The sequence below is a fragment of the Myotis nattereri genome (genome assembly GCF_964212035.1).
Source record: "Myotis nattereri genome assembly, chromosome: 1".
Taxonomy (NCBI): Eukaryota; Metazoa; Chordata; class Mammalia; order Chiroptera; family Vespertilionidae; genus Myotis; species Myotis nattereri.
This window is the reverse complement of record NC_138075.1, coordinates 218432480-218576658: the sequence shown is the minus strand read 5'-3', so window position 1 is coordinate 218576658 and position 144179 is coordinate 218432480. Positions and strand designations below refer to the sequence as shown.

The following is a 144179-nucleotide window of genomic DNA, read 5'->3' as shown; positions in this document are numbered from 1 at the left end:
GGCTTGGCTCTTTGCTGTCTTTGCTGCAGATGGGAAAACACCCATTTAGACACAGACTTTCCTCCTGACAGGGGTTCTCAGGAACATTTGAATGCCAGGATTTCTGAATCTCCGCAATTCAAATTGGGAGGTTCAAAGTCATGACTAATGGGGCTGAATCCTTCCTGAATAACAGCTTGTTTTGCAGCTAACAAAGAAAAAAAAATATATTTTTCCCTAGGAGGACACTGTATTTATAGTCCTTCAGCACTCCTAGGACTTCTAGAGAGAGCACATCTGTAGCAAAGACCTTAATGCAAGGTCTCATGTTCCCCTCCATCCTGGACTGTGGACAGGAGCTGATACCTGTGCTGAATACTAGTGTTCGGTGTGCTGTTCCAAGGCCGCACCCTGGGAAGGCGACAGGATCTCACAGAGATCACTGAGTAGTTGGAGGAGGGGTTGAACCTAAGGCCTCAGGTTTACACCCTGTGCCTCCATAGCAGAGAGTCCCTGAGTGGACTTAGAAAGACCATGGCTGGCCTGGAGGTTGGAGAGTGTACGTCTCAGCATTCATCACTATGGACCAAAGCTGTGAGCGGAGAGAATGGGGGAGCCAGGCATTGTTTCTTATGTGTAGTCTTCATTGAATGTAAGTCCTACTTTTTCTGTAGGACTTTTACGTTAATGTACGGCCGTAACATGGAATGAAGGGGGCTGAGAGAATGACAAGTTAAGTTACCAGCTAGTCTTGCTAGATAGGACCATGATATCAGAATTCTTTTTGTATAAAGAGAATAAATAAATAAATAAACAAACAAACAAACAAATAAATAAATAAATAAATATAAAATAATGCTTTTAACCCAAGATAGTGTGTAAATTCTGCAAATACATGTGTCTTACAGCCATAAGGACTTTCATGAAGGGAATATTGGTAGAATCAGATCTCTGAAAGGTGAGAAGATGCAAAGAGGTGTGGGTAGCAAAGGAAGATTCTGAAGAGTGCCGGGACAGCTAAGGTTCCCCAGGGCTTCTCCAGACCTTTCTGGGAACCCATGAGATCAAAACTCTTGTCGTGATGATACTAAGACATGGTTTGCCTCTTTCAGTCTCAGCTCTTGTTCTGAGTTTGCAGTGGAATTTTCCAGAGGCAGCACATGGAAGCAGAAACAGATATGAACATCCGACTGTCCACTGTGAAGTCAGGCATAAAAGAGATTTGCAAAATCTAAAACTCTTTCTCACTAAGTATTTTTTCTTTCTGAGCACATGATTATTTTTCCTAAAACATGCTATTTACTATGTCCACATGCTTTTAATGCTATTTAAAAGAAGTCATCAGTAAATATTATTTTTAAATCTTGGTTTTAGTTTTGAATAGAGTAAATGTTGATAAATATAACCCACAATTTTAAAAGCTCCTTAAGGGCCTCAATTATTTTTAAGCATGTAAAGATGTCCTTACTCCAAACACTTGAGAATCCTATGCTCGAGAATCCCATCAGAGCTGAGGAAAATTAAATTTGATCATTTGTGGTCAAATTAATTCAGAGAATGTGGATTACTGAGAAGGTGGCATATTCTTTCTGGAGAAAATCAGTCAAAGAGCAGTTGTAGTTAGCTACAGGTTGCTGGGGTAGGTGGCCACTGGTGGGATAACTAAATTTCAGTAACACTCCATACATTAACTTGTAAACCTAAAAAAAGTTGCAATACTGCCATCTAGTGGTCCATAATGAAAATAATTTAATATATTTTTTTCATTGGAGTTACAATGATTGCTTCAGAATTGAAGGACTTTAGGGACTCAGTTAATAGTTGTTTAATGCCCTGTATTTCCGATGTTTAGATCACCAAATATGTACCTTTAAATGTCTCCTTTCATTTCCTTCTATATTAATGCTTCCTCTTGGAGTTAGGATAACCCGGTAGGGTGGGATATACTTCATTCCAATCTGTGTTCCTGATTTAGTGCAGTCTTTGGGGAACTAAAAAAGTAACTTTTTTCACTTTGGACATTTAAACTAACTCCTCTCTCCATGGGCATTTAAAAATGAATGACCTTTTCCTTGTGGATCTATTTTAGAGATACAGGAAGGCTTCAAAGACAGTCCAGTGAGACCCCGTGTCCTCTTCACCCACTTTCCCCTGTTGTCAACATTCCACATGCCTGTGGAACACGCTGGGCACCTGGGTGAGATGACCCACATTGAGGCACGAGACTGTGAGGTTGCAGAAATAGAAGCTTGGGGAGCAGGGAGGGTGGTCTGGACCGCAAAAGAGGTCACCGATAGAAGCAAGAAAGCCGCAAACCTATGCGTTCAAAATTCTGAGTGAAAATTATTTTCATCAGAAAATCCTATAGTGTCTAAACCACATAGCAAGTGTGATGGTATAATAAAGACAATTCTAGAACTACAAGGTTTCAAAAGGTGTACCTTCCACCCCCTCTTGTCGGGAAGTTATTCATGGGTTTGCTTCTCTAAAAAAGGAAGAAGAAACAGGGAGAAAGCCCAGGAGACAGGGGAGCAGGTAGCAGATGATATAACGTAGCTCAGCGGCCGCCTAAAAACAAACAGTGCACAATGGAGCAGGAAAACAGAGATGTTTGAACAGCGAGGAGATTTATGGTTCTGTCAGGGTGTTCGGGGATGAATTAGTTATAGGGATAGAAAAAAATAAATATAAAACCCAGACAACTGATTAACCCCAGAGGAAATAAAAAGTTGCGTATAAGCATGGTGTACCACGTGGCTCAATTTTGAACTGTATGTAGTCATAGTAATGTAAATGTCAAATACTTATTTAAACAGAACAGGTAATCTTATCCTGTTTAGTGGATGGCGGGGGATGAGGGGCAGGGGAAGGGGGAGAAAGAGTGAGAGAGAGAGAAAGAGAAGTAGGATTTTCTACTGTATCCAGAAGTCAATGATCAGTCTCTAAAATCTAAAAACAAATTCCGAAGCACCAGTGTCAGCCTATTATTTAAACCACGTGGAAGTAAATGCAGTCTTTTCTGTTTATCCACAGTTTCACGTTCTGAGGTTGCAGTTACCTATGGTCAGCTGTGGTCTGAAAATATTAAGTGAAAAATTCCAGAAATAAACAATTCCTAAGTTTGAAAATGCACACCTTTCTGAGTAGCATGAAGAAATCTTATGTCAGGCTCTGCCCTGCCCAAGACCTGAGTCATCCCTTTGTCCTGCAGCTCCACGCTGTAGACACTCCCCATGTGTTGTTAGTAGGTGATGAGATTGACTGACATGGCATCAAAGTGCTGTTTTCAAGGAAACCTTATTGTACTTAAAAGTGGCCCCAGACGCAAGAGTAGCTTAATGCTATGTCACAGTGCCTGTGTCATTCACCTCCCTTCACCTCATCACAAGAAGAAGGGTGAGCACAGCACAAGAAGATATGTTGAGACAGAGAGACCACACGCACATAACTTTTATTATAGTATATTGTGAAAATTGTTCTATTTATTCGTTTTTGTTGTTAATCTCTTACTGGGCCTAATTTAGAAATTAAACTTCATATATATACTAGAGGCCGATGCAGGAAATTTGTGCAAGAATAGGCCTTCCTATTCCTGGCTGCTGGCACTGGCTTCCCTCTGGCACCTGGGACCTGGGCTTCCCTCACAGCCCCGGGTTCATCTGGAAAGTCATTCGGAAGGATGTCCGATCTAATTAACATATTATGCTTTTATTATTATAGACTAGAGGCCTGGTGCATGAAATTCATGCATGCCGGGGGAGGGGGGGTGGTCCTTCAGCCCAGCCTGTACCCTCTCGCAATCCGGGACTGCTGGCTTCTAGCTGCTTACCTGTGTTCCTGCCTGATTGCTCCTAACCACTCTGCCTGCCTGATTACCCCTAACCACTCTCCTGCCTGCCTGATCACCCCTAACTGCCTCTGCCTTGGACCCCACCGCCGTGGCTTTGTCAGGAAGGATGTCCGGAAGGTTGTTTGGCTGTTTGGTCTAATTACGTTTTTAGTATTATAGACTAGAGGCCTGGTGCACAAAATTTGTGCCTGGGGGGTGTGTGTCCCTCAGCCCAGCCTGCACCCTCTCTAATCTGGGACCCCTTGAGGGATGTCTGACTGCCCGTTTAGGCCTGATCCCTCTCACAATCCAGGACTGCTGGCTCCCAACCACTCGCCTGCCTGCCTGCCTGATTGCCCTTATCCACTTCTGCCTGCCAGCCTGATCACCCCCTAACCACTCCCCTGCCAGCCTGATTGATGCCTAACTGCTCCCCTGCCAGCCCGATTGTCCCTAACTGCCCTCCCCTGCCAGCCTGGTCACCCCCAACTGCCCTCCCCTGCAGGCCTGGTCACCCCTAACTGCCCTCCCCTGCCAGTCATTTTGTGGCGGCCATCTTTGACCACATGGGGGCAGCCATCTTGTGTGTTGGAGTGATGGTCAATTTGCATATTGCTCTTTTATTAGATAGGATATGGTTTCGTATTACCCATGGTTTTAAATATCTACTGAGGATCTTGGAACATATCCCCTTCAAATAAGGCGGGGGGGGGGGGAGGGGCGTGCTACTGTACTAGAAGAAACAGTTGAAAATAGTTACCTCTAAGAAGTAGGGATTAGGAATTGGGAAGAATTGCTTAAGGGAAAATTCTAGTAGGATTATGTGGCTTTAAAAAACAATGTCCATGTATTTCATGAAAAGGCAAAAGATCAGATGAATGGGTGACCCGCCAAAGCAGGGACTAGGTCAGCACCCAAGCTGATCCAAGTTCGTTAAGAATCAGGGAGTGCCTGGAGAGAAAAGTCCAAATGTTCACCTGGTACAAAGTGCCTGGCATTTTATCAAGTCACTTTAATCTTTAATCTGTCCCCTTGCTCATTTGCATACACAGTGGCTCTCTGTGACCCTTGTCAGGGGTGAGAGTTTACTTACTATTTGCACAATTGCTGGGCTGCTCTGGCAATAGGCCACAGTGCTCCTGTGGGCTGAGTGTCCAGGTGGCCAGCTGTCTCCCTGGAACCATGGCTTTCCCTGCGGGATTTGGATGGGGGGCAGCCACCGCGGCTTATCAAGTGGAAGGTAGGAGACGCTCCTTTCCCTTGGCTAGGGCTGGGATGAATTACTCCTGGTGGGTTCTGTATGTCTAGGGAAAAGGATGGGGTGAGAAAAAGAAGGAAATGGATTGCAGAGTCTATAACTATATAAATGGACTGTGCCCCCTTGCACGCAGAAGAGGCTCACATTCCATGGTCCTTTCCTGAGGCACAAGGGGGATAGTGGGAGAGCTGAGCACCAAGCTGCAGCTGTATTTTTGGTCCGTCCAACCTTACCTCTCACATCAGTATACATTGGACCAGCTGCTTTTGGCTTTGGTCATTGGTTTCTTGAACACGTTTGCCCCAACACCCCTAAAAATAACAATGTTTTCTATTGACTGGAAAAATATTGGGTAACTAAATAGGCTGGCCCTCCAGGAATGAAAGCAAGACAACCTTGGTTAGTTTCCTTGTCAGGAGAGAGGTCAGACAGACCAAAGGTGTGGTCAGAGAGAGGAGTAGAAGGAGAGCTGAATGAAGTGAATGGAATCAGGTTCTAGCAGCAGCAAGAATGGTGACAATGGGGTCTGGAGCCAGACCCCCTAGACTTGGGGGTCTATCTCTACATTATTTTCAAATTAAATTTATTGGAGTGGCATTGGTTAATAAAATTATATAGGTTTCAAATATACAGTTTTATGATATATCATCTGTATATTGCATTTTGTGCGTACCACCCAAAGTCAAATCTGCTATCACCATCTGTCTGACCCTCTTCACCCTTTTCTACCCTCTCACCCCTCTGCCCTCTGGGAGCCAGCATACTGTTGTCTGTGTCTATGAAGTTTTATTTGTTTGTTTTTCTTGTTTGTTCATTTGTTGTTTTCAGTTTTATGTGCCACATATGAGTGAAATCATATGGTTTCTTAACTTTTTCTGTCTGACTTGTTTCACTTAACATGATAGTCTCAAGGTCCAGCCATGTATTTTTTTGTCTTTTCTTATGGCTGAATAGTATCCCATAGTATATATGTACCATGCCTTCTTTATCCAATCATCTACCCAAGGTCATTCCAGTTATTTACATGTGTTGGCCCCCGTGAACAATGCTGCAATGAACATAGGGTGCATATGTCTTTGTGAATAAATATTTTCAGTTTTTTTTTTTCTGGCAGGTACTTAGAAGAGGGGTTGCTGGCTCATCTAGTAACTCTATTCTTAATTTTTTGAGGAGCCTCCACTATCTCTACATTTTACCAGCTCAGTGTTTCTTTGGGCAAGTTACTCAACGTCTCTGTGCCTCCTCATGTGTAAGCTGGAGATAACTATAATGTTGCTGTGAGTTAAGTAAGATGATGTATAGTAGCTGCTTGGGGCTGAGTAATGCTCAGTGCATGGCATTTACTATATTTAGTGGGATCACAAAGGGATTACTGAGAACGACTCACTGTAGGATTCTGCAGTTAAATTGATAGGAAGATCCAATCAGTTATACAAGACAAGATGGTGGGTTTTGGGTACCAGTTTCAAGGTCCTGCTTGCTCAGGCCTCAGGAATAATAACATTGCTTGTCCATTCAGAGGTCCCCTCCTCACAGGGTCTCAGTATCTCAGTGTTACTGCACGGATTTCTTCTTCTGGAGGCCATTTGTCCCCTGCTCTTTTGTGCTGGCTACAGCCTGATTTTAAGGTCTTTATTTGTGGTCTCACACTCCTCTTGGGCTGTTTACTCTCTATCAACAGCTTTCAGGGCAGGGAACTTGATCCAATGTGACTGCTCTCTTTGTTAACCTCACACAATGACTTCTATATGTTTGCTTGTTTCCCACCTCTTACCTTCCCTCTTGTGCTGAGTGACTCTGGGCAAATAACATAGTTGTCTCATTTTCCTTATTTGTAGAATTAGGGAAATGGTCATGCCCACCTTCTAGGCTTGTTCTATAATTAAACTAGTTGGCATATGTAAATGGACAAGCGTGCCTGGTACATAGTACCCAGAAAATAACAGCAATGACACTATTAATAATACTGGTCCTATTACTATAAGTAAAAATAGTATGATTATTGTTGTTATTTTTCCTGGCTGGATTCTCTCCTACTCTGTAGCGACAGGTAAGTTACTTTTCTGCTCTGTTTAGTGAAGATGCTCATTTCCACTTTGGCTAGCACATTAGAATATGCTCCCTCCTTGCTCATTCTACCAGCAGCTGCTGGGGGAATTGCTATTTAAATACCCTGTCCCCATTGTCCAGACCACATGTGCAGGCCATCAACCTGTGGCTTTGTTAAATCCATGTGGCCTGGGGTTTAGGAGCTGAGGCCACCCTGTCACTTTTTGATTTTTGAAAATCTGAACTGCAGAGCCTCCTTGCCCTCTGAAAGTCTGCAGAGCCGTTGGAGATCCCAGACACTCAGCCAAAAGGAGGACTGAACGTGAAGTGTGCTTGTTAAGAAAAGAAAACTAACGTTTCCGTGATTTGTTATAACGATGTGTTATAAGACATTACCGTGTGTCTCTTTCCACTGATGTTCAAAACACAATTGTCTGTGTAGCTTTCTTTGTTTTCAGATACCCTCTCGAGAGCCCTGAGTTATAATTCTCAGACTCCACCACCTCCCCACTCACCTGTATGCATGTCCCGCACCCCTGCACAGAAATGGAGCGATTGTTGTTTGGGAGACAAGGCGCTGTCAGGGTCCCTGCAGGCAGGGCTGACTGAAGGGCAGGGCAGTAGCTTCTGATCACTGGATCTCCTAACATACTGTCTCCTTGGTTGCATATTTCACCAGACCCCTGGCTCTTCCTTCCTCCTGACCTTGTTCATTTCCTTTCTGCCGCCACTCATGACCTCCCTGTTTAGGGTTTTAAAGATTAGTTTAATGTCGCGTTTATTATAAGAGAGTTGGCTGTGTGGTGCCTTCATGCCTTTTGGAGGAAAGCGCAATCTAAACCTAATAAATATTAAACAAGTGGTATAAGCAGGAGGAAAATGATGTATTTTAGGTGGGTTGTAAAGGACGTTGTAAAACCTGTAAAAATGTATTTGTTAGATGAAGAGGCAGGGGATAAAATGCAGATAATCATCGTTTTACGGCAGTGAGTCTCATGTAATATTTCAAAGCATAGAAACATGTCCAGGACTGTTAACCCTTTGGGAAGACGACTTGCTTCTGTTCCTGCCTGGAGGGAAGAGGAGGCACAAACAGCAGGTAGCTCAGTGGCATTTTATTTACGTTCCCCTGGTAAGCTGTGGAGGAGTGTGAAAATGACATTTAAGACCCAACGTTACAGCCCTCGCTGGCTTATAACTCCCAGTGGTTTCAGGGAGGGCTCCTTAAGGGTGAATGTACTTTGCAAACTCCCACAAACCCTAAACAAAGTCTAAACTACTCCTTTAACGCCTCCTTGTGGGATCTGGGTTTGTGGTTCCTGAGGAGGCAAAGGCCTCAGTTTTATGAATGTCATTATTCATCTCGATACTGCACTGGATACCAAGATAATGGTTGAGTTTGATTTAACTTGGACTTTGCCCTTATGTTGGCAGAACTTGGGGCTGGCATCAAACTTTGGCCACTTAGTTGCCTTGGTGTGTTGAAGGTGAAATTCTATAGTTGAGAAATTTGGGGTTAATTTTGCACTAAAAATATGGGAGAAGAAACAGGACAGCTGAATTAGTTGGCTTTAGGTACAGTTTGTGGTGCTTCTATCAAGGCTGTTTCTTCTCTGGTACCTTTTAAAACGTAATTGGTCCACACAAACCCAAGCTAGAGGCATACTTAATCTACCTGCCGTAGCTATTAGCACAGATCTTATATTTATTTATTTTATTTTTTATTTTTATTGATTTCAGAGGGGAAAGGAGAGGTGGAGAGAGAAACATCAATGATGAGAGAGAATCATTGATTGGCTGCCTACGGCACCCGCCCTCCCCGCCACCTCGCCCTCCACTGGGGATCGAGCCCACAACTTGGACCTGTGCCCTTTATCAGAATCGAACCCAGGACTCAGTCCACAGGCCGACGCTCTGTCCACTGAACCAAAACAGCTAGGGCTGTTCCCATACTTCTTTAGACCACTTTCTGTTTGCTTTCTTCAACCAGTTTGGGCTGTGTATCTTGATTCCTACATTCTCTTAAACCCCTTGAATTAAACATCCCAGTTTGGGACCTGATCTTTTGGGCATCCTAGGGAGCCTTATACTAGAACATGACTCACTTATTCTTTGTCTGGGCCACTTACAAAAGAAGGAGGGAAAGCAAGCATAGTGCACAGGGAAAAAGAAAGAAGAGGGATGAACACTTTTCCTTAAAATTTCCCATAGCTTAAACGTTGATGTGATGGGAACCACTCTCATTTCTTTCCTCCAGTTTCAAATTTGAGATCCATAAAAATCTTAAATATTGCCTCCCCGTTTTTATCATACAGTGAAATTATATGGGCATCATTGATAGAGAATGGGCTTATGCAGGAATGATATTCGATATTCATCAACTGATATTACCAATCAGATGTCATCCACAGACAATAGGTGTAGACTAGATTGACACCTGCATTGATTAATAAGAGTGGATGCCAACTGTCAGCAACTGCTTTGGACCAGGCTGGTGCCCATTAACTAATCAGTGTGGGCGTCAGCTATAAACAACCACTGGGACCTCACTTCTATATCCTGTGTGAATTTCAGCCTGGGGCCTTTGAGTGGAGTACCTCTGGGGTATTCCAACTCTGTTTGTGGACTACTGGAGAGCTAAGTGACTTACCTTCTCCAAGCCTCAGATTTCTCACCTGCAGTATTCCTAATGCTGATCCCTTTCTTTTCTCAAAATGTCATTGGATGAATATTGGCGAACTTTTTCTTACATTTTGGTGTTTTTTTGAAATTTCATTCCCTCAGCTTTTTCTTCCAGGTTACTAATTTGGACTTTAGCTTTATTCATTCTATTTTTTGCAACCCCTCTATTGAGTATTTAATGGTGACCATCATAATTTTAGGTTTTAGGAACTCATTCTTACTCTCTGATTGCTTCATTTTTAGGACGCCATGTTTTGTTTTCTGGGTGTAGTCACCCTTCAAATATTCTTAAGAATGCTCGTTTAAAAAATTAAGTTCCCTTTTTATAATTCCTTTTTTTTTCTGATATTTCTTTGAGATCTTTGGGTTATTTGTTTATTTTCGTCTTTACCTTTCATGTTATTTGTTTTTGGCGAATGTATGGCCATCCTTGAGTGCTTGTTCATGCTCGTGAATGAAAGAATAGGTCGATTGCTATCCATAAGAGAGGTAAGTTTCCTTTGAAGTTAGGTAATTCTATTTAATGGAAACAGGGCTCACTCTAGGACAAGATGTCAACCTCAAAGGCTAACACGGGCCAAATAAACAAGGTTTAAGTTTATGTGGGCCACAAAAAACCAAAAGCTTCAATTTTCATAGAAATGTAGGTTTATTTTGATAGAGACATGAATGCAAAGGGCTGAAATAAATGAGAAATCATTAACATAAAATAATAGAACATTTTAATAAAAAGTAATATTTTTTCTTGAACATTAACTTACCAGACACCGAATAACTACACAAATTAATAAGCGTAATGCAAATAAACCTATTTTTCTTGTCTCTGAAAGCAAAATATTTCCTGTTGCGCACACCAAACAAGTCAGTACAAGACTAATGACGTGGAAATCGGCTGCTAAAATATTTACTGCTAGTATTAGTGGCGAGAAATGGTGCGCCTGCGCGTAAGGTGGTGCGTAAGGGAAATGAATGCAACACGATTATAGCAATCAGTCATTAGCGAATGTGTAGTTCATTAATAACAATTATGTATAACAGGATATTATAAAAATTAAGTTACAAAATTTTTATTAAGACTTTTCTTACATACTGTTATATTGGCTGGGCCACAAAAATATTCGTTGTGGGCTACGACTTGACTTTGCTCTAGAAGAAGCAGGGTTCTGTGTAAGTGGGTTGGAATCTATTGAAAGGCAGTGTCCTCATGAAGGACAATGTGAGTGAGGGGAGAACAGCAAGATTTAGACCCCAATAACTGCCATTTGGCGAGGACTTTAAGGAAGGATGTGTATGCTTTTTGTTTTATGTTTGTTTGTTTGTTTTTTTCTCCACTGCCCTTCAAGTTCATGTTTAGCTCTAGAGTTTGTCTTTTCTTGACCAGCTCAGTACGCTTCTACAGTTTTTAGGAAGACTTGCCAGTCACTTTTATTAAGCATTTCTTTGGACTTGAACATGGGGTAAAGGCAGCACTGACTGCTCTGTTTATAGCAGAGGTGGGGAACCTTTTTTTTGCCAAGGGACATTTGGATATTTATAACATCATTCACAGGCCATACAAATTATTGACTTAAAAAATAGCCTGCTATTTTGGTCAAACATTTAATTAACTTATTCCTAATTCTTTGGTAGGGCCAGACCACATGATTTTTCAGGCATTATAAAACCCTGGGGCTGCACGTTACCCACCCCCCTGGATCATGAGGAGAGGAGCCAATCTGGCCAGCAGTAGGATAGGACAGATAACCTTTGTGCTAATTACTGTAATGGTGGCTCTGAGGCCTGCTCTGATCTCTTTATTGTTCCACCCACAGATTCCCGAGGGCAGCAACCTTTCCGACCTCAAGGACCCCCAGGGCCCCCAGTGGTCTGAGGACCACCAAGACCGCTGCCCTAGGGGACTCCTTATCAGCCATCTCCAGTGTGTGAGTTTATATTGTAGTTCTTTGTTTTAGTTTCTCAGACAGTTCAGTCCTATTTTTTTCAATTATCTAGAAATTACTTAGTAAATATAATAGTCTATTAGAACTTTTTGTTTTCAGCTCTGTTGTGGGCTCTTTTTTTTTTTTTTTAAATATTGTTGTTTCTATTGGGGATGGGAGAGGGGGAAGAATTAAATATGTATACTCCACTCCTCATCTTAAACTGGAAGTCTTTATTAATATGCATTAATATATGAAAGTGCTCCATAGACCATGACATATTATTGAAAGTTAACAGATGAATTTGCCCTTATCCTCTTACCATTTGCACCCTCCTCATCATCTTTAACACATCCAACCTGTAGATCTGAATTTTCTTGCCCTATGCTTTTAGAAGGTAGGTAACATGAAATTTCAGACAACCACACAAAAGAAAGTGAGATATTCAATGAGAGGAAAGCCACAGTGAAGGAGGGCTACTGTGACCAAGAAAGAAGGTGTGTCTAGGCATCTGCTTCTGAGGTCAGCTCCTCCAGGCCACCTTCACTTTCCATTATGTCTTACCTCCCTTTATTCTCAATACACGAATTCTCCATGTTCCAGATTTTCCAGTTTTTCTGTTGGCTTCCAGAGCAGTGCTGAAAGGTATCTGCTGCCAGCACTATAATTTTCTGTCGGTTATTTGTCAGTAAGGGCCTCCCTGCTGTTTGTTCTTTTGTATCAGTAAAGTTGTGAGGACAGAATGGATATTCACCACATATGTTTAGAGCAAAACAAAATGATTGTATTATAAAAGTAAGATAATTGTGGAACATTAAAAACATATAAACAAGGAAGAAGTAAAATTTAAAAATTAACTAGAGGGGAACTTTCAAATTTTGAGTACGTACTTCCAGTCTTTATACATTCACAGACTTTCAGACACACATACGATTTTATTTATTTGCTAGAGTCCCGGTGCACAAGTTTCGTGCATGGGTGAGGTCCCTAGGACTGGCTTGCGATCAGGGCCGATCGTGGCCTTCTGGCTGCTGGCTGGAGTCTTCCCTCCCTCAGCCCCTCCCCCCGGCCGGCCCTGCCTTCCTGCTGGCCACCGACTGTAGTCCGGGGCCTGCTGGATGAGGGGGGGGACGAGGGGAAGTTGGCTGGCCATGGGAGTTTGTCTGTGAGAGCACACTGACCACCAGGGGGCAGCTCCTGCATTGAGTGTCTTCCCCCTGGTGGTCAGTGCACATCATAGCGACCAGTTGTTCTGGTTGTTCTGGTAGTTCCAGCATTCTGGTTGCTTAGGCTTTTATATATATATAGATTTTTTTCATCCTAATAGGAACATTCTGTAAATGGTTTTGGTTTCTTTGAGATACGTATAACTATCTCGATAAGCTATAACATGTCTGCATCTTTTCTACTCTTCTGGTGTCCTTTCTCCCTTACCTATCTGTCTATAGTTGCACATGTCAGTCAATACATTTAACCTTGTAAAACAAGAACAAATCTGCTGCTTCTCAATGATTTGTATGGATTCAAGGTTCTATATATCATCCTACATATTTGTGCATGACTTTTTTTTGTCACCACTAATTTCATCGGTTAAACTAGGACATTTGTTTATTTGGATGAATATGTGGCAACATTATACTGGAAAACAAAAGGCATTACTTGTGCTGTTCCTTCCTGGGCCTGCCCATCTGGTAGGGATTGCTTTCCAGGTAAGTTCACTGATGCACAAGGTTGAGTGATTCTTTAAAAATTATTACACTGTCACACAATGCCCAAGCCAGAAATATAGACTCTTGTTAGACTTTTCCTCTTCTTCTCTCCTTTATTTAACCAACTAATTTTTATTCTGTATTCTCTAAAACTCTTGATTTCATCCCTCCTCACCATTACTATTACCTTTCCCTTAGTTCTGAAACTTATCATTCCTAAAGTTCCTTTAAGTCTTCTTAAAGTCTGCTTCCCTCCCCTCCACTCTGCTCCAACCTTTCCGGCATATTGCTGCTAGCATGGTCTTGAAAAATTCTGACCACATCATTCTAGTTTTTGAGAGATAGCATGAGCCTTGAAATCAAACAGACTAGGTTTGAACCCTGACTCCTCCACTTACCAATGAGTTGTGTGATCTTGGGAGATATCTGAGCTTTGTATGCCTCAGTTTCCTCATTTGTAAAATGGGAAAGTAACACTGCCTATCTCATGGTTGTTATAAATATTCAATTTGTTTGTGAACATCAACTGCCTAGAATAGTGGTGGGCAAACTATATGGGTTCAAATATACATGCTAAAAATTAATTAAAAAATGCAGTGTCTTCTACAGAATACTTTTTGATCTTCTTGCAAGGCATTAATAAAAAACATTTCTGCCCAGTTGCTGGCTTGATCCCTAGTGCGAGGTGTGCAGGAGGTAGCTAATCAATGATTCTTTTTCATCATTGATATTTCTATCTCTCTCCCTCTCATTTCCTCTCTGAAGTCAATAAAAAGTATATATTAAAAAAAACAACACCTCTGTGTTTTACCTCTGACTTCATCCCTAACGCATCTCTTGCTTCTTCTTCATTTTTACCTTATTCTTTGACCAAAGTGACATGCATATGATTGTTTAAATGTGCCATGACCTTCTGATGCCATCGCACACGCTGTTCCCTCTGATTGCATACCTGGCTGTTGGCATGAGCAGAGACCAGCAGGGGACAGAGATCCAGGCTACGTAACTCCCAGACTACATCTCCTCCTAATCCAACATACTTTCTCTTTCATATTCATCCTTTATGCTACTCTCCTGAGTGTGTTCCTATGAGCATGGTAGAGGTACTGGGGGCTGGTGTGTTCCTGTGAGCTTGGTGAAGGTGCTAGGTGATGGTGATGAGGTGGGATAAAGGGAACCCCCAAAGCAGCATTTAGTACATGTGAAAAATCTATTCCTATATTAAACTAGTGGCCAAGTGCATGAATTCATGCATATTGAAAGAAAGTTAATTAGAAGAAATATTTTAATATTACTATTCACCCTTTCTCTATAATAGAAGTGTCAACCAAATTCACAATTGACAATGACAGGTCAAAACACACATGTGTGATTGGTGCCAGCGAGAACTTTATATATATAGATCAACTTGTTTAATTAGACCTGCTTTCTGATTTAGCTAAACTTTTTCCCTCCCAGTGAAGCACCCCAACTTCTCTTTCAGATAATTGTCAGCAACACAGCAGTAAATATCAACACGAAGCAGATTATTATTGTAGATCACGCAGAGAGAACCAAGGGTAAAATATTTATCTGCAGCAGTGTTTGACTATATTCTGTGCAGTGAGAAAACCTGAAGTCATTTTCAAGGTCCACCATTTCTTACTTCTTTTCAGTTGGGTGAAGTATCTAAGCTTTCTAAATCAGTTTTCCAGCTAATGAAAAGAAAATAGGATTCCACTGAGTCTTCTATCTACCTACTCCAGGACTTCTGTGAGGATCAAATGAGATGAGGCATGGGAAAATGCTTCACAGACATTTGGTTAACGTGTAAAATGTTTCCACCTGGCTATAAAGCAATTTGTGTTCCTGGGTTGAAGAAACTGAAAGGAGGCTAATTGCTAGGGAGAGGAAGCTGGGCGTTGCTATGTGACATCATTACCCGGTGCCCACAGCGATCATTTCTGGGCTGGGCTGGGCTGTGGGCTGCATTTTGCGCCATGGGGTCTTGGCATCGTTGGCTGCAATTTGGAGGGGTGTTGCTTTGGGGTGGTGACGGGGCCTGTTCCCACTAGGGGGAAACTGAGTGTTGCTTTGTTGGCGCCAGGTCCCCGGTGCTGTTTCTTTGTAAATGGCCAGTGTGCGTCATGGCAGCTCCTGCGTTGAGTGGCTGGCCCATGGTGGTCAGTGTGCATCATAGCGACCGTTTGGACAGTTGGAGGGACACTTAGCATATTAGCTTTCATATATAGAGATATTTGGAAAAACATGGATACTATGGCTTTTTACTTGGGGGCATTTGGCTGTAACTCCAGGCTCCTAAAGATGACTATTATCATGAAAGGTGCTGATATGGATATTGTAGCTGAGAGTTGGTATTTCAGAGTCATGGGTGGTCACCATGGCAGCAGCTGGGGTTCTGTTGTTTCCTTCTGTTGTGCTACATGGGCCTCTGTTTGAGGTGCCCTGAACCAGCTGAGCAGATCTAGGCTGGCTTTGGACCTTTCTCAAGGTGCCTGCTCTTCTTTTCATTAGTGTGAATAATCAGGGTTTGATTGTAAAGTATGCCCGGGCCAAACACAAGGGTTTTTAAAATTGTCTGCTGTTTTAGATTATCCAGGCCACTGATCCCCCTTCCTTAGCATGGATAATTGAGAGTGGACTGGGCTGAAGAATGTTAAGCAGAACCAATTGACAAAATAAATGAGATTTTTAAAATCCTTTACATTTTAATAATAGGAAAAAACTCCAACTTGGTTGACTTCTTTTTTTTTTTTTAATCTAAAAGGGCCCAATTTATATTTTGAAACTGTAAATGTATTTGGTTGTTAAGTTGATTCAAAGTAGGAATACATTTTCTATCATGCAACCATTTACAACCTATTTAAAATGTATACCGATTACAATGTGTACTTAATAGAGGTAGGGGAAAATTTTAAATATAGACGAGAGGTTGGCCAGTTTCACATTCAATGCCAAATCTTCTTATAACCATGTTTATGTTTCAACTAGGTAGCAGGAAGAGAGTGGGAGTCACTTCAAATTCTGAAAATCTCTCTCTTGATAGTGGGGGCTGTAAGTCTTTGCCCCTAATGAGCAATCATCATGGAGAGAAGAGCATTTTTTGAATGTTTGCATATGATTAACAGGATCCTGATTCCTGGGAATATCCAAGCTCATTCTCTTCTCATTTTCATCCTCTCATCTTTCCCCATACACCCCTTAGGGAGAAATGCATTTACATGTCACTTGACTTGGACTTTAGAGGACATTTTCTCTAAGAAACAATCTTATAAATAGGGATAGGTGTCCCTGAATACCCTTCAGTGTGTAATGAAATAAATAGACTTTGGGAGGTTGGCTTGGGAATTTAGAATATATCGTAAGAGGCAATGGTGAGTTTCTGGGCAGTTGATTCATAAATAAGTTTTTGAAACATTACCCATTTTTACATTGGGAATTACCAAGCTAAAGCTTAAGCTTCCCCCCAACACCCATGAACAATCATTTAAATACAGGCTTTGAGACTTGGGAGAAAAAGTGCATTATGTACTCTAAAAACAATAATCTTACTTTGGAGTCATTGTAGTCCATCATACAGGTGCATACTTGGGGATGTTTGAAAGAGTAACATTTTCGCGTGATGGTCTATTACATCATATATCTTACACATTGTTATCCAGGCACAGGTAGGGATGCCCATCGGCCCCTCTGAGACTGCTTCACAGGGGGAAATGTTATAAAAGGTCTTTGGCCTTGCCTACGGCATTCAGGTAAGGTACAGGATATGGTCTGTATCCATGTTGTATTGGGGGCCTTGGTTCTCTGGCATGAATTAATAATTAAGTTCAATTAAATGAATGTTTATTTGAATTACTGCCGGGGTCCAGCCCCAGCAGGTCCAGGGGTTCCCAAAGGCGTAGACGGAGTCGGCGAAGTAGGAGTGACACGGAGACAGCATTCAGCCTAGCCAGGATCTCCAGCCAAGTTCTGGTCTGGATCTCCAGCGAAGTTCTGTTTAGGATCTCCAGTCAGGTTCTGTGTCCATGGTCTCTTGCTAGGTTCTCCAGACAGGTTCTCCAGGTTCTCCAGCCAGGTTCTGTAGCCAGGTTCCCTCGCTAGGTTTTCCAGCCAGGTTCTGTCCAGGTTCTCCAGCCAGGTTCAGTCACCAGGTTCTAGTCAGGTTCTCTTGCCATGTTCTATAGTCAGGTTCAGTCCAGGATCTTTTGCCATGTTCTCTCCAGCGAAGTTCTTCTGTCTCTAGAGAACGTTCTGTGTAGGTTCTGTGCCAATTTCTGTCTCTCTCTGTCTGTCTTCTTACATCTGTATTTATACCAGTTGATTCCAATCCTATCAATCTCTATTTCAAAGGTTAGGGTGTTTCTTATCTCCATTCCAGGGAGTAAAGATTATGTAGCTTAAGCATGATTGTTCATAGTTAAAGTGATTAATTACCCGCCTGGCACTTAGTTGAGGGGTTTTATTCCCTCCCTAACTTCAGGGGAAAATCCCTACCTGGGGAAACAATCTTTCTCAGAGAGGAGACCTTGGTTAAAACACATATTGCCAAGAAGGTGAGCAAACATTTTAAGAACAGTATGCCATTTATGCCAGGTCCTTTGAAACAGCAAGGATGGACCGGCTCCCGGCAAATTACTACTATGTGGGTCATCCTTGTTAGATATTTATTACTGTAGATAATGGATCCTGATGGTATAAAAAAGTAAATAATATGGTCATTTGAATCCAATATTCTAGTGAGGGAGACTCTGATATGATGTAACAATTCTAACAGTAGACAGACAAAATGCTATTGGAGAGTAGGTTGGGAGGGTGGGGATACAAGAATAGGGGGTTATTATATAGGCATCAAAGTTGGGCTTTTAAGAAGTTTGTTATGTTTTGTTTTCAGGGAAAGACATAAGGAAGCACATATAAGCCAACATATAAGAAACATTTTGAGCCAAGGCACAAAAGTATGAATATTCCTGCTGTATTAGCAGAATGGTAGGTAAATGGTTTAGAATTCTAATACTTTAAAATGTATTAGAATCATCTGGAGTTCTTGTTCAAATATAGATTTGGGGGCATCATAATATATAGCAGTGTTTACAGATGGGGCTCAGGAATTTATTTATTTTTTATTTTTTTATTTTTATTTTTTTTACAAAAGCTCTGTGTGATTGTGCTGTAGCTTGCTCATGCTTTGAGAAAGCCTGCCACAGGCAATGTTTTCTGATGATAGGGTGACTGACAGGATTTGAAGCTGGAAAGATAGAATAGGTCCATGGTATTAGGATCATGTGGAATAGGTTCTTGGTAGCCATAAAATATTCTTAAGCAAAAAGAATAATACGATCAGATCTGTATATTAGAGTTTACCTGCAGTGTGGAGAATGCACTGAAAGATAGAGACGTGGAGGCTAGGGAACAGTTGTTAGGCAATTGCAGATGATGCAGACCTGCTATCGGTTGAAGAGGACAAAAGGGAGAAAAAGCCTTAAGATGTATCTTAAGAGAACCAGAAGGATGTGTTCATGAAAACAACGTAGGGAATGAAGGAACTAGGAGAAAGACTAAGTTGACTCTTGTGATTGTAACTTAGGTAATTGTCTGGCTGACGGTTCTATGACTAGAAATTAAATACCCTGGAGATGGAGCAGGTTTGGAGTTGGTGTGACTAGGTTCAATTTAGTTTGCTATTCCCTTAGGGTATTTAAGTGGGAATGTCTTGGAGGTAACTAGAAAATCCTATATCCATTTCTGGTTGAATTTGCTGGTAGTAACCCATTTATATCTGATAGTAGAAGTCATAATGGAAGAGAATGCTTTATCTAGGGCCCTAGAGGTAATGAAAGAGGAGCAATAGTTGCAAATTCTGGATTAAGTGATGAAAAGAATCGAAAAGACTCAGAAGGAACCCACGTGAAATCAACATTCTTTCAGAATATTAGAATGACTAGAAAGATCTTTAGAAACCTTTCTGTCCAGTGATTTGAAAACATTTTTTTTTAATGCAGAAGACCTAGGTTTTCAAGGAAAATATAACTCAGATGTATAATAAAACAGATTCAGATGGAGCCTCTCTGGTTGGGGTGAGGAAGGGAGGACCTGTGCCTATCCGCCCAGCATTTCCCTCTTTATCGATTGTTCTCCACATGACAGTTCTTGACTCCTCTCTGGGGAAGATGGTTTTACAACATCAACATCTATGTACATTCATTATTTTATGGAGGCCAGAGAGATGAATTGACATGATCAGTAGCAACACAGGGGAATGTGATGTGAAGAGGCTCTTAAGAAACAAAGTAACAAAGGGCAACGTGGAACCCATAGCCAAAACAAGTGGGGCAGAAAATGCGTGGTTCCAAGGGAGGGGTTAATTCCCAGTAGTGACATTCATGGAAGGAATGGCAGGGGTGCTTAATTTTAGAGGCTAAGAAAACATTTAGGGATTCTGTTTCTTGTCCATCTAAAAGTCAGAGCTAAAGGTTTGTGCTGGGTTGGACAAAGAAAGTGAGTCTCTCCAACTTCTACAAAGTGGAGGCAGTTGTCACATATATTGCATCCCAATTATTGCTCCACCCCAGCCAAATTTCCCTGGAAGTGGAACTTTAAAGATGGGGTAAGCTGGAGAATTGGAGTGAAGGGCAGAGTAGCTTTCCTTTCCACGTGGGAGGGGTTACAGAGGGGCAACTTGCTTGGGTGGTGATGGATGTCTTCATAACTTGTCTTAAAGTTATATTTGCAAAGTCAGCATGCTCTGCTTATTAGAATGCATATGCATATTTATTTAAGAAGACTGTTTCAGGGGGTTTGTTGATGGAAGACTCCTCTATTCTGCCAGTTGGCATACAGTAGATATGATTGGTAGCTACCAGTCTGTCTTTAACATGAAAAGTACAGAAAACTCTGTATTCAGGGAGTTGTTTTGAGACATCAGCAGAAATCTGCCAAGACTGAAGGCTGACCCAGTGAATCCTGGGGGACCTTGAGGAAAGTCAATTCATTTATGCATCAAAGGAATCTCAAATTATTCTAAATGGTGTTTGCTGCTCAGAGGGTTCGGCTCTTGAATTAGCAAGCTGCAGCAAGTTCCAAGCTGGTGTTCTTTCTTAGAAAAATGCTTATGGGATATAAATCTTTTAAAAGTGCATCTCATTGTACCAATTGTTTCTTTTAGGGGAAAAAAAGCTCATCAGGTTGTTATTAAGTGGTCTATTTAATAGTGTCAATAAATTCCAGAATTGGAGACTGGGTATTGTTATCTTGGACGTTTTAATGGTGCCCATTGTCTAAGTTACTTGGCTTTGGCTTGTTTGACCTTTGTTTTAAGGGCTTGGAAAAATTTCTCCAAATTCAGAAGAGTTGATATAGTGGTTCTTCATATACTGGATACAAATATCGAAAATATTTGAGTTAAGTTAACAGTATTTGAATGACTGGACCCCATTGATACAAACAAAGTGAAATAGATAATTGAAAATTATAGATGAATAAAAAAAACTCAAGTAAAAATTGATTTTTATTTTACAAAAAAGCCTTAACTTATTACATTTATTAATTTAAGTTTAATTATAACTATGTAATAACTATTCAGAAGAAGGACTGGAAGATTATGCTGCAAAATATTAATACATAGTGGTAATATAATCTAGTAGGTACTGCCACCTACTAACTACTGGATTAGGAAAAACAAGACTTCTAATTTGACTTTCACAAGCAATTGGTCTTGGTGTTGATACTTAACCTCTTTATAATTTACTTCCCTCAGGTGAATAAGATCTACCTTTTGGAGGTTATTGGGAGTAGTACATAAAGTCATTCTGGCAATCTCTTAGCAGAGGACCTACAATTTTTTTTTTTTTAAAGAACTCAATACATGTTAGACCTTATTGTCATTATCCTCACCACCATTATGACTACCACCACCATCATCATCATCACTGTCATGTGCGGGAAGCCAATTCCAGCATGTCATAATTGCAAGAGTTTCATCGAAAGGTTGATGGAACTTGGGGACTCAACAAGGGCTGAGTCACATATGTTATTACCTGTTGGGAATGGCTGATGGCATTTTCCCAAACCTGAAAAGGGATGATTGTTTGCTGCCAGACAGCTCAGGGCATCTTAATCTACATGCTATTACCTCCTACTGGCCAAACACCTGAACAACCTTAGGCTAATTCTCCCTATTCTTACAATGCTTCTGTATATGAAACCCTGACCCTTTGAAGTGTATATCTCTGCCTTGCCTCAGGACAATTTGTGTTAATAAAAACCATGGGGTCCTGATACTAAGAATATCTTAGTTTCTTAAGCTAGGCTCCTCTGACCTCCAAATGCCTTTCAAAATTATATTTCACCTCTGGACTCTTGCTTAAGTTACACACAGCCCCTTTTCCAGATTGCTGAACCCTTCTTAATGCTGGAACAAGAACCCTGGCAGTCATGGCCATCAGGTGTCTCCAAGAAGCAGATGCCAGGATTGTATTGAACACACAAGTTTATTAGGAGAAATGCCCATGAAAGAACCTGTAGTGGGAACCAGAAGAGGCTGGGATACAGACATGATGAGCGAAGGAGAGAGGAAAAGAAGAAGGGAAGCTTGAGAGAAGCATTTAGTCTGTGGTGATCCATAGTCACCTGTCAAGAGTCTCACAGCTTCCAGAGACCAGGGTGTTATAGTGGTTTTGTCACACTCGACATTGGCTGGGACCAGCCCGGGGAAGTGTGGCCTCAATGCAAACCCCAGTACAAGTAATGGATTACGGGGCTCAGCAGTTTGGGCCTGCAGACAGTTATGCCTTTTGAGGTTGGGTGTTTGCAAGTGTGTTCTTAAGTGTCTCACAGTTGTGAGTGATCTACAAAAATCTTCTCATTATTTTGGCATTTTATTAATTTTGTTCTATTTAATCTGCATTACTTTAACATTTGGGAGAAGAGGTAAAATAAAGATTTCAAAATATATTCTTTTTTCTTGGTTAACCCAAACTGTTTGAGACTTGCCTGGATCTCACAGTAATCCCCAGCTTTTCTCTTTACTTAAACATGTGGGTGCAGCTGTGCCATTACTTCCCTGAAAAGTTTTATTCTTTTGATCCTACTTTAATTTCTAGTTAGAAACTTGATTTGATTAAAGAGTAAAAGTTTAAGTGTTCGTAACAGGATTCAATTAAAATAGGTCATTCTTGGGGCTCTGAAAATTGTCACTGGCCTTTGGGCAAATTGGAACAAAAGTTATAAAATTCAATTGGATGCATCCCAACATTTAACATCTTTAAGAAGGACGTTTTGCCTAATAGATTCAATTTAGGAATATTTAGTGTAGGTCATCAGCTTCAGCACCTAACAAATGCGTTTGTCTGTTTGGTTCTCCCTTTAGTTATAGCTAAGATCAGGACACCTGAACTCTAATGTACAGAGCAAACAATTTGTGGTGGGACCTTGAAGAAAGTCAATTAGTTTCTGTGACTTTACCAGTAGGTTAAAAAGGAGATTGCAATATTGGTGAATAATGTGCTTAGAGATGTTTGCATAAAAGATGCTTTGTCATTGTAAAGTATTATTGAATATTTATGGTCTACCAGACTGAGCCAAATGGCCCAGAGGAAAAAAACAGTCAGATTTATGTAAACCTTGTTCAGTGTCCCAGATACTTCAGGGTGGGTGTTCTATATAAGAATGAATAAATCAATTCTATAAACATTATTTTAAATTTGGACGGTCCATCAATATTATCTGGAGTGTTAGCCAATGTGCCTGACCTATGACATTGAAATAAAATGTCTGCCTCCAGGTAACTATTTCAATCTTAGAAATATTTTTAAAGCCAGAGGCATTGACAGCAATGAATGTTTTCTTAGTTTGATGTCTGCAAAGAAATGTAAATTGGGTCTTTACCTAAAGGCTGCAAAAAATCATCTCATCCATGGGGTTGCTCTGAGGATTCCCAGACTGACATCATGCACCTTATGCTTCTTTTAAAAAAATATTTTTATTGATTTCAGAGAGGAAGAAATATTTTTATTAATTTCAGAGAGGAAGGGAAGGGAGAGAGAGAGAGATAGAAACATTGATGAAAGAGAAACATCAACATCAATCAGCTGTCTCCTGCACACCCCCTTCTGGGGATCAGCCAGAAATCCCGGCATGTGCCCTGACCATGTGCCCTGACCAGGAATTAAACCATGACCTCCTGGTTCATAGCTCAACCTCCTGGTTCATAGGTCAACCCTCAACCACTGAGCCACGCTGGCTGGGCCTCTTATACTCCTTTCCCCGCCCACCCCCCCATTTTTTAAAGTATTTTACTCACTGCACATTAGTTTCCTATCACTTTATTGTGAGAAATCTGAGCCTCAGAGTAATAATAATAATAATAATAATAATAATAATAAAACATTAGCCATCAACACTGCTCAGGAACTTAATGGACTTCCCTGCACCATACAATGCAGATGTGTTGGCACGTAAATAGTGATAGAAGATAAGAGTCACAAAAGCGATTTGCTTGGATTGGGTCACTGCTTAATCCAAATGGGTTCAGCTTGAGAATTCATGAAACGTGACAGCGGGCCAAGGGAAGCTTGCTGTGACATTTCAGATTCCCCTGCCTCTTCTAATTAACCATTTCAAGTACAACAAAATGTAGATCCCATACAGGTACATAAGATCCACAGGTTCGCAGTGTGGACCTGTCTCTGGAGATGGATGGCTCTGCTCTCCTCCAGTGATGGACTCTGACTCAATAATACCTCAAGCTGGGCTTCTAATTTATGTGACACATTGATTCTGAGCGCAGTTTTCTAAAAGACAAAGACTATGGCATTGTTGCCTTATGACATAGACTGTCATTAAATGCATTTGGGTATAGTGCATAAATCTAAATATACCTTAGCAAGTCTCATGAGATAATCGAAAATATAAAAGAAGATACATATAGAAAAAAATTTGCTATCACAGGAATGCAAAGATTAATACCAATAACAATCATAGCTGCCTTTTTAAAGAACTAGTATTGGCCATCGTGCCAGACATTTTACACACTTTCTATATAATTAACCCATTTTTATGGATGAGGACACAGACTTAAAGTAGTGAAGTTGTCCAGGGTGAATTAGTACATGGGAATTCTATAAATTTTTTAGGTGCAGAAAAAAAATAAAATCCCACATTCCTGATTAGGCAGGTTGCCAGGAATTCTTGCCCTATTTGTCGGCAGGCTCAGACTTCTCTAGGTGTGAATATCTGGATATGACCCGCCTCTCTGCAGGTCAAGCCCTCCTGGTCTGTCCATCCCCAGATCTTCTCACTCCCCTTGGGAAATGGGGATGAGGGTTCAAACCCCAGAGCCCTGCCTCAGTATCTGCATGTGTGATCCCTGACTGTGGTTGGTCTGATGGAAGAAAGATCCAGCTGAGGGTGAAGCCTGTGCTTTTCATGTGTCAAGAAAGGATGTCATGAGTCCATTTTCACGAATGCCAGGTTTAGATAGGAATCCTAGGAAACATATCAAAACGGAATTCATTAAAATAAGGCATTTGAATTTAACTGACAGGCAGAATTGATTTACCTGGCCCAATTCATAGAACAGATTTAGGGAACCCGCTTTTTGGTTTAGTTGTGTTGTACAATGGAAACCTGTGATTTGGAGTCAATACGAAAATCAAATTAGTGTTTCTAAAATTCTTGGGTTCATTTGCTTCTGGAATCAGACCAGGCAAATTCCCAGGAGTCACGGTTTCTTGGAGCATTTAATGTCCCACGTGAGGTCACTAGGAAGTAGCTGATGCATTGCACGGGCCTCCTCTGTAATTTTCCTGCAGCAGGGGGAGGAAAGAGTTAACGGCTGCAAGAGCTGCAGAGGGTGTTTCTTCTGGGCAACAGCAGTGTGAAGGCAGGGCGTCTTTTGCATTTTAAGCACTGCTGTTTGATCTCTTGTCTCATAGTTATGTAATTAGAAAACTTTGTTTTTATTTCAAGGGAAACAGAAAAAAAGCTTCTGAGAAAAGTACTTGCCCCTAAGGGACAGCTCTGAAAGTGCATTTTGTCCAGGAGCCCTGACCTCCTGCCCCAAAGCTCTGGAACAGGAAGAGTGCCCTCCTCAAGGGGCTGAGGCCAGAGTGACTACCGAATGTAGGCAACAGAGGACCCTGGAGCTGTGTGGGTGGCTTTCCCTGGGCACACCCAGCAGGTCTGGGTGGTCTCTGGCTCAGACAGCCAGTGCAGCCAGCTGGGCCAGGAAAGGAACCAGGACTGGAGTCCTCATGGAGGCCAGGGAGAGACAGTGGGTTCCTAAAAGGACCAGTCCTCTGGGATCTTTTCTTAGGGGAGAGAGGATAGACCCCAAACTGTATCTCAACAACATTATACATTGCCTCCTAGCGAGTCAATTTTAAATGCATCAATGCATTGCCCTAACCAGTTTGGCTCAATGGATAGAGCATCGGCCAGTGGACTGAAGGGTCCCAGGTTTGATTCCAGTCAAGGGCATGTACCTTGGTTGTGGGAACATCCCCAGTAGGGGGTGTGCAGGAGGCAGCTGATCGATGTTTCTAACTCTCTATCTCTCTCCTTCTTCTCTGTAAAAAATCAATAAAATATATTTTTAAAAAATGCATCAATGCCAGCAGTGCATCCAATACATTTTCTCAACAACTATTCTAAGAGGACAACCCAGGTATTGTCATCATTTTCATTTTGCCATTGAAGAAACTGAGGCACAGAGAGATTGAGTGGATTTTTGAAGCACAGGTATAGTACGGCCCCAAAATAAGATGATATGGGGAAAAGGCCACAGGATGTAGTCAAGAGCACAGTCTTCGTTCAGTGATAGCAGCTTAAATGTTAGTTTCATCAGTTACCAGCTCTATGAACTTTTCCAAATCCTTGAACTTAAGGAAACCTCAGCTTCCTTTATATCTAAATGGGGGTGATATTAATAGGAATAAAACATGTAATGGGGTCAGGACATGCTACCCCAAAATACGGCACCTTGGAAGCTGAAGGAGTTTGAGAAAATAGCAGTAACAGGAACATCACCGTGACCTTCACCCCATACTTCTTCCTTGAAACAGGCCATAAAACACTCGTGTGAGAGGTACCTTCTCTATTTCTGAAGGAAAGGAGCATCCTTAGCTCTGAAAACACAGGGATGCTGAGAAGAATCTGAACAAACAGGCCTTACTAAGTTTCCCCCCAATTTATTACACTTACTTCATACTCCTTAACCTACAATATGCCTCCATAGCTGTCCACCCTTCATCACACCTGGCATAAGGTACCCAGGTTTAACTATTTCTTTCCTTTTCTTTTTTAATATTTTTTTAATTGATTTTTAGAGAGAGGGGAAGGGAAAGAGAGACGGAGAGATAGAAACATCAGTGATGAGAGAGAATCATTGATTGGTTGTCTCCTGCATGCCCCCTACTGGAGATTGAGCCTACAACCCATGCATGTGCCCTGACTAGGAATCAAACCAGTGACTACGATTCCTTGATCAATGCTCAACCACTGAGCAACACCATCCAGGTGTCTAACTATTTCCTTAGGTCTTCATTTTCTGTTTTTTTTTTTTTTTTTTTTTTTTATTTTTTTTTTATTTATTTTTTTTTAATATTTTTTATTGATTAAGATATTACATATGTGTACCCTCTATCCCCCCTCTCCCCGCTCACCCCCTCACCCCCCCGTTGTCCATGTCCATTGGTTAGGCCTATATGCTTACATATAAGTCCTTTGGTTGATCTTTCCCCCTTGCCCCCACCCTCCCCTACCTTCCCTCCAAGGCCCGACAGTCCAATCAATGCCTCTCCGTCTCTGGATCAGTCCTTGTTCATCAGTTTATGTTGTTCATTATATTCCACAAATAAGTGAGATCTTGTGGTATTTATCCACTCTCCAGTTCCATCCATGCTGTGGCAAATGGTAAGAGTTCCTTTTTTCTTTTTCCTCTTCTTAAAGAATACCTTTCAGCATTTCATATAATGCTGGTTTGGTGGTGATGAACTCCTTTAGCTTTTTCTTATCCGTGAAGCTCTTTATCTGACCTTCCATTCTGAATGATAGCTTTGCTGGATAAAGTAATCTTGGTTGCAGGTTCTTGCTATTCATCTCTTTGAATATTTCTTGCCACTCTCTTCTGGCCTGCATGGTTTCTGTTGAGAAATCAGCTGACAGTCGGATGGGTACTCCCTTGTAGGTAACTGACTGTCTTTCTCTTGCTGCTTTTAAGATTCTCTCTTTATCCTTTGCTCTTGGCATTTTAATTATGATGTGTCTTGGTGTGGTCCTCTTTGGATTCCTTTTGTTTGGGGTTCTCTGCGCTTCCTGGACTTGTAAGTCCATTTCTTTCACCAGGTGGGGGAAGTTTTCTGTCATTATTTCTTCAAAAAGGTTTTCAATATCTTGCCCTCTCTCTCCTTCTGGTACCCCTATAATTCTGATGTTGGTACGCTTGAAGTTGTCCCAGAGGTTCCTTACACTATCTTCATATTTTTTGAATCTCTTTTCTTTTTTCTTTTTCGGTTGGGTATTTTTTGTTTCTTTGCATTTCAAATCTTTGACTTGATTCTTGGGATCCTCTTGTCTGCTGTTGGATCTCTGTAAAGTATTCTTTATTTCAGTCAGTGTATGCATAATTTCTAATTGGTCCTTTTTCATGACCTCCATGGTCTCACCATACTCCTTGAGGGATTTATTAAATTTATCGGCGGTTTTCATAAAATTCTTGACAAACCTTATAAACGTGGCCTTGAACTCTATATCCAGTCGTCTGGCCTCCTCCATGTCTGCCAATTGTGACCTGTTTCTTTGTCTCCGCATTTTGGCTGCTTCCCTGTGTTGATAGAGTGGCCTGCGCGCTGGGTGTCCTGTAGGGCCCAGTGGCTCAGCCTCCCCAGTTACCTGGGGTGGACACTCTTGGTGCACTCTTGGTGCCTCGATTGTTGTAGGATCACTGGGAGGAATTGACCTCCAGGCCAATTGGCTGTGGGAAGCAGCTGTGTCTGAAGTGGGAGAATGGACCCCCTCTGACCACTGGGTACAGTGGCTCCTGGATCTAAGGAGGTGCTAATTCAGCCCCTGCCTGAGGCCACACAGCAGGAACTATGAAGAGGCTCAGCTGTGAAGCAATGCAAGCCGCTGCGGGGCCTTGGGCCTTCTCTTGGAAGTTCCGGGTCTGGCTGGCCCGGCTGCAGTTAGGTAATTATCAGGTTGCAAAGTTCTGGGGCATTCACATGCAAAAGCCTCTGCCGCAGCCCGGGTGGGGCGGGGTCTCAGGGAGTCAAAGGGCGGGGAAAGAAGCTATGGCTGATTCTCCGCCCCCGGAGTCGCGCGTCTCAGTGTCCCGGCAATGGCTGCAAGCACCTCCGAGGAAAATCCGCCCCCAAGTTCGCCCGCTGCCGCCTGAGAGAGCAGCCTCTGCCCGTATGAGTCCTGGGTCCCCAGAGACTTCCCAGAACCGGAGTTCAGAGCAGTCGGGAGCTTGTGATTCAAAAAGACAGCCGCGTCCTCAGGTGCCACCCCCTTTCCGCGCGCGCGAGCCGCCGCGTACCTCTGCACTCAGCCTCCGCAGCTCCTCTGGCTCTCAGCGTGCTTTTCTTTTCTTCTAGTTGTAGAAATTACACTCAGCCAGCCTTCCTGTTGTTTTGGACGATGATTGCTCCGTCCTTTGGGCTAATTTTCAATTGTTGTGGGAGGCGACTATTTCCCGGTGTTTATCTATGCCGCCATCTTAGTTTTTCCCAGGTCTTCATTTTCTTATATTAAATGCATCTGTATGCTTTTTACCTGTCACTCTGTCTTTGTTGGTTTAATTTGTAGACCTAGTCAGGAACCCTAGGAGGGTCAAGGAAAACGTTTTCCTTCCCTGCACATGTAAAATGCTTGCATGGTCTTAAGCCAGTGATGGCGAACCTTTTGAGCTTGGTGTGTCAGCATTTTGAAAAACCCTAACTTTGGTGCCATGTCACATATAGAAATTTTTTGATATTTGCAACCATAGTAAAACAAAGATGTATATTTTCGATATTTATTTTATATATTTAGTACCATTTAACAAAGAAAAATCAACCAAAAAAATGAGTTCGCGTGTCACCTCTGACACGCGTGTCATAGGTTTGCCATCACTGTCTTAAGCAATGATAGATATTGTTACTATTATGATGCATTTCCCCAGTATATTGCTCCATCCTTTTAAGTGGGGCTCAGATTGGCATAGTGGCAATCAGAAGCTGAAGCTAGCTCAGATTCATGCAATGTTCTGATGGATGAAAAGGAGAGGAGAGGTTCTCTGCCAAAGAAAGAGGCAAGTGTCTTTCAATAGAGGGAGTGGTCCCAAGCATCAATGGCTGCATGCAGAGAGACTTAACCTCAAGATGAAAGAGTAATTGCAGCAGAATAGCAGAGGCAGAGGCAGTTAAGACAAAAAGCCACAGATGTGAAATGGGATTGAGGTCCATGCAGAGGGACTCTGAGAAATCTTTGTAGTTAAAGACATTATGGTCCTCAGAGAACAAAAGACACAAATACGGGGTTGGAGCCCAGGAGGTTGAGTCCCAGAACCCAGGTTGAAATATTTCCTCTCACTCTCCATTCCTAAAAGAATTGATCACCTCTCTGAATTACTACATCCACATTTAAATTATAGTCACATTCTGTTATGTATTATGTCAGTACAGTGCACAAGTAGAACACTGTACTGTTTGTTTTTGTTTACCCAGTCCTTAGTGGGGTCAGCCCTTCCTCTTCCTTGAGGAGAAAACATGTCGGGTGGGGGGGTGTCTGTTTCTCTGGTGGCCTTCAGTCTTCTTGTTAACTAGATATTTTCTGTTTGTCCATCAGGATCCACTTTCCACCTTCTCCTCCTCTTCGCCCTGGGCAGCCAGCCGATTTGGGTAGCATCGTCCTTTGGCTTGGGTTTGGACTTGATCAATGGGAAGCATTAGCAAGAGACAGTAGAGTCAGGTGGGAGGAGAGACAAACCAAAGTGTTTGTTCTTCTGGTTCTTTCTCTGCTGGATTGCAGTGGGTTGGCGGTGTCTCCCTCCTGCCAGGCAGCTCTCAGCAAGCCAATCCTGGCTGTAGGTTTTAGAAAGATTCTGCTCCTAGCCCCTTCATGGGTGCTAATGGCTTCTCACTGCTGCAAGCCCCGAGGTCCTGCACCATCCCTGGTCACCACCCCAGGCCTTACTTACACCATTGTAAACAGTCCTTTTGTGAACCTCTCTTCAGTTACCCAGCATGAGTGCCATCTGTTTTCTGCTGGGACCCTGGCTGATACATATGGCGTCTTCTGGTTGCAAAACACAGTCTCACTTTTGGTCTTCAGAATAATGAATCTATGAAATACTGCAACTCCAAGTCTGATGTAGGGTTAAGTCTCTTTCATAGCTCTAGTGGAGGTCAGGGTGTGAGTCACCTTCTTTCTTTCCCTGCTTCTCATAGTTCCTCCTGTTTACCATGGCTTCTGACCTGGTTGAAGCTGGTTGACCTGGTTGAAGATGAGGTCATAAAAAGTTCTTAAGGTGGTTTCACAACGTCTGATTTTGGCAGATATTTAGAGCTGATTCTCTTTCTCATGGACATGCTTATGGCTTCTTCAGGGACTTCTCCATTGCTGGGAGCATCCTACCATCCCAGATACATATCAGGCTGTCTTCTTCAGCTGGTCACTTTCCCTCTCCAGCCATTGACCTCAGCTTCCATCTGCCAAAAGAATCATTCATTTTAAAGCATTTGCTGCATTAATGATGTTTGTTTCAGGTGTATGCCTTTCCTTAAGAGAATTTTAATAACACATTCTTCCTTAACATCATTCTGCTTCTATTTGCTGTTTACTCCAAGATTTATGATTCTTATGAATACCCATGTTTTAATCTGCCACTTCACTGTTTTTTAATTTTTAATGCAGTGTTTCATTTTGTTCCCTCGCCCTTTTACCTCCCCACCCACATTATATATTTCTTTACTTTTTTTTCCATCTAGCACAGTGTTCCCCAGAGGAGGTGCTGTTGGCATTGGGTAGGGCCATTTCTTAGTAGTGTATGGCTGCTCAGCCCTTGGCAGGACCTCATTGCTGGCCCTGCCACTAAATATCCCTGGTGTCTAGTTCTGGGATAACTGAAGCATACTTGCCCATTTCCACATCCTCCTTTGGGTGGCATACCACTTCTGACCTTGAACCAGAACGTACCAGTTGGGGACTTAGGTCTACAATTTCCCTTCTCTTGTGGTTATCTTTATTTTCCTAACTTAATTTTAAATTTTATTTTAGTAACATGGCCATAGTTTAAAAACTCAAGTGCTGTGAGAATTAGAATACTTAACAACAAAGACAGGTTATTTTTTTATGTCACTCCACTCTACTTATTATTTATTTTCTCCAAAGCCAACACTTTTGAGTCCCTTTACTATTTTTTTCTAGTACTTACTTTTATATTTCTAAATAGCATGTATATACAGCTATGATTTGATGTTTTAGTTGAAAATATAACATACTGACTTCCTATATGTAAGATAAGCAGACTTTTTTTTAAAAGCCTGCTTAAAGCATCATCCTCACAAAGCCAAATTTCTATTATCTATTTTTCTAGTTTGGATATTTAACAAGTTTTATTTAAAATCATCACTCAGTTTTTATGTCATTGTTTTATGTAAATATTGTGCAGAGCTGAGCTACCTTACATCCTTTTAGTCTTGCCTGGACTTTATCTTGCCTGAGAATTAATACTTCTCTATTGTGGTTGGCCTCCCTTCTATGATTCTTTCACTAATTCATCTCCACACTGTCTGCCAGAAATGTAAATTACCTCTTGACATGTTCAAACACATCAGATACTTCATAGTTGGTGTTTGTTTGTTTGTTTTTTTCCCTTGAAGACATTCTTTCTGGAACCCACCATCCTCATGTGACTCAATAGTAAAATGTGTTTCCATGAAGTGTGGTGGTTTTCTTGTCAATTTTTTTATCTTTTGAACTAGCTTTAAGCTGAGTACTACTTCTAGATCAGAGTATCTGCTCACCCAACCTCAAGGTTTCACAAAGAATAGTCATGTCCAATACACTTAATGAATGGTAGTGATAAAAATAAATACTTTTGTCATGCCTTACAAATGGCAATTACTTGAATTTTTAACCACGTTTCATCTTTCAAATGAAGACTGCAATAACTTACAGGCATGAAGATAACTTGCTCATATTTCTGTGAGGCAGCGAGCCAGCAAACATTATTATTCCTATTTTATGTGAAGCATAACACACAAGGATTTTAGTCAGCACCTACTATTTACATATCCCATCTTGTTACTGGAAAGACACAGATAAGTGATTGCAGATTGGACCCGCCTTACAGAGTGCCAAGATATTTTAAAAGATGACTTTAACACTGTATCTTAGTTTTGTAGTGGGTGCACCAAGGAGGGCAGGATTGCAGTGGGGACTCAGAAAATGCTATTGGAGAAGTGATGTGGGCCTGGCTAGTGTGGTTCAGTGGTTGAGCATTAACCTATGAACCAGAAGGTCACGGTTCAATTCCTGGTCAGGGCACATGTCTGGGTTGCAGGCTAGATTCCCCAGTGTGGAGTGTGCAGGAGGCAGCTGATCAATGATTTTATCTTATCATTGATATTTCTATCTTCTATCCCTCTCCCTTCCTCTCTGAAATTAATAAAAAATATATTTTAAAAAAATAGGTGATGTGGTAAGTCTGTTTTGGGCTTTGAAGAAGAAGTCTACATACACACATACTTACCCACACACACATTTATTTATTACTAGGGGCCCAGTGCACGAATTCGTGCACCTTGAAAGGAACTGTGGGCCACGGGGTTGTGGTAGACACAGGGGCAGGTGTTGGCCCATCCTCCACACCCCCACCCGGACCCTCCCACCATGGCGCCCATCCCTGTCTGCCTGCAGCCCTGCTCCCACCACCACCACTCCCACGCACTGAGAGCACCGGCCCCGCTCACACCTGCTGACAGCACAGAGTGATTGAGTTTGGCGCCAGCAGCAGGTGCGAGCGGGGCCAGCGCCATCAGTGGGTGCAAGCAGCGGCTGCTGCCCCAATCATCCCTCAGGAGCAGGGGGAAGTAGAGAAACCCTCAGAGGTGATCAAGGCCAGCAACTGCCGCTCACACCCACTGATGGCGCTGAGTTATCGGGATTGGCACCAGGCACCAGCAGCAGGTGCAAGCCGTGGCTCCAGTGCCGGCTGTGGGTGCGAGCAGGGCTGGTGCTGGCAGTGGGTGCGAAGAATTTTCAGTAACCACCAGAAGCTCACCCTGATGACAGCAACTGGCACCCTGCCTTGGTCTGGTGCCCCTGCTCACCTGCTGAACCATCCCACCATGGCCAACGCCCGCCATGTTCTACACACGCCCCCTGGTGGTCAGCACACGTCATAGCGATCAGTTGTTCGGTTGTTTGGTTGTTCCGCCGTTTGATCTATTTGCATATTAGCCTTTTATTATATAGGGCTAGACATGATTTACTTTATGCAGAGGACTGAGGTATATTTAGGCCTGCATCCTCTCAAAGGACATTATCATAGTAAAAGTAATAGGGACAAGACCCTTTTTGTAACGATGGCTTCTAAATCAGGAAGCCTGAGGCCCCATGGACCAAGTCAGACAAGATTCATCACCACAGGCAAGATTGCATGTATTTTTAGTGAGATACATGAGTACACATATATTTCCTACATGTGTACTCATATCAATTGCATGCTGCAGAGAGAAGAAGAAAAGAGAAAATGGTCCCTTGTTGTGGAAGTGTAATGAGTGTCGTTGCATTGAGTTGAGAAGAGGAGAAAACGGACACTTATTACGCGCATACCATCTGCCATGCACCCCACTAGGCACTTTTGCTGTGGCTCAGATGGTGCTTTCCAGAACCCCATGAAGTTGATATTTACATACAGACAAGTTAGGTAAGAGGCAGAGATAGGACTGAACTCACCTCTGCTCAGCTCTGTGGCCTGTGTTCTTCCCACAATGCTTTGCAGCCTTGGAAGTCTTCAATAGTTAGGTTTGTAACTAATACCAATATTTTACAATTTTGTGAGAATACCTTCTATGTCATAGAATTCAGAGACATTTTCATTTTCTTCCAAAATTACAAAAAAAACAAAATATAGGACCTTATCATTTCTTGCCAAAAATATTGAAATAATCTGCCAACTGGTCTTTGTGCCCCTAGTGCCTTCTTTCTGCCACTTACCTCCAACATTGCCACTGAGTGACAGGTTTGCTTCTGCCTTTATTGGGTTCACTGTGACAACTCTTGCTTGTCTTTCAACACTTGCCTTAGAATGTTTCCTCTTGGTTAAGTTTGTCTGACAGAAGTAACTCTTGAATGCTTGCTTCTTGATTCACCCATAGTATTTTTGTACAATCTTCATAAAACTCATCTTGATGTGGTATACGATTTATTTGTCTAATATTAACTACATTGTAAGGTCCTCAAAGGAAAGAGGATATGCAATTATTATTTGTACAATATATAAATGTGGACTAAAACATTAATTCACAAAGAAAGATTTCATTTAGTCTGAGACTCACCTAAGTTGTCAACAACAGACTTCATAGAGTTTATGTTTTGGTGTCAATCAGGGTAGGACTGGTGTATCACATTTTGATATTCACAGTAATTAGCTATGTGATATCTGATCTTGGAAAGTTAATCTTTTTGAGTCTTAGTTTCCTTTTGTTCTTATTAGTAATAATAGTAGGACATCTTCTTAGCGTTATTGTAAGGGAAAGAATGAGGTGGTTGATATAAGTTGTTGGTGTAGAACTGACAGAGAGCTAAGACTCAAAAATTGTGCTTATTATAAACAATGAAATGTATCATAAAGATAGATAAAATAAGTTATATTTTATGTGTATAGTATAGAAATAAAACTAATATTCATCTAGTCACCATATTTCTAGAACCCTTCTCTAATATTTCCTCCTTAATCCTCTTCCCAAATGTATGAATTTTGCATTTATCAATTCCTTGCTTTTTGTTATGATTTTAGCACATGAGAATGCACAGCTAAAATGTTTTATTTAATTTTACATGTTTTGAACATGGTATAAGTGGGAATATATTGTGTGTAGTTTTTGCAACTTGTTTTTCCCTTTCAATAATTTATTTGGGAGATGTATCCATGTTGATCTGTGTAGATGTTGTTCATTCATTCTTGCTCCTGTATAGTCTTCCAGTATATGACTATGCTCTAGTTTATTTATACTTTCACTGATTCATTGTCCTGACAAAGGAAATTGGCAGTTACCAACATGTATTTTGTTGTTGTTGCATCACGAATATATATATATATCTCCTGGTCTACATTGTAGAAACAGGGTATATGGTGGTACATGAGTCACTGGGTTTTGATATATGTGTTCTTTCAACTTTACTAGCTATTTCCATAATGTTCTCCTTCCAATGGTGTATAAACATTCCTGCTATGCAATAATCTCTCTAATGCTTCATATTGCCCAACTTTTAAATGTATGCCAACTGTGTGGGTGTAGAATGGTATCTCATAGTGGTTTTCATTTGCAGTTCCCAGTTTTTTAATGATATCTTACATTTTTAAAAATGTTTGCTAGCCATGTGTTTCTCCTTCTGTGAAGGAACTATTTGCTTCTTTGGGCCATTTTTCTATAGTGTTGTTGGTCTTTAAATCAAAATATCCAAATATAATTGTGGATTTGTGTATTATTTTGTAAGGGAAAGAATGAGGTGGTTCATGTGTTTTGAATGTCTTTTATTAGGTGTATAAACACTTAAAATTGTAATCTTCTTGTCCTGGCCGGGTAGCTCAGTTGGTTAGAGTGTCATCCCAATACACCAAGGTTTCAGGTGCTGTCTCTGGTCAGAGCACATACAAGAATCAACCAATGATTACATAAATAAGTAGAACAACAAATTGATTTCTCTCTCCCTCTCTCTCTCTCCCCCTTCTCCCACCCCCTTTCACTCTCTGTGCTTACCTCCTTCTTATTCTCTAAATTCAATAAATAATTTTTTAAAAAAATCTTTATTGTTGAAAGTATGAGCCCCTTTCCCCCCATTGACCCCTTCTAGCCCCCCGTCCCCACCCCAAGCCTTCACCACCTTACTGTCTGTGTCCATGGGTTAAGAATATATCATACAAGTACTTTGGTTGATCTCTTTCCACCCCCACCCCACTTCCCTCTGAGATTCCACAGTCTGTTCCATGCTTCTATGTCTCTGGATCTATTTTATCCAACATTTTATTACTAGTATGTTCATTCGATCCCACATACGAATGAGATCATGTGATACTTGTCTTTGCCTTATTTCACTTAGCATGAATTCAGAAAAATGACTTCAAAAAATGTAATCCTCTTGATAAATTGATGCCTTTAATATCTTATCACTGACTAGATGCCCGGTGCATGAATTCGTGCATGGGTGGGGTCCCTCGGGGTGGCCTGTGGGGATCGGACTGAAACTGGCAGTCCAACGCCACCTGCTGCTCCTACCTACTGTTCCCGCTCATCCTGGCCCCACTGCACCTGCTGTGGCTTGCACCCAGTAAGTCCCTATCAGGACAGCCTTGCACCACTGCAGTGGCACTCACGAGTCGTGAGCCCTGTGTCTGGTGCCCATCCCAAGGGGGGTGGGGAGGGGGCCAGGATGCCATCAGCCCTCTGGGTGGGTCGTGGGATGCGCTTGCCAGCTCAGGATCTGGATCCCTCCCACTGACATTTGCGCTGGTTGTCCGGACCCACCTGGCGGCTGCTTCTATATCATTACTTCCTTGTGGAGCGTCTAGGAAGGGGAAGCGGCCCCAAAGTGCCTGAGGCCACTTCCAGGAGTCCAGTGGCACTGTCAGGATCATGCTGGTGGCACCGGTCCTTTGGTACCTGGCCAGTTCTCTGGAGATTGGACCTGCAGGACTACTGATGGAGTGAGTGGCTGCTGCTGGGCTGGTAGGCTGCCTGGAAGGGTAGGTCAGTTGAGTGGCGCTCCCGCTGTTGGAGAACACTGACCACCAGGGGGCAGCTCCTGCATTGAATGTCTGCCTCCTGGTGCTCAGTGTGCGTCATAGCGACTGGTCCACCGGTTGTTCAGTGGTTAGGTTTTCGGTCGGTCCTGCCTACCGCTCCCACTCATCCTGGCCCAGCTGGGCCTGTCCCAGTCCTGATTGGGAGAGGCTCACACCACCACAGCAGCGCTTACCAGCCACAGGAACTGCATCTGGCTCCCATCCCAAGAGGGTTGGGGGAGTCCGGGACTCGATCCCCGCAGGCCACCTGTTGGAAGCCAATCCACCCTGGCTGCTTGAGGCAGTCCCTGCAGGGATGTTTCAAGGGACCTGGCATATATGGCATATTGTTCTTAATATGTTTGCTCCCCTCTTAACAGCTATGTGTTTTAAACAGGACCACCTCCCTGAGAAAGGTTGTTTCCCCAGAGGGGTGGTTGGTCGCTTTGATCTTTGCTTGGAGTGACCTCCTTCAGTTACTTCCTTGTAGCTTAGTGGAACAATAGAGTAACCTTTGAATGGAGATGGGAAGCCCCCTGGCCTTTTGTATAGAATGGATAGGATTGGGACGAAATAGTATAAATACAGATGCTAGATGACAATAAAGAGAGGAACCTGGCTATGATGATCACCTGAACACTGCCTCCGTGTCATTCATTCTTCGCCGACTCCATCCACACCTTTGGGAACCCCTGGACCTGCTGGGGCTGGACCCCAGCAGCCACCCCAAGGGACCCCACCTGTGCAAGAATTCTTGCACTGGGCCTCTAGAATATAGATAATATTCTTGCTCAGAAATCTACACTTGTATCAACAGAACTACTATAGTTTTTTTTTATTAGTGTTAGCATGGTACATGTTTTTCAAACTCACTTTTAACCTTTTGTCTTTATTTTTGAAGTGAGTTTCTTGTATGTAGCATATGGCTGAGTTTAGTTTTTTTATTCAATCTGATGATCTCTTTGAATTGGGTTGTATAGACTCATTTACATTTAATGAAATTATTGGTCAAACTTCAAGTGGTATTATACCACTTCATGTGTAATCAAAGACATTGTTTTAACACTATGTTACTAGCCTGTGATATAATTAAAGACTCTTATAACAGCATACTTCCACTTCTCCTCTCTTGGCCTTGTGCTACTGCTGCCATGCATTTTATACTTACTAGTTCATATATTATCAATGCTATTCTACATTATTATTAGTTTTCTTTAAATAATAAATTATCTATTAAAGAGATTTAAATAATAAATATTTTACATATTTACCCCTGTAGTTACCATTTCTGGTGCTCTTCTTTGTGTAGATCCATATTCCCATCTGGTATCTCTGCCTGAGGACTTTTTAAAATTTATTATGGGAAGGTTTGCAGGTGAGGAGTTCTTTGAGCTTTTGTATGTCTGGAAAAGTATTTAGCCTTTACTTTTGAAACATATTTTTACCAGGGTTAGACTAATTGGACAGATTTTCCCCTTTCATTATGTTAAGGATGTTACTCCACTGTTTCCATGCTTGCATTTTTTTTTTTTTTGACAACAAATCTACTGTATTTTGATTTTTGTTCCTCTAGACATTATGTCCTTTCCCTCTGGTTATTTTTCTCTTCATGACCAGTTTTGAGCAAGTTTGATTATGGTGTGCTTTGGCACATTTTTCTTCATTTGTTTTGTGCTTGGGGCTCATTGATTTTGGAGTTATGGGTTTGTAGTTTTCATCTTCCAACATTTTTTTTTCTGTGTCCTTCCTTTCTTTTCCTTTGGATATTAAAATTACATGCATATTAAGCTGATTGAAGGTGTCCCATGAGTCACTGATCCTCTATTATATTGAGTTTTTTTTTATACTGTTTCATTTTCAAAAGTTTCTATTGCTGTCTTCAAATGTACTAATCTTTTCTTCTGTGATGTTTAATCTACCATTAATTCCATCTGGCACATTTTCCTCTTAGATATTGTAGTTTTATCTCTTGCAGTTCCATTTTGATTTTTTTTTTATTTAAAAAGTCTTCCATTTATCTACTTACTTTTGTATTTATGAGTGAGATTGGCTTATAGCTTTTTTTTTTGGTAGGGCCATTTTTTTTTTTTTTAATTTTAGAATCAAGGACATTCTAACCACATAAAATGAGTTGAGATACTTTTTGATTTGTATTTTTTTATTTTCTGAACTATTTGGCAAGGGTTCTATTTACTAGAACTCAGTTGTACTGGTAGAACCAATTGGCATGGCATTTTGTTGTGGAACATATAAACTACTGATTAATTTTTAAATAGTTTAAAAAGATCTTTCAAGTGTTTTACTTTTAGTTGAGCCAATTTTGATGTTTTAATATCTAGAATTTATCATTTCCATATAATTTTTCACATTTGTTTTTAAAAGTTTTAGAAACAATACACTCTTCTATCAGTATAATTGCTGTAGTTTCTGTAGCTATGTTTTCCTTTGCATTACTAATACTTTAAAATTTTATTTCTCATTTTAAAATTTTATTTTGTAGGGTTTATTATATTTTGTTAGACTTGTTTTTTTTTTTTTTTTTTTTTTAAAAAAACCACTACTATTTTTTTTTTTTTAGTTTTTTTTTTTTTTTTTTTTTTTTGAGATTTATAGACATGAGTTTTATTCCTTCTAGTTCCTTTATAGGTATTGAAATACTTCTTGGTACGCTATTTGCCGGGGTCCAACCCCAGCGGGTCCAGGGGTCCCCAGAGGTGTGTACGGAGTCGGTGAAGAAGGAATGACACAGAGACAGCATTCAGTTGATCAGCAGCCTAGCCAGGATCTCTAGCCAAGTTCTGGTCAGGATCTCCAGTGAAGTTCTGGTTAGGATCTCCAGCCAGGTTCTGTGTCCATGTTGTCTTGCTAGGTTCTCCAGCCAGGTTCTCCAGGTTGTCCAGCCAGGTTCAGTCACCAGGTTCTAGTCAGGTTCTTTTGTCAATTTCTGTAGTCAGGTTCAGTCCAGGATCTTTTGCTATGTTCTCTCCAGCGAAGTTCTGTCTCTAGAAAACGTTCTGTGTAGGTTCTGTGCCAATTTCTGTCTCTCTCCGTTCTGTCTTCTTACATCTGTATTTATACCAGTTGATTCCAATCCTATCAATCTCTATTTCAAAGGTTAGGGCATTTCTTATCTCCATTCCAGGGAGTAAAGATTATGTAGCTTAAGCATGATTGTTCGTAGTTAAAGTGATTAATTACCCACCTGGCACTTAGTTAAGAGGTTTTATTTCCTCCCTAACTTCAGGGGAAAATCCCTACCTGGGGAAACAACCTTTCTCAGAGACCTTGGTTAAAACACATAGTGCCTAGAAGGTGAGCAAACATATTAAGAACAGTATGCCATATATGCCAGGTCCCTTGAAACAGCAAGCATGGACCAGCTCCCGGCAAATTCCCCCTTTTTTATTTTTTAAAAGCGGGCATTAAAAAGAAAAAAAAAAACACCCAAATGCTCTCTTGTATCCATTTTAAGAATAGGATTGGTGCTTTCCGCTATTACCTGAGGCCTGATCTATCACCCCAGAGAGGGCTTGCCAATCCTGCACTTTTCTGGGGTGGAAAGGCTGCAGTGGGGTTAAGAATAAGGCTCCTTGGGCCTACCTTCTCCCATGCCTCTACATTTACCTTTCGGGCACCTTTCCTTCCTCAGAAAAGCATGGACGTATTTCTTGTATAAAATGTTCCATCTGACTGGGAGTAACCTTAATTCCTCTGCTAGCAAGCATATGTGTTAAAAGATCAATACAGAGTCTTATTTCTTTAGACTCAGTATGGCACATCTTCTTAATCTAAAGATCAATACAAAGTCTTCTTTCTTTGGACTCAGTATGACACATCTTCTCAATCTAAGAATCAATACAAAGTCTTCTTTCTTTGGACTCAGTATGGCACATCTTCTCAATCTAAGTTCTGTACTATCCACCTTCTTACCCTACTTATCCTCTATAGGGGGGGTCTGAAGTACCCTGGTGGAGTCCTATCCGTCCCGAATGTGGGGGTTCTAATGGGGGGGGGGCTTACCTAGGGGAATCCTGTTCCAGGGGTTCCCAAAGGTGTGGACGGAGTCGGCGAAGACTATCCACCCTCTTCCTATGGTGGAGTCCTATCCATCCCGAGAGTGGGGCTTACCTAGGGGTCCCTGTTCGGGTGCCAGATGCTGGGGTCCAACCCCAGCAGGTCCAGGGTTCCCCAAAGGTGTGGACAGAGTCGGCGAAGAAGGAATGACACGGAGACAGCATTCAGTTGATCAACAGCCTAGCCAGGATCTCCAGCCAAGTTCTGGTCTCGATCTCCAGAGAGGTTCTGCTTAGGATCTCCAGCCAGGTTCTGTGTCCATGGTCTCTTGCTAGATTCTCCAGCCAGGTTCTCCAGGTTCTCCAGCCAGGTTCTGTCCAGGTTCTCCAGCCAGGTTCAGTCACCAGGTTCTAGTCAGGTTCTCTTGCCAATTTCTGTAGTTAGGTTCAGTCCAGGATCTTTTGCCATGTTCTCTCGCTAGGTTCTGTCTCTAGGTTCTGAAGCCAGTTTCTGTCCAGGATCTTTTGCCATGTTCTCTCCAGCGAAGTTCTTCTGTCTCTAGAGAACATTCTGTGTAGGTTCTGTGCCAATTTCTGTCTCTCTCTCTGTCTCTACTACTATTTGTTTTTGATTATCATCTCTATCCTGGTTTGTTTTCTATTTTATTATTTCTGATCTTATCTTATGTTTCTCCTACTTATGTCACCTTCCGTTCTCCTTTTTCTCCTTTTTCTCCTCCTCCATTTCTTCTTCCTCTTCCTCTTTGTTCTTTATATCTTTAAAGTGAGATACTCGGCTCACTAACTCTGAGGCTTGCTTCTGGTCTAATATGCGCATTAAAGCTTTCTCTCTAAATATTTTAAACTAGATCCCACAATATCTTAATACTTATTTTTTGCTAGTTAGTTTTTTATGGTTTCTGGTGACAACTATAATGCCTTCTTTAAGTTGTTCAGATGTACCTTTCCAGATAGCTGAACTTTTTGGGATTTCTAATGTTCTTCAGACATTACTAGTAAACTCTTGCACAGTGTATTAGAGATTGTCATAGTCATTTATCCAACACTTTGAAATTTATGGAGTCCTTATTTATGGATCAATTTGTGCTCAACTTTCATAATGGTTTTATCTGCTTGAGAAGAATGGAGTGTATTCTTCAGTAGTGGTGTTCGTTATGGCGCAGTGTCATCTATATCCATTAGATCAAGCTCGTTCATATATGTCATACTTATTCTCTCTTTCTCAGTTACTGAGAGAGGTTTTGGCATCAAGGTTATTCTAGCCACATCAAATGAGTTGAGGAACTCTTCCTTTTTATTTTCTGGAATGATTTGTGCAAGAATAACATTTTATTTTGTTTTTTTTACTAGTAATGTTTGGTAAAACTCATATGTTGAATAAAATCTCCCACGATGAGGTGGGTTTGTCAATGTTGCTTTTCAGTTTTGTCACTTTTTGCTTCAGATATTTTGAAACTAGATTCTAGATGCATGCACATTAAAACAGTGTTGTAATTATGTAGGGACTGCATTATCTTCATGAATGCTTTATTCCTTGCAGTCCATAGCTGTTTTTTGGTGGGCAGGGATATCTTTTATTCATGTTCTGATTCCCAATTTATATATATTTTATAGAAATATAGGTGAATTTGTAAACAGCATGTCACTGAAGTAAAATTTTTAAAAAATCTAGTATGACTATATTTCTCTTTTATCTGAGGACTTTAGATCATTGACTTGCATTCTCATAAGTGATCATTTATACCTTGTCCTACCAACTTATTTTATGTTTTTATTTTTCTTACCATTTATATGTGTGTGTGTGTTTTTTTCTTATTCTCTTGTTCTTTTTTTAATATATTTTTCCCCCCATCTGGTATAATAGTTAAGAATGTGGGATCTGGAAATCAAATGTCACCACTAGCCTAATTTTATAATCCCCAGGCATGTTGCTATATGTTTGTCTCACATGTATATGTTAAAAATACATGGATTGTCATGTATTTTTAAATATACAAAACATGATAAACATATCATATATTTATACTCTTTGAAATGACAGAGTGAAATCTGTTATCTTAGAGCAATTTTGGGTTTGTGGAAAAATAGAGCAGATGGTCGAGCAGTGGTTCTCAACCTTCCTAATGCCTGGACCCTTTAATACAGTTCCTCATGTTGTGGTAACCCTGTTTTATTGTTACAAATTGAGCATAATTAAAGCATAGTGATTAATCACAAAAACAATATGTAATTATATATGTGTTTTCAGATGGTCTTAGGCAACCGTTGTGAAAGGGTCGTTCGACCCCCAAAGGGGTCACGACCCACAGGTTGAAAACCGCTGGTTTAGAGCATTACCATATAACCCATTGTCCAAGTTACTCCACCATTAACCTCTTGCATTAGTGTGGGACATTTGTTGCAACTGATGAAGAAATATTCATACATTATTAACTAAGTTCACATTTATGGTTTTGACAAAGGTCTAATGATATGTATTCATCATTACAGTATTACACAGAATAGTTTCTTTGCCCTGAAAACATCTCTACTCCACTTATTCACCCCTGTATACATTCTTTTGAAATATATATATATATATATATATATATATATATATATATATATACATACATACATATATATCTTGACTTTAGAGAGAGAGGAAGGGAAAGGGATAGAGACATAGAAACATCTGTAATGAGAATCATGGACTAGCTGCCTCCTGAATACCCCCTACTGGGAATTGAGCCTGCAACCTGGGTATGTGCTCTGAAGGGGAATGGAACCATGACTTCCCAGTTCATAAGTCTATGAATTGGCTGGGCATTCTTTTGAATCTTGATTTTTTTTGCCCTTCTGTTGTTCTTGAACATTATAATTTTCAGGGTAGCTTAGTCCATCTGATCTGCTATAACAAAATAGCACAGACTAGGTGGCTAATAAACAACAACCATTTATTTCTCACAGTTCTGCATGCTGGAAGTTCAAAGTCAGATTGCCATCATGGCTGAGGGCCTTCTCTCACAGATAGACTTGTATCCTCAAATGGCAGAGGGAGCTCTGGAGCTCTGTGGCCTCTTTTGTAAAAGCACTAATGCTATCCCTGAGGGTTCTACTCTCATGACCTAATGACCTCCCAAAGACCTACCTCTTAATTGATCACATCAGGCATTGGGATTTCAACACACAAATTTTGGGTGGGAGGAGAACACTCAGACCATAGCAGGAGGTTATTATCTATTCTCTGATTCATCTATTTTCAGTGTTGATTAGTGTTTCCTCTCCACCTTAAATTAATTATCTGTCCTGCTGTTGATAGGGTGTAAGTTGTTTCCAGGATTTTGCTATAATAGACGATACTGCCTCAATATATTATAGATTCCTTGCCTCATATAATCTCTCTGTGAAAGTATATGAGTGTGTCTGCAGGGTGTCCACTTTGAAGGGGAATTAGGGAGTCATGGGATTTTTTAAAAGAATTAATTCTTTATACTATAAAATGTATTCTAACTACCTCTTTAAACAGAATTTCTATATGAACCTAATGAATCTAACCTAATTTTTACTTTCTGTTCCTCTAATGTGCAACATTCTCTTACCTCTGAGTTTAGTCAAATCCTAACTCTCCTTTTCTCTAACTTCCAGCCATCCCCACCTTGATAATACAGCATTTCTTTCATGCTTCAATCTTAAGTCATTTCTGTGAGAGACTTCTGACTTGATCCCACATCTGGATAAAGGCCACTCCCTGGTTACCTGGTGGAGGCCTTCGGGTTGACTATTTCCCACTTGCCTATAGCTAAATTCCCCAAGGTCAGGAAGCAATCAGAGTTCACCCCCCTGTCCCCTGTGCTCAGCACAGTGCCTGACACAGAACGTTGTATGCATGAGTGAATGTATGGCACTAGGGTTATCTCAGCAACTTACCTACAAATCACTGACTGTGTCATCACAAGCTCAATTGTTAAATAACAGGAGAATAGGCTTCAAGTGTAGAGGACCAAAGATAAGACCTCAGGACTTGGTCATGGACATCAAGGACAGGGCGTGTCAGGTGTCAGGCATGGCCAAGGGAAATGTTCATAAGGAGATGTTTTCAACTCAGACATTTTGAGCGAGCACCTGCCTGACTTGACCAGCCAGGAGATCCTCAGATAATGAACCATGAAATCCTGCTATGTGGCAGCACTATGCAATAATTTTTCATTTGCCACCAGTCCGCTTCAGGGATCAAGGACAGCAGAACACATAACCGGCTCGCGCATGTTATTGTAAAAGCATATTTTAAAGTTACAAATATGGTACATTGAGTTAATGAGGTATGTTCTTGTGGCGACAAATATTTACATTCCACATATGCCCGTGGATGTCAAGAGTGTAAGTGTTTCATTTTCTTTTTCTCAGGAGGCTGGGATGCAGATGGAAAAGGCCCTAGTGTCTGGGACACATTCACCCATCAGGGAGGAGACAGAGTTTTCAAGAACCAGACTGGCGATGTAGCTTGTGGCAGCTACACTCTGTGGGAGGAAGATTTGAAATGTATCAAACAGCTTGGATTGACTCATTACCGCTTCTCTCTTTCCTGGTCACGTCTGTTACCTGATGGGACGACAGGTTTCATCAACCAGAAAGGCAAGTGTTTCTTAAAAATAGAAGGTTGCAGCTTTAATTCAAGGTTATTGCTGCAGCCTGGCATAATTAATCCAGTATGCTATTCTGCCGTGTAGCTTGGAAATTGCAAGTTTTGGGAGTGATTATGGGATACATTTTTTGAAATGGGCTTGCATTAGCTTTCTCAATAATATTCTGGATTCCCTTAACTGCAGATCTTTGTTGGGAGGGGGTAAAGAATAGATGGGCAGGAAGAGGGTTGGAATAAGTGCTTTATCTACATAAGGTCTTATTGGAGTGTTAACTTGAAGGTGAATTTTCAGGAGTTGTGTATACATTGGTTTCAGTTGTATTGCATGGGGATGAGCTAGGGAAAGCCCTGGAAAACTCAAGGTGATTCTGAGCATTTTATAGAAGCTGAATTCATGGAGCTAATGAATTAGCACAGAGGCTAGCACCAAGGCATCTGGAATCTATGTACCAGGGTTAAGACCTAGATACGTCACTTCCTATCTATGTAAGCATTGCTTGGGCATCTCTTGGTGCCTCCATTTCCCTACAAGTAGAAAGGGATACTACAGTTGTTCCTACTTCAAGAGTTGTTGGAAAATTCAATAAAATAATCTTTGTAGTCCTTACACTTGCTGGTATATCATAGAATCATTCGATAAGTGTTAGCTATTTTTGTATTATGCCCTGTAATTCAAAGGATGGTGCCCTATTTGAGAGACTGTTATTTATGAGGCATTTATCATACATTTTTTGTGAAAGGTAAACTTATCACAGTTTACAGAGGTACACACCCAAATCCAGATATTTTGCAAATGATCGGTCTGGAAATTAAATCTAAGGTCTTCTTACCTCCTTCCACACAACAGGGCTGGCAAACGATGACCTGAGGGCCAAATTTGGCCTGCCACCTATTCTTGTCAATAAAGTATCACAACAAAGTCATGCCCAATCATTACATGTTGTCTATGGCTGTTTTCCCACCACAGTGGCAGAATCGAGCATCTGGGGCTGAAGCATTTAGGCTACGGGCCTAAAATGTTTACTATCTGGTTCTTTACATGAAAGTTTGTGACCCCTGCACTACAACCTAATGGCCTCTAATAAAGAACCTTTGATGCTACTTTGTCTTAGAAAAGATTTTACACTATTCCTAGTGTTGGAGGGAAGTGAGGCAAGGGAGGTGCCTAAGTTGCAAAATTTAAGGAGTCATTTAAGATAGGCAATTGCAGGCACCTGAGGGAAGGACCTGCTTGCCTCAGCACACTTCCAGCCTTCACTGATAGTAAGGGGTTCTGTGTGAGCGAGTGATCTGATTCCATACATAGTAAGAACAACATCTGATAACAATTTCTAGATAGCTGTGTGCACTTGCAATGCTCATTTTATGTCAGGTGGAATCTCTACCTTATGACATGGAACCACAGCTCATAGACTCACATGTCACCTAGGGCCTTAGAGTAGCCTCTACTCAATGGGAAAAACATAAGATTAGCAGATTCATTGCTTGATTCTAAAGACATTAGCCCTATGACTAACTGCTGCTGGTTGAATGTCTTCTTTCTGACATCACTAGCAAGTTTTATTTTTTATTTTGAACAAAAGTTAATTTTGTTCTTCAGTTTTAAAATGAACTCATACTTTCCTACCTTCTTAATCCATCACCTGTAGCTTCTCTGTTCTCTGGCACTATCATATCCCCCAGATCTAAAAACTAAGAGTTATCTTTGAATCTTCTCTTTGCATCTAGTTGGTTGTCAAATGTGACCCATGCTACTTATGTCTCTTTGACTTCTCCCCTCCTAGCCATCTTCTCTGCCTCTGCCCTACTTTAGGTGTTTATCATTCTCAAGAAGGACTTTTTGATATATCCTTGACAAGTCTATCTACCTTCACTCTCTTTCTTTGTCTTTTAATTTTTTTTTATACAAAATGCTACCACAACAATTTTTCTAAAGCTTGGCCCAAGTCATTTGGTTTACATCATCCCTGCTAAAAACAAAGCAACCTAAACATATATTTAGTCACCCCAAGCCTCAATGTACAGTCTATGCTCCTTCACATATCAGTCTGGGTTTTATTTGACTTAGTCTTAACGTATCCCTGACTCATGACAAGCTGCAATTCCCCCATGTGTATGACCCATAATTCCCTGAGCTTGCACCCCACAGCTTGTTCAATATACTACATAATTTTCCACCTTTGTCAGAATTTTCTTAGGTTCTTCCTTTTGCCTGAAATTGTCTTTTCCTAACTCCCAGTTATACCCCCTGAATGTCTACCATCCTGTTAAGACCAACACAAATGTTTCCTCTTTTTAAAAATCTTCCCCTATTCCTAGACAAAAGAAATATTGTTTTCTATTTTCATAGAACTTTGTAAAACTCTTAGGGTATTTCTCACATTCTTCTCTCTTAGTGTTATCATATCCCCTGTTAGACTGTGAACACATGAGTTGAATTCAATTCAACAATCATGTATTAATTGTCTGTGTGTCAGTTGTGCTTGGTACTCATAACGAAGATATGACAATCCCTTGAATTGCTTATGGTATAATGGGAGATAACTCTGTCTTGTTCATCCTGTGACCTAGTTCAGTGCCTTTCCAGGGGGAATTCAGTAATGATTTACTGAATTTAATCAAATAAGGTCAATAATAATCATAAAAATCACTGTCAGGGCAGGAAAGGTTGCTTTTAGTGAGATGTACTATGAGACACTCACTGTGCCTATTTTATACCTGCTTTTGTTGATTGAATGCTCCTAATAGTCATATGGGTGAGAGAATTCTCTAACCAGAGGCTATCATGGTAACCTGGTTCTGAGCATAAATCTGCTGAAATGACAGGTTTCATTAGGGCTGATTCAACCCTATCTGATGTCAAAAACCTAGTGTCTTTTCTCAACCCATTTACAACCTCACAGAAGGACTTGTATTATTTGTGCTACAGTTGCCTTGTTGGTAAAATGAAGTAGAAACACTCCATTACCACAATGCTGTACACTATTTTAATCCATGATTCTAGGAGTTTGTAGTTTTCACTGAGCTTCCATTTGGTTGGTAAAAAAAACACACACACACAGAAAACTCAAAAACAGAATGAAAACATAACCCATCAGCTCATACTATAAGTCCATAATTCCTTATCTGAAATTCTAAAATCCAAGTCTCTGAATAATGAATCCTTTTTAGTGAGTTTAGTTCTAAAACTAATTTGGCAGCAAAAGCTGACCTAAATGGATATGAAAAAATCTTTATCATCTCAGTTTCTTCTGCTTGATGAGGATATTTATATATTTTACTGCAGAAATATTAAGGGTTACTGATTCAGACACCACAAGGGGTGTTAAACTTAATATATGGTATTTCCTTTCTACAATCCAATTTTTTTGAGCACATTGAGCCCCAAGATTTTCAAATAAAGGGTGGTGAACACGTACCAATGACAATATATCAAGCTACTTGATACCAACTTCAGGTGGACAGAAGTTCATGGAAAACAGTGTAAGCCAGTAGTTCAAGGGCAGCAGGCAGAAAAGCTGGAGAGGGGTGGTGGTGAGACTGGAGTCTCTGGGGCCATCTGAACAATGAGGGGAAGTCACTCATGCAAATCTCACATGAGCATCATGCACCCCCAGCACGGAGCTTCTTGTGTTTGTCCAGCTTTTGTAAAACCAAAGCTGATTAATATCACAGGCTTCTCCATGAACAAGAGGGCACTGGAGGTCCTTCCAGGAGGCAGAATTTCAATAAGCAGCTGCTCACTCTTGTGCGGTGATCTGTTGAAGCAATTGGAACCATTTTAACTCAGAAAGGCCATGATTTGTTTTTTTTTTCTGTTTAAATATTTTCTCAAGGAGCATGAAAAAAAATTGGAAATCCTGTGTCACTGTTCTTTCCAAGAACCCCCCTTTGTGTGTGTGTATGTGTGTTTGACTCCCTATTTTAAAGCTTGATTAGAAGACATTTGGAAGCTTATAAAATCCTGTGTTGCTAAATTGGAAGAATATTTTACAAAATGGAATTGTTACACAGTCTTTCTCTTTCAAATGTCAAGTATTCAAGGTTTAATAAGAAGGGATTGAGCTGGTAACTGAAATCACATATTTCTGTATTTTGCAACTGTTCAAGTGTATTTTCATATCTGCCACAAGTACGAGTTTCGGGTAATTAGTAAGAGACTCAAGTATTAGAAATAAAAGAAAAAGGAATGCTTATGTAGAATTTCTTGTTCACTTTAGGATTTAAAATATGAGCACACTTAGCAGGGATGTTAACTAAATAAATTAACACCAGAAACTGTTATTGATTTCTTACTCTATGTTGAGCAATGTGGCAGCCCACCTCTCCAAATTTGTCCACCTCCTAGTTCTTAGAAACTGTGAATATATTATTTTACCTGGCATAAGGGACCTTACAGACATGATTAAGGTAAGGGTCTCTTGCTGGGTAAAATCATCCTGGATTACCTGGGTGTTTCCAGTGTAATCACATACATCCTTACAATTGGGAGGCAAGAAGATCAGGAAGAGAGAAGATACATGGACTGGAGCAGAGCTCAGAAAGGAGAGAAGATGTTACTGTCCTGGCTTTGAAGATGGAGGAAGGGGCCATGAGCCAAGGAATGAAGGCAGCCTCTAGATGCCTGGATAGGAAAGGAAATGAATTCTCCTCGAAAGCCTCTAGAACAGCTACAGTCCTGCTGACATCTTGATTTTAGCTCAGAGAGAATCATTTTGGATATCTGATGCGAGGACTGTAAGATAATACATCTGTGTTGTTTTAGGCTACTACTGGGTTTACGGTGATTTGTTACAGCAGCAGTTGGTGACTAATACAGGCAGTGTGCCAAAGGAACCTATGGCAATGAAAGAAATTGATTGTGTGAGCCTGGAGAAGAGTGAACTTAGAGAATTATCATATGTTTGACACATGTAGCCACTCTATCAAAATTAATTCTGCACTAATACATTTATAGCCTAGGAGGATTCCAATTCAATTATAGTTTATACTGAGATATCATTGTTTGCAAATTTCAGCCACACATTTTCCTCAGGGAATTTTCCCAATTTCTTTGTTCTACATAATCCTGCTCCACTCCTGGCCACAGCTGACTGGATGAGGGAAAGAGTTCTTTGTGACATTGGATTTGTGTAACCTCATTGAAGAAGGTCATCTTGATCTGTTGGTTTCTTTTTTCTCAGGGATGTTTGGAATTGAGGAGCAGAGAGGCTGAGTTGGTTGGTGGTGGGCCTTGGCAGATGAGATGGCCATTTTGAAACATGGCAAATTGGATGCATAAAGAAAACTGGCTCTGTGAGAAAGCCAGCCACATAGTTGGTGTATCCAGAAAAGCTGGGATGAGAGAGATCAGAATTTCCTGACACAAAGATTTTTTCAGTTCCCAGCTTTGAGTTCCATTTGCAATCATTTTCTGTTATTTGGTATTTGATATCTCTTGATCATTTCAAAGAATACTCACTGCATCCCAATACCAACCAGTCACCAGCCCCTACTGCCACCTTTATATTTGATTTAATCTGAGTGGGTTGCATTTTTCTTATATCCAAAAGCTCTTTGACTCAAATATGCTTCATATTTTCAATGGTCAAATAAAAATAAATAGTCTTAATTAAGACAGAGACTATGGTAGTAACAATATAAGAAGACCATGAAAGTGTCAATAATTAAAATAACCAATCCTTTTCTAATATCCAGATGCAGAGCAGGGTTCAAGTGACAGCTAAGACTTCAAGATCCCTAGATTGGTATCAGATGATCATTTATAATATGCATTTATGCAGAGAATTGTATCAGTCTGGTAAAACTAAAGAACACCTTGATGGTTTTTCCTATTTTGATACTCACTACACACATGAGGTGGCATTCTTACTATTCCTCTTTACAGATGAAGAAACTTGGGTGTCGAGAGGCCAGGTGCTTTGTCCTTGACCCTTTGACTGAATTGTCTGACTCCAGAGCTCTAATCTTAAAAACCTCCCTCCACTGCATCATGGGAAAGTTTGCAGAAGGTCTAACACCAAATAAAACGTACAGACCAGAAATAAAATGCTTCATTCTAGGATGTTAAGGATTAATTATGAAATCCCTTTGTTGTTCAGCCATGCTGATGTGTGAGAAAAAATTTAAGTAAATTTTTAATCTTCAGTATAACTGAGAATTACCATGTTGTTTTAATTACATTGATTGCTATCATTAATGACTATGCCATATCTAATAATGCTTACAGGATATAAATCATCGATTCCTCCCCAAAAGATAAACAATATCTGAGCCAGATCACCAAAGTAGGTGATTGTTAAGGCTAGAAAAACAGAATCCCTACATTTCTGGTTCTGAAACATCAGTAAATGGGAGAAATGGAATGTCACTGTGGGAACGGTCAGTCTTTGCAGTGAGACAAATGGGTTTAAATGTTGGCTGTGCCATATGACAACATGGGCACTTTAAGTCCAGTTCTCACTCTCTCAGAATCTCAGTTTTCCCTTATGTTTATTAAGGATAAAAATGCCCACCTCTTGGACTTAAGTATGAAAGCAATAAATAAAAATTGATATCTTTATATGCAAAGGCAATGGAAGGAATTGGCTCTGTGAACCTCAACACAACCAATTCCAAGATGATTCCATTATACCAACTTTGAATATCCCATTTTACAAATGATGATGTGTGGGTTTTACAGAGGTCAAGAGTTAGGATGATGGAATGGTCTTTCATTGAGAGAGAAAAGAAAAATTTTATAAATTTTGGTGAGTGTATTAGTTTTTTATTGATGCTGTAACAAACTACCACAAACTTAGCTGTGTACAACAACACACATGTATTACCTTAGAATTCTGTCAATCCAAATTCTGACAGGTCTGGCCAAGCTGCGTACAGGGCTGTGTTTTTTTTTGTTGTTGTTTGTTTTGTTTTGTTTTTTTCTGAAGAATGCAGTCCTGTTCTTGGCTTTTTCAAGTTGTCAGGAGAATTCAGTTTCTTGTGATTGTTGGGCTGAAGTCTTCATTTCCTCGATGGTTGTCAGCTGAGCACCATTTTCAGCTTCCAGGGTCCACCTACATTTCTTGGTTCATGGCTCCCATCTTCCATCTTCAAAGTCAGCAATAATGAGGGGAGCCCATCTCATGTTGTCAGGTTTTCTGTTACCTCTTTCTGACCAACTCTTCTGCCATCCACTCCTACTTCTCAGGACTCCTGTGGTTAGATTGGGCCTACCTGAACAATAGAAAAATCATTCCATTAATCACATCTGCCAAGTCCCTTTTGCTATGTACTAGTAAAGTAACTCATTCACATGTTCCATGGACAACTTGGGGTAGGGTGGAGGTCTTATTCTGACTACCCAGTGATTAATGGCATTCAATGGGTCTTCCAAGTATGGGGTTGTTATCCATGATTCACATTATGTTCCAGTTTGCAAAATAAATGAGCCATTGTTTAAAATACCAACTTTTATAAACAGGCAGACAGCACATGACCTCGCATAATTTGGCTTCTGCTTACCTCTCACCATTCTGATACCTCCTCTGATGAGCTGTATGCTCTCCTCATACTGAACTTTCAGTTTCCAGAAAAATCCATATGCTTCTAAGAGAATAAATATGCAAACGACAATGGCCAGGCCATATTTGAGGATGAAATTCAGATCAACTATGAAGCCCGGGAAGGCAACTGGAGACTCTGCAGCAATCACCCCGGAAAAGTCAGAACTTGGTCAACAACTGCCAGCTTCTCTGTTTGTAGGCTCCCCTGACTTCTGCTTCCAATTCAGAATCAAGCAGAGATAGCCAAATATATTCCCCAAACCAAGTGTTTAAGATGCCCCACATCTGCCCTGTGCCAAAAACCTCTAATCAGCATGTACACAAAGGTCCCCCCTTTATCACTATAAAACTTTCCCTCTTTCCTGACAGCCTTTGAGTCTCTGCCAAAGGCAAGTGCTGATGGCTGACTCTCTCGCTATAGCAAGCTCTGTTCACATTTGGGTTTTTTGTTGTTGTTGTTCGTGTGTGTGTGTGTGTGTGTGTGTGTGTTATTTCCATACTTCCTTTCTTCTTTTGACATTGGCTTTCCCCTTTTCTCTTCTTGGATCACTGTTTTCTTTTTGCCTTCTGGGTAACTTCCATTTATCCTTTGAGTATCAGCTTAGATGTCACTAATGACAATAATAATAATATTAGTAATAATAATAATAATAATAATAATAGTTAGAATGCTGGCTAACCTATTCTAAGCCTTTATCTTATGCCAACAACAATACTAAGCATATTCACGTTTTCAACTCTTTAAACTCACATAGCAATTATTGAACTGGGTTTCTATTATTGTTCACATTTTACAGAAAGGGAAAGATAGTTCAGAAAGATGAAGTCACTTGCCAAGGTCACTGAGATAGTGCAGGAGTTGACATAGAATTTAGGTAGCTTGGCATCATGGTTCCCTTTTTAAACTGTCATGCTACATTGCTTTTAGAACAAATTGTCAAATGCTCTCAGTTTGCGATGGGTATTCTTTATCACTGGCTTAAATAGCATTCTGTACTTGGTCTTTACCTAGTAAGACTGTATTGTAATTGTTTATGAATTTATCTAGAGTCCCTACTAAATTATAAGCTCCCTGAGGACAAGGACAGTGTTTCATCTTACATCTATGTTTAAGTCCGGTGTACATAGCTTCTCTATAAATGTGAATTTAAGAAATGCATAAATTAATGATTGACTGAAGGAAACACATACAAATGTCTATCTTGTTACTTTTTTAAAAAAATTTGAGGATACTGTGTTAAAGGAAAGGGAAAGGGACCCCATTTCTAGGCAAACTTTTAATGTAACACAATTCTAATATGAATTTATAATTATTGTCCAGGAAACAACCTTTCCAAAGCAAGGATAGCTTATCTCTTCTCAGTGTAGGCTACCTTAACTTGAAAAGACTATCTGAGGAGAGGCTGATGATAGTACTTTGTGTGATTTTAGTATAAGCGTAAGGAGGTAGCCTACACTGAGAAGAGATAAGCTATCCTTGCTTTGGAAAGGTTGTTTCCTGGACAATAATTATAAATTCATATTAGAATTGTGTTACATTAAAAGTTTTCCTAGAAAGCCAGAGCCAGGGGTGGTGTGTATTCCTAAGGACTATGACATAATTTTAGAGCAGACACCCCAACCTAGCATTCCTTAAGGTCCTAACTATCCTGTACCCCACATTCTGGGACAGGTGCTGAGCCTTTGTTCATGCACAGTGCGCTTTTCTTTTTAGACTTTTGAGACTAATGGTTCTGGAGAAGCACGAAGGCAGTTACCTGGTTAAATTATTTTACTTTATATTGATTACTATTGAGATTTACTCATTCACTCAAATATTTATTGAATATATCTACCAAATTTCCACTATTATGCCAGGATTTGGGGAATCCAGAGGTAAAATAGACAAAGTTTTTGCTAACAGGGGGTTTGTATTCCAGTGCAGTTAAAAGGCAAATCTTACATATAAAAAATAAACATCTTAAGTCTGCAGCAATAACACAAAGTTATGTGATAGCAACTTGCCCAAATGTATCCCATTCAGAACACACATCTTCCACAATCATGTCACCCCATCACTCTACCACTCCATGATCAGCCAGGCCAGTCTTCCTTGAAATTCTTCTTGGTTCCTCTCAGCCTTTAATTGATTATATGTAGGAAGTAATAAACCTTATTTTGAACAAAAATTATTTAGAAAATATTCCTGATCATCTCTCTCTTAAAAGTTATTGCCAACATACTAAAAATAACTTTTCTTCTTATATATCTTCTTTTTTTCCCTAGGAATTGACTATTACAACAAGATGATTGATGATTTGTTAGCAAATCGGATTACGCCCATAGTGACTCTCTACCACTTTGATTTGCCGCAGACATTAGAAGACCAGGGAGGTTGGTTGTCAGACACAATCATTGAATCTTTTGATGAATATGCCCGGTTTTGCTTCAAGATGTTTGGGGATCGAGTCAAGCAGTGGATCACCATAAATGAGCCTAATCTGTTTGCCCTGCTGGCATATGATTTGGGTGCATTTCCTCCTGGTGTACCTCACCTGGGAACTGGAGGCTATCAGGCAGCTCATAATTTGATTAAGGCCCATGCCAGAGCCTGGCACAGCTATGATTCCTTATTCCGAAAAGAGCAGAAGGGTCTGGTGTCCCTAGCATTGTTCTGTGGCTGGGTGGAACCAGCAGATCCCAACTCAGTGTCTGACCAGGAAGCTGCTAAAAGAGCCTTGGCTTTCCACTTGGATTTCTTTGCGAAACCCATTTTTATTGATGGTGATTATCCAGAAGTTGTCAAGTCCCAGATCGCCTCCATGAGTAAAAAGCAAGGCTATCCATCATCAAGGCTTCCAGAATTTACAGAAGAAGAGAAGAGGATGATCAAAGGCACAGCTGATTTTTTTGCCGTGCAATATTATTCCAGTCGCCTAGTCAAGTACCGGGAGAACGATAAAGGAGAACAAGGTGTTCTCCGGGATGTGGAGATGGACATTTTCCCAGACCCAGCTTGGATAAGTGTGGATTGGGTCTATGTGGTGCCGTGGGGAATACGAAAACTACTGAAATACATTAAGGTAAATGCATATTTGTTTGTGTCCACGAACACCCCAATATGTGAAGATGGGAAGTCAGGCCTACGTATATGTGTATACGAACCTGAAAAAGAATGATTGTAGGCAATAGCATATACACTGTTGGCCTGGAAAGAGAAGATTAGGAAATAAACTGGTGAGGGGTAACTGGCTGATAAAGGGCTTCAAAACCATAGTCAAAGTTAGGACTCACTGCTAAGTCATCTGTGGCCATAGGAATAGCTTGGATAATGTTTTCAGGCTGGCGTCCTGGCTGTAATTATTAAAAGGCATTCTGAGGGTTGAAATAGCTGGCTCCTTTTTGGGTCTCTGTTTTGCTGGATGGCATCCAGGTAGCTGAAATTAAAATGTCAAGTTATCAGTTTTTTGGGCCCCTTCTCTGTGTAGGGGGGATAAAGAGTGTAGCTGTTGGTGGGACCAAAGGGTTAAGGAGCAGTGACAGTCAGCAGATGCTGATGGCAGAAAGATATTTCTGTCTTCCCATTATAACAGGAGTCATTTCACTGTCTTCACGCACATTTGCACAGTTTTGCTTTCCCATTGTTAGTCATAAAAGATCAGTGCGTGGAAAATTAAGTTAATAGGGTCAGTGCAATTTGCTGAAAACTAGTTTGGGGCTGGAGCTTGGAGAAGATAGAGGATAATGCACCTGACTTTATGAGCCATTTTTTTTCTACATCTGTTTGGAATAAAACTTCTGCTCTCTTGTTCCAGGATACGTATAATAACCCTGTAATTTACATCACCGAGAATGGGTTTCCCCAGGGTGACCCCACATCTCTTGATGACACTCAACGCTGGGAGTTTTTCAGACAGACATTTCAAGAACTGTTCAAAGGTACCATTTGAAATGATGAAAGATCAATTGTGCAAACTTATGTGCCTATTTGCATTCAGCAAAGACCAATGATGTTGAAAGCTGAAATTCATGTAAATCAGTGGAAAGCTGTGTAATTAAGAGAGAGGAGAAAAAGTATTTAGGAAAGAGTAGGGTGAGGATTTTGGCCTAGCTTCAACCTCCTAAAATTTAATCAAGTAAAAAGCGACTGTCTTCAGCATTTTGTGACTCCTGGGTGAAGGTGACATGAATAGGAAGAGTGGTGGCAGTTGGGAGAGAACATTAGTTATTACAAAAAGATTAGCATTGACCAACTAGAGCATGCTTATTTGCATATTTTAATATTCTACCTACCAATAAATGAACTGATAGAATTTTTAAAGGAAAAAAGATTAAGCATTTGTGTAATACATTTTAAAGTGGCATGAGACTTCAATCAACATGTTTCATTTAAGTTGTAACTAAGTAGCCCAGTTAGGGACTTTTTTTTGTCCTATAAATTTTGTGATATTTGTTTCTAGACAATATTATTATTCTGGTAACTTCTTTCTCTCATGGAATTCTTTTCATATTTGAAAACAAATGTGAAGTAGTAATCTTTAACTGATAACACACATTTCTAAAACTGTGATCCCACCCCCTTTTAGCTACCATTTGGAACACTATTGCTTTATAAATTTAATTTCTCTTCCCTATAGAGGAATTGTATCATAGCAACAAAATCCAGTGCAGGATGTAACTTTCAATATCTTTTTTTTCTCTTAGAATGTTAGGCATTCCTTCTTTCTCATCATTCTATTTGAAAAGTCCTGTAAGGATTCTTTCAAAAATTAATTAGTAATATACTGGAAGCAGCCAGAAGGAATTTTGGAAAGTAACACAAACTGCTTTCTTTCTAAAACCTAAAATATGTTGACTTGGTCCCTCACTCAGGCCTGGACTTTATTGGCAGAGTGCAATTGGATTCCTACAATTTAACCCAAGCAATCTAATCTATTTGTCTTACACAGAAAACATATTCTTCCTCTAGGTGGGAATTCACATTCTGATCAGAAAGGGGAATGTCTCATTTTTTTCTTCTTCCTACTTTCCCCTGTTAATGGGCCCATTTATACTTAATCCATTGATGTTACCAGCTTCATCCTGAGAGACAAGTAGGCTAGTTACTACCAGGCAGATTTATGGGTGATGCAGGGGCCACAAATGACTTGTCCAAAATTGTTCTGTGTGTTTTTGGGAAAGAGGGAAAAACAGGAATTGGCGGTTTTCATCTCCAGCATAGATGTTTCGTGCTAACCATGTAAGGTCTTTCCATTGCTCTTTAAAATAGTATTGGGTACTTTACACAGTGCCTGAGATCTGATAAAATCTCAGTGGTGAAACCCCAAAATTAAAACAAATGAAGACCAAAAATAATTGAAAATTGAAAGCAAGAGTGGAAAATGTGAGTTGGGTTTCTGAAGGACAGGAGAATGGAATAGGGTTAGGGAACAAACTTCTGTTTTCAACTTGTTGATTTTATATTTTGTTTAAAATGATGGACAAAGTACTGTGCACTCAAAACATTGATAGTTCAGAGCATCTATGTTCTCTGATTTTCAACATTAGATGGTCTATATTCATTGTAATTAACACATAATGCTGTATTTATTTGCTTTTTAAAAATATCACTTTCAAAAAGTACAGAATTCTACATATTGACAGTAAACTCATACATATGTGTATATATTCTGGACTGGGTGTAGTAATAGCTATTTTTCATATATTGTTGCAGTGGACACCATTTATTTCATATGTCACAAAACTCTTTTCTTGTAACTAATCCTCTTTCTTCTATGAAATACCCACCTTCCCCATCCTCAGGCTTACCCATAGGGACAGCCATGTAAGTAGAATAAAATACTGCTCCTTGTCAACAGATAATTGATTGGTCTAGATGTAGGCACATGGCGTGAGCTGGGCGAATCCCATTTCTTCCCTTGGACCAATCAGTTTGCTTGTTTTTTCGCATGAGTTGGTGGGGGATGTAACATTGGAGGCCATTGGTGGCCATGTCCTGCCTCTTCAGTTTATGAGCAATGGGAAGGGCTGCAGATGCCTCAGGGGAAGTGGCCACAGAAAATGAAGAGAAATTCATGATGGCACTTGGGCCTCTAGTTCCAGTGTTTCCTCAACCCAGCTGTGTACACGTTCTTGAGTTACATTACTTTTAATTATGTTCTCTTTCTGCTTCACCTGATTCTGATTGGGTTTCTATCACTTGGAACAAAATGAGTCTTAATTGACTCCATCTCATTTCCTTTTCAAAAGTTATGCGAGGTCACTGCTCCTACTTTACAGATGAGAAAACTGAGTTTCAAAAAGGCTAAGTCATCTGCTCAAGTACACAAAGTTACTAGGTAATTTTTGCTGGAAGAAGGTAGGATATGAGCATTATTAGTAGTAGTACTGCTACTATTTAGGTATTTGATAAGGTCTGCTTTCTGACTCAGAGAGCTTGTTGTCCCACCACACAGAACCTTTTGCTCACCTTTGGCACTCTTTGCTGACGTGGAGTCTTTGAGAGTCTTCATGCTGCCTCTACATGAGCTGTTAGGTCCTGTGACCTTGGACAGAGCTCAGACATCCCCTATCCTCCCTGCTATCACAGGAGTAGAGCTGTGCTTACTAATGGAATTCCAGAGATTCCTCAGAGGTAGCACTGATGATCTTGATTGCTGAGTACTTTCTTAGTAAAAAGCACACCATCAGCAGTTCAAAATAATAACAGGCCAACGAAGACATTCGTGGGAATTGCTGCAGGTGAGAACCCCACCAGAACCCAGGGCGTCAGATGGATGATGGCTTTGTGATTTCCATGAACAAATCCTTCTCTTCAACATCACACATATGGACAGGCACATAACGACACTATAGTTGGATCAATGGCATCCGCTTAGAGGTCTTACTGATCTCTCCAGGTAAAATCCCCAGCAGTTAATTGGGGAGTAAAAAGTAAGATAATGCTTCTGTCTCCTTTCGGGAAAAGAAAAGAGTAAAATGTCATTTCACAGAGGGGAGGAAAGGAAGTCAGCTAATGTCTTTTTAATTGTTACATTATTTAAATGCCTTTAAATAGGCTGTGTTTTAATTAGTGTAGATATAGATAAGAGTAAAGCAAAACAGTGAAGACACCAAAAACTTGAAATAACACACGACTAGGCTTGCATTCCAGCTCCGCTAAATATTCAATGAGAGGCATTAGGCAAATTGTTCACCCTCCTAAACTTTTACTTAGTTCATCTATAAAAATGGGATAACACTTCCCCTGGTGTGGTAGTTGTAAAGGCTTCATTTAATGAGCTATTGTGGAACCTCCCCCTAGCAACTGCCTGACACATTGTAGGCCCTCTACCAATGGTAATAATTATTTTTACAAAATGTGCACTCTTAAGAATATATTTATCACCTCGTTATTTTAAAAATGTCATTCTAAGACATTTTTTTTAACTCACCCCACCACCAAGTCTCTAAAAGTTACAGCAGAATATTCCTCCTGTCGACATGTTTCTCTGTCATTCTTTCTGGGGAAGCTCTGAATAAGTGTTGTAACATTGATGGTTGGGTCCTGTGGAGGAGGAAGCAGCAACCACCTCCCTTCCTTCATTATTTCCATCAGAGAGGTCACCAGGTTAGGTGACAATCACGTCGTCGAGAGCAGAAACAACGGTCAGGCACCTGGGTAGCTGGATGGCTCTGCCACGTGAATTTCTGTGGAAGTTCAGGAAGCAGTGATCTTCAGAGAGTTTAAGTTTTCTCACATCATAGGAATCTTCATTCTCTCCTTAATATACACCAGTCCTTGCTGGTCTAAAGCAAGCAGCAGATGTAAGTCCATATATACACACATGAAAATGGGTACCTTACCAATCTGAGTGTTATGGGGAGGCAAGAAGTGGGTGAAGGTTATTCCCAATGGGCAATACGCTGGCAAGACCAAATTCTCCTCGAGGGGATTCAAGCCTGTGTTCAGCCTGCCTCACACCTCCCTAGCAGCCACCTGCTTTTCTCTTGGCTCATGATCTTTCCTCACCTTGGAATGCCACAGTCTCTGCCTTCTGCCTGGCCCAATCCCGCTGTTTGGAATACATGAACTTGGTTCTCCAAGTCAGGCAAGACATGGGTTTAGAATCTATTTTGCCTATTATGAGCTCAATAATTTTGGCAAAATTCTTTACCAGACAATACTTCAGCCATCTAATCTTTAAAATGGGAATAAGAAGTCCATCCACCTTCTAAAGAGTGGCAAAAAAGAGAATAAGATAATGCTTAGAAAGCCTAAACACAGAGTCTGGCACATTAGGCAAGATTAAGGTTTTGTTGTTGTTTTTGTTTGTGTTTTGGGAGGTGCCCTATAAACCCTCTTGGAGTTGGAGCTGTGTCTTTTTCATAATTCTATGTTCAGTCCTGAGCATCATTTCTGTCAGATGGTAGATGTTCTCCACATGCTTGTTGAATTTGGTTGTGTCTATCTGAGAAGAGTTAGTCAACGGATAATGAGAAATAAATGATTAAATGATTGGGAACTGTATTTTCTTTCCCTAAAGAAATATAGCCCACACAGGAAAAAAAAAAAAAAAAAAAAAGCAGCCTTCTGGAAAGTTTGTGAGCAAGCCCAACTTTCCAGTCGGATCCGCGCCTGACTTAGCACAGCGGTAGATGACTGCAGAGAAGGTTTGTTAATGACCAGCTTTCGGCTTTTAATGACAAAACCCCTCAGCAAGATGTCATCAAAGTTATTGAAGACTTCACTGGAAGTGTTGAAGCTGATGCATGGCAACAAGATGGTTATAAATCTTGCAGCTTGGGTATACCACCAGGACAAGATGCTGAGCACAGACTCACCCTGCTGTTGTCTGTCAGCGTTCTCCTCCCCTTTCCGCTTCTCCTTCCCATGGAGAGGGGTAACGGAGAAATCCATCTATTTCCCAACGTAGTGCAGACCTGGCAGCCACCTGCCTATGTCAATTTCAGATCACAGAGGCCCACTTAACTGGACAAAATGTGTTAAACACCCGTGTTTTTCTAAATGTGCATGTAAGAATTCTGAGAATTAAGGGAAGATCTCAAAGGTTAATGCATTGACCTTTCAGAAAAACTAACCAATTAAAAATCCATTGCAAGCTCAGAATAGAGACCCAAGTACCTGAATATTGATGCCCACTCTATACTTATTGTTTTATTGCTTCTCAAAGTACATCTTTGTCAGCTTAGCCTCCGTGAAGCAGTTCATCTCATAGCTCATGGCTGCTTGCAGCTTAGGTTACATGGAGGAGGATGTTGGAGTTACTTTGTACTGCTGCCCCTGGCTGGACTGGGTGGCCTCCAGCAAAGAGGAGTCCATGTCAGAACAGAGAAGGAAGAATGAGATTCGAAGGCTGTGCACGGGAATTGTTAGTGAGTGCTAGTTTGCAGATTGTGGGATTTGAGGTCATGAAGAAAACACTTTCCAATATATTTGTGTTTCACAAACCTACACACTCACATCACACAGGAACTCAGACAGCCAGCGATTAGAGAGCTCACCTGGAGCAGATATGCCAGATGACCTTCCTGATTTCTTCTCCTGGACTTCCATTCAGTGGCATATTTACCTTTGCCTTCCATTGCCCAAATGAAGCATGGTGGAGTAGGAAGTCTGCAGGACTTGGAGAGTGAAGCCAGGGACTAAGTGTCTGTGTTCTGGTAGTGAGCCTTTGGATAAGTTATCATGACAGCTGTCTGAAGGTCAACTTCATCACCTGTTGAATGGGACTAATGCTAATTGCTATTCTGCCTAACCCAAAGTCAGTTGTGAAAAAACAATGAGAGAATGTATGTATGTGTATGCTCTGAACACCTTCAAATGTTAAATGTTATTTTCATATTTACTAAATACCTTTAAGTTTTTTGTGTCTCTGCCCAAAATACATGATCTGGACCTCAGTGTTGCAAATTATTCTTTCAACGTCTACAATTCTCAAATTCTATGTGTGTGTTTTTCTGCACATTTCTCAACTGCTACGACAGAATGATCAATTTAGGGGTCTTAGAGGATGTGTACTATAGTCAGGTGATTGGTGCAGCACAATTAGATTAGATAAGCTCAGAAACACACACACACACACACATACACACACACACATACACACACACATTGTTGTTGAGCTGCTTCACCAGGCTTATCGAGGTGAGACGCATATTAATATGATCAGGGACAGACCATTTAGCAGGCACACCTTCTTAGAGACCTAGAGCCTGGTGCCCTGGTTTCCTGGGAACAGGCTTTATGGAGTTGCCCATGTGAGAAGCAGCTCTTGCACATGTCAGAGAATCTGCCTGGTGCTTTCTGATTGGGAACCATTCTTCAGCTTCTCTTTCCATTGTGCTCTAATACGTAAGCTGTGCCCTTGCAGATGGACATTCCTTTGGGCCTCTCTGAGGGGATCATTATTTAAGGTCCCCCATCACTCCAAGCCCAGTAAATTGCATGATGACTATAAACATTTTAAAAAATTTCAGATCATTCAAATGTACCCTCCATTTTTAATGACAGTCTGTCAGGAGTGTTTGTGTGATATACCTCAGTTTTGTTTTTATAACTTAAAAGAGGACTGTAAAATAATTGAAGTATTGTTTATCTGAAGGAAAGCTACTTTTCCAATATGAAGAGTAGACTCAATGGAATCTTGTCGAAAAGGGAAAAAAGAGGAAGAATTTGATAATGATTTTTTAAATTAAATATAATTTACATGTAACATTTTATAAGTTTAAGGTGTGCATGTTTATATATTGCAATATAATTATTACACTACTGTTAGCAAACACCTATATTTATCACATTACATAATTATCATTTCTTGTCTGTAGTGGGAACAATTAAGATCTAGTCTCGTAGCAACTTTGAGGTTTAGAATACAGTATTGTTGACTGTAATCACCATGGTGTGCATTAGTTCTCTAGTACTTGCTGATCTATTAGTTCTTGGTTTGTATGCTTAGATGACATATCCCTAATCCCCACCCCTACACCCCATCCCTACCTCTAGTTACCACCATTCTACTCTGTTTCTAGGAGTGTTGCTTTTTTTTCTTTAAGACTCCACGTATAAGTGATATCATACAGTATTTGTTCTCTGACTTATTTCTCTTAACATAATGACCTAAATGCCCATTATGTTGTCTCAAATGACAACACTTCTTTTTCTCAAAGCACAATAATATTCCATTGTGTGTGTTTCTGTGTATATATATATACACACATCTCACAACTTCTTCATTCATTCATTTGTTGATAGTCACTTAGATTGTTTCCATATATCGGTTATTATGAATGATACTACATAAAACATAGGAGTGCTTGTATGTCTTTGTTATCATCAAGAATACAAAAGATAAGTGTTGGCAAGGATCTGGAGAAAGGGGACCTTTGTGCACTGTTGGTAGGGATGTAAACTGGTCCAGCTACTATGGAAAAAAGTATCAAGGTTCCTCCAAAAAATTAAAAATAAGACTAGTATGGATCCAACAATTCCACTTCTGTGTATATATTCAAAGAAAATGAAAAGAGGACTTTGAATAGATAATGATGTTTTTAAACCTGTTCCAGGAGAGAGCTAGAATATTCCGGTGATGTGGAGGCTGTTGGAATTGAGAGAAGGTACACTTACCAGGATTTCCCATGGCCTAGGTGAAGTGGTCCTCAAACATCTGCCTACATTAGCTATTAATTCCTCATTTCCAAAATAACTTTCTCACTACCTGGCCCCTTAGTTATCTTGAGTATAAAAGAAAGCACTACTTTGAACACTACTAATAGAATTTATCTTAGTGTGATTAGCAGAGGTTTCCTGGATAACTGTTTTAAGAAGGATTCCATTGGACAGATGTGGGATCATAGAAAGAATAGGGAGATATGGATGGGAAGGTGTTAGTCTCTCTACTCAGGAAACTTAACTTGAGTTTTCCAAAGCTTGGAAATGGATATGCCCTATTGTAAATTATTATATTGACATTATGTTTTATAAATCATCATCTTGCAAATTCATCAGTGAGGATTAATTTTGGGTGCACTAAAATATGTTTCTGGGTTTGTAGTGTTGATAATCAAACCCTAAACAGTGTGAATCTCACCAGTTCTATAGCTTTTCTCTCTATGGTCTTCTTATCTTACCTTTTTATTGCTTCAACTTTATTTATGCTGATCAGTCACTCTATAGAGACATAAATATTGTTTCTGTCAGTGTTTCTAGACTCATTATTGGGTAAATTACTGCTTAATTATGCCCTATATTATTTTTCCAATAAAGATTGTGACATTGTGTAGAAGAAAATCAGCAAAATTTTGAATAAAAACATTAACTGGTGTCAAAACTGATTCATGGGCATCTTGCACAATATAGCCCTGTCACTATTAAGTACTTATTGAATAAGACAATTGAATATCTAGAAGTTGAGAAGTATTTTGATTATTGTTGATAATACCCATTATAATCCTTGAAAGGAAGGGAAAAACCATTCTAGAAGGAAATGGAAAGCATTAAATGGTATAGGCACTCATAGGTAGGAACAATGTGTATCAAAGTTTTATTCACTACTAGAGGCCCGGTGCACAAATTTTTATGCACCCCTGGTGGGGGGGCCCTCAGTCCAGCCTGTGCCCTCTCGCAGTCTGGGACCCTTCGGGGGATGTCCACCTGCTGGCTTAGGCCTGCTCCCCAGGGGATCAGGCCTGATCTGGCAGTCAGACATTCCTCTGGCAGCCCAGGAGCCCTTGGGGAATGTCCACTTGCAAGCGGGGAGCAGACCTAAGCTGTAGTCGGACATCCTTAGAGCTGCTGAGGAGTGGGAGAGGCTCCCGCCACTGCCCCTGTGCTGGCAGCCGTCAGCCTGGCTTGTGGCTGAGCAGAGCTCCCCCTGTGTGAGTGTACTGATCACCAGGGGGCTTCTCCTGCATTGAGAGTCTGCCCCCTGGTGGTCAGTGTGTGTCATAGTGATCAGTCATTCCCAGTTGTTCTGCTGTTAGGGTCAATTTGCATATTACCCTTTTTTATATAGGATAGAGGCCTGGTGTACCAGTGGGGGCCGGCTGGTTTGCCCTGAAGGGTGTCCCGGATCAGAGTGGGAGTCCCGCTGGGGTGCCTGGCCAGCCTGGGTGGGGGGCTGAGGGCCGTTTACAGGCTGGCCACACCCCCTTCAGGGTGGGGGTCCCCACAGGGGTGCCTGTCCAGCCTGGGTGAGGGGCTGATGGCTGTTTGCAGGCTGGCCAAGCCCCCCAGTTGGAACCCTCACCCCATAGGAGTGTGGCCAGCCCGGGTGAGGTGCTGAGGGCTGTTTTCAGGCTGCCCACAGCCCTTTCAGGGTGGGGGTTCCTGCTGAGGTGCCTGGCCAGCCTGGGTGAGGGGCTGAGGGCAGTTCTCTTGCTGGTCGCCCCCCGGCGACCCAAGCTCCCAGCCTCTCCTTTTTTTATTTTTTATTTTTCTTAGCCAGGGCAGCCTGGAAGCAGGTATCTGAGATTTATTTATCTTCTATAATTGAAACTTTGTAGCCTTGAGCATAGCCCAGGGACGGCCAGGGCAGGCGGGAAGTTTGGCTTACTCCATTGCCGGGGGCAACCCAAGCCTCCTGCTCCCTCCAGCTCCATGGCCACCACCATCTTAGTTGGGTTAATTTGCCTACTCGCTTATGATTGACTTGTGGGCATGGCTTGTGGGCGTGGTTTGAGTGTAACAGAGGGATAGTTAATTTGCATGTTTCTCTTTTATTATATAGGATTTTTTAAAGACAAAATTCTGACTAGGATAAAATTTTGGAGTTTTGAGCTATATACTTATCATTCAGTAATTGTTCAGTTAATGTTTAAGGAGTGACTAGGAGATTTAGTGTAGATTAGCAGGAAAACAGGATTATTCCTGGGAATTTCATTGAGATATTAGGTTTATACCACCATTTTCCTTTTTTTAAAAAAAAAATTTTTTTAAATAAATGGTAGATTGCTTTTACAATTATGAGAACAATTTCCACACATTGAGATTATGCATGGGTGCTACTTCTAGCTTTTTGATGTTAAAATTGGGTTTGTTGTGACAATAGTTAAAGTATATGCTAAAGTTTTTAAACTTTATATAAAAGCAGTTCACTTCTCTGTGCCTCAGTTTATTTATTTGAAAAATAAAATGGTTGAACTAGCTATCTTAGAGACATTTTTCCAGTTTAAGAATTATGTGGTCCTCTACATATCTTTTCTAGGCATATCAAGAATCATACTTTTACCCAGATGGTGTGGCTCAGTGGCTGAGCATCAACTTATGAACTAGGAGGTCATGGTTCCATTCCCAGTCAGGGTACATGCCTGGGTTGTGGGCTCTGTCCCCAGTGTGGGACATGCAGGAGGCAACCAATCAATGATTCTCTCTCATCCCTTATGTTTCTACCACTCTTTCTCCCTCTCCCTTCCTATCTGAAATCAATAAAATATTTTTTAAAAAATCGCATTTTATTAGTACTCTTCATAATTTCTTAGACTATAAAATTAAGTATGAGATTACAATTAACAGTCTTATTTTTACTTTCTTCATTCTTCTCATCTAGCTCCTCCATTTTAAATGTGAACACTTTCTTATCTGGACATAAAATTAAACCTTGATCTTCAATGAACTATTTCTCTTGATATCAATTCAGGTACTAGGTGACATTTTTTTGACTCCCAATCTAGATTTTACCTCTGCTATTCACTTATATTGAAAATGAGTCCACTTTTGTCCCCTGAGAAAGTTATTCCTTAGAGTTCAGAGTCAGAAGGGCCATCTCACATTCAAGTTTAACAAAGTTACTGTAGAGAGCATAAAATCTCAGAGAGGAAATTGAATGGACAATTCAGTCCCAAACATTTGAGCAGTGAACTCTCCTTTCAGAACATGAGCAAAGCAAGCAGCACCCAATCTATCAAGTTTTAAGACAGTTAAGTATGATTTTCAAGCTTTGCCATAATAGCATAATTTAATTCAGTTAGGCAGTATGGTAATTTTAACTTTCTTTAAATTTAACTTGAGCGTGAAACTTTTGTCTCTGAGCGAGATCCTGAATTAGAAGGAAGGATCAAGTTGTAGCACTTTCATAATTATCTACTTACCATAATTCTGTGTAGAGACTTCATACATGGGCAGTCTGTTTTTCTATTCCGAATTTTGAGCCCCGAGCTTACTCGAATCAGGACTCCTTTTACCCCAAGTTACTGTTTAGGTAGCATTTTCTTTAATACAATAAAAATATTAGCCTTGTACTAGAGATGAAAATAGTTTATTTTGCAATAGAAAGTAATTCTTAAGGCTTATCTGGAAGTGCTATAAGCCGAGGAGGGGGAAGGAGACCCGTCTCTTTGAATAGGGTCACCTCAGCAACAGCAGTGTCCTGTGTGTGAATGAGATTAGCTAATGAACCAGTATCGTGGCCTGAGATTATTTTGTGCCATTCTAAAGTTCAACCATTTTCCCCTTGTGTTTGTGAAATCCCATTATAGGAATCACTGGCTGCTTTAGAGATAAGTGAAACCATTATAGGTGGAGGAAGAAAAGGCATTTAAACCTTGAAGAATTTTAATTAGTATTAGTGAGTGAAGGTGAACAGGGAGCCATAGATGTTTCAGATGGAAACATTAAGGAATTAGGGTTTTCCTTGTCTAAGGGGCAGCAGCAGCAACAGTGCCCACCTCTGGGCAGCTTCTCTCTAGACATCATGAGCGTGTATGAAGCACCTAGAGTTTTTCAATTAAAAGAAAGGCCTGGGGAGGTGGCGGGAGTGGGATGGAAGGGGTGAATGGGAGAAAAGGAGGAAATCTGGAACACTTTAAACAATAAAGATAAATTTGAAAATATATACATTATCTGGTTCTGCTGTGTCCCAGAAAGTGTTAACTTTTCTTTTTCTATTTTGGGTTTTAATGTGCACCCTTTCTCAGAAATTGGTTTTATTTGATGTAGCAAAGTCTTAAGTTTCTCAATAAAGAAAAAATCTACACAAGTATGTGTGTCTGTGAACATGCATACATTCACACACACACACACACACACACACACACACACACACACACACACAAAACCATTGAGGAGTTCGGACTAACAAGTAGATGATGGGAGGGGGAATGTCTCACCTCAGTTGATGAAATAACGTTTTTCTCTCCGAATTAAGTGGAATTCATTTCTTTAATGGATTTAAAACCAGCCTAAAGTCTTCAATAATTTTAAATGAACAGGGATTTTTTTCCAAGTAATAGTCAAATCAAATATGTTTTATAGTTTAAAATGAGTGGAAAGGCACAAAAATTTGATCACATAAAATATGAGTAAATGAGTGTATGTTAAGTTTATACATTTTTGGGTAGATCATTTGGTTATGTGGCTAAGGCTCTATTGGCTTAGTCTCTTAAAACCTTTTTCTTCCCAAGATGTTCAGGCTATGTTGTTCATCCTTTGAATGAGCTGTTAGCCTTTCATTTAAATAAAAATTCAAAAATAGTATATGGCCAAAGTTTGCTTTGAATACATTCCTAATGAATATATGGTACAATCTGAAGAATGGCTCAGAAAAATCCGTCAGCATTCCTGGAAAAGCAAACAACGTGACGCATTGAGTGGGCATAAGTTTTGTTCAGAGAGCCAGCAGATGTTATGGATACTTTTACACAAACAAGGACTTGCTGGTTTGAGATAGTGAGGGAGAGTATTCTTTTTAGGACAGTTCTGCATTCCAAAGCTGGCTCTAACACCCTTTCACGTTGTGTAATCTCAGACAACTTATTCTAACTCTATGAATATCAGTTCACCATCTGTAACATTTTGTTTTTTTGGTAAGGATTAATGATATACTTCATATCCTAGCAAAATGCCTAGGACATAAATCCCCCAAATGATGAGTATTGCAGTGAATTCTTTGTTACCCGGCATCTATTAACCAGGATTTTAGAAAAATTGTGACTTCCTGCACAGTCATCAAGCACTGATAATTTATGCTTCTCTTGATGACCCTGAAATGCATTCTGAATAATTAGAGGAAGATTACATTATAATCAGTTTAGTTTCAGTATAAAGTGTATTTTAATTTATTCTCATTCTTCCAAAATTTGTAATCCTTCTGCATGTGGTAACAATTAACAAAAAATATTTGATTAGCTGGAGCACTTCACTTCCTGACTATCTGACTAATAAAGAGTTTATTGAATATTTTTGAACCCCAAATTCTGCCCTGGGCATTCGCTGGATAGGTTCACTTCACACTGTTACTATGTCCATTCTCAGAGCTGATGTGTTAACCTATTGCCTGTTGGAAATTCTAGAATTAATCTTTTCTAAATAATATATATTTTTTACTGGTTTCAGAGAGGAAAAGGGAGAGAGAGATAGAAACATCAATGATGAGAGAGAATCATTGATCAGCTGCCTCCTGCATGCTCCCCACTAGGTATTGAGCCCACAACCCAGGCATGTGCTCTGGCCAGGAACCGAACTGTGACCTCCTGGTTCATAGGTCAATGCTCAACCATTGAGCCATGCTGGCCAGGCTAGAATTAATATTTAAATATTCTTAGACAATAGTCTGAGTTTACACAAGATCCTCCTTGCATATTCTTGATCCCAAGGTCATAATGCTGGTCATCCAATCTGATTTTGTTTGGATGAGTAACTACGTCTTCTAGCTCATAAGCTTGTTGGTTCTGTTCCTATGGATTTCTAGAGATGGTCATCTCAACTGACATTAATAATCAATTTGTCTAGAGGTTTCATCAATCTTTACCTTTGTCCAGTCTTGTTTTAAATTTATCTTCACTGGGCTTTTTAGGCTATGTAACCTTCTTGATGAAAGTTTTTGTACTTTATTTAGCACTTTTGTGATTCTTCTTTTCACTTACTACAGTTTTTCTCCTTCTCTTCCTCCCCCAATAATGTCCTAGCCTGCTTTAAGATATGGCTTAACAACTGACCTGTGTTAAAAATAATGTCTCTTCAAAAATTTATCAGCACTATTGTCCCTTTGTGACCTCAGTTAGTAGGTATGTTTTCAGGCAAGCAGATTGACTTCAGTGGTTTAATTGATCACCATAGAACATAACATTCATCAGTCCTTCTTTGTCTGGTCTCATTCTGCCTTTCCTTAAATCCCTACTTTGCCCTAAATCCTTTCCTTCCAACCCAATAGTCTTCTCTTCTATGATGTCTTTCACATGCCAGTTGACATACCCAGGGGAGTGAGTGCAGTGTTGGTGGTAGAAGGAGGCTGATTGTTTCCTTTAAAGGGAGAGCAAGGCCAAGGGGAAAATAGGTGGTAAAGAGTTCCTTTTACTCTCCAAGCCCAGCAACACTTGACCCTGGTATGAAGGCAGGATTGGCTAGGATATTCTGTTCAATGTAGAGGTCTTTCTTGGCGATGTCTTGGGTGGGGGTGCTAGGTGAGGATAGGGAGCGTGGGTGTACAGCCAGAAAGAAACAATTAACATTTTACTCTAACACAGTGCTGTATCTAAGACTTCACTCACTAGGTGGCTATCCTTCAGTCAATAAAGTAAGTTGCCTGATACTGCTATTGTCTGTAATTTTGCCTCAAAGTGATTTTTCTCATGTAGAGATATATTTTATCATGTAGAGATACACCTATTTGACTACTGCAAACATAGATTAGAATGGCCAGTTGCAATCTTTAATAGGCTTTTTATACAAATATGATATTTTTATAAATATAGAATCAAATCACCTGGCACAATGGCTATATTTATGTTAATATAAAATGTTAAAACTTAAGAACATTTACAAAATTGACATTAAAGTATCTTTATTGGTTTTCTGTACCTATATGTTATTAGTCACAGAAATGTCATACTGAATATTTGTGTTTGTCAGTAGCTGAATTTTATATGATGTTTCTTATTTTTTTACTTGTTTATTTATTTTAATATGTTTAATTGATTTTTAGAGACAGAAGAAGGGAGAGAGAATAACATTGATGTGAAAGTGAAACATCAATCAGCTGCCTCCTGCACGTCCCCTACTGGGGATCAAGTCCACAATCCTGGCATGTTTTCTGACTGGCAATCAAGTCAGCATTTCCGTGCATGGGACAATGCCCAACCAACCGGCCAGGGCTTTTATACTTTATTTTTAAAAGTTTTTATTGAGCCCTGGCCGGTTTTGCTCAGTGGATAGAGCGTCGGCCTGGGGACTGAAGGGTCCCAGGTTCGATTCCGGTCAAAGGCATGTACCTTGGTTGTGGGCACATCCCCAGTAGGGAGTGTGTAGGAGGCAGCTGATTGATGTTTCTCGCTCATTGATGTTTCTAACTCTCTATCCCTCCCCATCTCCCTTACTCTCTGTGAAAAATCAATAAAATATATTAAAAATGTCTTTATTGAGGTTTAATTGACATATTATATTAGTTTTAGGTATACAACATAATGATTTGATATTTGTACATATTGTGAAATGAACCCCACAATAAGCGGAAGTTATTTTTTAACTTTTGATATTCCTAATGCTGGATTCTCTTTTTATACCTAATTGCACTCACTCTAAGTCATTTATTTCTTTGCTTTTATTTAAGGAAGATGTGTTTATTTAAACATATCTTTCTTTTATACTTCTGTTTTAAAAAATCTTTTTTGGGGGAACACAAGCACTGTGAAGTCTGTTATTCAGAAAAATGGTAAGGAGGACAGTTAAGAATTTTCAGTTTGAACTTGTTGAGAGGTATTAATTTTTGCCAATTATTGAAAATGGGCCATTTTAGTATATCCATGCCTTTGATTAAAAAGAAATAACAGGTAGTAAGCCACAAACAGGAGGGAAAAGGAGAATGCAAATGACTTGACCATAGATGTTGGCATAAACCTTGAAAACTGGCTCATAGCTTTCTGGCTTCCAGGTCAAAAGGGAATCACCATTAGTTACATTTGTAGTTTTCTAACTGTGCTCTGTGGAGCCTTGGGTTCCATGGAGATATCTTTGGGGACACTGTTAGGTTGCATAGAGAGAAGGTGAGAAAGCAGGCCTCCAGGGCACCTCAATGTTTACTGGTTGTATATATTAGGAAGCTATAAAAAATGTTCATTTGAAATGAAAACTCTGTTGCTCCAAAAATGATTTGGAAAGGCACTGGATAATGGGGATCTCATTATCAGAAGGGAAGAAACATCGTGGCTCCTTTGGGGAAATGAAGTTTAACTTCCTTTTTCTTTTACTTAAGAAAAGTTATCGCAACACATAGAAAATAAAGGGATCCATATAATTGTGATCCAGATTTATTAAATGGTAATATTTTGCCACATATATTTTACATTTACAAAAGAAAAAAATACTATTGATCCAGGTGAAACCACATTGTACCCTTCCCAATTGTCCTTCCCTCACCTGGGTTAACCATGACCCTGAAGTTGGTGAGTATCTACCTACCACAGATATATATCTTGTTACAAACGCATGTGCCCATCACCAATTTGTATATTTATTGTGTATTTTACTATTTATATAAATGATGTTGCACGATATATATCTGTTTTCAACATACTTTTAGCTTTAAGTCACTCTTTTTAATGGATCTCTGGAATTTTGATATATAAACAGACTCTACTTATTCACCCACTAGAGGCCCTGTGCACAAAATTCGTGCATGGGGGAGGGGGTGTCCCTTGGCCCAGCCTGCACCCTCTCCAATCTGGGACCCCTTGAGGGATGTCAGACATCACTCTCACAATCCATTACTGCTGGCTCCCAACTGCTCACTTGCCTGCCAGCCTGATCATCTCCTAACCACTCCCCTGCCAGCCTGGTCTCCTCTAACTGTCCTCCCCTGACGGCCATCTTGTGGCCACATGGGGGCGGCCATCTTGTGTGTTGGAGTGATGGTCAATTTGCATATTTCCTCTTTATTATATAGGATTCTCCTGCTGTGGGCATTGGGGGTCTGAATGATGGCCATTTTTTTTTTTCACTTTTACAAACTGTGCTGCATTGAATAACCTTGAGGAGCTCATATGGTTGAAAGGCATTTCATACATGAGAGTTCCTGAAGCTGCCTTACAGCTAGCCCCATGTTGCCTTTGTACCATTTAGAATGAGGCTCCCGTTCCTCAAAACACTTCATAATTTTTGGAAATTGGTCACAATGACTAAAGAAATCTACAGTGACCTTATGTCAAGTGTGTCCTCCATGTGCAAGGTAAACCTGTGTAATACTAAGATGCAGTCCTTAATGCAGGGCATGTTAGAGAGTTGGGTGAATTAGTGGGTTTTAACAAGTTGGCAACTGTAATCTAAATAAAATAGGTGTGCTTAGTGTTTACATGTGACTGGGAAAAACTGTACCTTCTTTAGAGACATGTTATCAATGGAGAACACAAGAAAGATGTACAAGGCGTTTGTTTTCTCCAGATCACAGAGGACCAGTAGCAAGGTCAAGTGGAGATGGAAGAGGGTATTACCCATCCATTTCCCGCTTTCCAGAATATTGTCCGCAAGGCCCTGTGTATACACACACATACAGTGTAGATTTCTGCTGGGCTTCCTGTACTAACTCAACAGCATGCAACTAAGGAAGGGTAAATTGTGTCCTTGCTCTGGGAAAGGAAGCTTGAATTGTATTGAGCTGAGGAACCAAGCTGTGAGCCTCCCACTGTAGCTGGTGCTACAAGTATCAATACATAGACGTGCGTTCATCTAAAGTTCCTTTGGTCCTCACTAGGTGGCTTTGCCTGGAGATGAAAACAACCCAGAGACAGGAAGTGCGGTGTACCCTCTATTGTTTACAGGAGTTTAATAAGGGATAAATCGGCCCTGCTTTGGAAATCTTGAAAGCATAATGTTTGCTTTGCAAAGCCCTTGTAATTAGATGTTGTACAAGATAGTTTACCAGGGAACTCTCTAGGTGCCTAAAGTTTCTTTTTTTCTTGACCCTGTCACATGCAACATTTTAATCAATGATTGTGGGTGAAGAGTTGAAGGAATGGGTTTCCAGTTTGCAGATGACATAAAGCTCGTTAGGAGAGAGCAAAAACATGCTTGCTGCTACTTTGTGATGGTTGGTTCATTTTCAGCAAATCGGTCTTAGCTTAAGTTTCACCTCCTCATAGACGCTTTCGCTGAGGTTCTAATATATGGCCTCCATTTCTGATCAGTGTTTACCTGTTTTTTCTTAACCTGTATTTTAAAAAAGTATGTATTTTTATTTATTTTAGAGAGGAAGGAAGAGGGAGAGAGGGATAGAAACATCAATGATGAGAGAATCATTGATTAGCTGCCTCCCACATGTCCTACACTGGGGATTGAGCCCACAACCTAGGCATGTGCCCAAACCAGGAATCAAAACATGACCTCCTGGTTTGTAGGTTGACACTCAACCACTGAGCTGTGCTGGCTGGGCAACCTGTATTTTTAACTTTAGTTGTTTACCTATATTTTTAATTCTTAACCCTGAGATGTTAACCTATATTTTTGATCATAGCTGTTTACTCATTCCTTGACACATCTGCATAGACTGACTGTATGCTTGACAAAAGAAGGGACCATGCCTCCCTGCCCATTTTGGGACATAGAATGCTCTTGCACATAATATTAACTTACTAAATTATTTTTTGTTGATTGAAAGGAAATCATGGGAATCATTGAAGAATATTAGATAAGGAAGTGACACGATCAAATTCCTGGTTTAGAAATGAAACTTGGAAGGAGTCAAGACTAGAAGCCTGGTAGCCATTGTGGAATGTGCCCCATGGAGGAAAACATGTATGTATAGCCACTTAAAAACCTGCCTTGCTGGCACCGTGGCAAATATCCCAATTATGAGATGCAATACATAACTCTCAGTTGTATCTGGAATAAGATCTCTCATTCATGGAACCACTGACTATTAACGATAATATTAACAATTTAATTTGTACTCAGAAGAGAATGCCTGGGATGAGCTTAAATAGGGACAGCCCTATTCATTGTTTTTTGGTTAAAATTGTTAAAGAACTGTCAGGTGGTAGGCTAAAAAGACTCATTTTGTGTTGTTGGAGAGGGCAGAACTCGGGCCAGTGGGGGCTCATTACATGAAATCAGGTTTCAGTTCAACAGAAGACAGCTTTCTAACAATCAGTGGGCCTGAGTCAGGGAATGAATGTCCTCAGGAGATCATTAGGTACCTGTCAATAGATGGCGTGGAAGCAGATGCCGGATGCCCATCTGTCAGAGACACTGTGGAGAGAATGCCTGCGCCATGTGGGAGGGTCACTCACAAGCATAGGCAGCTACCTAATATTCGTTGAGTACCCACCGTGATCTTGCTTCTGAGGCGAGGCTACGGAGGTATACGACACAGCTGCTGTCTGCACACGATCAACTTCTAGACCTAAATTCTGTGGATCTCAGGGAGTTTTAGCCAAGGCTTTGATGTAATTCTTACCAATTCCACATTAGAGCTGTCTGAAGTTAGGAGGTCTCAAAACACTGCTAACCTACTTGTAATACTTAACCTCATGCCCAGCAGGAGGAACATAGCATAGAATACCACTTCATAGCCAAACCCTACTTTTGTCTCCTTATTTAAGCTCTGACTTTACTTTGTAGCATTTTTATTTATTTATTTTTTTTGGGGGGGGGCGGGGGTTGGCATAAAACATTTTATAAATTTAAGGTATATAACATGCTGATTTGGTACATTTATATATTGTAATATGGTTGCCATTATAGTGGTAAATAGCTCCTCTATTATGTCATATAATCATCATTTATTTTTAGATTTTGGAATACTTAGGATCTAGTGGCTTTGCTTTTGTGACAATGGTTATAGCATACTAGAGGCCAGGTACAAAAAATTTGTGCACTCGGGGGGGGGGGGGTGGTCCCTCAGCCCTGCCTGTGCCCTCTCGCAGTCTGGGACCCCTCGGGGGATGTCTACTTGCTAGCTTAGATGACCATCAGGGGGCATCTCCTGCACTGAGCGTCTGCCCCCTGGTGGTCAGTGTGTGTCATAGTGACCAGTCATTCCCAGTCATTCTGCTATTAGGGTCAATTTGCATATTACCCTTTCATTATATAGGATAGAGGTCTGGTGCATAGGTGGGGGCCGGCTGGTTTGCCCTGAAGGGTGTCCTGGATCAGGGTGGGGGTCCCGCTAGGGTGCCTGGCCAGCCTGGGTGAGGGGATAGCTGTTTGCAGGGAATGAGGGTGTGATGGTTAATTTGCATATTACTCTTTTATTAGATAGGATAGCAAGTTATTATCTTTTCTTTGGTTCTCTTCTCTCCTGGTCTTGAAAATTAATGTGAATGCTGAGCTCAGGGTGATGTGTGTTTTTGGTTTTACTTCATCAAACTCTGTTGAGATAATATTATTTTTTATTAGAATTAGACTTCTGTGATTCTCATTGATGACAAAAACATGAATTATAAAATAGAGATTTTGTGGAATTACTAGGGGCCCAGTGCACGAATTTGTGCACCTTAAAAGGAACTGTGGGTCGCAAAGCTGCATTAGACACAAGTGTGGGTCTTAGCCCATCCTCTGCACCCCAACTCGGCACCTCCAGCTGTGGCCACTGGTCCCCTGTCTGCTGGTAGCCCTGATCCCACCACTGCTCTCACATGCTGACAGCACTGTCCCCACTCACACCCCCTGAAGGTGCACAGCACTTGTGGTTGGTGCCAGCAGCGGGTGTGAGCAGCAGCTGCTGTCCCGCTTACCCCTCAGGAGCAGGGGAAGTGGAGAAGCCCTCAGGGATGATCAGGGCCAGCAGCTGCTGCTAGCACCCGCTGATAGCACCAAGCAATAGGGACCAGCATCAGGTACCAGCAGCAGATGCAAGCCGGGCCGGTGCTGGCAGTGGTTTGGAGTGGTGGCTTGGCACTGGGAGTGGGTGCAAGCAGGGCCATCGCCAGCAGTGGGTGTGAGAGGTGGCTGCTGGCCCTGATCTCTCCTCAGGAGCAGGGAGAGGTGGAGAAGCCCTGTGGGGCAACTGGGCAGGAAGCTACCGCTCGCAGCTTCTGATGGCACTGAGTGATTGGGGCCAGTGCTGGGCACTGGCAGTGGGTGCAAGCAGGGCCGGTGCCAGCAGCAGGTGCAAGCGCTGGGTGGGACCATGGTGTGCAGGAGCAAAGAATTTTCAGTAACCACCAGAGGCTCGCCCCGATGGCAGCGACCAGCACCTCGCCTTGGTCTGGCACACTCGCTCACCTGCTCCATCATCCCACTGCGACCAACACCCGCCATGTTCCGCGCACACCCCCCGCCCCCCCGGTGGTCAGCGCATGTCATAGCAACCACTTGTTCAGTTTGTTTGTTCTGCTGTTCAGTCTATTTGCATATTAGCTTTTTATTATATAGGATAAGTGAGCACATAATTCTTTAAAATCACATCTCCAATCAATCACAAAATGGCATGGAAACCTCTTTCAGTGAAGTAGAAGACATAAATATCTTTTGTGAAAGAGTTTCGGGGGTTCGATTATGATATCACATTATGAACATAACATTTTGGTCTTAATCCTCTAATTTATGTTGAAGACATGACCTTGGTTGTCGCAGGGATATGGCCTCTCTTTCACACACTTCTGAAACAGGTGTGGTAGAATCTCATTAATATATGTAATATTTCTCACAGTCACTGTTGTATATTCTATCACAGTGACCTGAGGACTTAATGTGCTTCCTTAGGCTGCATAATATAACATTGGGAGCTACTTTGACCCTGAGTAGAGTACAGCCCCAGACAGTTATCTTTGCTTTCATTATTATATGAGTAAAAATATAAGATACTTGAGCAATCTTTAAAAATATTCCTTGATCATATAGTCTGGGGACCAAGTTATTTCCTCTACTGGCTGAAGTCATTTTGTGTGTGTCTACTTTTCATTTGTTGACCCTGAAATTAATCCAGTTTAAAATTATGTTGCCCAAATGCAGTTCCGGTTCATCTGTTCAAAGTAAGGAATATAGTACAAAGGTGGTGAATGAGGGAGACAACTTTCCCAAGCCATTGCTTTGGAATCCTGAAGGGTGACCTTCCAGCAAGGCCTAAATTGTCCCTTTAGGATGACATGCAAGTATTTTAAAAGGATCTTAGCTGGAAAAGCAATAACTCTGGGAAATTAAAAACATTGAAATGGAAGTTTGCACACTCTGACTGGGAAAGAAAACATAACCCCTACATTGCTCCTTTTTAGTACTCAATGTTTCACTCTAGATAGAGCAAAGATTGGGAGCTTCTGATCTTGACTATATATATTGGAATAAACTGGTGAGATTTAAAAAATACTGGGCTCTACCCCCGGTGATTATAATTTCTTCCAGCTTTATTGAGAGATAATTGACATATAACATGGTGTAATTTTAAGGTATACAAGGTGATGTTAAGATACATGTATATATTGTGAAATGATTACTATAATAAGGTTAGTTAACACATAATTATCTTTTTTTTTCTTTATTTTGGATCTACTCTCTTAGCAACTTTCAGGTACATAATACAGTATTGTTAACTATAGTGAACATGTTGCATGTTCAATTCCCAGAATTTATTCATCTTATAAGTGGAAATTTGTGCATTTTGACCAACATCTCCCTATTTCCCCTACCCCCAGCCCCTGACAACCACCATTCTATTCTGTTTCTGTGTTTGGCTTTTTAAAAAGATTCACATATAAGTGAAATCTTAAAATATTTGTTTTTCTCTAGCTGACTTATTTCATTTAGCATAATACCCTCAAGGTTCATCAATGTTGTTGCAAATGGCAGGATTTCCTGCTTTCTAATAGCTGGGTAATACTCCATTGTGTCTATTTATCATTTATCTATCTATCATTTATCTATCTATCTATCTATCTATCTATCTATCTATCTATCATCATCTATCATCTCATAACTCCTGTATCCATTCACCCTAGACAGACATTTAGATTATTTTCATATCTTGGCCATTGTGAACAATGCAGAAACAGATTCTGATTTAAATGTCTGGGGTGTGTCCTGGGATTTAGGGATTTCTCACATTTCCCAGGAGATTCTAAAGTGCAGATAAAGCTGAGTATCACTGATGTAAGGACTTTGATCTTCTAATATTAAAGCACAATCTAAAACTTTCCATGTTTTTATTTGTGGGGCATCATTTGCATAGAACATAGACAGTCTGGATCTGAGAATTGAAAAAGACATAGTTTCTAAGAGACACATAAGGTCAGTGTCCTCACTGATGTTGAGCAGTCATGAAATGGTGGAATCTTTTTTAAAAATGCTTCAGGAAGAGTTTTGTACAGGTGTGATGTTTTCAGAGCATTTCTGAAATGTGTTTCTATTGCCCTTGCACATAAATAGCAATCAGTGTGGGTCTACAATTCTCCTCCTCCTCACCCTCCTTATCCTGTTCTTCTCTGTTGAATTAAGGATTTGATCCATTTTCTTGAGGATGTCAGTGTGTAGAAGCAAAGTTTGTAGATTGATTGTGTTTCTTTGTAGAGGATCAAGCATCTACCTGGAGCCTATGAGAATATCTATTTATTCTTGAGATACATAACAGATGATTCCTGACTTTTTATGAACACAGAATACTACTAGCCATTTGCAACAATAATTTTAGTTTGTTTTAAGCTCAGGAAAACTTTTGCTGTTATATATTTAACTAGAGGCCCAGTGCACAAAAATTTGTGCACTCCTGGGGGAGGGGCGTCCCTCAGCCTGGTCTGTGCCCTCTCGCAGTCTGGGACCCCTCGGGAGATAACAACCTGATGGCTTAGGCTTGCTCCCAGGTGGCAGAGGGCAGGCCCAATCCCTAGGTGCAGCCCCTGGTCGGGCTCAGAGCAGGGCCAATTGGGGAGTTGGGGCGCCGCCCCTGTCATGCACAGAGCAGGGCGGATTGGGAGGTTGCGATGCCACCCTCAGTCACACTCAGGGTAGGGCCGATTGGGGGGTTGGGGCACCGCCCCCTGTCATACTCAAGGCAGGGTTGATGGGGAGGTTGCGACGCCACCCCCTGTCATGCACAGAGTAGGGCCCATCAGGGGTGTTGGGGCTCGGTACCTTGTCATGCACAGAGCAGGGTCGATCAGGGGGTTGAGGAGCTCCCCCCTGTCACTCACAGAGTAGGGCCAATAGGGGAGTTGGGGCACCACCCCCTGTCATACACAGAGCAGGGCGGATCAGGGGGTTGGGGCACCGCCCTCTATCACCCACAGAGCAGGGCTGATCAGGGGGTTGGGGCACCGCACCCTGTCACACTCAGGGCAAGGCCGATGGGGAGGTTATGGCTCTACCCCGTCACACACAGAGCAGGGCCCATGGGGGGGTTGGGGTGCCGCACCCTGTCACACACAGAGCTGCAGGGCGATCAGGGGGTTGGGACGCCGCACCCTGTCACACACAGAGCTGCAGGGTGATCAGGGGGTTGGGGAGCTCCCCGCTATCAGGCACAATGCAGGGCTGATCTGGGGGTTGGGGTGCCTTCCCCTGTCATGAACAGAGCAGGGCGGATAGGGAGGTTGTGGCCCTGCCCCCTGTCACACACAGAGCCACAGGGCGATCATGGGGTTTGGGTGCTGCCCCCTGTCACGCTGATCCCGGTGCTGGGAGGCCTTGCTGCTCCACTGATTCCGGTGCTGGGAGGCATATTACCCTTTTACTATATAGGATAGAGGCTTGGTGCATGGGTGAGGGCCGGCTGGTTTTCCCTGAAGGGTGTCCTGGATCAGGGTGGGGGTCCCGCTTGGGTGCCTGGCCAGCCGGGGTGAGGGGATGATGGCTGTTTGCAACTGGTCACACACCCTTCAGGGTGGGAGTCCCCACTGGGATGCCTGGCCAGTCTGGGTGAGGGGCTGAGGGCTGTTTTTAGGCTGGCAGGTGACTGAAGCTCCCAACCGCTCCTTTTTTTCTTTTTCTTTTTATTCTGGGCCAGCTTTAGCTCTGAGGCTTGGCTCCAGCTCTTAGGCCTCCGCTGCTGAAAGTAGGTATCTGGTTTGTTTGGGTTCTATAATCGAAACACTGTTTCAACTCCAGCTCTGAGATCCTGGCTGGCTGAAAGCACATTTCTGGGGTTTTGTTTAGCTTCTATATTTGTAACAATGTTTCAAACTGCAAGCTCAGAGGCTGGCAGCGGCAGGCGGGGAACCTTGGCTTCCTCCATCACTGAAGCAAGCAAGCCTCATGTTCCCTTCAAGCTGCCTGGCTGCCGGCTGCCATGTTGGCTGGCAGTTAATTTGCATATTGCCCTGATTAGCCAATGGGAAGGGTAGCGGAGTGACACCAATTTGCATGTTTCTCTTTTATTAGTGTAGATAAGTAGTTCTGCTTCATCTCTACTATGGCCTCTAACTGTAATTCTAATGTTCACATCTAGAGTTTTGGCTTCTCTGCATCTGTTCTTTGTGTCTTTTATTTATTTTTCTTATGGTTAAGTCTTTTTGCCTTTCTGAGGGGTTTGTGCAGATTTCCAGTTGTCCTGTTTAACTAATTTGAGTTTCAACTATTCCTGATGATCTGATCTCTACCACCAGAGTGGTTTTTGATTCAGCAATTTATTTTCTCCATGTGTACTTTCCATGTGATCTCAAGACTGTTACTTTAGTTTAATAAATGCAATAAATGTTCATATTTTTCAGGCAAAGGGAAGGGCCTGGAGTGGGGTGAAGGGATTGAGCAAAAAGGAAAAGATATAGGAAAAACTCATGGACATGAGCCACAATATGGTGATTGCTGGGTGGGGGGAGGTTGAAGTGGGTAAATGGTGATGGATGAGACCTGACTTGGGGTGGTGAACACACAATACAGAATACAGATGCTGTGTTGTAGAATTGTTCACCCAAAACCTGTATAACTTTGTTAACCAGTGTCATCCCAGTAAATTCAATAAAAAAAGGGGAAAATAAACTTTCTACCATGCATACTTTCCTTGCAATAAGTCCCTTTTGTGTGAAGCCTTTACTCGAATTTTCAGGAGTTCCCTTGTTATGACAGGCAATTCCTTTTCAGGGTCTAATTGTTTTTCTCTTCATCTGGGAGGAACTCAGGCTTTGATCTTCCTGCTGGTGGCATCCACCTTCCACAAGTGTGTTCTCTACTTTCTGTCCACACTGATCCGCCCTCTGTTCTTCCTTCAATCGGGTGTCCCCTGCCCCCTCTCTCCAGTAGACTAACAAGAAACCTTACATTCTTTTTGGCAAATGGAGCCAATCCTTTATGACTTTCAGACTTAATGCAGGTTTAACCTACTGTCTGTTTGCTCACATTGATAGCATTTATAAATTATGATAAATCATTGGAAAATATTTTTGACCCAGTTTCTGTTGATCTCCTTATGATGTAGCTCTAGTTGAAAAATTACTGAGTCAAAAATTATGCATGTTTAAAAACATTTTGATACATATTTTCAAATTGACGTCTGGAAATCTTATTTTCCTTAATACTTTTCAGGAAATATTTTTACCTATTTTGTGGCATCATAAAGTTTGCTAATTTAATATGACATATACATTTGCATATACACTGAGTGGCCAGATTATTATGACCACCTGATGTTTGTAGGCAAATTAGCTATAATTTTATGCTGAAGTTGCTAAAGGGCCAGACCATTATAAATAGGGAAGGAGGTTGTAGGATATATATATATCCCATGGTCAAAGGCTGTTAAATCGCATTGTTTACCCATATCTTCAGAAAAAAAAAATCACTTCTATTGTCGTGGTAAACAACTTGCTTCCCTATTTATAATGGTCTGGCCCTCTAGCAACTTCAACACGAAATTATAGCTAATTTTCCTACAAATGTCAGGTGGTCATAATAATCTGGCCACTCAGTGTATATATTTGCATTTATTTTAATTTCAGGGAATACTGGATGTTTTGTTTATTTGTTATTTGAATTTCTTATGTGGGGTGACTATCATGTCCCCTGAACATTCTATTGTGGTTTTTTCATTTAGCATGTGTTTTAAGAAAATAATAACTAAGTGTAATTTCCCCCAGCAATCCCCAGAAAGTATAAAGTATATTGGGATAATGATCATTTTAATAGATGGGGTGAAGTCATCAATTTTATTTATATTTTTAAACATTGAATCCATTCATTATAATCTTAGCTACAGTTTTATACATTTTTTTGTTATCTTCACCCGAGGATATTTTATCCATTGCTTTTCAGACAGAGTGGAAGGAGGGAGGGAGAAAAAGAGAGAGGGAGGGAGGGAGGGAGAAAGAGAGAGAGAGAGAGAGAGAGAGAGAGAGAGAGAGAGAGAGAGAGAAAGAGAGAGAGAGAGAGAGAGAGAGAGAGAGAGAGAGAGAGAGAGAGAGAGAAACATATATGTGAGAGGGACACATCAACTAGTTGCCTCCTGCATGTGCCTTGACAGGGGGCAGGGAGCAAACCTGCAACCCAGGCACATGCCCTTGGTTGGGAATCGAACCCAAGACCTTTCCATGAGCAGGCTGACACTCTGACCATTGAGCACACTGGCCAGGGTAATTTTACACATTTCTTAAACCTTAAAATGAGATTTTAAGGTGTTGTTATATAAATGACATTATATAAAGGCATCCAAAATGGATAGAGGGTGGAGAGACAGAAGGAGAGAGTGAGAGGGAGAGGGGGTGAGAGAGGACTATGATACTCCCCTTCCATAAGGCACAGTTTAAACACCAGGCTAGAGATTTTCCTTTTCAGTTAACAGTAATGAAACACTTTGGAATCATTTCACTGTAACTTTATTCACCTTCAATGTCAGCAAATCCCCATAGCTGCCAACTGCTGCAGAGATTCATATGTATGTTGTGGACACCCATTATAAATGTAGTGATGATGATGAAGAAAAGTATGCTGCTTGTTACTTCCTAATGAAACCCTAACTTGTTTTTATGATTCTTTAAATCTAGGCCAAATTTTACTTCAATCTCACTGACATATTCCAAATCCAAAGCAAACATAAATATATTGCTTTATATTTTTCTGGCTGGGTAGGATCCTCTCTGGGTGAAATTATTTTCATATGATTTTGCTATGGTCATAAATCGAAGGTGTGATATTACAACCTGGGATCTGGAACAACAAAGACGATGAAAATTAAAGTTTCTGTTCACATACAAGATACCTTTTTAGTTGTCACTAAACTTTTTAGTCAGCAATCAAGATGCTTCAGTATAACAGATGTAAAAATTCTTCAGTTTTCTGGAAAATGACAGTTTTTTCAAACCTCATTTTTATTTCCTGGATGTACCTCTTCTTTTTCCTCACTCACCCTTCTCTGTTCAGTCCTTCCTTTACTCTTCACACTCTTTCTATTTTAAAATGGGCAAGCTGCAAGGATTGAGGCTCCATTCAGCCAGGCTTGGAATAGCTTTGTATAAATAAGAGAGTTGCGTTATATGCTATTCAGTCTTGAGGAATAAAAATGACTTTCACTTCAGTGAAAAGAAGCATCACCATGTTTTAAAATTATAGGCTTTTAGAGCTGAGGGGAACCAGAGAAATCATAGAGTCCATCCTTCTGGTTTTATGGATTAAGAACCATCAGGCAATCATGCTGTCATAGGTAAACTGCTCCCACACTCATGGGCCGGCTTCCTATATCCTGCCTCCCTTATTTCCTCAGATTAAGTTGAGCCAGAGTTAGACTAAAGGACTGTAGTTAAGAGCATAAGCTCGAGGTTGGACCGTGATGGGTTCAAACCTATTCTCTGTCTTTTAGCTCTTTGATCTTGGGCAAGTCATGTCACTCTGCTGAGCTTCCATTTTCTTCATCTGTAAAATAGAGCTGATTGTATCGACCACATGAAGTTATCATGAGGACTGCCTGGTGTCATATTTGTGGAATGCTGAGTTCAGTGTCTGGTACATAGTCAGTGTCTAAGGAATGGAACTTGCTTTTACTGGCTCTTTTTCCTTGTGTATCACCTCTCCTAGAGGGTGGGTTCTCAGAGCTACCATGTCCCATTCATCTCTATATGCTCCCTGCATGGCCCATCATCTCATTCAATGGCAACTCCAAGATTCCAGTGACTTGAGTCATTTTCATGGAGTCATTTTCATCTCCTCTCTCTCTTTTGTGCTTTCTCAGTAAGTTAATCTCCAACCACCTAGGTTCAAGCTATCATCATCTTTTCTTGGAGTAATGGGATAGGATCTTAACTGACTTCTTATTTCTCCATCTTACAGCAGCCATTTATCTTCTTAAATCATACAAATACTCTGCTTACAGCTCTTCAGTGGCTTTCCATATCACACAGAGTAATAGTGAAAACCCTTAATTGATTGACAGGGTCCTACACGGTCACCTTCTTATTCAAATCCTTGGGCCTCATCTCCAATGATTCCCTCTGCATCATTCTGCTCCGGCCACACTTGCCTTCCTGCTATTTCTCAATACTTCAGGCACATAACTGCCTAGAGTGAGGGTCAGAGTCATACTTTTGAAGTCAGGTGTTTGTTAGCCCAGCCACATATAGTTTGTGCATTACACATTAGCTCTTATAAACATCGTATATTTTGAAGTGAGAATTTTATACTCTGTCTACTTGCTTTCATATAGGTGTAGAAGGGGCTTAAAACCATTAAACAAAAAACAACTTCCATGGTTGAAAGCCTTTTGAAAACAAAGGGTCTATTGGGCCATAAAGGACCAGCTCCTGGGGAATGAAATAGAAATCATGAACAACAGCACTAGATAGAAAAGGCCACAGGTCTGCCCTCCTGAGATTGACATGCTTTTATTTTTATACATCAAATGGGGAAAGGAAGGTTGTTTTGAAAGAATCTACATTGGTTACAGATAAGAGGGCGGGATCAGGTGGAGTGGAGGCAGTTCTGTGATAGGAGCGAAGTTTCTGAGGAAGAAATATTTACCACTTTGATTGGTTACCGGCACAGTCCTGGAAGTTCCTGCATAAGCAGGGAGGGCTGGTAGAAGCCTGGATTCACAGCTCCAACATACAAAAGAATGTGAGTGGTCCTTAATGTGAGTGGCTATTAAGAGGCTAACTGCTCTGTCTGTTTCTTTCTTCCTCCTGCCAGCTGTAATTTAATTTAGAATAGCTCAAACATTTTTTTTTTCTTATGGAAACACAATTAACATATACAATTAGGCAGATTAGCAACAAAAGTGCAAAACTAAGGGATGATGACTTTGGAAATGTAAGCTGGGCTAGGGTACCAATCAATACACTCCCAAGGAAGATGGCAGAGTGCTGGTGCTGAATTCAGCAGGTTCTTGTCCTGGCTGCCCCTCTCTTTAGATTTCATTTTCTCTAACCAGCGTGTGCTTCACTCCTGTTTTATTGCCTGTAGTTTCTCTCTCCCATCTCATATACTCTTTGTACTAATTATCCGACTTTTCATCTTGCTAGGGTTTTAGTTATTTAGCTCATCCCACATGTAACAGACCCTCTTACCAGGCCCTCTACTCTTCATGATCCATACATGCTTTTTGTTTTGTTTTGTTTTGGTTTTGTGTTTTTTTTTTTTTTTTTTTTTTTGGGGGGGGGGAGTGGGGGCAGCTCTGTCTGAATGTGGCAGGAGCCAAGCATGGCCAGAGTGAAGGGTGTGAATAAACCAAAAATACTAGGTTAGCATAATTCCTGTGCCTGATCACTGCTGAGTCACCTACTAGACAGGACAAAAGGAAAATAGTATACTAGGTGTACCAGTTAATAATGATGATTTTTTTCAATAAATGGCGTTACACGTACATTGACATATATGTGATTTGATATGTATGCTATTTTGTATTGACAGCAAGCTTCAAAACTTCATATGTCAAATTTGCTGAAGGTATTAACATCATAGATATTTTTATGCTTAATAATGTTGAATTTTGTGCCAAAAACAGAGTATTTAAAGGAAGTTTTAATTCATTATTTTATTTTGAAGAAAAAGTTATCCTATACTTTGGGAAGCTTATGGTGAACATGCTCCATCTCAAGATACTTGTGAATGCTGGTTTAAATGCTTTAAAAGTGATGATTTTAATGTGAAAGATAAATAATGTCCAGGTCAACCGAAAAAGTTTGAAGACCAACAATTACAAGCATGATTGGATGAAAATGCATGTCAAACTCAAAAATAACTTGCAGAAAGATTAAATGTTGCTCAGCAAACAATTTCCGATCACTTACAAGCAATAGGAAAGATTTTAAAGGAAGGAAAATGGGTGCCACATCAACTGAACGAAAGACAAATGGAAAACCAAAAAGTCATCAGTAAAATTTTGCTTCAACAGCATGAAAGAAAGTCTTTTTTTGCATCGAATTGTGACTGGCTATGAAAAGTGGATTTATTTTGAGAATCCCAAATGCACAAAATCATGGGTTGATCCAGGTCAACCATCAACATTGACTGCAAGGCCAAATCGCTTTGGAAAGAATGCTGTGCGTTTGAAGGGACCAGGAAGGTGTGGTGTATTATGAGCTTCTAAAACCAGGTGAAACTGTTAATACTGATCGCTACGAACAACAAATAATCAATTTGAACCACACTTTGATCGCGAAATGACCAGAATGTTCCAGAAGACACGACAAAGAAATTTTGCTTCATGATGATGCACCATCACACACTTCAAAACCAGTTAAAGACACATTAAAAGGTCTTGCCTGGGAAGTATTAACCTACCTGCTGTATTCACCAAACTTTGCTCCTTCAGATTACCACTTTTTCTGATCGATGGCACATGCACTTTCTGAGCAGCACTTCAAAATGTATGAAGAAGTGGAAAATTGGGTCTCTGAATGGTTTGCCTCAAAACAAAAAAGTTCTATTGGGACGGTATCCACAAATTACCTGAAAGATGGGGGAAATGTGTAGCTAGCAATGGACATTACTTTGAATAAAGCATTTTTGATATTTCTCTTGAAATCATTGTGTTTCCTTGATTACAAAATCCACCATTATTAACCGGTACACATAATAAAGTGCATCCTTTTCTTTACCCAATAAAAGGATACATGCCAGTTCTCCAAGAGAAGAAGCAGTGACTCTATCAGTAACTTACTCTGTGCCATGTGAAAATAAAACCTCATGTTGCATTGACAGCTCATTGAGATTAAGATTTCACTTGATCAATATTGAAATTTTATATGAAATCTTAGGACCCATAAGAGAATTTGTAATTTGGTTATAAACTAGTCAGAGCATTTCACTTTTAAAATATAATAAAAATGTCTGCACAATTGGAGGGATGACAAATAAATGGGGTTGCCTGTATTTTCAAATGTTATTCACTTAAGAATAACTGTGAATGCAAAAGATGTTGTGGAAACACTTTTTTGTGCCGAGGGTGATAACTTTGATGGCCTTTGGGGATTGTTGTGTTGCAGTGGAAAATAAACCTTAGATTAAACCAAGAATCCCAGGCTCTGTTTTTGCCAAAAATACGTGACCATAAACACGTAATTTGACAAATTTGAGACTCTTTGTCATCACTTTTGGAATAAGGGCTCACTAACAGCTTTTAAATTCTGTATGATGTTTTGACCGGTGGCCACTCTGAATAAAGTGACCACAAAATTTCAGCATACAAAAGTCTCTCTTAGACTAATCCTTGGACTTGAGGGCTAATCCTTCACAATGAGGTTGTCCTTGCTGATGAGGCTGTGTGGCTGTTGTAGTATATATAGTATGTGCTAGGTACTATGTAGAATGCAGTATGTAGTATGAAGGGCACGTGCAAAAGGAACAATACCTAGAAAGTCTGCCCAGTTGGGCAAGGCCCTGTGGAAGATATTATCCGGCCAGTGATGGTGTCCACAGAACTAAAGTGTTGTGAGCATTCCCAGAGTATATATATTTCTCACAGAACAGACTCATAGCACTAACTTGCAAGACACTGATATATAAACCAAAATGTCAATTTATTAATTTATGACTTGAAATGCAACTGTTGAGGATGTAAGATATTTGTGTCAGTTACTTGATTTGACACATCCTCTTCCTGGGAGAAAGCTCTAAGTGAAACAGAAGAAGAAAAGTTTAAAAACTGGCTAGCTGGTGCAGGAAGGACTAACAGTAGAGTCATCTTTTAGCTTGATGTTCCAACCTCAATTATAAAGATACTAGGGGCCTGGTGCACGAAATTCGTGCACTGTGTGTGTGTGTGTGTGTGTGTGTGTGGGGGAAGAGTGTCCCTCAGCCCAGCCTGCCCCCTCTCACATACTGGGAGCCCTCAGGCGTTGACCCCCATCACCCTCCGATCGCCTGATTGGCCCCTTGCCCAGGCCTGATGCCTCGGCCAGAGGTGTCAGGCTTGGACAGGGGACCCCCATCTCCCCCCGATCACTGGCTCTGGCCCCCGCCCAGGCCTGAGGCCTCTGACCCAGGCTTCAGGCCTGGGCAAGGGGACCATCATATCCCCCCAATCCCCGGCTCCGCCCCCCACCCAGGCCTGATGCCTCAGCCAGAGGAGTTGACCCTCATCACCCTCCGATCACCAATCACCGGTGATCACCCTTGACCAGGCCTGAGGCCTCCGGCAGAGGTATCAGGCCTGGGCAGGGGACCCCCAGCTCCCCGCGGTTGCAGGCTCCGCCCCTGCCCAGGCCTAATGCCTCTGGCCTAGGCTTCCAGCCCGGGCAGTGGGGACCTGCAGTGGCAGCGGGGGGCGCCGCGATCGTGGGCTTCGCTTTAGGCCCAGGCAAGGGACCCCTAGCTCCTGGGACTGCCAGCTTCGACCATGCCCAGCTCCCATCACTGGCTCCACCCCTACTTCCTGCTATCACTGGCCAGGGCGGCAAAAGTGCCTGATTCTCCGATCATGGCTGGGGGGCAGGGCAGAGGCGGCCCCAGGGTCGCCTTTGCCCTGCCCCCCAACTCTTAGCTCCCCCCTGGGTTTCCGATCACTGTCAGTGGCAGGGGGCTTCTTCCTGCTTTCCCTTTCGCCTCCCTGCATTGTACCTACATATGCAAATTAGCCGCCATCTTGTTGGCAGTTAACTGCCAATCTTAGTTGGCAGTTAACTGCCAATCTTAGTTGGCAGTTAACTGCCAATCTTAGTTGGCAGTTAACTGCCAATCTTAGTTGGCAGTTAATTTGCATATAGCCCTTATTAGCCAATGAAAAAGGTATCGCCGTACGCCAATTACCATTTTCCTCTTTTATTAGTGTAGATTCCTACCTGGCGGGGATATATATATATATATATATATATATATATATATATATATATATAATATTAGCTGCTCTGGGCATCCAGTCACTGCATGTGGTGGACACATATTGGCAAATGTTTTCAGGGCCAAATTTCTCTGCCTTGTTGCATCCTGTTTTAGGTATGACCACACCTTTCCTGTGGCCCTGGTCAGCCCTGGTCTGTGCTGAGGGAAACTGTGTTTCTCAAGAGCATGTCTGCAGCTGTCTGTTCGCACCCACTGTCTCACGGTGATACTCCTCTACCTGGCTGAGCACGGCGCGTGTCTTTTGTGTTCCACCCACATCATGCTGCATGACTGCCTGCTGAACATTTTGGCAGTCACAAAAAGAATTGTCTCTAAGATCTGCATTCCCATGGCATGGGGTATCTCCAGGCCTAAAGGCTAGGGGAGGGGACAGGGAAATTAGGTGGAAGGGAAATGTGAGGGGAGTAGCTACTCCCCAAAACTGGATAATTTATCTTTGCTTTGTCCTTGGTGGGCTCAGGCCCCGGAGGGTGGATGTTTGGTGTTTAGCAACACTCACAGTAATCTGGGACTCTGTTTTTGCAGACCTTGACTTTTCCCCCCCTCAGGAAAAACTGTAATCTCAGGAGTAAAATGAATCATCTACTCGCCTAATTAGCTAGAACATAACTAAATCCTCTGGAGGATCATCCCATCTGAGAATTGCTATAATGTATGCTTGTTTTTGCTGAGTCGATCTCTTCTCATTTTGTAGCCTGCTTGTCCTCTAGCTCATGCTTCACACACAAGACAAAAATTGTCAAGTAGGCAATTTCTCTTTCTAGCACCTTTCTGCCTTCTCCCTCTTACTCTGCCTCCTAACTTCTGATCCTCACATGTGACCCAGGGCACTCAGCCCTCTCAGGTTGCCCCAGTTTCTACCTTTGCCTGTTGTATCAACTTCTTGCCTCAGGAGATGAAATGTGTGCCCCTCTCCCCAACTCCCACCCAGACTTACATCCTCCTCATTGCCTTGTACCAGGCCAGGTACCTTATTGACAATCAGTGAACATACCGGTATCCTGATAAAGTATTAACAGCCTAAAATAGTTTTCTACCATATCCCTTTCTAATGCATATATACCACATCTTCTGACATTGGCTCGCATTTCCTTTGAGCAATTCATTCCGCCCCCATTTCAGCCACTTACTTTTGGCAAGAATGACTTCACCCTTAGCTTCAGAGAGAAGCCCTAATTAGTTTAAGTCCATCAGAGACTCATTCCTCAGACACTCTTATTGGGGCATGGACAGAGATAAAGGGATGCAAAAACACGTTTGTTGGTGTTTATACACAGGTGATTCCCCCCTTTTCCTATGAGGCTTCTAAAGGGGACCCTTGGTCTTTCTCAGTTGGTGTGAGAAGGAGAGGTCTGAAACTCTGGCCATTGTGTTATATTCACCAGGGGAGCTTTGGGGGCTCTGTGGGCTGCCGAAATAGAAGCAGATATCATGGAAGTCAGAACACATGGATGGAGAGAACCTGGATGCTTACTGAGATCACCTGAGCTGCTGTATCAAAGCTTACCTTTAGCTATATTTACCCCTATTGTATAGATGAGTATCCCGAGGAGTAGATATTACCTTTCCCTTGCCCATTAATTCCATAAGTGGAGGGACCAGAATTTGAAGCCAGGTAGTCTTACTCTGATTCCATGACCTTAATCACTCAATTAGGCTGTCTCTAGCTGTTCTGAGGGAGCCAAGAAAATGCCACTTTCTTCTCCCTCCAACTTTATGGAGCTATAACTGACACATAACGTTGCATAAATTTTGATATGTGTTTATGTCACACAGTGATCCCCCAGGACTTCAGATCTTTCGCACAATGACTAACACTTGGTAACCGATCAAGGAATTCAGAATGTCAGTCTCCTCTTCTCCACCACCATTTTCCTCCTCATCATCATAGCCGTGCTCGAACCAATTCCTCTTCAGATAAAAATGCAAACCTGTACCCAGCTCACTCAAAGGGCATAATGAGAGACAAGGCTAGATTAGGTAGGGCCTGGTTTATGCCAACCTGAGAGATCCAGAATGTATTTAATGGGCAATAGGGAGCCACTGAAGATACTTGAGCTGGAGAGTGAAATGAGTCAGAATGTGCTTTGAATCAATTACCCAGGGAGCCCATGCATAGTGGTTGGAGTGAGGAACCTAAAATAGGGGGACATAGTTATCAGGTTATCCTCAGCAGGGTCCTCAGATTTCACTTTCTTCTTTCCTCCTCAATCATTTTGGACTTGGCTGGCACATAGCAAACACTTAATAAATACTTGTAGATTAGTTATTTTTACACTTGTTTAAAACCTTCCTTTGAAGTACTTCCAATTGAGATTACGTCTACAAATCACACAATGCAAGATAAAATGCCCTATATATCTGTCAGTTTCTCTAAGACTGTTTTCTAAGTGTTATATGTGCTCAGTTCATGGACTGAGTATTCAGTTGCTGGGAAAATAGAAATCACCCCATTAGTCATATCTCTGTAAATCTCACAGTTTATATTCTAAGTTTTGTGGTGGGTGATACTGAAAGCTTCATATTTTGCTGGCTATTGTGTCCCTACAACTGTATATTGCTTGTGGATATTTTGGGATCTCAGATCTAAGGAAAATGATGATGCTCCATTTTTTATCACTTTGAGTGAAGCGCGAAAAGACCTTAAAGTGAGAAACACAGCTTAATTAGCACATTGGTGATTTATATTACCCAGAGTGAAATCTCCACTGGCAAAAAAAATCAAAACAAAAGGCATCTTTTGGATTTTAAATGTTTTTTTTTATTCATAATTCATAGCCTTCTTTCTATATCTGTAATCTGCAAAACCCACAGTGTAGCATCATTGTCTCAGAGTTATCACATTTCACAATATCAGGCAAAGGAACACAGCTGCTTAATGATTAATCTCTGAGGACAAATATCCCTTGTGCCAATTTGGGCAGAGGTTTTATACCTCCATTTATGTAATGCAAGGTCTCTTACACATCTTAGGATTTTAGAACTTGAAGGAACTGCCAAATTTTTCTAATTGTTCCTTTACTATCTATTGGTTGAAAAAATCCTGATAAAAAGTCTTAGAAAACTTTTACACTGGTTTGTATTTTATTTGGCAAATCAACGTATCTTATAAAACTATTTGTATGTCCCTGTATTAGTCTGAATAAATTATTCAATTTATAGATCATGTATACCTAATACATTTCTTTTAGTCTACAAAAACTTAACGGAAATTGGTTTCAGTTACAAAAAAATTAACAAAAAATAAGGGAAATTATTTGCTCAAGTGACTGAAAGGTCCAAGTTCTTTAAAGTAATTGGACTCAGATGCTCAAACAGATCTATTACGTCTCTATCTCTGGGCTCTGTTTTCTGTGGATTTTCTTCAACTGTCAGGCTTAATCCTTATGGTTTCTAGCAGATCTGGCTTATAGCCTGGAGGTTGATCAGAGGGAAGAGAACAACATTATCCCATTTGGTTCAGTGCTGATTAGATAGCTTGAGTCAGGAGTCTATCTTTGGACCAATTACTGTGACTTCAGTTTGGGAAAATATTGGTCGACCGAAATAGATCTTGTGTCCACACTTGGATTCAGGGGATTGGGCCAATCCCATGTGAATCATGAACACTGAGTGAGGGCAGTCCAGAAAAACTGAGGCATTCTTACAAGTGTTCGATGGGAGGTAGATGCAGCGGCAGCAAAACTAACATGCCTATGACAAGTTCATGTGTGGATTCCCACATACCTTATAGTCAAAACGGAATGGGAGGTAGAAGGCATTAGAAGGACCCCTTCCTCTCCTCCCCTTCCCGCCCTTCCCACCTAGAGGAGCACAAATACACACATTAGGAGCACTTTGTAGGAACTCCTTCATGAGAATGTACTCCCTGAAAAAGGAAGTACCTTGTCCATAGAATCACAGCTAAAAACGGTAGAGCCAGCCTAACACTTTTCTAATGCCCTTCCTCCAGACTAGGACATTTCTTAGGTTCAGAATACATAGGATTTAAAAAATTGTCAATTTTTAAAAGTGATATTTTTGCCTAATTTAAAAAGTCTGGAAAGCCTCCAAGAGCCAGTGAATGTGACTTCATGAGAGAACCATTAAAATTTTCTCTGTTGAATTGTTTTGAATTTAATTTTGTAAGAGGAGAATATATAAGCTTTATTTAATCAATCTGTTGTGATGACTTTTATGTAGAACATTTTTCACTGGGGTATTCTCACAATTTAAATTGTTTTCATGCAAACCATTGAAACCTGTAAAGAATTTTTGTGAGTTTATTTGAGCCAAACTGTCGACATATGCTGGGAAGCAGAACCTCAACGAGTTGAGATGATGTTCCAGAGAATGGCGGGTTACATCTGTATTTATACATTGCAATCAAAAGAAGGGATGTAGGTGGGTTACATGAAATCCATTGGTGATAGATTAGAGAGGCGGGAGAAAGCAAAGTGGGGAAACCCCTGGGATTGGATAAAAAGTAAAATGATGGACACATACTTAGATGGATGCAGGAACAATTAACATGATAATGGAAGTTGTGGTATCTGTCCTGGCACCCAGCACATTTGGTTGTGCACCGGGGGGGGGGGGGCGGGGGGGGGGGTCAGGAAAAGGGAAGTTACAAGTTACCCAGACATCCCAAGGACATGTTATCATAAATGCAAAAATACAGATAGGCTCAGTTAAGGTAAAGGTTGACCTTGTCAGCGAAGATACCGGCCTAGGACTTAACTGACCACAATAACTGCTTTTAGTTAAAGTTTAATTTCAGCCCATCCTTTGTGGTTATTTTAGGTCTCCGAGTTTGCAAGACTGCCATGCAGGCCTCCCCTGAGCTTGTTAGGTTAGCATATGGCCCCTTTCATCCACAGATATCACTAGAATTACATTGTTACGACATAAATGCATGGGTTTTAGGGTAAGGGGCTTTTCAGGCTTTCTCAGAATGCATCAGTCTGCTTTCTTTTACTGACTGGCTGACACTCTTCTGTGTGGCAAGTTCCTGAAGGGTTACTTTTATGAGTACTCTCAGGAGGGCCCTCCTCACATTTTCACTACACAGCCTACTGGCCCCAGATATATGGCTCAGTCCTGACTTCTTCCTGCCAGTTTCACTGCAGACCATGGGCAGGTGACTCAGCCGGGTCCTCTTACTGCAGGGTCCTCTCATTCATTGAGTGGCCCTTGTGGAAGTATTTTTATCCATCTATCTTGTGGCATCTGGTCAACCCATAGGAAGTACCTATGTCTTTATGAGTCTTCATTAGGGCAGGCAGCCCCCAAACCACTGCCTGTCTTACCTCTGCCATCTGGTTCCTGCCCGTTATCCCACATATTTGTGATACTGAGTACTCTGCTCAGCCCATCAGATAAGAAATAATCACCAGTCTCTGACTTAGCAACGTGGGGAAGGCCATGGGGTTGCCTCGGTATTACAGAAGGGGGTGGTGGAGAAAGGATGCTTGCTCCTCTGCCAACTGTCATAAGGTGCCCTCTCTCTCCTGGTTCTACTCATAGATACTGGGTTGGGTGCAGGTGTTGACAGTGTTCATGGTGGTGGGTGATGAACTGAGGACTTGACTGAAGCCAGCTCTGTGGGAAGGTGGCTGCCTCTGATGACTGGCTGCTCTCTGAACTGTATTTGCTTCCTAGTAGTGCATTCTTCTCACATCAGCCAAGTCAGAAGATGTCACTTCTTTGCTCAAAACACTCTAATGGGTTTCCATCTTATTCAGAATAAGATCCAAGTTCTTCCTGTGGCCTGTAAGACCTGCACATGACCTCTTCCCACACGCCCCTCACTCATGCTCTAACATTCTTCTTCTTCTGTTTCAAATCTAGCCTGGATGTCTTGTCGTTCCTTGGGCATGTCAAAACCTTTTATCCGGCAGCCTTTATACTTGTTGTTTCCTCTGCCTAGAAAAATCTTATTGTATAGTTTCAAGATTTTCTCCCTTTCTTTTGTAAATCTTGTCTCAAATGTCACTTTATCAGTGAGACCTTCCTTGACACTCCTATATAAAATAGCATCTTCTGACAATCTCAACTCTTACCCCAATTTCTTATTCTTTATATCATCTACCACTATCTGATATGACATATGCATGTCTGTACTTGTTTATTTCAACCCCTTCCCAGGGACTTTCTCTGTTTGGTTTATAGCTATAACCCTGCTTCCAGGGCAGTACTTGATACTTGGTAGCTCTCAGTAAATATTTTTTAGCTTAATAAGTGAATGACTGATGAATTAATTATGATGTCTATGGTAAATTTGAGACAAAACAAAGAAACTTACTTTGAAGTTTCAGTTGACTGGTTTTAACAGAATGCAAATTTCAAATTTCCAACTGAAAAGCCAACACCTTCCTTCATTTTGACACAACAGCTCTGACTGTTTCTGTTTTTGTGAAGAATAACCAGATACCTGCACAAATGCTGAGAAGCCCCATGGGCATTTGGCATTGTACATTCATTCCTTCTTTGTCGGTGGAGAAAGTTTTACAGTCCACATTTCCTCCCACACTTTCATGTGATGGCAGCTACAAAACGAGACTGGGTAACTGGGAAAGTCTCTTTTTGCCCTAAACTGAATACACATTTTCCCCCCTTCATCTTACTTTGTATGCACTTTAGAGCAGACATTGGTCTTTGTTGCCTATTCTGTATTGTTTATCTACTCATAACTTGCAGATAAGACTCTTGTGCTACATACTTTGAAAGACTGGCCATGACTACATACAATGGAGTCAAGACAGTCTCTTCAATAAATGGTGTTGGGAAAACTGGACAGATACATGCAAAAAAAATGAAACTAGACCACCAACTTACATCATACACAAAAATAAACTCAAAATAGATAAAGGACTTAAACGTAAGACAGGAAACCATAAAAATACTATAGGAATCCATGGGCAACAAAATCTCAGACATATGCCAAAGCAATTTCTTCACCAATACAGCTCCTAGGGCAATGGAAACTAAAGAAAGAAAAAACAAATTGGACTACATCAAAGTAAAAAGCTTCTGTACAGCAAAAGAAACGATCAACAAAACAACAAGAAAGCCCACTGCATGGGAGAACATATTTGCCAATGTTATCACCAATAAGGGTTTAATCTCCAACATTTACAGGGAACTCATACAACTTAACATAAGGAAGATAAACAACCCAATCAAAAAATGGACCTAAATAGATACTTTTTGAAAGAAGAGAGAAGGAAGGCCAAGAGACATAAGTCACTAATCATCCAAGAGATGCAAATCAAAACAACAATGTGGTACCATCTCACACCTGTCAGAATGGCTATTATCAACAAATCAACAAACGACAAGTGCTGGCGAGGATGTGGAGAAAAAGGAACCATCGTGCACTGCTGGTGGGAATGCAGACTGGTGCAGCCACTGTGGAGAATAGTATGGAGTTTCCTCAAAAAACTAAAAATGGAACTCCCATTTGACCCAGTGATCCCACTTCTAGGAATATATCCCAAGAAACTAGAAACACCAATCAGAAAAGATATATGCACCCCTATGTTCATAGCAGCACAATTTATCATAGCTAATACTATATTTGGAAACAGCCTAAGTGCCCATCAGCAAATGAGTGGATTAAAAAATGGTGGTACATCTACACAATGGAATACTACGCTGTGGTAAAAAAGAAGGAATTCTTACCATTTGCAACATCATGGATGGAACTGAAGAGCATTATGCTAAGTGAAATAAGCCAGTCAGAGAAAGATAAATATCACATGATCTCACTCATTTATGGAATATAATGAACAATAAACTGATGAACAAACACAGATCCAGTGACAGAGAAGCATCGATCAGACCGTCAAACCTCAGAGGGAAGGGTGGGAGTAAGGGGGAGGGATCATCCAAAGGACTTGTATGCATGCATATAAGCCTAACCAATGGACATAGTCAACAGGGAGGTGAGGGCATGAGTGGGGAGGTAGGGGGGGAATAGGGCGATAAGGACACATACGTAATACCTTAATCAATTAAGAAAAAAAAAGAAGAATAAAGGTTCCAGTTGTTTTCTTTCTCCAGATTGTTTTTGCCATTTATGGTCTTTTGTGGTTTCATTCAAATTTTAGGATTGTTTATTCTATTTCTTTGAAAAATTCTGCTGGTGTATTGATAGGAATTGCATTGCTATAGATTGCTTTAAGTAATAGGGTCATTTTAACAACATTAATTCTTCAGTTAATAAGTATGGGATATCTTTTCATGAATTTGTTTCTTCTATTTCCTTCAACAATATCTTACAATTTTAGTGTATAGGTCTTCTACCTCCTTGAATAAATTCATTCCCAGGTATTTTATTATTTTTGATACAATTGCAAATGGGATTTTTTTTCTTAATTTCTCTTTCTGATAGTTAATTATTAGTGTATAGAAATACAACCAATTTTTGTATGTTGATACTGTACCCTGAAACTTAACTGAATTTCTTTATTAATTTTAACAGTTCTTTCAGTGGAATCTTTAGGGTTTTCTATACAGTCGTACCTTGGTGTCTATGGGGGATTGGTTTAGGACACTCCATGGATAACAAATTCTGAAGATACTCAAGCCCCTTATATAAAGGGACATAGTATTTGCATTTACTTATATTTGCATATCAGATACTGGAGTGTATGCCTACATATCACTTCATTCACATGAATTCAGTGTTGTGCTTGGTGCATGGCAAATTCAAGTTTTGCTGTACAGAAACCACTGGGATTTTTTTGGTGGGGGAATATTTTTGATCTGCATTTGATTGAATCTACAAATACAAAACCTGCAGTTATAGAGGGCAAACTATGTATAAAATCATATCCACAAGTAGTGACAGTTTTAACTCTTTTCCAATTTGAGTGAATTTTATTTCTTTCTTGCCCAATTGCTCTCGCTAGGACTTTCAATATTGTGTTGAAAAAAGAGGTAATTAGGCTTCCTTTTCTGTTCCTGATCTTAGAGGATAAGCTTTCAAGTTTTCACCATTCAGTATGATGTTAGATGTGGGCTTAGCATAAGTGACCTACATTATGTTGAGATACAATCCCTCTATACCTACTGTGTTGAAAGTTTTATTTTAAATCATAAATGGATGTTGATTTTTTTCAAATAATTTTCTGCATCTATTGAGATGATCATATACTTTTATTTTTTATTTTGTTGATATGGTACATTGCATTGATTGATTTGCAGATGTTGAACCATCCTTGCATCCCTGGAATAAAATTCACTTAATCATGGTGTATGATCCTTTTAATGTATTGTTGATTTGGTTTGCTAAGATTACGTTGAAATTTTTTCCATCTACTTTTATCAGGAATATTGGCCTGTAATTTTCTATTGTTGTGGTGTCCTTGTATGATTTTGGTATCAAGGTGATGCTGGCTTTGTAAATGAGTTTGGGAGCATTTCCTTCTCTTTAATTTTTTGGAAGCATTTGAGAAGAGTAGGTATTAAATCTTCTTTGAATGTTTGTTAGACATTACCAGTTAAGCTCTCTTGTCCTGGAATTTTGGGAGGTATTTTTTGGAAGGTTTTTGATGACTGATTTCATCTCCTTATTAGTAATTGGTCTATTCATATTTTCTATTTCTTCATGATTTAGGCTTGGAAAAGTGTATAAACTTTTTCTATAAACACTTCTCACCAGAATTTTTACACTATCATTCTAGGCAGAGGATTTAGTTTACCTTTGCTTAAAATCAATACAGATAAATTTGTCTGGATCCAGTAGGATTATCTGTGGAGATGTAGATTTATCCAAGTGTGTGTTTGTGTGCGCGCGCACACACACACACACACACACAGCAGGTTCTTGAATAATGTTGTTTTGTTATGTTGTTGAGGTGCCATAGGGACTTAACTCTTGTTTATATCAATTAGCTTATGGTAATATTGGTTTCGTTATATGTCTTTTTGCTTAAAGTTGCAGAAGCTATGACAATGTAATTACTGAATATATATCTATCCCTATATCTATTTTTCTGTATCTATATTTGATTTGTTTTTGTTTTTCTCCTTTTAATTCACATAGGATGGTAGAAAAGGGTTTTATGGCTAGATTTTAGAATGTTTGTGTTGAGTACATTCTCAGCACAGAAAAGAAAAGAACAGAAAACAAAATCCACAACTTGGAAGGATGTTTGTTTACAACTGTAATTAACCTGTTTTGAACATGATAAATGCCATAATTTTCAAAGGTTTGTTATAGAATTGCTTTCTTTCTGTATGTTTCCAGTGGTTTAATTTGATTGGAATAGCAAAATACTACTATTTGATGTGGGAGAAGTTATTTTTAATGCACAGTACTGTAGGTGTACATTTTATTTGTGTTAATAATATTGCATAAATGGCATTTATGTGTTGGTTTAATTTTTGGCTATTGTGCTACTGCATAATTTGATTGTCCAGTGTTCAGACATAGTTTTAAGTCTATTCAGCTGTCAATTAGCTGGTTGCATTGTACCTGTTTCTGCTTGTGGAATCAGGAAAGTGATCACACTTAAGAAAGGAAGCTATTTTAGGATTTTCTTCTCTTTTTAAAAGTACAAAGTTATTTCCATAGAAAATTGATAATAAAGAGTAATTTTATCAGTTACCTAAGTCTGTCTGAATGACAGGCCTGAAAGTACAGTTTTGACTTTTCCATTCAACTGCTACCTATGCTTAAATATATGGCCTTTTAAAAAAATTTTCTTTAAACAAATCAAGTTATATTTTTATACTTTTAAAATAGAATAAATATCAATAGTTAGCTTTTACCACATTATGAAGTTATTATTTTCAATGTTTACCTTGACAGTTATAATTGTAAATAATCATGAAGTACTCAAACCTATAGAGTGGTTGCTGAGTTAATGATTTTTCAATAACACCAAACATATTTTTCATGCATACTAGAATATACTTAAAACTTTGTAGACAATAAAACTATTTGATCAAATTTGCATAACTTTAGTGACAGTTACAATAATTCAGGCAGAACTTCAATTTACTTTTCAGTATGTCTTACTTTTTGAGCTAATTGGTGTCTAACTCCAGTGGCGTTAAGACCCTGAAGGCTTTAGTATCATCTACTTTAACCTTATTACTAAAATAAACTACCTGTGGCTCAGGAGCATAAGTTCTTGCCTTCGTTTGTTTTATTACTATCATGTTCTATATATCTGACTGTATGTATGCTTAATTTGACAGTGAAGCATGAATAGAGGTTAAAAAGTCTGAGATCTTTTCATCCGAAAGAACAAGTATTCATGGGTAGTAGGCCTAACTCACCAGGGGGTTTTCATCAGGAATGACAGAAATTGACTCAAGGACATCAGTCAACAAACAAATATCTGTTGAGAGTTTGGTTACTACTGGGGGGCATGAAGGTACATGAAACCTGTCTTCAAGAAGCATACAATTAAGTTGATGAGATAATTAATGCTTAGGTACATGAAAAGTCATTTAGCAACACAGTAATACAAGCTAATAATAAAGCATATGTTAATTGCCACATGAAAGGTATAGCAGACATCATAGATGCCCTGAGTACATTTATTAACTCCAACCTGATTAAATTAAATCTCTGTCCTCATATATTTTTATGTCAAATTCCTTGGACTAAGGTGGTTTGTTCTACATAAATATGCTAGGGAAGTAAATAATACCAGCTAACATTATTGAATAGCTCCTGCGTGCTGGACACAGGTGTATTACCTGATTTTCAACCCCTCAAACCCCAGGAAATAGGTCCTATGATCCTCCTTTCTCCGATGAGGAAACTAAGGACAGAATATAACTTGCTGAAGGCTGCATGGCTGATAAATACCAGAGCCGGGATCTGAATCCAAGTGGCCCAGGCTCAGAGCTTGTGGCTGTACCACTACCCCACCCTGCCTTTTCCAGCGTGCCTGATTCTGAGTGCTGCAGAGAAAGGCATCTGGCCACAAAGAGCCAGCTTCTCACTTCGAGTTACTTTTACATGGCTCCAATCAGTACCCAGGAAAAGCTCATTTACTGAACGGGCTCTGAGTAATTGGCTAATGGGCTTTTGGTGAGTAATGTCCTAGGGAAGGCTGTCTCCACAGCCTGATGCTTTGAGCAGTGATGCCTAGGGTTGTTGATCCTGCTCTGGGATAGCACAGCACAGCACAGCACACTAATGCTGCTAGAAAACGCTTCCTTATTGAAAACTCACACTGGATCAGCGGAGCCTAGCACTGGCTTTCAGAAGGCAGCACCAGCAGCCCAGCAAGGAGGACCTGGGTATCCTTGCCTGTGCACTGAAGGAAATGGGGTGGAAATGGGGGAAAATTATCCCCATCTTTCATATATGGATTTAAACAGTCAGGGCCACCCGGCCGGCATGGCTCAGTGGTTGAGCATCAACCTATGAATCAGGAGATCATGGTTCAATTCCTGGTCAGGGCACATGCCTGGGTTGTGGGCTTGGTCCCCAGTGTGGGGCATGCAGAAGGCAGCTAATCAATAGTTCTCTCTCATCATTGATGTTTCTATCTCACTCTCCCTACCCATTCCTTTCTGAAATCAATAAAAATATATTTAATAAAAATAAAACAGTCAGGGCCTGTGTCTGCATTTTCCCCTAATCCACAGGCTCTGAAGGAATTGTGGTCTCTGGTAAGAAATATAAAGATGTTTGCCATGGCACCAAACCCTCCCCAAGGCAGAAATGACAGCAGGCTGATTTTTTGCCCAAACTGATACAGCTTATTGCTGGCACCTCTTTGTTTCCATTATAAAATGGAGATAATAACACCTATTGTGTACTGTAGTTGTGAGGATTGAGTTGATAAACATAAAGTTCTTAAAAGAGGGCATGGATACTCAACACACATTAACTCTCATCATTATTGTTTTGCTACTATTATTATATGTATCAGGTCATGTAGTGGAAATAAAGTGATATTTAGAAAAGGTTCAACTTCTAGTTCTTCCCCCTTCTACTTTTGGGAGCATGAACAGGCCACTGCATCTCTCTATTTAATGCTCTCATGTGAGATGAAGAGAACACCTACCTCATGGGGTTGTTTAAAGAAATAAAACAAAATCTCTTCATTTCATTGGTAAACTTTAAAGCATCATCATGTTCTTATTGCCATGAGTTGTCCAAACCTGATCCTTCTATTAAATTATCTTTTTTATTAAACCAGTTGACATAACTATAAAACCTAGGTCATCATAAACTCTTCCTCCAAATTTCTGGCCTGTAAGATTGGATTCTTCTTAATATTTTTAGTGTCTGGCCCCTCTCTCTGGCCCCATTGGAATTTCTTTAAATATCAGGCTTCAGCAGCCTCCTAACTGGCCTCCTCACCTCTAGTCTCCAAGTCTGCTGGCAGAATGATGGTTCTAACATGCAAATTCAATCTTCCCATCCCCCTACTTAAACCTCCCTAGTGGTTTCTCATTGCTTTCAGCATAAAATTCCAATTTCTTAGCATGACAAGCAAGGTCTCACACGACGTGGCTTTTTACACACTTTTTACGCACTTCCCCAGGGTCATTCTTGCCCTTTTACCTTTATGGATGCCTTGTGTCACACCAAATTAGATGTAGTTCCCAGAACATGTCCTTGTCTTTTTTTTTCTTGTGCTTCCTGGCATTTTACTCCTCATTATCTCCTAGCTGCCCTTCAAGATTATTTTAGCATCCCCTTCTGTAAAGAAGCCTTTTCTGACATCCTCTTTCCTTAAAGCATTCACTGAGGTGGAGTCTTCCTCTATGGCCTATCACACCTAGTGTTTACCCTGATCACATTGTATCACAGCTACTCTTTTATATGTCTTACTTCCTTATACGATAGAGGAACCCTTAAGGATTAGAATCATATTCTCTTTGTGTCTGTATTCCTAGTACCTTAAAAACATAAATGCTGATTGAATGAAGGAATAAATATTATTCTCAAAGCAAATAAGATAATATTGTCATTCTTAAAGTATCATCTCTAAGTTGCTAATCCATTCTACTCTACAAGAGGCCTACAAAAGGTCCACGCTTGAGGTATACTATCCAATGATCCAATGTGTGACCTTAGGCATGTGACATAGTCTCTCCATGTTTTATTTTTCTGATCTTATAAAATGGGAATAATAAGAGGTTTACTTACAGGGTTGTTGGAAATAGCAAAAGAAATATGCATATAAAACTCTTAAAACAGTGCTTGGTCTTGTAAACACTCAGTGAATGTGAATTACTACTCTCTTATTAGCTCCAAAATGGGAGTAAATTCACCATTTCCTTTGTTAGGAATGTTGCTCTTGGAGGTGGTCAATAAAAGATTGAGTGGGAGAGGAGTCTGTAAGTTTTCTTAACTTTAGGGAAGTAGCTCATAAAATAGTGGATTTATTAAAATCCAAACAAGCCAATATTTATCAAGAAAAAAAATAGAATTTAAAAGAAACGTACAGAGTTCTGGCATAAGCCAAAGAAAATAAAAATCTGTCTTTGTCTGATGTTTTTCTCTGTTTGCAGTTCACAGTAAGATATAAGGTTTTCAACTCCCACATACGTTCTCTACTCTATCTCCCTTTCTGTTGATGCCTCTTTGAAATAGTATTGTCTTATTAATTCCCCAAATGAGAAAAGATTAAATGATGTATGAGAGACAGCGAGGTCAACTGAAAAGAGGCACTGGTTGGGCATGCTGCTGTCAGTCACAAGCTCAGCGTCCGGCACTCATCCAGATTCTGCTGACACTCATCTGCTGTGGCCACCTACACAGCTGTGATCAACAGTCTTTCAAAGAATAAATACAGTGGAGAAAACAATGGCTATTCTTTACCTCCTAAACATAGATGTGAACTCTCATAAAAGTGAATCAGGAAAAGGGCATGATAGGATATCGGGAAGAGTATGGACTTTGGGACAGACAGCTCTGTTTCCATCCTTTCTCTGCTACCTATTTCCTTGATCACTTTGAACACCTTTACTTTCTGTGAACTTCGTTTTCTGTGTCCATATAATGGAAATAACACCATCAATCTTTAAGGGCTGTTGTGAAGAACATAATTTTTAAGCTGTTCCTTTTTCTTTGTACCTGGGCAGTATCACGTGCCATCTTTTGTTAATAACTCTGCTATTCTCCTTGACTCTGAAAAGACTTAAAAGATAATGCCCTGGCAACATACTTGTGAGCCATTGTGGAGAGCCTGAAGATAAACACAGTTTATAGATACTATCGATGTTTCTCCCTGTCTCTGTCCTTCCTTTTTCTATCCCTGCTTTCCTCCTAGCTCCCTCTTTGCCTCCTCTCTTCTTTATTTCCCTTCTTCTTCCTTCCTCCATCCCTTCAACCCTTTCTTCTTTTGATGTCCTCATGAACTTATCAAATGAAAACTCCTAGTCAAAGAAGCTCATCTTCTTTCATATTACTGATGGCATCATCAGTACCTGTAAGAAGCCACAGTTGCTTCTTTTACATGTTTCCAGGACTACCATATAATTTCATGGTTAAGACCTTTAATTCATCTACCATTATTGGTCCTGTATTTTTCATTTTGTAGGTTGAATATGATATAATCCTACCATGATACCAATCATTTGGGTAAAGGCTCTTTTGATGTGGGACCATGGGCTCAAGAGGAACAAGACAGGCTCTTAGCAGGTGAAACTCAGCCACTCCATCACTCTGTATAATCAGTAAGCTAATCCATCTTTCACAAAATCAATTTCTAAAATCCTGAGATATACCTCTGTGTACTGTTTTGGGGTGGAGAATTAAAAGAGCTCTGAATTTTATGTAGACTCTTAGTTTGGGAAGAACATTGAAGACATTCTAGTGCCAATAGACCTACAAGAGCCCCCATTCTATAACCATCATTAGGTCATGTGAACAACCTCAGACACACCTGTCTTGTTCATGCATAAGCTAATTAGATGTAGCGATAGAAATAGGACTCGGAGCCTCAAGCTGAATCACCCTGCTCGTGGCCTTGGGCGAGGCCTTTAAAACTGATACATTCATGAAGTTCTAACCCTGATATGGCTCATATCTTCTACTTAACTAGCTAGTGAACCCTCATGTTTCTTTCACGTTTTGATTCAAATTTCTTTTCCTCTGGAAACCTGTCCTTGAATTTCCCAGGAGAGGTAACTCACCCCCCGAGTGTCCTTTTGTATTCCTAAACAAGTGCTTTTGAGGTCTGTCTTATCAGTGAGACACTCAACTCCTAAGGGTAGAAACTGCATGCTATTCATCTTTGAACCACCATACCTAGTCTGGAGTCTGAAGCATAATAGCTGCTCAGTGGATATTTGTTGAGTGAATAATGAACAAACTGTGCCTCTCAAATATTTGGACCAGATGTGGAATCACAGAGCTCACTTGTAAAGGGAAACTATTCATGCACCCACCCCGCCTTGCCATTGTTGATGGATAAAGCTCAGTGTAAGTTCATGTCAAATGTTCCCCTGTCTTTGCAGGGCTGCATGATTGAATTGGCTACTTTCTTTTCAGGAAGACTGGAAGGTTCTATGTGCCGTAATGTTGGAGTCCCCAAAGTTTAGGAGGACAGATATTTCATGGCCTTCACTCTGAAGTCTATAAGGAATTTTATTATCTGAATAAGTATTGATCCAGCTTATAAAAGACTGCAAACCTATATAATTAAAAAGAATGAGACCAGCCATTGGTGGGCAGTGCATGGCTAAGTATAAGGGAAGACAAATTCTTTAGGTGCCTGCAATTTTATAATTGCCCTGCTTGGGAAGCTTATTAAAGCCTTGCAGGTGCAATGTTTCATCACAGAGTAGTGAACCTTTGAAAGATATGCATAATAAACAGAGTTTGAAATATGTTTTTATTCCAGGCCATATGGTCCTGTCTGGAGCTTGCCTGGATCTTTGGGTCAGTTCACCGTTGAAAGATGGGCTTGCAAGGACCCACCTCTCAGAGCAGCTGTCAGAGCCAGATCAGAACAAATCTGCTTTTGCATGATTATTTATTTTCTGTGGCTCTCTGAAGCGAACCCAGCCCTGCTCAGTAGCTGAAATGTGCTGAGCAAAGTCTCTTCCCTGAACAGCTTGTGGCCACATCACCAAGCAGTGTCCTTCCTTGTCCTTAAAAAGCAGACTAGTGAGACTTGTACAGTAGGCCAGGACAGGCAGTCTGGGGGAAGGGTACCCACCTGGGCTTGAACTTAGTGCCAACAATACGAAAAGGTACACAGTAGCATTTTAAAGAGGCATCATTGTTCTTTCTTCTCACCTCTCCATTACTCACCTTTTTTTTTTTTTTTTTTTTTTTTTTATCTTTCAACTCTATGCAATTACAGTGGCTGCTGTATACAAGTGTTTTTGTGGTGTTATTGTGGTGAGGATAATGCTAATGCTTGCTTCTTCTCCCTTTGTCATTAACAAAAGGTGTCATTGACTCCTTTGAGAATAGCTTTTTAAGGAGCACTTAATATAATTTATTCAGCATTTATTGTATATGTATAGGAATATCAGTAACTGACAAGGGACATGATCTTGGAGTCAAGTGATCCTGGAAAGATATTCTGGCATACAAAATGAGCAGTGAGTTGAACAGATTGGAAGAAGACATTTCATTCACTTTATTGGGACAAGGTGAATTTGGGGAATTGAATTTTGTCAACTTGGCCAAGAAAATAATCTTGCTTTTTTGAGAACTACTTTTTCTCTTATGGATTCATCCAAGGTGCCTATTCTTATGTTGCTAACAGTATGTTCAGTATTCTATATCTATTAGTAGTCATTCATTTATTTAAGCAATATACATTAAACACCTATCCTCATCAGCCACTATGCTAGGTTTTCTTGAATATAAGGTCCATGTGCTTCTTGCCCCCATGGAGCTTAGAGTCTGGAGTACAAGGCAGACACTGAACAAATAGTTAATTTCATGTCTTATTCATCTTACAAAAGGGAAGTTAAAGGTGTTGAGTGAATGCACATAGCAGGGAACCTATGTGGCATCTTTGCTCTTCTACTTGACTACTTGACCTTGAGGCAAGGTCTACAATGAATTTCTCTCCCCATATGAGAACCACTCTGCCTAAAAACAATAACTGGTATATAGTAGATACTTAATATTTTGTGGCTGTAAGGAGGAATGAAAGAAGAAGGGGGTATTAATATTAGTCCATTTGTTTAGGATACAGTTTGACAAATTACCGTTCTAAAGCTTTACATTAGTTTTAGAGAAAAACTACACACTTTTCTTTGCTCTTAAATGGAGGTATGTCAATTTTTATTCACCCAAGGTGCCTATATCCCCACTGCTAGAGCCATAGAACCTAGAACCTCTAAACCTGTGTATGGAAATACAGGAGTCTGATATTTCTTTCTTTTTTTTTAAAAAAAAAATATATTTTATTGGTTTTTTTACAGAGAGGAGGGGAGAGTGCCAGAGAGTCAGAAACACTGAAGAGAGAGAAACACCGATCAGCTGCCTCCTGCACACCCCCTACTGGGGATGTGCCCGCAACCAAGGTACATGCCCTTGACCGGAATTGAACCTGGGACCCTTGAGTCCACAGGCTGTCGCTCTATCCACTGAGCCAAACCGGTCAGGGCAGGAGTCTGATATTTCTATCTGGGGCACCAGCCACTTTCTTTGAGGGCTAGACTTTGGTGAATATAGTTATTACAGATAGGCTATTTCTAGATACAAGTGAATCAATTTTCTTATAGTCTAAAAATGATAGCTATTCCAAAGTGTGTACCTCAGGCCTGGGGATAAGGTTACATGATAGATTGTTTTTCTCTGGAGTTCTACTACGGTACCTAAGGGATATCTGGGGCCAAGGAACCACCATTCAATCTTAGTACTATGTCCAGGAGAGGGGAGGGACATGGCTCAATTGTATTGAGATCATCCAGAGTTTTCAGGAAAGGGGAAATGAGAGGAAACACCCTAGGAAAACAGCCACGAGCCAAATAAACGATCCTTTGGGATATATCCAGAATCAGAGGGGAAGTGTGGCAGTAGCAGCTGAGACCAGGGAGAAGCTGTTGGGAAATGTCAGACAGTAGGAGGCCAATGGAAAGTGATAAGGAATCTCAGATCTGAATGGGTGGGAAGTTGGAGTAGGCCGGTTGGCACTGGAAGCAGAGGCTGGTTCCCCATGAGATAGGGACAGCCCAGCAGCGCAATAACATGGATTCAGATGCTGGGTGGGGCTTGGAATCAATGGCTATTGAAGTATTGGTTGTCCAGCTTGGATATACTAGGATTCTAATACCCAGATGGGAATCCAAAATAAAATTTCAAGAAGAGTAAGAAGCCCAGACTGCCTGGAGAATGGTAAGTGGATGACAGGAAGGAAAAAATCTAGGAAAGCTAGGCAGACCCTGATCCCATAGGTTCTTGAAGCTCATATAAGAATTTAAAATTTTGCACTAAGTGAAATAGGAAACCATTGAGTGGAGGAGTTCAACAAGGGAAGGACAGGAGCTAAATTGGTTTTTCAAAGATTTTACTTTCTGGCTACATTGTGTGCAAGAGTTGTGGCAGGGAGCCCAGTAAGGAAGTTGTTGTGCTAGCTTAGAGGACAGAGGAGTGGATCAAGGCAGAGCCCACTACAGTGGGCAGGGAAAGAGGAAAGGAAAAGAGAGAATCAAGCATGATTGACTTTTAGGTATTCTGAAGAACTGGATGGATGAGTGCCATTTATTGGGATTAGAAAAGCTAAAGTGGGGGAAGGTTTGAGGAGTAAGTTGAAAGCTGAGTTCTGTTTTATACACAAATATTATTATTTTAAAAATTTTAAATAAAATTTTAAATGTTAGATTTAACTTTTAAAGTTTCAAGATGAAAATACATTTTAAAATATTTAAATAAAATCTACCAATCTACCATTGTAATATTTTCAAATGTACAATTCGGTGGCAGTAAGTACATTCCTCTTGTTGTGCAATCATCACCTCTATCCATGTCCAGAACTTTTGCATTTGACCCAAATGGAAACTCCATATCCATTCAACAATAACTCCCCATTGCCTCCTCCCCATCCCTGGTAATTATTATTCTACTTTCTTTTTCTGTGAATTTGACATTCTAGGTCAGCTGTGGGCAAACTATGGCCCGCGGGCTGGATCCGGCCCGTTTGAAATGAATAAAACTAAAAAAAAAAAGACTGTACCCTTTTATGTAATGATGTTTACTTTGAATTTATATTAGTTCACACAAACACTCCATCCATGCTTTTGTTCCGGCGCTCTGGTCCAGTTTAAGAACCCATTGTGCCCTCGAGTCAAAAAGTTTGCCCACCCCTGGTCTAGGTACTTCAGATAAGTGGAACCATATAATACATGTTTTCTATGGTTGACTTATTTCACTTAGCATAATGTCTCCAAGGTTCACCCATGTTTTGAAATTATAAAATTTTTATTCTTTTTAATAATGAAAAATAAATATTCCATTGTGGTTATATACCACATTTTGTTTTTCCATTCATCCAATGATGGAAATTTGGGTGTTGCATCTTTTGGCTATTGTGAATAATGCTGCATTAAACATTAGTGTACAAATATACATGTGAAAGTTTAAATGTCATTTAGACCCCCAAAGAGAGAAGTCAAATAGTCAGTTATTTATAGACTAGTGGCCCAGTGTACAAATTCGTGCACATTGAAAGGAAATTAATTAGAAGAAATATTTTAATATTGCTATTCGCCCTTTCTCTATAATAGAAGTGTCAACCAAATTCGTGATTGACAATGATAGATTGAAACACACGCATGCAATTTGTGCCAGCAAGAGCTTTATATGTATGGTGCATGGGTGAGTCAACTTAGCCTTCACTTATTTATTTATTTATTTATTTATTTATTTATTTATTTATTTATTGATATAGTAAACTTGCTTAATTAGACCTGCTTTCTGATTTAGCTAAACTTTTTCCAGCCCAGTGAAGCACCCCAACTTCTCTTTCAAGTAATTGTCAGCAACACAGCGGTAAATATCAACATGAAGCAGATGATTATTGTAGATCATGCAGGGAGAACAAAGGATACAATATTTAACTACAGCAGTGTTTGACTATATTCTGCACAGTGAAAAACCTGAAGTCATTTTAAAGGTCCACCATTTCTTACTTCTTTTCAGTCAGGTCAAGTTTCTAAGATTTCTAAATCTCTATTTTCTGGCTAAAGAAAAGAAAATAGGATTCCACTGAGTCTCCTATCTACCTACTCTAGGACATCTGTGAGGATCGTATGAGATGAGGTATGGGAAAACACTTCACAAACATTTGGTTAAAGTGTAAAATGTTGCCACCTGGCTATAAAGCAAGTCGTGTTCCTGGGCTAAAGAAACTGCAAGGAGGTTAGTTGCTAGGGAGAGGAAGCCAGGCGTTGCTGTGTGACATCATTTCCCAGATGGACACTTAGCATATTAGCCTTTTATATATAGAGATGTTTGTAGGTTAGAGAAATGCCAGAATTGGAGATATAAAATTTAGAATCATCACAGAGTATTTGACTAGAGGACCCATGACCAAAATTTGCCATAGCTGAGTCATCAACCCCCCCCCCCCCCTTCCCCCAATGAAGATATATACACTAAAAAGAGAGTAAAGTAAAACTTTATTCTTAGTTGGGACTTTGGCTGCCAATTGTCTTCAGAGGTCTAGTGAGCTAGTTTAAACTATGACTTTTTTTTTTTTTTTGCCTTGATTTGAGGCAGGCTAGAATTAGTCTAAAGCCCAGAGTTAAACAACACTGAAAATGCCACAGTTTCCCCTAAATTCATCTTAGGAGCTCTGAGCTTGTCTTTCTAATAGGTCGAAAGCCACATCAATAGACCAAGTCCTAGGAAATGGAACCAGAACAACAGATCACACCCCACCAAGCCTGCCTCTGTTCTAGGCCTAAGCAAGTCAAGAAACTTTGGACCTATTGACAAATTAGGAGGGACTTTTAAACAAAGTATGAGCATTGGCAAAGTGTGCTCCAAGGGGGAGAGAATTGGTGCCATCTTACCACTGACTTCAGGAGTGTGTGAAAAAGAGCCCCCGCTTCACATGGAGGCTGTAACTTTATAATCTGATTCCCTTTAAAACTGCCACCCCAGAAAAACGTGGTGTGATTACTGTCCTCTAAATTTCTCCCTGGGAGAAGGTTTCTGGTTTGGATCCTGAATATTTCCTGGGGATACATAAGGGGATTGTAGAAGTCATGGAGAAGCCTTGAGGATTTTCCCTGCACTACAATACCCAGATATTACTCTTAGGAGATTGATGTTATAGGTGCTGGCCTTCCCTCCACCCACTTTGTGCTCTCCATAAGGTCTGCCTATGTACTTCTCACAGTAACTTTGACCCTTAGATGTCACTCTCAGTCCTAGATTTGCAATCTTTCTAGCTTTGCAATCTTACCATGTTATTCTGATATAAGGATTGTGAACTTTGAAGTCATTTCTAAATTTCCCTCTTTTAGTGTGTGACTTTGATCAAATTCCATCCACAGAATGGATCACCTATGGTTGTATCAGGTCAAGGACATAGGATACTTCTGACCCTCCTTCTCAATATCTCTTTTCAGCTTATCTTTTAATGATGGAATACCATACCTCTTGCACAAAAGTTTTGTTTTCTTACTCTATAATTTCTATTCAACACTATGATTTCAATTACCATATCTACATGACAATTCCAAATTTCACATTTCCACTGTAGACTCTAGTTTGAAATCTTTATTTATTTATTCAACTATCTATTAAGCTCTTCACTTGGAGGTCAAAATAGCACCTAAAAGTCATCACAACCAAAGCTTGATTTATTATTTTCTCTGCCTTTTCTCCAAAACTTCTCTATGACCAGTTTTCTACCTCAGAGACTGACAATATTATCCATTAAATTGTGCTAAATTTGCTACCTTATCCCATTCACCACTGATCTCCAGTGAAATGTTCAGTCCTGTTAATTTTATCTATCTGTTGAATCCATCTGATTCTCTCTGTCTTCACCTATGCCACCCCAGATGACCCCCCATCATTCCCCTTGTGATTTATTAAAATCATTCCTAAAAGTTCCCTCAGATTCCATTCTTGCTACACTCAAATCTATTCTCCACAGAGGTCACAGTAATCTTTTAAAAATGTAAATTAGCCAAAGTGACACTCTTGTGTAAACTTCTTCAATGACATTGCTGTTAAGATAAAGATCAAAATCTTTTGATCTTTTCAAAATTTTTAGAAGGACATACAGTCTCAGCCCTTGCTTTGTGGCTTTCTCCTGATAATTCCTTTTCCAGATTTTTAGAGATATAATTGACATATGACATTGTATAAGTTTACGGTGTACAATGTGTTGATTTGATATGCTCACATATTGAGAAATGATTCCCACTATAGCATTAGCTAACACCCTCCATCCCTTGCATAATTACCTTTTATTTCTTGTTATGAGAACTTTTAAAATCTAGTCTCTTAGCAACTCTTGAGTCTATAATACAGAATTGTTAACTATAATCACCATCTGTGCATAGTTCCCCCAAACTTATTCATATTAAAACTGAAAGTTTGCACACTTTGAGCAACATCTCCTCATTACCCCCGCTGCCAGACCTTGGTAAACACCATTCTACTTTGTTTCCAAAAGTTTCTTTTTTTTTTTTTTTAAATATATTTTATTGATTTTTTACAGAGAAGAAGGGAGAGAGATAGAGAGTTAGAAACATCGATGAGAGAGGAACATCGATCAGCTGCCTCCTGCACATCTACTGGGGATGTGCCCGCAACCCAGGTACATGCCCTTGACCGGAATCGAACCTGGGACCTTTCAGTCCGCAAGCCGACGCTCTATCCACCGAGCCAAACCGGTTTCGGCCAAAAGTTTCTTATATTGTTTTTTTAAGATGCTTTTATTGATTTTTAGAGAGAGAAGAAGAGAGAGGGAGAGAGAGACACATCAATGAGTGAGAAACATATATTGGCTGCCTCCTGCACATTGCCTACTGGGGATTGAGCCAGCAACCTGGTCATGTGCCCTGACTGGGAATCTAACCAGCAACCTCTTGGTGCATGGGATGATGCTCAACTGACTGAGCCACACTAGCCAGGGCATTTCTTATATTCTTTATGATCCACTGAACTGTGTTCTTTAAATTCCTTACATGTGCTGTGAACTTTCCATGTCTGATCTTTCATGCATGCTTTTCTTTTTCTTGGAATCCTCTTGTCCTTCTTCATCTAGTAAAAAAAAAGTCATATTTTTGTCTGTCTAGCACTTGTTGAATATACTTGCTACATTTGAAGAATATCCAAACTTATGAGTTTTGTCTAGGCAAAATAAAGGATGGCATTCCCTAGGTTTCTTTGGAGTAAGAATACAGATATGTGAGCAAGTCTCTACCAATCAGACTTAATCCTTGTGAGAATTTAATTGGAACGTGAATAGCTTGAGGAAGGTAGAACCCTTTGTGCTGGTGTGGATGGCAGCAGAGCGTCCAGCTTTTGAGAACGACAGTGGTTGTAATGTCCAGTTTCTGGTGCAGAAATTGTCCAGATGGCAACAACTTGCACTGAAAGACTTAGTGATCAGTGGGTTATTGGCGCTAAAGCAGTTTCTTCCACCCACCAGTGCTGTGGTGTGCTTTTGAGCGTGGTTCCTGAAAGGTGTGTTTGAGCCTTGTTCTTCAGCTTCATCAGCCAAGGTCAGCTTCTGTTACAACTAAGAAAGAACTCTGGCTGATTGCAGTAGAGAATTCCAGCTACTTTTTGAGTTCTCAGCTCTAGTTCATTCAGGAAACTGTTCCATTCACCCCATCCTCCCACCCTTGCTGACTAAGATGCATCTTCCACTGGGACATGTTGTCAAGACTCAGTAGTGGCATGACTTGGCCCGCAGACTCGGTTGTTACCCAACCTCTCTGTGAATCAATTCGCTTTTCTGTAACATGGGGACTATGATACAATCTGTCTCACTCATGGGATAACTGTCAAGATCAAATGAATGAATGCATGCATACATGAAACCCTTGAAGTGGTACCTGAATGTTCAATAAATATTAGTGAATATGTTCTTTCTCACAGTTCTCTTTTTTCTTTCATAATAACTTGCACATGTCATTAAAGGCTCACAGATGGTAATTGGATTAAGATACATTGGTTATTAAGTTCTACAAGAACAGGGGTTGTGTAGTTTTCCCACTATTATACTCCCAATATATATGTATTTGATCAATATAGGGTGGCTGTTACATAGGGTCCCAGACATCTTGAGTGATGTCGTCCCCACTTCTGACCACTCTGGGGCACAGGAGCTTCAGCAGCACTAGTGTTCTCACAGCTTCACCCTCAATTCCTTTTCTTTAATGATTTATTTCTCATGACCCACAGCTGACCCATTCCCACAGAGCACAGCCCTGCCCCAGATGCTACACTTTCCCTCGATGCCCTGATTTCTCTGGTTCTCAGCACCGAGCATTTTATGCTGACTCTGCATCCTCTGAAAGCTGTTGGAAGCCAGATGGGAGGAAGAGATAAAGTAGGTCTCATCCACTGCCCTTGCAGACTTTGAGAGAAATAACAACAACAGTAACACAAGTAGTGTATATGGAGTGCCCACCTAGTTCATAATGAGCTGTATATATATTAATTTATTTAATACCCAGCACAATCTGAGGAAGAAGATACTAAGACCTGCATTTTATAGAAGGGGAAAGTAAGTCCCAGAGGAAAAGGAAAGAAGGAAGGAAGGGAGGGATGAAGGAAAGAGGGAAGGAATAGTTGGAGGGAGGGATGAAGGGAGGAAGGGGAGAGGAAAAGAAAGGATGGAAGCCTTCCTGGTGGAAGAGAGCTTCACTCGTTGAGAACTTTGATTTCCATAAGAACTTCTCTCCTACAACAGAAGTAATTGTAAAAGTAAGAATGATGGAGTAATTATGATATGGCACTGAATGTGTAGCTATCCTCAGATCAGCTTTATAATTCAGATAGTTTTATGTGATCCCTTTCAACTGCTTGCTATTTGCAGCTTCTTTCCCCCAAAGTCTAGTGTAAGTAAAAGGAGCAATACAGATAATTAAGAAATCTGTATGGCTTGTTTCTGGTTAATTGGCATTTTCCTATAAAATATTTAATTTTAGCCTTTGGTTTTCAAAGACACTCTTTTCAGAAAGTCATAATTTTTGCTACTTGTAGTTCCCATGTGCCAGTGGGGATGATTTGGGCATTTTCACAGATGCTGTCCAGCCACTAGCATTCACCTGGAAGTGGGGGGAGGGGGAGAGCTTATTCTGCATTTTCTATGTTTAGATCTTCCTGATGTTGTTTTACCTAATTTTTCTCCAAAGAAAGGGGGGAAATTCTTTTTTCCTCCAAACAAACAAACAAACAAAAATGAATTCTCTTGCAGGAACTGTTATTCAGTTAAAGCTGCCCTCCAATTGTAGTGTAGTGCTCTTGTGCATTATAACCAAACTCAGGGAAACATATTTAAAGTTACTATGCAGGGCAATTGCCAGGAAATCTGCTTCAAACTGTGTCCTGGGAAGACTTTCTCCAGCTTTGACAGGCCTTGAGAGAGATTCTCATAAGCCATCAGCAAAATCAGGTGGCTGCTTTGGGACTCGAAGTCTAGTTGGCAACCGCTAGTACATTTGTTTCCTAGGGCTGCCTTAACAATTGACTACCAACGTGGTGGTTTAGCATCACATAAGTGTATGAAACATATTCTCTCACAGTTCTGGGAGCCAGAAGTCTGAAATTCAAGCATCTGTAGGATCGGTTTCTTTTGGACATTGAGGGGGAATGTGTTCCTTGTCTCTCTCCTAGCTTCTGGGGGCTGCCTTGGTGTCCCTCAGCTTGTGGACTTATCACTCCAGTCTCTGCCTCTGCCTTTGCATTGCCTTTTCCCCTGTGTTCCTTCCTTCTCTTCTTTTATAAGGATACTTGTCACTGGATTGAGGACTCATCATTAACAAGGGTAATCTCACCTTGAAATCCTCACCTTAATTGCATTTGAAAAGGCCCTTTTTCCAAATAAGGTTACATTTACAGGCTTCAAGTGACAAATCTTTTGTGTGGTCAGTCAGCCAACCCATGACATATGATGACTTGAGAGGATTTCTCATAATCTACTGGAATAGGGCTAGGCTTTCACTAAACAGTGGGATGAAAGGCATTTTGACAACACCTCCTCCCACCCCCAACTCTGAGTATTCACCATCTACACCTTAGGCTCTCAGTAGCCATCCATTTCTGAAAGGTGGTATGTCTTTTTGCCCAGAGATCCTCTGGCTATGACTCTTAGGGAGAGGAGCTAGAGGATATTCTCCCACATTTATAAGCCTGAATATTTATGCCACTGGGGTTGCAAATGGTGTTCAAAAAATTGTAGTGGACTGTCAGAGCTTATTCTAGACTTAAGAGTCTCAAACTTGATTAAGTATAAAAATCACTCAGGGAGTTTATTAAGGATAAACAGAAGGTCTCAGGTCATAATATACTATTAGTTTGGTAGGGCTGCCATAGCAAAGTGCCAGAGAATAGGTGCTTAAACAACATAAATTTATTTTCTTACAGTTCTGGAGGCTGGAAGTCCAAGGCCAAGGTATCAGCAGTTTGACTTCTTCTGAGGTCTCCTCTTCTGGCTTTGGGATAATCACCTTCTGCTGTGTCCTCACTATCTTCCCTCTGTGCACATCACACCTGGTATCTCTCCTGTTATAAGGACACTAGTCATATTGGATTGGGGCTCACCCTCATTTAAGCTTAATCCACTCTTTAAAGACTTTCTGTTCAAATGAGGTCATTTGCTGAGGTACTGAAAGTTGGTGCTTCAGTATATGAATTTAGCCCATAACACAACCCAAGAGATTCTCATTTACAAGGTTGGGCCAGTAAACTTTTTAAGCTATGTCCCAGGTAATTGCAAGTGGTTCAAGTGGTCAGAGTCTACACTTTGAGATGTTTTGACATTCGCATTGACTCTGTCTTTAAACCATCCTGATTTTTCCACATCACATATGTAGCAATAAATTAATGCAAATAGAAGATACTCCATGACCCTTTGAAGTCACTCCCCAAGACCTCTCCTAATTCCTGTGTCTTTTTCTCAGATGTTTCCTTTCTATTTTATTGACTTTTAATCTGAGGTTGTTTTGATCCTGTCTTTTGGACTTATTATGACATTGACTTAGTTACATACTACTTAAGGATCTTGCCCAGCCGGTGTGGGTAAGATCTTGTGTTGACCTATGAACCAGGAAGTCACAGTTTGATTCTTGATCAGGGCACATGCCCAGGTTGCCAGGAGCCCAGTCCCCAGTAGGGACAGGAGGCAGCCAATCAATGATTCTCTCTCATCCTTGATATTTCTACCTCTCTGTCCCTCTCCCTTCCTCTCTGAAATCAATAATATATATGTTGTCTTGACTTACTCCCATTCTACTAGTTTTTCCCCATCTGAGATAGGATTTTCTCCTTAAGAGCTAATCCCCAGGATGCACCAGCTCAGCTAACATCATGCAGGTCTGAGAACTTGTACTCCTAAAACTCAGTGCTTTAGGGCGTCTCAGGATCACTCTTCAGAACTCAGTGAGGTGGGAAGTCAGGCCATGACTTGGATATGTCACTCTGGAGGAAAAAAAAGGAATCTGTCAACTGACATAAAGAGCCTTGCTTTCAGGTATATATAGTCTGTTTATATCTGTCCCTTTACCCTTAAACTCACCTTTCTCAGACTGAATGTTGTCTTTGTGATTCCTTTTCCCCTTTTACACAGTATAATATTTTTATATAAAACCAGTTTCTACTTTATCAAAATGTTTGGGTTGGGGGAGAAAACACATCAGAGTGTGTTTTTCTTTGGATTCTGCATTCTCCTAAGGGGTTGCCAGAGAGGAAAGCAGCAGAAGCCCACCATGGGCAAGTTATTGTGCTGGGTCCATGCTATCACACTCAATCCTTACAGCATGAGAATTGACAGTTCTTTCACCTGTATAACTACTGCGGCCCCTGCGATTCAAACCCAAGCATGTAGATCCCAAATCTGCCACATCACCTTGTTTTTTGGCTAATCTTCACCCAAGGATATTTTTTTCCATTGATTACTAGAGAGAGTGGAAGAGAGAGAGGAAGGTAGGGAGGGAGAGAGAAAGAGAGAGAAAAAGAGAAACACTGATGCAAGAGAGACACATCCATTGGTTGCCTTCTGTATGCACCCTGGAACAGGGGCAGGGATGGAACTGGCAACTGAGGTACATACCCTTGACCAGGAATCGAACCCACAACCCCTTGGTCATGGGGCCAATGCTCTAACTACTGAACCAAACCAGCCAGAAGCCAGGGCTGCCACATCACTTTTTTATGGTTCCTAACCTTGAAGATGTTTCAAGTTGGTCTCTATGATTTAAACATAGTGAATATGGTTTGGTTATTTGATAGTCTGTCTGAAAATTCTAATAACTGAGATATTTGTGGGTTTGTTTCTGTTGTCTGTTAATTCTGGTAAATTTTTAATGCCATCATGTTTCCATGTCTGTCTGGTTATATTTAATAATGTGTGATAATTACACTTAAATATTTATAACAATAAGAGGTTTAGAATTTAGGTATATCCCTTCAGAAAAATTTTAAATCTATATCTTCCAGGCATTTGGGGTACTCCAGTCTGGAATCACCTCAACTCAAAATCCAAACTTGATGGTCTCTGAATCACCAGCTGACTCAAGTCTTTCCAATGACCAGATTGCTTCTGGCTCACCCTTCTCCTAGTTTAGTCCTTGGGGATATGAGTTTTCTGGGTGTGAGGTCTCATATCACATTTTTGACATGGTGTGGCTGTGCTTTGACACCTATCTTCACCCTAGAAAACAGAAAAGGTTCTGATTTCCTAAGACTGGAAAATTCCATCAGGCAAACATAGCTGCCAGGTCTACTAATCTCAATGTCCACTTTCTGCTTTGGCTTGGTAATTCCCTACTAAACTGGCAGCTTTCCATCGTTTTTAAGATTTGTCTTTAATTTTTTCTAGTCCATGTTTATTTGTTTTCATTGGAAAAGTTTGCTCAAATAATGCAGCCTGAAACATAGACGCTGTATTTTTTCTTCTCACTCCTTCTGGGGTTTTATCTCGCCCATTTTTCTCCCGGGAGGTCTGCTGCCTTTCATATGGTCCTGAACCTCTCCACTGGTTCTTGTCACGGCAGCTTGGGTCTGTGGATTAGCAGTTTGTTTGATAGCTTCATAGTTATGCCACACTCGTGGATATCTTCTGTAAGTCCCAGGCAATCTGGAAAACAAGGCTATCTCTGTTTGTAACCAGGGGGATATAAATCCCTTGAGACCAAATGCCCAATTTTTAGCCTTTTGCAATGTGACAAACACAGACATGATCACAGCACTTTATACACCAGTAAGCTGAGAAGATTCTGCCCAGTACCATGAAACAATGAACTTCTAAAACACCTTGTGTGTGTGTGTGTGTGTGTGTGTGTGTGTGTGTGTGTGAGAGAGAGAGAGAGAGAGAGAGAGAGAGAGAGAGAGAGAGAGAGAGAGGTAAAGAATGCGGTTTTGCCCAGAGAGCAAATTAGCTTTTGCCCTCAGCTTCTGGGAAGAAATCTTTGTCATACCTGACAGAAAGTCCTTGTTAGGGTGGGAGCTGGTCACCCCAGAAAGACCCATCATGTGATTGAGGGTGGGGACTTTGAGTCACACAGTGCCCCTTAATCTGGGAACTGAGTTCATCCACATTGGCCATCAGTCAATCAAGCATGACAATGCAATGAAGCCCAAATAAATGGTCTGGACACTGAAGCTCAGGTAGGCTTCCCTGGTTAGCACCACCCTGTGTGCATTGTCATAGGCCCACAGGAGGGTAACCGGTCCTCTCTCCCAGGGGGGAAGACAAGGGACATTCATGTTTGGAACCCCTCAGACACTGCCCTGTGTGCCTCTTCCTTTGGTTGATGTTAACTTGTATCCCTCTCTGTAATAAACCATAACTGTGAGAAAAATAAGTTTCTGGGTCCTTGTAGCAAATTATTGAAACTAAGAGTGGTTTGGGGAAACCTTTGAACTTGCATTTGATGTCAAAAGTTTGAGCAGTCTAGTGGAGGACTCTGCCCTTAACCTTTTCAATTCAGCAGTCACTGGGTATTATATATATACTAGAGGCCCGATGCATGAAATTCATGCAAGAATAGGTCTTCCTTCCCCCAGCTGTCAGCACCGGCTTCCCTCTGGCAGCTGGGACCCGGGCTTCCTTCACAGCCCTGGCTTCATCTGGAAGGTCATTTGGAAGGGCTTCTGGTCTAATTAGCATATTATGCTTTTATTATTATAGATATATATGTGTGCATGTATGTGTATGTGTGCATGTGCATGTGCGTGTGTGTGTGTGTATGTATGTGTGTGATGCAATACTGGAATGGGGTTCTTTTAATAAGGACAGCCTGACTCAGGCTATAACATATGAGCAAGATTAGGTACTTTTCTCTTTGTGTCTTTATAGTCAACCTGCTGTGAGACCCTTTCCACTGGCCTTTTAGTCCCAAACCAACTCTGACTCCGTGGGGAGTGTCACTTTCATCCCAGTGTGCTTTGCACCCACCTACAGTTCCTGTAAGTCCCTGTTTACTTTGCCTCCAACTCTGGTTAAAGAAAGAAAGGGAACCCACAGAAGTGTTTTTTCTCCCGCTAAGATGTGGACCCTCATAAATCATAGTGACAAGAAAGGCGTTGATGGTCTCTTTCTGTTCTTGAGATTGGACCAGGAGAGGCGCGCAGGTTCCAGCACGCTTTTGTAATTTGTCCCAGTGGTGGCGCAGCGCAAAGGAATCCCACAGCAGGCCAGCTCCTCGGCCCTAACTAAGTAATTCTCTACTTGAATGTTCCTGCAGCGAAAACGCAGAGACATCCACCAGTGTCACTCGGCCCGTTTAGTACCTGCTGCGGAACTCCTGGCAGTTAACAATGAAATTGTCCAGATTTCCTTTTTGTTCCCTTCCAAGCAGGCAGGGCACCATTTTTTAGACCCCGGTTTAGCACATGAATCAATCCTTTTGTATTTGATCAGTGGGACTACGCAGGTTTTCAGAAACTGTCTGGCTTTGTACCTAGCAGGCGTGCTTGTTGGGCAGTAGTTCTGCAAACGAGAAAGGAAATATGCAGATCCTCACATGTCGCCAGATGGGATTACAAGGCAGTGAAAAGAGGTGGTTGTTTTCTGGCCTGATATTTGCCTCTGGTTGTTTGAATTCTTAGGGATATATCATCCGGAACTTGTCAGTTTTTTTGTTTTGTTTTTTAATTATTTTTAAAAAGGGGTATTTTGCAGTTTGTGGTGACAGAGAGGAGAGGAGACTCACATGGCAACATGGACAAGGAGGAGAAGAGGGAATGGCGAGTAAATGCATATTCCTGCAACGCTGGATGTGCTTGCATGTTATATATTTCTTCTTCCAACAATACTTCATAAGAGCCAGTCCAGCTTGGCTTCATTTCTGCCCCGAGGGCATTCATAAGTAAAGCACTTTTCATGCCTCCACGCACAAAGGTACAGAGGGGTTATGCATCAATGAACCTGACAGGAACCTTTTGTCTATGGAATATCCACAGTAAAACAATAAAATTATGAGAAGATTTGGAAACCATCACAGATGTAGTTGTATATGGATGTAATGCTTACAAGAAACCTGGAAAATACAGATTTACACCAAAGAAAAAATTTAAGGGTGGGTCTTGCTATTCTGAAGCTAGAGGAGTCTCTTTGGTTGAAAGCAGTCCCTAGTGCAATGAAAATTTGACTTGTTACATGGATGTCCATTTTCACGCAACTTATTGTAGAATATGTCTATCTTATAAAGTAAACTTCCCTTTTAAGTTTAGTTTGTGAATTGAGAAGTGGATAAGAGTGCACCCTATAGTTATGGTTCATTATTTTCACTTATAAAAATGCTCAAAGGAAAGATCTACACAACTTCCGAGTTTGCCAAACTTAAAATACTAATAAAAATGAGCTCAGTTCTGTGACTAAAGTGATGGACCCAGTGTAAAACTGCTTAGAGAATTCTCTACATGTTGGCATCTTACTATAGAGTCCATAGGTGGGCTTTGGGGCACCCACGAATGAAATTACATAGAATGCTGTGTTTGTGCACATGTATATGGGGGGGGGGCGGTCATTGCTTTGGCTCTTAGTGGGCTTAAGCACCACTCTGAGTTTAGATGTGGGGCAAAGGAGATGGCATAGCATTTTTGTGCCTACTCAGTCTAGGCAACAGGCACAGCCAGCGTTGTGTGCTGACCTCTCTCATTTTTGGAGGTTCTATTTCCAGAATTATAAGACGTGTCTCCATTTGATCACAAGGTAAGTGATGGCGTCCTTACTCATGTTATTATGGCCTCTTTCCTTTACTTGTGGGCTTTCTGGATTATCTGGAAACTGTACTTAGATCCTGGGCAGGGCCTTTACTGAATGTCATTCTAGGCACCAGGAAGAAACTCAGTTGTGTGTGTATTTCTTTGTGTCTAAAAAGTAGTAGACATTGTAGAGATGTGTATTGAGTAAAGGAATCCTATATAATAAAAGGGTAATATGCAAATTGACCCTAACAGCACAACGTGACCAGCCTCTATGACACGCACTGACCACCAGGGGGCAGATGCTCAATGCAGATGCTGCCCCCTGGTGGTCAGTGTGCTTTCATAGCGGGAGTGCCACTCAGCCAGAAGCCAGCTCATGGCTGGCCAGCATAGTGGTGGTGGCGGAAGCCTCTCTGGCCATCCTGGCAGCACTAAGGATATCTGACTAACGGCCCAAGAGGTGGGCCTAAACTGTTAATCGGACATTCCCCCAAGGGCTCCAGGGCTTCCAGAGGGATGTCTGACTTCCAGCTTAGGCTCAATTCCCCAGGAGCAGGCCTAAGCCATCAGTTGGACATCCCCTGAGAGGTCCCAGACTGTGAGAGGGCACAGGCCGGGCTGAGAGGACCCTCTGCCCGAGTGCATGAATTTTCATGCACTGGGCCTCTAGTGAATAAGTAAAACAAGTATCTAAATGAATAAATCATCCACTAATAAGAACAATATATAACTTCACTTCTTCAATGAAGTCCCTGCTCCGTTAAACCAGTAAATCAGAAAAGGGGATTGAGAGGTTGGCTCTGTTCCCTTTTTGACCTCCTGTATGAGGAAGATGCCCACACCGGTCCTCAGTGATTTTTGTCTGCATTCTCATCAAACCTTCCTAGAAATGGTAATAGTTCCCTCCTTTTCTTTTGAATTTCAGCTATCCAGCTTGATAAAGTTAACCTTCAATTGTATTGCGCTTGGTCTCTTCTGGACAACTTTGAGTGGAACCAGGGTTACAGCATGCGGTTTGGTTTCTTCCACGTTGATTTTGAAGACCCAGCTAGACCCAGAGTCCCTTACACGTCAGCCAAGGAGTATGCCAAGGTCATTAGAAACAATGGCTTAGAGGGACAACTATAGAAGAGATGGCTGGATGGTATCACCCGGAGAAGAGGCCTCGGTGATTGCAAAGGAATCTGCTTTGGGGATCCCTCAGACAATCTCATATTGCCTTTGTAACCCACAGGTCCTCTTTCCTCTCTGTGCATTTGGATCAATGGGGCTTTTAGAAAAAGAGAATAGAAAAACACTGAAATTTTTATATTAAGAAATCAGAAAGACTTCGAAACTTCTATGTAAATTCTTTAAATTTTTATAGAAAAATTTAATGCAATATATATTACTGATTTGCAACTCTAATAGCTGCCCACTTATTATAAAAGTACTTGTTCTATTTTTTTTTTTTTTTGGTTACATAAGCTATGGTTTTCTAGTAGGTCTATATTTTTCCTACTGTTTAATCTAATCTAAGAAAATCAAAATTAAAAGGTAGTCACATCATATAGTTATGTATTCTACTCACCAAAGGGATTAATTGATAACCTATTTAATAAAATGGATGTGTTGATATATTTGGCATATATTTTATCTATATAGAAACAAGTACATCTTTCTCTTGCCTGATGAACTTTTGAAAAATAATAAATCAATCAAACAAATTAGACTATGAGTGCCAGAAACAGTATTTGAGTGTTGATATTTCGCAGAAACTGGATTCCTACTCCAGGGTGACACCAATTGATGACACCTGTGAATGCATCCATGCGCTGATTGGCCACGAGTATGAGCAGAGGAGGGAATGAGTCACCACAATGGTAGTTGAAATGTCAGATATGTATGGGCTTGAGTGGAGTTGGGCCTTTTACTGAGCTTTTTTTGGTAATAGATGTAGGTTCCCTCTGGACTCCATGTTTCCAGTCCAGCAAACTCCTCACACAGGTGGAATTTGGACACTCACATCCTTATTTAAGTAGCATTTACCAAACATTCATTTGGATATCAGGCTCAAAACTAAGAGTAAGTATTATTACCCCATTCTGCAGAATGAGAAACTGAGACTGCACTGATGTGCATCGTCCTGAAGTCACATAAGTGCATGTTTACTGGACCCAGCACTTCTTTGGCTTCAGCTCTATGCTCTTTCCAGCACACCATGGATGGCAGTAACTTGGAAGTCTTCTCTGCAATTTTTGAGCCGAGAAAAAGAAGCAGAGGTGTGGAGATGCCTTTTGCAGGAGGAGGTGGGTAAGCCAGCTTTCAGTATTCTCAGTCTGCTTGCTTGCTTGGTTCTCGTAAGGCTTTTGGCCTCAGCAGACACTATGTCATTTTTTAAAAAAACTGTGGTCAATTTCTGGATCGTTTTCATGTTCATAACCGGGGTATTATTTACAGTAAAGAACACTCTCTCAGTAGCTTTGGACAGAGAAAGAAAGAAATGGTTGTAGTAGTTCAATAAACGTGGATGCACTGGGGAAAATTATATGAAGATTAAAATGGTGTCCATAGGAAATTCTATTACATCTTTGCCACTGGTTTGTTATTTTTATTGTTCCATGAGACATTATCTCACAATTTGTGTTCATTTAAAAAGCACATTTCCAAATCTTATTTCATTCTTTTCCTATCCAGCCTGTCTTGTTCATTTTCAACATGCATCTTATTTACAATTTATGTGCCTTCTTATATTATCTTGCAAGACAACCAAGTTTTCCTTTTAATTAGGATATTGCTTTGAGTATTACTCATCCTACAGGGCACATTTACAAGTTTTGCAACAATATAAATGAAGACTGTATTTTGGTTACCAAAACCAATAATGTCATATTGGTGCTGTAAATACAGGACCTGTCACACTGGGTCCACCAGGTGAAAGAAACACCACAGCTGTAGCTCCCAGGTTTCCTCACAGGGCAGGGCCTTCTGCAGCTCTGGGCTGGGTGTTCAAGGCCAGTGTTTCACCCAGAGGTGGATCAAACTTCCCTAATTAGGCCTGTAACTTAGAATTGCCACAAGGTTAAACTGAAGGGGAAAAAAATCCACCAGCCCCAAACCTAAGGGCCCCTATAGTATTTTAATTAATGTTACTTATAATTGCTTGTATTAACATTTGACAATGAGATTGATTGGCTTTTGCCTGTCAGGGTAACAGAACTTGGATTCTTTAAATGTAAAAGCAGTTGTTAATTATAGTTAAAAATCCATAGATACTGCACTTAGATGTCTTGAAGGTCATCCGAGGCTTGTAAAACACATGTTTTATGTCTGTTTTATCGAAGGAGAAACTTGGGTATCACAGTGATGGATTGGAGCTCCTTGTATTTCTCTCTCTCTACCTTCCTTGTTTTTTGTTTGTTTGTTTATTTGTTTGTTTTTCTAAGGGAACGTGAACATAGGTTATTAACATCCTGGGGATCATTTTTAAATAATTTGTAATTGTTTTTATTTGGGGGCAAGTTACTTCTAAATTGCTAAAAATATGCAGAAGATAACAGCCCATTTTCATTAAGATGTGTAGGGCTTTAGTTTTATATTTCCTACAAACAGCACTGGAAAATGTCCACCTAAACCCTTTATTGAGTGAAAAGGCATGAGTTCTCATTAAGAAACCCATAAACTAAGAAGCTGGCAACCTTGGTATTTGGCAGTGGAGTGCCAGTCAGGCTTTTGTGCTCAGGGAATTCGTGTTCAGTCTGTAGCTTTTAATTATTTTTATGAACGAGGGAATAATGAATACATTTGTAATATATTGAAAAAATTCCCCAACACTGACTGACCAAAAAGTAGATTTACATGATAATCCTTAAACACTAATTCTATTGCTCAGTGCTGAGCAGAAAGAAACTAAAATACGGAGCTTCATTACTGAGAGAGCAGAATAAATCAAAGCTGATAGAATTAATACTGTTTAATTACTAGCAATACACCTTACCAAGAGAACGCATATTCATCGCTGATCACAGTATTTTAGGCTACAGTTGTCCTGGGAGGGATATAGCACTGAGCACAAAGCATGATGTGCCTTAAAGAATGAAATTAGAAGACATTTGAACATAAAGACACTTTATGGTGGCCTTTAGAATTACACAGCATGAAGGAGAATCAACCTTCTTAATTGTGGCAGTAGGGAAGACAGGAAGAAGTATAGAAGCTCTGGGTTAGGGTGATTGGGTGAAACAATTCCCAATGGTGACAGTTAATGAGTATTGCTTGTAGAGAGTAGACAGGGCCTATTGTCTCAGGTTTTCTTAGTATTTACAATGTCACCTGACCCATGACTGGTAATGTGACCTTGCCTGAGTGGCTACTGGTAGCCAGTATAAGGCAAATATAGTGTTATCATTATGAACATAGGCTCTGGAGTTCACCTAGAGTTAAATCTTGGCCCTGACATTTAATAGCCAAATGCCATTTAAACAATTTATTGAACTTCCCTGTGCCTCAGTTTTCCTCTCTGTAAAATGGGCTCCTCGTAAGGCTGTTGTGTGCTGATCATTGCAATATGCTTAGAACAGTTCCTGGAACTTGACAAGGGCATGACGAGTGTGAGCCATTAGTTGTAATTATCAAAATTGTCCGCAGTTCATCAATTATAGCTCAGCTGTTTTCCTCCTCTTGTACCACCTCCATTTCTGCTGAGGTGTTTGCTAAGCTGTAATTCATTGTCGCTCTCATTTTCTGTCTCTCTAATTTTTATGGCAGCCATATTCCCTGTGACCTCAACTCTCTGAAGGATCTAAGAAGAGTTGTTAATTTTCAATTTGTTTAGCTCTTTGGTGTTAGGAAGGGAGCAATGACTTCCAAGTTCCTCACATATTGGACTGTAAATGGGAAGTCACCATTATTTTTATCATCTTTGGAATTGAACATTTTCAGTGCATATTTATTAAACCAAACTGTACAATACATTGTATAGATGCAATCCGGCAGAAAAGGCAGTTCTTCTTCAAAGAAGTTCAGGTCTGATTGGGGAACTAGGATAGAGACATGAGATAAACACTGTCAGGTGAATTTTCCAGATAATTAGAAGAGGGAGAGCTCTCTGCTAGCTGGGATGAGCAGGTAAGGCTTCATGGACAAGGGAAGATCATATACTATAAAAATAATACAAAGAATACTCTGATCATATAAATAATACAAGTAAAATTATGGAGGTGGAAAGCAAAAGGCCTGCCAGAGGTGAGGGGCAGTACCCAGGCCAGTTCACCTTAGAGAAGAGAGTGGGACTAGAATATGGAGATTCTCTGATGTTCTTCAAAGATGTTTTGGTGCCATATTAGCACAAAGTTGATTTCTGAGCAGCATGGCAATGTTTAAATGCAACATGTTGAAAGATGGCAAAGAAGTAGGGTGTAGGAACCAGATCGAAAGCTGTTTGTAACAGAATACATATATTTGATGTGGTAATTCCCTATTTAAGGTAGAATTGCATGTATGAAAAGTTCATGTGTAATTAATGTATCGAAGTGTGTGTGTGTGTGTGCGCGCGTGCGTGTGCGTGTGTGTGCACACACACACACACACACACGTACACAGGAACCTAAATGCAACCTGGTCTCTTGGGTAACCTGGATGAATAATGAAAAGGACATGAGTGGGAACTACAAATAGTCTTTAGTTTAATTAATAGTGCTTTATAAATTTTAACTTCTTTGCTTTGATAAATATACAATAGCTATGTAAGATGTTTTAGGGGAAGTTGGGTGAAGAGTATATGAAATGCTTCATTTTTACTTTGCAACTCTTTTGTAAATCTAAAATTATCCCCTACCTAAAGTTTTAAAAATGTACATGGGAAGAATTAGTACTCTATTCAGAGAATGTATTAGATCAATACATATATTTTAATATACACATACAGAGATAAGAGATAAGAAAGACATAACCACTATTAATATTCTGTTATTTCCTTTTTTTTCTCTCTCTCTGGGTAGTGGTATTATAGCTAATTTATTATTTTTATTTTTATTCCCAGGTTATCCTTATTTCTGTTTTCTTTTCTTATTAGAATATATTGTCAAAGACAAACTTCAGCAGTCCCTGTGATTCCCTTGTCTGTTGGAGAAATGGAAGTAGATAGGTCAACAATGGCTTTGTATATGGGAATAATGGTACTATTGATAAAAATTGCAAGTATACACATTACTTAATCTAGGTGATACTTTAAACATGTCATGGCAACACATGTTACTTAAAAATTAATTGCTACCTCTAGCCTATAATCAGCAATTTATTATATCTCTGTCACAACTTATGCTTTTTGTTTGTTTGCTCATCTGGATGGTGACCAATTCAAGGTCTTACTCATCTTAATATTTCCAGTATCTAGCATGATATCTGGCACATATAAGCAACTTCTAAATGTGTATGAAGTCATTGACTCAGTGGACATTAGGTAGTCAAATTCTTATTTACAATAGAAACTTAAGACATAGATTGACTCATTTAAACTTTACAAGTTAATAATTCTACAATTATTATCCCCATTTTACAAAATAATAAACTGAGGCAGGGAGAAGGTATCTTGTCTAAACCATAGAGCTAGGAAGTGGTGGAGCCACCATTATAACCCATACAGCCTGTTTCCAGTTACCAAAATGCTACTTCATACTCTTTCCTGATGAGGCTGTGGTAGAACAGGCTTCAGCAGGGCTTCTGGCTCCTGCTTCTTTTATTTTTATTGAATTTATTGGGAATACATTGGTTAATAAAATTATACAGGTTTCAGTGTATAATTCTATAATACATCAGCTGTATATTGTACTGTCTGTTCACAACCCCAAGTCAAGTCTCCTTCCTTCTCCATTTATGCCCCCTTTATCCTCTTCTATCTCTCCCAAGCCTCCTTCCTTCTAGTAATCACCATACTTTTATCTGTATCTATGAAGGGTTTTTTTGTTTTTGTTTTTTCTTATTCAGGTTATTTTCGCTGGGCTGCCCTGACACATGACTTAGCCGTATTGCAACATTTCAGGATAAGGTCCTCTGTGATTCCAAAACTACAGCTGATTTTCCACATGACCCAGCTAGTCATTTCAAAAAATAGTGAAATTCTTTCTTTCCTGTGATTACTATTGTCCACATCAATCATGATTTTCTTCACTTCTGCACTTACCCAGGCCAATTTTCTAATAAGGCATTTCTCTTCCCAGCAATGGCATTGACCAAAATGAAATAGTTCCCATGATAAAAATGCTGCATTTTCAGCCACCAGCTGAGCAGATGTGGAGGGTAAGCCCATGAACAGTGTCAGTCACCCAGGGCCTGAGTGTAGCGCTGGCATTTATGGAATCTGCAACCTCAAGCAACGCGCACATCTCTCTGATTTTTATTTCCCTCAACTGTAAAGTGAGAATTCAAATAAAACTATCCACTTTATAGTACTGTCATGAGAATTCAATGAGATGATACATGCAAGATAACTTAGAACACTGCCCACTGAGTGGCAGCTACAATGTCCATTAAGTAGTAGTTAGCTATTATTACTTTTCTCTGTTAACATTAGTGCAAAGACTCTAAGTTTACGGGAATTATTTCAGGCAATTGACTCTTGCTACATGCCTACATTGCTTCCTATTCTTCCATCTGCCTTCTGGACCACTAACTGCCTTCCCAATGCTGCTGCCTGCCCAGTGCTGACTTAGAAACTGCCCTTCACCACTTATAAGTCTGTAGTGGGCTCCATGGGTCTTTTGTGGGTTCATGTTCCATGTCATGCAGAACCAAAAACACTTTATTTACTACTCACATAAACAAAGAATACAGTGAAATGACAGTTTTCCATTCTCCTGTAAGTCTCCATTCCTCTTTTTTTCCTCCCCATAAAGGACAATGCGTGGATCTTATTACTTTAATAGACCGCACATTGATTTGCTTGCAAGATGGAACTAGTCAAAGGGGGGCTGGCTAAGAAGAACATTTTTTCTTCTTTTCTGCGTTTCATTTTTACAGTAGAATGCATCCCCTAAAACCTTCCAGATTGCCTATTTTCTGATCATACTGTCTATTATAATTCCGCCCGATGGCAAATTTCTCCTTATTGACTCTAAATTACATTTAATCCTGTTAGGATCTCTTTTTATTGAAAGGCATGTGTTGTGATGGCATTGACAGGAGTCCAGAAGCCGAGTTGCCCAGCCAAAGGAAAATCAGCTCTTGGAGCCTTCTAATGCTTGTCATTTTCCTGCTGGGCCCAGCTGTGTAGCCTCTTGAAGGATGCGGAGGACCAGGGTGTTGAGTGCAGATAACGGTGGGCTCCCGGGCGGTGTGGAGAGCTTTCCACCATAAGAAAATTATCTTTTGAGCCCAGTGGACTAAGAACCAAAGGCCATTTTGAGCTAAGACAGTATAATTCTATTAGTGCAAAGCCCTTGCCGAGGGAAATTGCCTGTGCTAAAATCGGTGCACAAATTAAAATAACAGGGCTAAGGGGAAAATATCTCTATAAAAGACTTTATGACGCCGGTGGATAATAATATCCTTGTCACATTAGGATCCGGAGACCTAAAGATATAGAAGCGCTTTTACACAGCATATGGGGCTCCTTTACTCAACTTTAGCCTGTGCGGTAACTCTGTTCTTGCACATTGGGTGCTGATTGGATGGTTTTGTGTGCTGCGCCAAAGCCTATGTTTGTTCTCATCAAGAAAAAGCAGCATATAAGGTCTGCATACCATTGCTGTGTGACACCTTATAAGATTGACGTCCGCTAAAAGCCCCATTTTGGCTGAATGTATTGCATGTGTAAGTTCCCTGTGATTTGCATGGATTTTGTGGCAACAGGCATTGTTGCTAATATCACTGTTTTGATATGTGTGTAAAATTTATTTAAATTTAGAATAATTTCATTAAAAAGGGGTGAAGTGGAAAAATAAAAAGCTGCCAGCACAAGTGCTGTTTATTTTCCAGGGTGACGGAAATCAAAAGTCCCAAGGACTGTGACTATTGAATGGCTAACTTCATGAAACCCAGCACTATCTGTGATTAGATGGCAGCTGCAAATCTAAAGCTCATGCTACATTTCCCTAATTCCATGGCAAAGACAACATGAGCAATGGACTGTCACACACTTGAAAATGGTGCCATGTCAGTAAATAAAGACACAGTTCATAATTCTATAAAAGGATGATGATGACATTTACTCTGTAATTAAACAATAATAAAACATGATTCTTTGAGCGGGAGCCATTGAGTAGAGAGTTTAGTGCCAATACATCTCCTTCTTAACCTAGAATGAAATTAAGGTAGTAACCAACTGGTTTTATTTCCTCCTGCTCTTCTGCCCTCTCTAGCTCCCTTCCTCCTCTCTATCCTCCTCTTTTCTTTCTCTCATCCCTCCCTCCCTGTCACTTTATCTTTTCTACCTCATTCTCTTCCTCTCTTTCCATCCACTCATTGGCTCATTCACAAATTCTCCCACTCTCTTCATCTTTCATCGGTCATTTATTATGGATCTATCATGGCTCAGGGGTCATGCTGGCCTGGGACTACACTGTGGCCAAGACAGATACACCTTTGGTCATCCTGAATCTTGCAATTTATAGGGAAACAAGGCTGGGTTATCCGACATGAAGACCAAGGACATGCTCAGGGCACCAGCAAAGGAAGAGTGGCCTTCCTCCCCTCTTTTGAAAATTAGGCTTATTTGGAATAAAGTACTGAAGCAACAATAATTGGAACTATCAAAACCTTCCTGGACATCTTAATCTTACTTGAAAGTTTTGATTTTTTTCTTCATTCCAAAATCCATATGGTGTTGGAGGAGACACCATTATCTTGTCAGAGTTTAGGGCCCCTTAAAGTCTTAATAGGGAACATGTGGAGACCAAATAATTAGACAGTGACATTGAACAAGTAATTAGAAGTGTGATGAGTGCTGTAAAGGAGAGTGCTATGGAGCATATGACGGGAGCCTAACCTCCCTTTTTTTTCTCGGTGGAATCCAAGACACACACATTTTAAATTACAGTGGGATAAAGACCTTAGAGGAGTTGTTGTTTACAGTTCCTGGAGTGGGTGAAGATAGGGAGAAATAATCACTCTTTCTGGCTGCCCTTGAATTGGGTAAGAACACTGTTTGGGGTAGATTAAGAAAGAATTGAAGACTCTTAAAAAAGGACTTGCATATGATAAAGGTTTTTTTACTCTAACAAAATTGAATTGTTGGAGGATCTTGAGTTCAAGAAGTGAAAACCCTTTCCTGTATTTCCAAATGATTAGTAAAAGGGGATGAGAAGCAAAGGAAAGTCCACGTCACCTGTATTGCATGGATAAATTCTAAACATTCTGCTCCTCATGGCTTTGAGGTCTTTGGGAGGCTTAATATAAGGTCTTTGGTATGACTTTTGGATACCTTATGTAGGAACATGTTACATGGTCCTTAGAAAGTTTGATATAAAGTCGTATATCAATCACAGCATTATCTAGGCTACTATGTTTAGCATATGCCAGTGGTTATCAAACATTAGTAGGCATCAGAGTCATCTAGAGGGCTTGTCAAAATGCTTATTTCTGGGCCCCATTCCAGAGTTTCTGACTCAGCAGGTCTGAGCATGGGGTGACTGAGAATTTGCATTTCTCATTAGTTGCCTGGTGAGACTGCTCCTGCCCACTTTGAGCACCCTTGGTGGAAATATAATGGGCAGGTGGAAAGAGTATTGGCCTAAGAATCAGAAGACCTGAGTATATTTCCAGCTCCATGATTTAAACCATTTTTTTCATCTTAATCTTGTTGAATTTCTTCAAATTTTTTACCCTCCTTTGTAGAATGCATGGCTTTATAGCAAAGTTACTACAAGGATCAAATTATAGATCTGAAAGCATTTTGTAAACTAAAAACCAAAAACCAAAAATGCTCTGAGATTTAAAACTTTTTCTAATGCTCACATTGATCACATACCTCTGTCTAGTGTGTCCAACAAACAATGACCCTCAGATTGGGGTACGCTTCCTATAGGATAGAAAGAGCAAGTCTCTGACCTTGGACATTTATGGTTACAAAAAGAATGCAGTGTAGACTAGTAATATGCTACAAACCAGACATAACAAAAGAATTAGGTACAACCAATTCTGTGTTGTTTCCATAAATTCCTTTGTTGCATTTGGCAATCTATCAATTTTGGGGGAACTAGAGTTGTCAATTACCCCATCAGATGGGATTCTGGGTGAATGGGTAAAGCCTGTTGGCCAAGAATGACAGCATGTTAAGAAAAAAAATGGTGTAGTTTAAATATATAATGTTGTGAAAACAAAAATAAAAATCAGACAACAAGTTATTTTGGCTGTGTGAAGCAACTCATTCCTGTTGGTTGAGGAATCCCAATTGTCATTTTTTTTTTTTATTTTCTGGCACATTTTTCCATTATATATACCTTTTATTCAAATTTATTAAGGTTTAAAGAAATCAGACCTCAAATGAAAAACCTTTCTGTCCCCATCAGCTAAAAATGAGGCCCCATATTTTATTGACTGTCAGCTTCCTAAGATGCTTTATCCTTAGTCTCAGCTGAGCCCTGCCAATGCTGAGCCATTCAAGAGAAATAGAAGATTCTGAGCCTTGGTGAAAATGTGAACATCAATGTGTCCTTGAAGCATATCTGTGAGATGTACTGGGAGCATAGCAAAATTGAGAATCCCCTCCATGGGGTATCCAGAAATCTTTTATTTTGCCATTAAACTGTTCATAGAACTTATCACTTTCATGTGGTGACAGAAAATCATTGAGGAAAGTCCCTCCTGTTCAGTAATGACAAAGAAAACATCCCTGAGTCAATTGTCCTGGTGGTGGTTGTTCTGAGTCCTGGGTATATGCCAAGTGGCTTACCAGGTAGCCTCAAGGTTTGACTTGAAATATGATTTTCCCTCAAGCTTTGCAGGGGAGGCAGTATGCACATTTTCTTGTGTTTTAATAATTATGGCTGGAAGGTTACCTATAGGAGGCTGGATTATTATTCTATAACATTTCTAAGGGAGACTAACAGATAAGGAAAGAAAGCATATTGAAAAGACTCCAGGACTGTAAGACTAGCTGGAGAACATTGAGGGCAGTCCTTAGCTCTCAGAATAGGGAAACTTCAGCAACTGAAACATTAAAGTCCACGTAAATAACCTGGGTGCCAGCGTCAGACAGACACGGCTAAATTCCTTGCTTCACCACTCCCTAGATCTCTGAGCTTGAGAAAATAACCTTCCAGAACCTCCGTTTTCTCATTTACAAAATTAGCTTAAAAATACTTCCTTCCTCACAGTTGTGTGGAAGATCACATGAGGGAATGTCTGTTAATTCCAACTAGATTACATGTCCTTTAGAAAAGGAAGTAAGGTCTTTTCTCATTTATTAAAAAATCTCATATTAAGCAGACACTGGGTGCTGGACACTGGGGATATCTTCCTGCAGTATGCTCATCCCATTTCGTTCAGCTTCACGCTTAGCATGCAGATAACATTTAAATATGCTTGATGTATTAATTAAATAAAAATTTCCCATATTGCTTCTTTTAAAAACTGTATAATGTGAGTTAGATCCTTTATTCACCTTTCACACCCTTCTTAAAATATATGCAAACTTTAATTTGGACACCCTATTAGTAAAAAGTTGGAATTATAAAATTCCTTTTCAGCTCCCATGCCATATTATTTCCTGGGGATATGCTTGATTAAAACCTGACTCAAGAAAAGTTTTATTTTATGCAGGATGAAATATATACAAAGGACCATGACTATGTTACTGTAACAGTTTGTATTCTTGAAGTTTGGATGTAATTTTTGATTTAGGCATTTTGCCCCCAATGAAATCCTATATTTTATAAGTTAGCATCTAATAAGATCTGATACAGTGACTTTAAATTGAATTTCATTAAAAAATAAGAGCATAAAATGTCTTCCTAATAGTCTTAATTAGGGAAAATGGAGGATCATAGCATTCCTATATTAATGCACTAACTTAGGTAATTGGGATAATATGAAATGCATAGTGAGAAAAATAGGAAGTTTGAAAGTCAGGGGAAAAATAACTCACTACTTCAAGTTTCTAGTATTTTTCTGTTCTTGGTCCAGGGAAACTCACCAGATGTTGGGCATAAAGTCTTAAAGTAATTATCCTCTTTCATGTGTACAAGTCAGTATTGTCCTCCTGCAGCCCTTGTTTCGTGGTGACTACTTCCCTGGGAAAGGCATTGTTCTGAATCTCACTGCTTCATAACAACTGCCACTTGTCCTCCTGATTAGGGCATTGTATGGAAACAGTGCATTCATCGCAGGGCTCTTGCTAATCTCTCTCCTTTCATGCACAGCCTCCCAGCTTCTCAGAGAGCTCTGCCTTTGCGTTTCTAATTGAATGCTCCTAAAAGTTGATATTCATGCATTCTGCTTGCCTGAAATCTCTGTTCATACCTCACTATGATGGTCTTATCTGTCTCTTTTATATTTTAGTCTGGTTGGGAAGTGAAATTAGGCTTGATTCCCTAATTGGAAGCCACATGGGGCATCTGCGTGATGATAACTGTCCCCAGAACTCAATAGTTACTCAGCACTCTGAAACAGAAGGTCGCCATTTTGTAAAACCATAGAAAATGCTATTGGGCCTTTTACAGAATTGTCAATCAGGATAGAATGGACACTAATTGCTTCTCCCACAGATGTTAACTTTCCTTTTTAGTGACCAGGCAACTCTTAAGACAGATAAACTCTCTTAGACATCTGAAAATTTCCTATAAACCTAAGTAGAGGTTTCCAAGGTGACATCTGTGATGAGTTGTCCATTGATTAACATAAATGAGGAGCTAACACTACTGAACAAATAAAATATTTTAGATGCAAAGATCTGGTTCTATTCAATGATGTAGTTACCAGATAAATAAAATTATGTGTTCACAATTCTGGGAGTGTTTTGTGTCATTATGATTTCATATGCTGCCCTGTCACAGTATTCTCCAAAGTAGATGCAAACACATTAAGTGGTCCCGAAGCCAATTCCATAGGGTCCAAACCCATAACAAGTTATTAAAATATTCTCTATATTTATTTTTGTCTAAAATTAAGAAAAATGTAACATTTAGTAATATTTAAAGCAAAAGCTTGCAGTAGTACATGTTTAGAATTCATAACTAAATATACATATATTGGGACTGCATGCTCCAATATTTTTTTTTTTTTTTTTTTTTTTTTTTTTTTTTTTTTTTTTTTTTTACTAATCAGAGTATGTGTTAGTTATCTATTTCTGGGTAAAACTACCCCAACATATAACACCTTACAACAGCAATCATGTATTACCCCACAGTTTTAATGTATCAGGAATCCATGTGCAATTTAGTTGGATTTTTTTTTTTAACATTTATTGATTTCAGAGAGGAAGGGAGAGGAAAGAGAGAGAGAAACATCAATGATGAGAGAGAATCATTGATCGGCTGCCTACTCCTCACCCCCTACTGGGGGTGGATCCCGCAACCTGGGCATGTACCCTAGACCCGAATCAAACCCGGGACCCTTCAGTCTGCAGGCTGACGCACTATCCACTGAGCCAAACTGGCTAGGACTTAGCTGGCTTTCTTTTTTTATTTTTTTTAAATAAATCTTTATTGTTCAGATTATTAAAGTTGTTCCTCTTTTGCCCCCCATAGCTCCCCTGCACCTGGTTCCCACTCCACCCCCTGCCCTTAGCCACTACTGTCCTCATCCATAGGTGTACAATTTTTGTCCAATCTCTTCCCGCATCCCCATACACACTTCCCCCTGAGAATTGTCAGTCCACTCCCTTTCTATGCCCCTGGTTCTATTCTATTTACCAGTTTATTCTGTTCGTTAGATTTTTTATTCACTTGATTTTTAAATTCACTTGTTGATAGATATGTATTTGTTGTCACTTTCTTGTTCATAATTTTTATCTTTACCTTTTTCTTCTTCCTCTTCTTAAAGAATACCCTTCAGCATTTCATATAATACTGGTTTGGTGGTGATGAACTCCTTTAGCTTTTTCTTATTTGTGAAGCTCTTTATCTGACCTTCAATTCTAAATAATAACTTTGCTGGGTAGAGTAATCTTGGTTGTAGGTTCTTGCTAGTCATTACTTTGAATATTTCTTGCCACTCCCTTCTGGCCTGCATAGTTTCTGTTGAGAAATCAGCTGACAGTCGTATGGGTACTTCTTTGTAGGTAACTAACTGTTTTTTTCTCTTGCTGCTTTTAAGATTCTCTCTTTGTCTTTTGCTCTTGGCATTTTAATTATGATGTGTCTTGGTGTGGTCCTATTTGGATTCCTTTTGTTTGGGGTTCTCTGATCTTCCTGGACTTGTAAGTCTATTTCTTTCATCAGGTAGGGGAGTTTTCTGTCATTATTTCTTCAAATAGGTTTTCAATATCTTGCTCTCTCTCTTCTTCTGGCACCCCTATAATTCAGATGTCGGTATGCTTGAAGTTGTCCGAGAGGCTTCTTGCACTATCTTCATATTTTTGGATTCTTTTTTCCTTTTGCTTTTACGGTTTTGTGTTTTTTGCTTCTTCATATTTCAAATCTTTGACTTCATTCTTGGGATCCTCTAGTCTGCTGTTGGATCTCTGTATATTATTCTTTATTTCAGTCAGTGTATGCTTAATTTCTAACTGGTCCTTTTTCATATCCTTGAGGGTCTCACTATATTTCTCAGAGGTTTCTAGAAGATTCTTGAGTAACCTTATGTCTGTGGTTTTGAACTCTATATCCAGTAGTTTGCTTTCCTCTATTTCTTTCATTTGTGACCTGTTTCTTTGTCTCCACATTTTGGCTGCTTCCCTGTGTTGATAGAGTGGCTTTGTGTGCTAGGTGTCCTATAGGGCCCCGTGGCTCAGCCTTCCTAATTACCTGAGGTGGACGTTCTTGGTGCACCCCTTTGTCCACTGTGTGCACAGTTTTGTTGTAGTTAAGCCTTGATTGCTGTTGGTATCACTGGGAGGAATTGACCTCCAGGCCAATTGGCTGTGAGGACCAGTTGTGTCTACAATGGGAGAACGTCTGTGCTAGGGACACCCTTATGGGGCAGGACTTACTTCAGTGGGGCTTTGGCACTCACATCACCGCCAAACCAGTATTATATGAAATGAGAGAACTTAGGTCAGTGATGGCAAACCTATGACACACGTGTCAGAGGTGAGACACGAACTCATTTTTTTGGTTGATTTTTTGTTAAATGGCATTTAAATATATAAAATAAATATCAAAAATATAAATCTTTGTTTTACTATGGTTTCAAATATCAAAAAATTTCTATATGTGACACAGCACCAGAGTTAAGTTAGGGTTTTACAAAATGCTGACATGCAGAGCTCAAAAGGTTTGCCATCACTGACCTAGGTGGGGAAAGGCCAGGCCATTCATATGCAAAAGCCTCTGCACACAGCTTGGGCGGGGTTGTAAATTGGGTGGGGCAGGGTCTCAGGGAATCCCCAGGGAAGAGCAAACCACAATGACTTCCAGTCTGCTCTGCCTCTGAGAGGTCCCAGGGTCTGTGTCCTGCGACCCCGTGCAGGAACAATGAATGCTGCAAGCACCTCTGCGAGAAAGCTGCCCTCATGTTCCATCCCAATGCCAGACAGTCCAGTTTGTCTCAGTATGAGTCTGGGTCCCCAAATTCTCACCCAGAAGTGGGGTTCAGAGCAGTTGGGAGCTTGTATCTCCCTCCTGGTTGAAAAAGAGGACAGCTACCCAGCTGCCAGCCCCTTTCACTCGGGCCTCCTTACCTTACACACCTCCGCATCCCGGCACCTCCGCACTTCTGCATCTCCTACCAGACTCAATGCGCTTTTCTTTTTCCTTCTAGTTGTAGAATTTCCACTCAGTCAGCCTTCCCGTGGTTCTGGATGATATTTGTTTTGTCTTTAGTTGTAGTTTTAATGTGGTTGTGTGCAGCAGCAAATTCAGGTGTTTACCTATGCCGCCATCTTGGTTGTCCTACTGCTGGCTTTCTTAATAAACTTGAAAGAAGGCTGTTGGCCAGGGCTGTGGTCACATTTGAAAGCCCAATGGGGAGGATATGCTTTAAGCTCCGTTTCCTGGTTGTTGGTAGGGTTCAGTTCCTTGCAGACCCTATTGGATTGAAGGTCTTAGTTCCTCACTGTCTCTTGGCTAGAGGTCTTTCTCCTTGCCTTGTATTTTTATACAGTAGCTCACAATATGGCAGGTGACTTCCCTCAGAGAAGGTGGGTGAGGGAGGGGGAGAGAGAGTCTAAACTTATTAGTAGAACAGGTATTCCATAATTTCCCCATATTTTATTGAATAATAAAATAGAAGCAAGTCTGTAGGATAGAATAGAATAGAATAGAATAGAATCCAATCCAATACAGTACAATAGAATTAGAGTGTTCAAAAGGAGGGGATTATACAAGTACTTGAATACAAGGACTCGACTCAGGAATATTTTGGAACTAAATTAGAGGCTGCTTACCACAGAATGTATAATAGAAAAGTATGGACACCAATTCTTTTAAACATATGTTATTATTGATTTTAGAGAGGAAGGGAGAGGGAGAGAGATGGAAACATCAATGATGAGAGAGAATCATTGATCTGCTGCCTTTTGCATGCCCCCACCACTGGAAATCAAGCCAGCAACCTTGTCATTTGCCCTGACCAGGAATTGAACCATGACCTATTGGTTCATAGATCGACACTCAACCACTGAGCCACACCGGCCAGGCATAGACAACAATTCTGTAGAGCATAATTCTGCCAACTTTTGCAAAGATCCAGATTGTATATATTTTTGACTGGATGGGCCATATGATCACTGTTGCATATTTTTCTTTTCTTTTCTTTTTTCTTTCTTTCTTTTTTTTTTTTTTTACAGTTCTTAAGAATATAAAAAATATTCTTAGCTCCAGTGCCATACAAAAATAAGACATTGGCCAGATTTTTTCTGCAGGCCATTGTTCACCAACACCTCCTCTAATGGACTGTGAGGCAGATTTCAGCTCAACTTCCAAAAGTTCTCTAAGAATGAAGGCTACCTAACAATAAAAACAAGTTTGCTCAAAAAATATAATGAATCACTCATTCACAGAATTACTTAAGCAGAGTCATGAAGTTATCTTTTACTGGGTAAAAGTGTGGTTGGGATTGAGAGGTAAAGCTAAGAAAATAGACCAGTTTGAGAACTTCCCCACATCAGAACATTATTTCACAAGATGTAGCTCAATAAAAAATGACCCCCTGGATGAATAATGTTGGAAATGAAATGTGCTATATCTGATTTTGAGAGAAATACAAAATTTTAGCACACCAAATTCTCTGAGAAATGAAAAAACTAGTTTAATTCTGTTTTCTTCAAACTTATTTGACCAAGGAATCTCCCAATCCCCTTTGTTTTGGTAACATCCATTACTTTTGTACCATGGAATGAACTTAGAAAATATTAGCATCAATGACATATAAGATCTTTTCCAACTTATTTAGTTCATGATAATTGACATGTAAGATATTTCTTGGTTCTCTCAATTCATAGTTTTATGTATATATGCCTCCCTAAAATGTTTAATTCATTTAAACATTTATCAACTATATCTATTAATCTGGGCCCTCTTACTAGGCATGGGAAGATAAAAATGATATGGCACTTGCCCTAAAAAAGCATATTAATTCCTTATAGGCTCTGAAATTTAGTACAGTGCTTCACATACAGAAGGTACTTAGGAAAGGTTTGTTGAATAAATGAAGATTGAAAAACCAGGGCCCTTTGAACTATTTGAAATTATGGACACATAGGGGAACTCAATAAATATATCAAATGAATCAATTAATTCTGGTTGAAAAATAACAATGCATTTAGTTATTCCAATATTGCAATAAGTCTGGATATAGTTTCATCAGCAATTAAACTAAGTTTATCACCATTGTTAATGAGGAAGTTTCAGTACTCCTGAAATTTAGATTCACATTAGAATCTGCCACTTTAAAAATAACCCTTGCATATTCAAGTTGACATCTTTCTACTAGATGGTTTGATATGACTGTGGCTTTCATCTTCGTATAATAGAGTATTATCTGGTTACAACACATAATTCAATTAACATTATCCTTTAAATTTCTCTACCCTTTGCTGAAATGCTTAAACGTATTCCCCTTTTATCCTTGCCATTCCTTTTTCAATCTTAGAAACTGCTATCATTAATCTATATCTTTTGAGGA

General features: G+C 40.4%; 1 protein-coding gene across 1 annotated transcript; it reads left to right on the top strand.

Moving 5' to 3' along the window:
- Positions 1 to 33992: 33992 nt before the first annotated feature.
- LOC308512487 (cytosolic beta-glucosidase) lies at positions 33993 to 126598 on the top strand (the record flags this gene model as incomplete). Its single annotated transcript, XM_081082218.1, has 5 exons — positions 33993 to 34056; positions 45835 to 46062; positions 55882 to 56678; positions 57411 to 57534; positions 125908 to 126598. The coding sequence occupies 5 exons, from the start codon at positions 33993 to 33995 to the stop codon at positions 126108 to 126110; spliced, it is 1416 nt and encodes a 471-aa protein (XP_080938344.1). The 3' UTR covers positions 126111 to 126598.
- Positions 126599 to 144179: the final 17581 nt, after the last annotated feature.